The sequence below is a fragment of the Lonchura striata genome, chromosome 1 (genome assembly GCF_046129695.1).
Source record: "Lonchura striata isolate bLonStr1 chromosome 1, bLonStr1.mat, whole genome shotgun sequence".
In the NCBI taxonomy this organism is placed as follows: domain Eukaryota; kingdom Metazoa; phylum Chordata; class Aves; order Passeriformes; family Estrildidae; genus Lonchura; species Lonchura striata.
In genome coordinates, this window is record NC_134603.1 from 124,703,494 (window position 1) to 124,842,390 (window position 138,897).

The 138,897-nt window shown below is 39.6% G+C and overlaps 2 protein-coding genes and 2 long non-coding RNA genes across 5 annotated transcripts in view; all 4 read right to left on the reverse strand.

Moving 5' to 3' along the window:
- The window catches only part of NPY (neuropeptide Y), a 9,094-nt gene extending 1,028 nt beyond the window's left edge, over positions 1–8,066 (reverse strand). The window contains exons 1-3 of the mRNA XM_021538048.3: positions 7,936–8,066; positions 7,584–7,771; positions 2,398–2,478 (exon numbers count right to left, since the gene is read on the reverse strand). Of these exons, the coding sequence (XP_021393723.1) occupies positions 2,398–2,478; positions 7,584–7,771 (269 nt within the window). The 5' untranslated portion in view covers positions 7,936–8,066. The remainder of the gene's footprint in view (positions 1–2,397; positions 2,479–7,583; positions 7,772–7,935) is intronic.
- A 5,632-nt stretch (positions 8,067–13,698) lies between these two features.
- On the reverse strand, positions 13,699–93,278 carry LOC110474568 (uncharacterized). The gene is made up of 3 exons (XR_002466094.1): positions 93,075–93,278; positions 22,434–22,489; positions 13,699–13,742 (listed from the first exon to the last, which is right to left on the reverse strand). It is a non-coding gene; the product is annotated as an uncharacterized LOC110474568 (long non-coding RNA).
- A 4,658-nt stretch (positions 93,279–97,936) lies between these two features.
- On the reverse strand, positions 97,937–109,141 carry LOC110474569 (uncharacterized). Of its 2 annotated transcripts, none has more exons than XR_002466095.2 (3): positions 109,059–109,141; positions 101,847–101,913; positions 97,937–98,083 (listed from the first exon to the last, which is right to left on the reverse strand). It is a non-coding gene; the product is annotated as an uncharacterized LOC110474569 (long non-coding RNA). The 2 variants fall into 2 exon arrangements; XR_002466096.1 differs by lacking the exon at positions 109,059–109,141 and adding an exon at positions 104,637–104,710.
- Positions 109,142–128,473: 19,332 nt separating this feature from the next.
- On the reverse strand, positions 128,474–138,213 carry FAM221A (family with sequence similarity 221 member A). Its single transcript, XM_021538240.3, has 7 exons — positions 138,119–138,213; positions 136,417–136,590; positions 135,755–135,945; positions 133,983–134,189; positions 133,063–133,173; positions 132,320–132,408; positions 128,474–130,493 (listed from the first exon to the last, which is right to left on the reverse strand). Exons 1-7 carry the CDS (start codon positions 138,172–138,174, stop codon positions 130,431–130,433), a joined length of 891 nt encoding a protein of 296 aa, XP_021393915.1. The 5' UTR covers positions 138,175–138,213; the 3' UTR covers positions 128,474–130,430.
- Positions 138,214–138,897: the final 684 nt, after the last annotated feature.

A 138,897-nucleotide genomic window follows, 5' to 3' on the forward strand; every position in this document is an offset into this window, starting at 1 on the left:
GGCAACTGAGAGCATGCCCATTTTAGGCAGGAAAGCTCATTATGGAATTACCCATCCCTCTGACTGAATGCAAAGGCAACCTATATGAGCACTTCTTACTAGATATCTAATTTTTAAAGAGGCAGCATCAGGAGATATACAGCCTATTACTGAGTATTAAACATTTTCCATCACTCCACAAGACAGGCAAAATCAGAAACATGCCATATCACACATTTCTGACATAAGACCTTACCAGCCTTCATGTCACAGCACCTCCTTTTTTTAAATCTTTAACTTCATATTTTGCAATTACTTTCTAAAAGAATCTCTCTAAACTTTCTTCATATGGTCAGACATACACCCAGACTCCAACATCCTTTGGGGTGTATTTTAGTCATCAAAAGTGAAATGTCAAGCCAGGCCTGTCAAGCTGAATACAATTAAGTTATTTATCATTATCTCAGTGTTTAGTTACAAAGTTCAGTTCCCACAAAATCAGGAGGTATCTCTCTCTGTCACTGATTCACTGAGTACAAATTACATTTGCTCCATAACTAGCTTTTTGTGTAACAATTTCTAAAACATTTACTTAATTAAATTTGGAATAATAGCAGCCTGCCTTTCATTTATTCAGCCTGGCTTCCTGCAGAAAGAAGGCTTAGGCAGCCATGCTGTGTGTCCAGCTGTCTGACCCTGCATGCCTCTTCTCACTTCCTCCCCAACTTTCCCACCCTTTGGAGAATTTCAACCAAGTCAAGGAGAGGTACACCAATTTTAGAGATTTGGTTCCTGATGTGCCATGAAACACAGGACTGGATAGAAAGAAAATTTAATTGCGTCCTCACATGGAGGAAAGAGTTGGAGTGGGCTTCAGAATCCATACAGAGTTTTATCCTAGAAAACATATTCATAGGAAACTAGGCATCATTGTTCCCAATACTCCCATAACTGTCAGCAATGAGTGAAAAATACCATACTCAGTTTAAAGTGCTGTTACAGGGGGTAGGAAATAAAAATCTGCTTCTCATCAATTCTTGATCTTAACTGCAGACTAGTTGGTTATTTTGCTCATGAATTTTTGCTCCCCGGTGTGTTGTAAATACCACTATTGAAACAATAATAATAATCATAAAGTTTTGTGATAAAGGGGTGAAAATTACAGAGAATATTAGACTATTAGGGAGCTATATTAGAGAATATGAGTACTAACTACCCTGTGTTGCCTCAGATTCAAGATAGTGGAAATTTCCCATTATGTGAGGGCTCTCCCTTGTCATTACCAAACACAAAATAGTCTAACACATTTCACTGCACTCCATGCAGTTTTTCAGATAAGCATCTGCAGAGAAAATTGCATCCCCACAGCTGTGGTTAGTCATCAAACCATCAGACAATGCTCTCCCTACACACAGAACTGCAGGCCTCACGGATAGCCTCCCTGGATGGCAAGCAGGAATTTTGGGTCACTTTCACTGTTATGATCATGTCTTAAATTCAATGCTACAGGCTATTATGTTTAAGTACTCGACTAGTCTAGTTGAGCCTTTGCAGAGCACTTGTTTGAAGACTCCTGAGAAGACAACTGCATAAAACATTTATTTCTGCAGTAGAAGTATTGTCAGCAAACTTCAATCAGTAATGGCTTAAACTGAGCTCATTCATGCTGGATTGTGAGTAAAACCAGTATTTTCCTTCATGAGCCAAAACTACTCCTGCATCTTACCTTTTCAACATACTTAATTTTCAGCTGTGCAAATTGCAGGCACTAGTACAGTGTCTTCCATTATGGCTAAATTGTCATTACCTAACTAGATAAATACATTATGTACATTTGAAACCAGAGTGCTGCTTGGAACACCACTGTTACTTTAGCCAAATGCAAATGGAAATATAAAGGCCTTTTTTCTCTTTGTAAAACATTAGATACAAAACCAATGTGAAATACTGTATTATAAAGAAAAGTCACTGCTGTGCATTTGTGTATGAGTTAATATAGGTGCATATTTAGCACTTATACATTTTTAGAGGAAAAAAATTAAACTTGTGTGAGGAGCAAATGAGTAGCAATATGTCATCTTTGGAGCTCTAATATGTAAGGAATCATCATCAGACATCAGCACACAATTCTATGTAAAAATGCCCAGAATGAGGTAAGCATCGTGGGAGTGCTCCCTTTTCTCTGAATAACAGGTACAGCCTGTTCCCAAAATTAGCAAATTAGGAGTTTGGACTATATCATACCTGGTAAGGCATTTCTTGCATTCATAGATGGTCCTATCTCTTGGGAAAAAATGGAATTAAAGGTTTGTTTTTTTTAAGGACATGATTAACCAGCTTTCGATGGTACCTTTTCTCCCTGTGAATCATATTTTTTGATAACAAATGAGACTGTTAAATACAATGCTTCATACATACCTGGATCTAGGAATGTTTTCTGTGCTTTCCCTCAACAAGAGGTCTGAGATCAGTGTATCTGGGCTTGATCTCTTTCCATATCTGAGGAAAAATTTTTAAAAGTTATATTTTTGTATACGTCACTTTTTACAAATGAACACAGAGTAGAAAACCATTAGTGATATCTTTCTTTTCAGGAAAAAAAAAAAAACTGAGCAGACATAAATAACACCTTCCAGCAATTTATTTTGGCTTAGCCATGTGAGCAAATGTTAATTCGTGTTTTATTTCCGGGTTTTTTTCTACATTTATTTATCCATAATTATTTTACATTATTATATTGAGAAACTCTGAATATTTCTTAATTTGATGGCTGCTCCTGGATATTCTAGGACCTTGCACCTTACTGATGAGAGCATGGAGGAAGAGGGAAGAAGCTGTGCATGATGTGACTTTCAAGCATGTCATTCTTGCCTGCAATCCCAATTCTATCATTCCATGAACTTTCTCATTGGTTTAGATCATACTTATCCTTCATCAGAAATTTTGCAAGATTTTTTAAGATAGCCAGAACATTTGGAGCTGCCAAACACATAGCACATTAGTTTGCAAATACTGAGCTATCCCAAGGTAATCGTCTTTAACTATGTGGCTATGAGAATGAAATCTTGCTCTTTCAGAGTTCTTCAGCTAGATGGGATATCAGGAGCTACCTTTGTCCTTTATTTACACAGCAGCTGGCTTTCTATTTGCCTTTTTCTTTTTTAATCCTGAATACTGTACATCACTTAACAGTTAAAAGTAATTTCCATTACTTGGGAAGGAATTTGATTTCCTGGGAAAACAGAAGTGGCAATGAGCAGCCTGCTTACATCACTACAAGAATTCACTAGCCTAAGAGTGATACGTATGAGCACGTGCTCCCTTGGTTGGAAAGAATTAAGATCACAGTTTAACTTGTGTGTGCAACTTCATTCTGAATCACAAAGTACATTAGCAACTTTTGTGAATGCTGCTTGAGTGAAATTTTGATTTCAGAAAAATGAAAGGTGTAGTTAACTTCATGTATTTTACATGTAGTTTGCTTACATTACAAACGTGTAGTTAAGACTTACATTTTATCCATTACTATCATGATGTTTCTCCAGTGACCTCAGGCATTCCAGTGGTTTAGTTTAGCAAAAAAAAAAAAAAAACCAACCCAAACTACATTTAGAAAAAACTAACAGTTTTAACTGTTGAGTGCATTGATTTCACTTAAATGGGGAAACATACTCCACTTTTCAATTATTTTCTTCAATCCTTTGTGTTTTTACATTGGTTTAATAATTTTAGGGCGTCACCTGTGCTCCAGAAAGACAAAGCATCAGATTCAGCAATTAAATTTCTTAATCTGATCTGACTGAAAGCAGGTATTTGAAAAGAACCAGCCAGACACAGTAAAATGCTATTACAATAGTGCAATCAGGCATGATGCTGAATCAAATACCTTGCACTCCATCACCATCAAGGGATTTCTTTCTTCTTAGTTCCCTGCTCCAATTAATATGGATGTGACTTGGACTTCAACTGAGGAGAAAGCTAATTTTCTATTATGTTAAAGAAACTGATTTAACAAATCAAAACTTGCTCTAGCACCTCACACTTGGACAAAACTCCCACTAATCTCTCAGGAAGTTTTGCCTGAATAAGAAATAGGTAGCAACCACCCAGAGTGCAGAGATTCACTCAAATAATGAGGACCACTATGTTGGGGAGATATATATTTCACATGGGTTCCTTCAAGCCACTACCTGTGCTGGATGGACCCACCATGCCCTCACACAGCAAAGCTGCACACAAGGTGTTTGCAACCAGCTGCACTGCCCAAAGAACACCCATTCTTGCTTTGTCAGTCTCCTGTTTACCCTGTCATTTTGCCCCTGGGAAACATCCTTGCTCCTGACTTGCTAAATAGGGGTCACAGACAGAGTCAATCTCTTTTTCCTGATGCAAATGCCTGGAGACATCCTTGCTCCAGCTACTTTGTGCCTTGCTCCTTGAGATACACATTTATCAAAAATCATGGCTGTTTTAAAAGACTTAAAATATCATGATTCCAAGCCAGGTGAAAACACCTGGTCAGTTTTCATACTCCATTTGAGATATCAAGGCCTAGTTTGGGGCATGATGATAAGCCACAGCTCCAGCTGAAGTCAAAGAGATTTAAGGAGTAAACATACTTAGTCTGAGTAAGGACACAGTATGTCAGGCTCATCAAAATCTCAAAGCTTCCTATGGAAACTTAATGTTAGGATTCAAATCCCGTCAATGTCCAATTCAGAAAATTAGATGCATCTGATTCAGAAAATTGTCAAGAAACCAAAGGAAAGGGAGATGTGCTCCCGTGCCCATTACAGGGTGTTGACATGAAGCAGGAGCAGCACTGCCCAAGTCATACACACTTTAATATACTCTCTGCCCTGCCTACAGTTCAAGCCATTTCCAGCAGGAATGGCCTGACTGCTTTGCTACAGCACAGAAGAGCCACAGACTCATGGAGAAGCTGCAAGTGACAAGAAAAGAAGATAGTTTGTTAGCAAGAGGAAGCACAGGTAGCAGCAAGTAGCAGGAGGAGGAGGAAGAGTAAAGATGGACTCTGAAAAAGGTCTCCTGAACAGTGTGGTAGAGAGATATGAGGCAAGGACCACAGGACAGCTCAGGAAATGAAGGTGGAACTAATCCAAAGACACACAGACATCGGTAGAGCAGGAGTCTGCATCTGTCCTGGGCTCTTTTTTAGGTTAAGAAGACCTGGAACATAAGGAACAAGGGATCTCATCAGAATCAAGAAGCCTGCAACTGGTCTCATGATCTGCACCATACAAGTACCTGTTTATCTCAGGTAACCTCACAGGGGTATTAAAGCTGACAGGCTTTAATACAAGGTCTAAATACAAGAAGAGAAGGATGGTCTGGAAGGAAGAAGCTCATTGAGCTCAGGTGAAGACTCTGTGGGTCACAATAGCTCAGAGGGGAACAGCACTCAAATGTTTGAGTCAGGTCAGAAGCAGAAGGCAAAAAGATGAGCCAGAAGCAGGGGGTAGTGGTGGGGTAGGGGGGATGGTATTCATAATCACAAAAACATCAATCAAGGCATGGCAGATGAACCTAAAGAGAGAAAAAAAGAACCATCAATCTCCTCATCTCCTCTTACTGCTTCACCTCACCACCTACAGACACCAGGTCGGGCGAGATGCTGAGCACAACTTGCTCACCCACCTGCAGAAGGAGCAGGGTGAGCCCCTGGACCTCATCTTACCCTTGCACAGGGCTCCCAAGCAGTATAATGCACAAAAAAGCAAAGATAAGAAACTGATTTTTTAAAAATCTGTAAGAAGAGAGAAAACTTTGAGCACATGTGCTGAAATAGACCACTCATCCTTAGACCGGTCCAAAATGCTTCAAAAGTTACTGATTAATTTTGCAAGTGACTATTTCAGTACCAAAACAGGAAACCTCCATCAACTCAGTTAAATTTTCCAAACGGAGGTGGCAATGGCTTTATTTCTGGACTGTTAATTCACCACAGTGGAAAAACAGCACAACTTTTTTGATTTAGTTAATCTGTGCAGTCAACTTTTAAATGTGTATCACAAAGTTGCCATTGTAGTGCTTTTTTCTGCCAACTTTCTTGTACTTCCAGGTCACCTCTGCTCCTTTAAATACAAGGGTGGGTAGGAAATACGAGGAAAATCTCAAGAACAAAATTTAAATTTTATCAATCAGGAACAATAACTATTTCAGCTCATTTCAGACCCTAAGTCCACACAAAAGAATGAAACTGGTTTCCGTCTCTGAGTTGTGTACTTACAATTCATAAAATCAGGATAAAAGCTATGCAGTCAATATAAAAGCAAGCACACAGGGCACACACCAGAAGTGAAAGCTTCTGTGAAACAGAGAAAGGGGGGGAGTGGTCATTTGGCTTTGGGGATTTTTGCTTTTAAATATGACTTTGCTTTGGACAGAACCCATCTTTGAAAAGGGAGATGAAAGAAAGAAAAGAAGGGATGAGACACCAGCCTGGAGATCCCATCGCATGCAAGAGAAAATGGCAGCAGAGGCAGAATTTGAGAATTGGATTATTTCAACAGTAATCTAGACAAAAGGTTATTTCAGTGCAGACTGCAGACACGAAAGCATGCCTCACATGTGAACAAGTTGTGAATATTGCTTTAAAAGTTCAGAACCAAAGAACTGCGTTGCTATCAGCCTCCTCATCCATCTTATGCTCTTAGGGCAGTGGCAGACAACGTTGGGGGCTTGCTGGGAAAGCTCTCAGTTGCATGATAGCCACCCTTCTAATTTAATTCTTCAGACTTCTAGAGGGACAAATGAAAGCCTAATTTTAGACCTCTCATCTGGTCTTGATATTAAACAATAGATAAATATGTCAAAGTTCTTCTGTGTCACACACTACTTCGTGACCTCAGGGCAAATGTCTATCAATCACACAGCCTAACTAGACAGATGATTTTTTTTATCAAATAAGATTATTTTTTTATAATAACTTGCCTTTTTTTTTCAGTCTGAGCCTTTACCCATACTTTAACAAGCACAGTCAACCCAGAAAGCCTGTTTAGAGCCAGGGAGACTTGGGTTCCACACTCGTTGGGCTTGAGTTCTTGATCTTGAGAGAGGTTTTTTTTTAGGACTAGGGGTTTTTTGACACTCACAGGTGCATGAAGTAGCCTACATCTGGACTGCTACTTCTCCACAATGGGCACTTTTTCTTACCAAAATCTTCAATGGAGTCAGTGGCAGCAACAGAAGTGGGAAACTGCTCCTAGTGCCCTGTCTAGCTCTCTCCAGCTCCCAGGTTCTCTTTCCCTTTTGGGGGGCTCTCCCTGTGCACGCTCCTGCCTGCCAGCCTGTCTGTGCCAGAGCTAGAAAGGCTGAGAGAGCAGAGGCGGCATTGACACCTCTGCCCCTTCTGCCAACTTGGGTGGTGGAAATTCAGCTCCGGACCTGTCGGCAACTCAGGGCTTCACGGGCATTGCTCTCTAAAAGGAATCTCTGCACCGCGTCTTTCTCTGTGTCCTTGGGGAAAGCAGCGAGCGACACCCAGCTTGAGGGGGCACCCCACCTTCCTCCCCTGAGCCTCGCCAAGGAAAATTCAGCCCGGGGAGCGGGAAGGGAGATGTCTGCCGTCCCGCTGTGCCTACCTCTGCCTGGTGATGAGGTTGATGTAGTGCCTCAGCGCCGAGTAGTATCTGGCCATGTCCTCTGCGGGGGCGTCCTCGCCGGGGCTGTCCGGTTTGGAGGGGTACGCCTCTGCCAGCGTCCCCAGGCAGACCAGCAGCGACAGGGCGAAAGTCAGCACGGACACCCACAGCCTCACGGTGCCCTGCATCTGCAGGCGGGGCGGGACGGACGAGAGCTGCCGTCAGCACCTGCCCCGACGGCGGGAGCAGCGCGCCCGCCCCAGCGCGGCCCCGGAGCGGCGCGGCCCGTCCCCAGCGCTCCCCCGTTCCCACCGCCCACCCCGCTCCCGTGCCCGCCCGTCGCGGCACTCACGGCGGCGGCTGCAGCGGAGCGGCTCTCGGCTCGGCGAGGCGCGACTGCCCGAGCGTCGGGGCTGCGAGTGCGGGGCTCCGCGCCTCGCCGGGGTCTTTTAAGGCTTCCCCGGCAGGCAGGAGGGGCCTCGGGCGATCACGCCTCGCCGGCTCCGGTCCCCCCCGCCCCGCTCCGCCTGCCCCTGCCCCGGGAGGGGCACGGCGGACGCGGCCGGGCGGGGCCGGGCGGCACCGAGGGGGCGGGCGGTGCCGCGCCCCGCACGGCCCCGCACCGCCCCCGCCGCCCCGGGAAGCCCACCCACGGGCTGCCCCGAAATGTGCTCCCGCGATCGGCATCCTTCCCCCAGTGTCCCGGAGCGGCCGTGACAGCCTGGATGTCCGCAGCTGTGGGGCCGCCGCGCTGCCAGCGCCCGAGCTCCCCGGGGAAAGGGAGCTCTGCGGAAAGAGCTGGCCCCGCATCTTCGGCACCGGAGGAACCCCAAGCTTGGGCTTTGTAGCAGTGCTGCTGCCGGACGTAAAGCCAAGAAAGCGGGACGGTTTGGGACAACCAGAAGTACCAAATCAATGCCACAGGCTCAGACATCATACCCCTAAATGGGTAAATCGGAGACCCGCACAACGGTTTGTGTTGGAAGAGACATTAAAGACCAGATAGTTCGAAACCTTTGGGCCATGGACCGTGACACTTTCCATAAACCAAATTGCTCAGAGACCATTCCAGCGTGGTTTTGAGCACTTTCAAGGCACCCACAACAAATCTTAAAGCTTAACTTCCATGGGGACTGGCAGCAGAGCTGCAAATCTACCTCTCTCTACGCCTACTCTGCCCTCCTGTTCTGGGCTACCTTCTGAGTATCTGTTGTAAAGTGGCTTTATTCTGCTTCATTTACATGTCTCCTGTCCAGAACTGAGTCGGTGGGGAGAGATGGACACCCTGACAGTGATCTAAGCCGTCATACAAAAGAGATCTGAGATAAACAGATAACACATCCTTCTCCATTGATGACAGGAACAGCCTGGGTTATTGGGATAGGATAGACACCTGACTACTAGAGTGCCTGAAGTTGGGTAAGATGAATCCCCTTCAAACAAAGCTTCAGAATTTGTCAAAGTATTTGGTAGACTGGGAAAGTAGCCTTACATATTAGTAAAATAAGGTTAATTCTTTAGAAACAGATAATTTGATTAGCATCTTGACTAATTCCACTTGGAATGACAAATAATGACTCCCATCATATCTTACTTTTACTTTAATTTGAAGGCAAAATAGCAAACACCCGAGTAAGAACATTTGATACACTGACAAAAGGCTTCAGAACATATTCTAAAATGATATCATTTATATACTACTGTTAACTAATTTTTGTAGTTATTGTCATATGCAGTTATTGATTTAATAATAATACAGCAGATTCTGAAAAACGATGTTCAGTTTGCAAAAGCAAAGCCAGGAATTGTTTTCATCACTCCAGAAACAGAATCTCAATATTATCTAAGGAAAAAGAAAAAAAAAACAACAAACTAACAAATAAATGGTTCTTGCACTGTGTAGCTAAGCTCATGAGACTGTGTCTGTTTCCATCCATGAAAGCAAAGAAAATTCCAGAAAGCTTGATGTCAAGAGATATTTTGAAGTCTTCATGACTCCACAGTGCACTGGCCACAGACCTAACAGCAAGACTACAGGCTGCTTTACATCACATACTGAGAGAAGAATTTTAATATGTGTGAATAATCTTCTGTGCTACAGCCAGCATCTCTAGCTCCCAATTCCTGCAGATGTGTGCACAGGGTGACATCACATCTTACAAAGTGGCCTCACTGCATCCCCACGCCCTCTGTCCTCCCACCAGCGCACTCCTGCACATTCAGTGCTCACGTTGTCCTCACGTCAGCTCAACAGATGAGGCTGATGTGACAGCCAGATGCCTGTGATACTGCAAATGCTCTGAAGAGCAGCTGTGCTCTGGCTCCATCATTTTTCCTTTGCTATGCTGAATCCAATAGGATGCCTAAACCAAATCTTGTATTGATCCAGTTCATCAACTTTTATGGGGTGTGGAGGACAAGTGGTGACAGCACTGGAGATTGAAGCATCTGGGAAGGTGTGCCACATAGCTCTCACTAGCTTCTGCATGATTCTGGCACAACCATCTCCCACGAGTCACTGGAGGTGACTCTCTCACCATTAAACTCTTTCACCACTTATAACTGAGGTTGCTTCTCTCCCACTAGCACCACTCTTTCCACACTATCAGTCTTCAAGGCAGTCCAAAGAGGAAAAGGCCAACAGACTAGCAGCAGAGCAAGACAAGCACAAGTCTGGTGTCTGCACCCTTACTTGGGCTATAAGGAGCAATGACATTCCCCCACCACCACATTCCTGGGTATGTGTGTCTGTATTCCCTGGTGCAGCATAATGTCACATTGCCACATCTTGGCACAGACCACCACCCAGGCAGTCGGCATCTTCAGAAACCCTGGACAAATCCCTTCTCTTTTCCTAATGATGAGGTACAAGGAGCAAGCTTCTCCCTCACAGGAAATGATTAAGGAATCACATTTGCTAAGTCCTTCTACAAAATTCTGGGTTTGGATCAGCAGTTACCCAAAAAAACAGCACACAGGCCACACTAACAGTCAGATTGCTTCACAGCACACTGTGAGGAAAATTCTCTCTCTAATGCAAGAGAAGGGATCAATTTTGCCTCTATATGAGACAGCAGCTCCTGCAACTGCAAGCTGTTCAGCAGAATCTGGGGAGAAATTTTTTTCCCTGGAGCACCATGACCACATCAACTCATTTGTTGTGTTTTCCCATTGGATGAAGTAATGCCTTCCAGCTTATGCTGAATTTGGATCCTGAGTGGCCTAAAGGTTTAGGAGATGTTAAACTTTGCTAACCCCACTGCACCTGCAAGAGAACACATCTTTCCATACAGTTTCAGCATTTAATATGGGAAGTCCAGAACACTGAACCCACAATTTTGAATACCTTGCTTTCCACAGTGCCTGTTTCTGTAACAGTATTGAGGCACTGCTCAGCTCCAGATATGGGCCTATGCCCTATTTCATCATTTAGGAAAAGTACACATCTCATATCTTTCTTGAATTTGGAAACATTTATGTTTATTGTTTCCATCCTACAACATCCCATTTCAAAAAATTCCTCTCTTCTGTTTTGAAACACTGCAAATCCATACAGGGTCATCTAGTTTCTACTCTAATACATATATTAACCTTAAATAATAGATAAAGTGTACTTTACATAACATAATCATTGGTATAACCTTAGCGCAAAAAATACATTTTTATATTAATGAAAAAAACTTATACCTAAAGTTACAGACGTATATAGGCTTTGGCATACCAGGGGGACCAAATGTCCCTGGGTCTCAGTGATCTTAATGAATGTTTTACAACTGGTTTCCTGATTCATGGTCTCCTGCTCTTTTGACTTTACCTGTTGATGGTTCCTCAGCCTGGACACTTGCCCAGTGTTGCTGTCCTTGCACAAAGCAGGCAGACATTTGTGTTCTGGCATGTGGCAGAGCTGCACTTTCCACAAGCAGCTTTAAGATGGGCCGTAAAGGTGAGCAAGAAGGTGGCAAGGTTATCTGTAAATAAATGAGTAAGGCTTAGAACAGCTGGTGGAGGAAGACAGTGAGAACCAAATGGAATTAAAGAATGCAGCCTGAGAGAGAGAGAGCAGAAAGACTCAGGCATAGCTCGTGTGTTGCAGCACTTAGATATCCACATTTTCTCTTTGCCACATATTATGGGCTTGCAGATATGCATCTCCTAGTTAACACCCTAGCTAATTAATAAAGATCTATTTAACTACATGGGAAATGGGTGCTTCAAAGCTCTGAGCAGGTATAAATGCCAGATATAGAACTGTTCAGGAAAAAAGTGAAAAGGAAAATGACAGTTAAATTTTGCCTACATTTTAATGTCATGACACTGAAAGATTCAATAGACAGCAATTTATTGTACAAATTTCAGACTATACTAAGAACAGAAAAATGTCTGAGACAGCAACATATTAAAAGATAATATTGTGCTGCAAGTAGAATAAATGTGAAAGAAAATTCAAGTCATTTATTAATGGTAATATCTTCTATTGCACTAAACAGGGGTATGATATTTGCCTCAATTAATACAAAATTCAATGTTCTTGACTTTGGACAGAGCATTATTTATCATGTGTTTCCTGTAGCAGGCATGGAACTAAAGCTGTTCTTCATTATTACAAATATGCATAATTTTCTCACTGTAACAAAGTAAGGCCTCGTGCATCAGTGACCTTAAACTACCATCCCATAGTACCTCATTAATGCTGTCTGCTTCATATACAGGAACAAGATCAACCTCCTACTAGGGAGAAAGTGTTAAAAACTGGAGTCCCAGGAAGAAAATATTTATGTGGTGCTAGAGACATGGTAATGTCAGATTTTATCAGCTGATGTTGCCTGTTGCTCTTGCAGTTAAAATGTTTCACTAAAGGTTTCCATAGCTGAACAAACCTTCCAGAAATGCTGAATCTTTGGGACTGGAAGTTCAGTCAGATAAGCAGTGCGTAATTATTCAGTAGTCACATGAATTTATTGGAACCTATTTGGACAGGAAATGCGGCTGTTAGTCTCACAAAATTAGTCTCTCACTAATTGCTGATTTCAATCTTCTTAGCAATATTTTCAGAAAAGCTTCTCATTGTGCTTTTTATACATCACACCAGTAACCACATTTTCAAATTCTATGTGCCCTTTTCAGGAGTTTATTCACCTCTGCCTGTACCTACCAGTCAGAGTGGAACAGAACACCCCCTAATCCTAAAGCAACCCCCCTTCCTGTCTGCTCAGCAGCAGTATTTCTTTCAACAGGCATCCTTGCAAGTCCAGCAAGCATTAAGCAGATATGTAATACTCCACCAGAAAGTAGGGCCTGGCTAAGTAAAACAACATGAAAATATAAAAGAAATGAAGAAGTTATTGCATCAAACCAACAGTGCATCTACCCTTCCCTCAATGAGATATAAAAGCTGATTTCTGGACCTGTCAGAACAGGAAGAGTATGTCATGTTATTTCCCCAGTAAATTTTTCCCAGCTTCTATAAAACTGATTTAGGGACATCCTAACCAGTAGTTGAGGTTTTGTGTCTTAGAGCAAACTGTGAGGATCAGCAGTGACCTGCAGCACTCCCACAGCATTCCTGCTGTGCATTCCAGGCCAGGAATGAAATCATCAATTGGCACTATCTACCACTCTGTGCCCTGATGTCACTTTTGATGCAGAACCAAGAGAGCTCAACACTGATCCCAGGGAGGTGGGTGACAGGACAAGGGCTTAATGGTTTTAAGGTGCAAGAGGGTAGGTTTATATTAGATATTGTGAAGAAATTCTTCACTCTGAGGGTGGAGAGGCACTGGCATAGATTATCAAATTACAGATCTCCCATCCCTGGAAGTGTTCAAGGCCCACTTGGATCAGGCCCTGAGCACCCTGGAAGAACTAGTACAAGGTGCCCCTGCCCGTGGCAGAGGGGTGGAACTAGGTGATCTTTAAGGCCCCTTCCAACCCAAACCCCTCTGTGCCTGTGCCTCACACACTGAGGCAAGGAGTGCCTTCACATGCCATGGTGATGTGACACCAAGCTACCACACTGAGCCACTGACCTGTCTGTGGGACACCTCCCATCCTCCAGCAGGAAAGGGAAGGGAAAAGCAGCTTTCCTTGGCTTGAACTTCTTCTGGTGATGCACAAGTGGCTCCTGTACAACTACCTGACTGTGAACTGCAGACCCAAGACCTAAAACAAATAAATTCTTTGTTATTTAAAACAATGTTTTTCATAGCTTCACAGCAAAAGCCCTGCAAGTGTTTGACTCATAATCACAGCAACATATGACTAGAAATCAGAAAAATAAAGGAATCTCATAATGAAAGTTGTGGAATCTCATAATGAAAGTTGTTGTTTTTCTTTTCCAGAAAACACAGCCAAAGAGATTTATGAAATGCTGCAACAAGGTCAGAGGGGCATGAGCAATTGTCCTGGGGACATATGGTGCAGTGCACAGTTTTGACAGTAACACAATGATACTCAAATAAGCAACAAAAACAAACTAAACCCAATATTTGCAACTGCAGTGACATTTGCTTTCCTATACCTTCTTCCCTTTTTCCATTCCCTCAGGACTACAAAAACCCCTGACAGATTAGTAGGATGGAGATCCGAATGCTACCTCTGGCAGCACATCTACTGCTGAGACCAAAGTCAGCACAGAACAGCTTACAAAAAGGTAGTAATTTAAAGCAAATTAATTAAGCATCTAAAGGAAAATAAAAAAAATTCTCCATGCTGAGGGAAAGTGATTTTTCATGTCCACAAGATGAGGAACTTGGCAAAGATGTCATGACTTAAAGACAGACAGAATTGCGAGAATTAATCATTCTCTGCTTCAACAGACGTCTTGACTTCAATCCTGTTAAAGATGGAAATAGAAGAAAAAGTGAGAGAAATCCAGATAGGCTATACTGTTAGACTGTGCTGAGTGACTCTGCCTGAAACTGAAGCACCAAAGACTTGCCTGAAACATAAGAGATATCAGAGGTTGATGAGATTGTGCCAAGGACTGAAAAATCCAATCACACACACACAGAGAACTGTCACACTTCTTACCTGCAAGGAGTAAATCAGAGAGGCAGATATAAGAAAGACATCTTTCAGAAGCAAAGTCTTCTGAGAAAGCCTGCTTTGTGTGTTCATTTGCAGAATATTACCACATACTGATACGTGTACAGAAGTGAATTCATCTACATCCAAGGCGGGGGAGCTGAAAAACATCCGTCTGCCTAAAATGTGGATATTATACTCAAAAAACTCCATCTTCTCTCCTGGCAAATTCACAGAATTACTTTTGCTTCCTATCCTGCAACATGGACACAGCTGAGAGTTAACTTTCTCCTATATGGTTTCATAACTTTGTGTGTGTTGAATGCTTTATTACTTGTCATGGTGTGCAGTGCAGGAAACCCTAAGTGACAGAGTTGCAGCATTTTTGAAAGCAGATCTAAGCCTGGAGGAGGGGTGATAGATTGTTTAATTTCAGGGTAATACAGGATGGGATTGGTTATCCAAAGACAAAGTAGGCTCTTGGTTTAAGGACTGGTTCAGACACTTATCAAATCAAAAAGATAGGAGGCTGCAGAGCAATTCACCTAAGACAGCAGTCTGTTATAACTGGGAATCCTCCAGGAGATCCTACTTTCTCAATGACATCTTAAAATACAGAAATCATACATAATTTTATTAAAATAAGCTCCGATATTATTTATGCAAATAGAAGACATTGAGGTGTAATATGGTGCTGCTGGGCTATCTGTGGTCTCACCTATTAATTGTTGCCTGCTGAGAGATTGTGTAAGAAAATGTGGAGTTACCCACTCGGTAATCATCATGATTATATTTGAGTTCAAGATCTTGTGGAAATGTCTTTCTTTCTACATACTCCCATGAAAGAAGTAATGGACTGAAATACTTTTGGCTCCCTTTAAGCAATATGCTAATCTCCACCCAAAGCAGGAAAAGAAAAAGGCGAGCTGTAATGCTCAAATGAGGACTGAATTTTGGGAAGCATCAACATGGATTGGATGAAGGGACCAGCTGTAGGCTGGAAGCCAAAGGTGGCACAATGCCAGCCCTGCTACATGCACAGCACCAGTGCTCTGCAGCTAGCTGGATGGATGGTCTACAGAGAGGAGAGCAGAGAGGTGTTCACCCTGCTCAGATTTTCCAAAGTTTCAAGCAAAGATACACAGGGGGATATGTTGGTACAGCTTTTAGCCTTTTCTCTGCAAAATGCATCTGGCAAGGCACAGACTTGCTACATCCTTTGAATCCTGAAATGTTTGGCTGTTGTTTATACAGGTTTGATCCTTTCCTTCCCGTTTGTTGTCCATGCATGTTTGAAGCAGTTGATGTAATTAAGCTGTCATCTGCCAGCACTCTACACAAGCTTCCCCAACAATTTTGTGGCCTCCTGATAAGGGAAGACTCACCTCAATGCTAAAGAGTCAGAAATCATTCACAACCAGCACACTGGCACAAAAGTCATCATTTGTACCCATGGATCTAAGTATCAAATAAATATAATAAAAATCAGTGCAGGAAAATGTACTTCATTGAGGACGAGGAAAGGCATCCACTATACCCACAAATCTGATTTTCCTAAGGTATCCATACCTTAGGAATACCACAGTATTTTTCTGCAATCATATATTTTAAATCAGTTGTACTCTGTTTCTGAGTGTATAAGAACTTGCCAAACCCATCATCATTTATAAACTTATTTGTATTCAAATGGAACCAACAAAGCATTGTTCTGAAGAAACGAAATCTCAACTGCATAGTCCAATTCATTCATTTCTTTCATAGAAGACTTGATGGAGATTTGTAGTTAGCTGAAATTTCTCCAGTTACATTTGTGACACAGTCACAAAATTAATAGCAAAGATTTTCTGTCATTTGCTTGGATACCTGTTTGGTATTTTTTATTATCTTAATTGTTCAGACAACGATTTCCACATTTCTCAGAAGTTTCCAGACAATTATTTTTTTATTGGAGGAGAAGCAAAATCAATTAACAAATGATCCAGTTTTAAAGGTCAAACCAATGATCAAACCAGTCCCTATTGTAGCTTTCTTACACTCAGTGGTGCTGTTCAATTGTGGTAGCTTCACCATTATAATGAAATAACACATTTGCTTTTAATGTATTGACATGGCAGTGCAAAATTAATATGACATTGCTTTTGCATTGCCATGATGATATTATTATTAATTTATATTCCCAGGTTTTAGATTTTTTTTTTTAAGTACTTATAGCAGCAATACATGAGTAAAAGTCAAACAAAGTCGCCCTAAACCCAACAAGATAGTTGGAAGCATACAGGAAATCTGCATTTGCTGCTGCAATAATCCAGGGCAGTTCTCTGGCCATGAAGGCAAGGTACCAGCACAGCTTTTGTCAATACAACTAAACTGCTTTCTCATTCCTAAGACAGGGTACTCTTGTCCGAACAGTCACTGATGAACAGCCTCTCACAGGTGACATCTCTTGGAAGCTTATACTCTTTACAAAACTCTTGCTTTTATTTCACTTTCTTCACTTTTATTTCACTTTATTTCACGTATTTCATTTCTTCATTGGGATTACTTTCAAAGGAAGTTGCCAGCCCTCATGAGCCCAAATGACTGGGGATAAAAGTGTCAATGGGTGACTGATCACTGACGTTCAAGACCACGCCAGCTACAAAACAATCCTTGCTTGTTATAAAAGTAAAGGTCACATTTGGAAAAAAAAATCCAAAAGAAAGAAGTTGCTGATTATGTAGACTTGGATAGAGATTACAAACTAGGACTTTTAAAACAAGAAAGCCAGTAAGTGAAGTAAAGAATGCAAATCTGTGGTGAATAGGGTTAACAATAGTCAGAAAGACATTTTGGACATAAAGGGAGTGAAAGGAATACTAACAGTGGGACTGGAAATTATAAAATTGCCAAGAATAATCCAGAAAAAGAGAAGTGTTGAATAAGTAACTGGTGTATCTTTGGCCAGGGATCAAATGATGTGTTCATTTCATAAGAAAATCATGAAGCAATTTTCACTCCAACAGTGCATCAGAAGACGTCAAATAAGAGCTACTGATTTTAGAAATATTTATAGCACTAAGACTCAAAATGAATATATGAGAGTCTAAAAGGAGTCTATGTGTAAGCCCCTCCACACCATTAGTGTTGATCTTTTCAATAAATCTTGTAATACCAGGAAAGTTCGAGAAGAGAAGAAAAAGTAAGGAAACACTAGTATTAAAAACAAAAATTAAGAGAGAAAAAACAATACAACTGAAGTAATTTCAGATTTTCAGACTGACTACTATCAATCTCAGGTGAAATAGAGGAAAGGCTGATACAGGAACCAATTAGTAAGGCATAAGAGGGAGGCAGTATAATTATTGCCACTCAGTGGGGTTTTTTGGGAAATAGATACATCAAACTAACTTGATATCTTTCTCTGATGAGATTAAAAATGGCCTGATAGAGCAAGTGGTGTCACTATATTTGGGCTTCTACAAGACATCTTACACAGTCAGTACCATATACTGCAAAAAACATTGATTAAGGATGCCATGGAAAAACACCACACAGATTAAAGGGATTAAAACTGGCAAGTGCTCACATACCAAAATGTCACTGCAGGGATGTGTGCTTTCAGTGAATTTCACTGGGGATCCAGTCCTACACCAGTTAAACTTTCTGCTTGAGACACGGAAGGAAGCATAAATCTGTCGTTGATGAGAACTGTAGATAACACAAAGACTGGGTGAAGAATATATAATTAAGATGATGGATGGCTGATGCAGAGGGATTTAGAGCACTTTATGATGCGTCAGAAGTGATGTATTATGTGCACATCAAAAATTGTACACTTTCTCCCACATATACATAGGCCAACGGAAAGACACATAAAAGGGGAAATATAAAAGCAAATATTCAATTCTTAGCCAAATTTTACCACCTTGCAGGGTGGATATAAATAAAAAACACTTTAATCAGACCAGTTGGTGGTCATATGTCTTTGAAACAAAGGAAGTGAGGCATCTCTAGGGATTCAATTTGGAGAAAAAAAGTTCCTTATGAATATGAGATCTTATCTAAGCAGGAACATAACTCCTCGGAAAGAACATGTGTTCTCAGTTCAGTTCTTTGGCCAAAAAAGGAGCCCCAGATCTCTTAAAAAGATGTGGAGCTGGTCCTGGTTTTGCACTGAACATTGATGTAATCACAACTGGAATATTGTGTTCTGGAAAGGACATTGGTAACTGCGAGGGAACAAGGCAGCACAGAAAAAGATGAAAGAACAAGAGAAAGCATGTGTTAGTAACACTGCAGAAACTTAGTCTATTTAGTTAATGAAAGAAAAGGTTAAAAAGGAATTTGGAGAGTTTGTAAGTACTTACAAGGGAATACAACTTTTTTAATGGGTTATTCAATTCAGCAGACAAAGCAAGTAAATGAAAGTTAATGCTGGAGATACAATGGAAATAAGATGCAGAAACTGGTTGTGGTGAAATGCATCTAATGACAAGATCAGTTTTAAAACAAAGACTGAATATAGTTTAAAAGCCAGTATTCTGCATGAAACACAAATCAGCTCAGGAGAGTCCTACAACCTGCAATACACAGGTTGATTGTAGGTACTACTGCCCTTACTACATGTTTACAGGGCAAAACTGAATATAACTGCAAGGGTAAATACTATTAGGTTTGTGAGAATAACATGCAGCAGATGTATGCAAAGAAAAAACAAATTTTGTCTGAAAAGTATATAATGATATTTGTAAAAGGGGTGTACACAAAAAATCATGTAAAGATAGAGACATAAAAAGCAGTAACAGGAATAATTCTTCATAGAAGTATTTTGTAATGAAAGGAGAAGCCATGTCTAAGACACTGTTGCATGGTATATAATTCAAGTTTTAATCTAAATGTACCAATTTCCTTCACAAAACAGTAGGTGATATTCTAAACTGTCAAATTAAATTGAGGGAAAATACTATCTGCCACCCACTGCTTCCTGCATTTTGATAGTTAAAAACCTTCACTTTACTTGCAGAGTGCTTTAATTTGAGCCTTATGTTTTCAGTTTCTCTCAGATCAAGCTCCTCATCTCCCCAAATTCTCCATAGATTTGAGACTGGCGTGTGAATAACAGAGGCACTCACTCACTATTAACAATGGCAAATGCAAAATAAGCAGGAAATAGATATATGCCTTGCCAAGCCTTATAATTACAAATTTGGCTTGATTCATGCCAGTTCAACTCAATCCAGATTCTTCTGTAAATGTTGAGCAGTCAAATCCAACAGAGGAATGTTGCTGGAATTACACAAAGGATGAATTTATCTCAGACAATTTAATGCCTGTGTGTTTCTCATGTGCAAGTCTCTGTTTGGTTTCATCATGCAGGAAACAAATGCACAGATTGGTAACCATTGACAAAAGAAGTTTATGAGGAGCAGATGAAATGTTTGCCAGTTCCAAATACCTTGCAGGTATGGGTATTTTCAGTCAACTCACAGATCTTTTTTTATTCTTTTTTTTTCTTTTTCTAAATGATCCAGTGCCTGGGCACAATCCAATTAGAGATTTTATTTCTTTCTCTTGGTTCTCCTTGGTGGATTAATTTTTTGCAGCCCTACCAGAGTGAGTCTTCCTTACCCTTGCCCCAGCAATACTCAGTGGAGCAGCTGATGTGAGAGAATAGAGCAGTGAACTGCTGTTCAGTGGGAAGAATGTGATTCAAAAGCAGATGGTAGATACCCCCAAAAAAGGACATTTCCAGAGCAGCACCAGACTCCAGAAACATACTAAGGATGAGGTGAGCCAGAGGTGTCTTCCACCCCAGAGGTGTATGTCACCCAGGCACATGACATTTCTCAGCTGCAATCCAGGATGTTTGCTGCTGCAAATGAAGGGTGCAAGAAGAAGTACAGCCAAGATAGAAATAGACAAAATGAATAAGGGTAAAATTAATGAGTATTTATCAATCACATAAAGGCAAAGCCTGCTTTAGTCATGTTATGTTCGCCTGCACCTTTCCTGGAGTTGCACATTGCACAAGTGGGCTTATGCATGCACTTTTTAGCACAGTGTAAAATTTCTGCTGCATGCATTGAAATACCATGATTCCTTCCTGTGCACAAGCTATTTCTTTGAAAGTTTTCAGCTCCTTTTTGGCATCTTCAATCTTTTTATTTGTCCAAGAAGAAAACAACCTTTCTTCCCTTTCCTTTTTAGCACTAACGCATTTGTCAGAAAGAAACTACCTTTTTTTTTTCCTAGCCCAATCCAGCATATAAATTACCTACCAGATGAGAATTTTACAAAATCAATGAACAAATAATTATTTTTTTACTAATAGTAGTGTGTTTTAATTGCTTAAGGCAGGACTTAAAAGGCTGTGATATTTAAGGAAGCAGCCAATTTCCACAGTATTAACTGTGGAATTCAAAGGTGTGGTTCAGCTTCTTTGTATTCTGGAGAGGTTCATTAATGCTGAGAGTCATCAGCTCTCTGTACTAGAGACTTTTCTTAGAGCCTACCTGGTCCTCCATCACAATTCTACTACATTTAAACTTTGGAGAATTTCTTTACCAGTTCTTTTTTATGCTAAATATGACTATACTCATCTCTGTGGACTGTTAGATCCTAGAAGTTATGAACATGAAGCAGGGAGGGAACTTCCTTTATTCATCTGCTTTTGCAGCATACAAATCTTCTTACTCTAGCTCAGTGCAAGTTGGTTAGACTGCCTCCCAGAATTTTAAGGATGAGATTAATTTTCAGGGAGTCACAATCTTCTGATGCTTGTTCAACTTAAGGCTGGGGAGCTGCAGATCTCCCTATAGAGCTATAACAGAAATATTCCTGCTTCTCTAGAAGCTCTACAGAGCTTCCCTGTAGTAGTGCCACCCCAGGATCCCATTATCCACCTTTGGCTGAAAGTGGCCCTGCACAGAGGCAGATGATAAATTAATATTCCAGATTTCAGAGGCCACAGTCTCAAAAAAACAGGGTACACGGACAGCTCCATCAATAGTCATTACAAAGAGGGTACCTAACTGATTCTGGGAAATCATATTCAAATATTTAACCAAGACTCTTACCATCCATAATGATCATAAAAACCCCCTACAATGAAGCACTACCCACTTGTAATTGCTGATTATATGCTGGGGTTTTCAACTGAGGCTTTTTCCTTATTTGCCTTATTATCACAAAATTGGGCAGAGATAGTTAATATAATGCACACAAAAAAATTAGACCTTGCACAGAGCAACCTGTACTTTCATTCCTCATTTTCAGTTTTATTAGAGAACAACACTAAGCAATTTTATGTTAAGGTAGAGTGAGGCAATATTGAATACATTTTTCTCTCATTGTTTTGTACAGCAAAAATACTAAGAACATGTTTTCCTTGAACAAAAACAAGGATCACTTCATTAACATCTTAAAGCTATTACCAAGAACAGAGGCAGATATCAACCTGCCCACATTCTCTATTTGTTTTGTTGGAGTTTTTTGTTGGTTTGTTTTTTTTTTTTGTTGTTTTATGGGGTTTTTTTGGTGGTTTTTTTTTTTTTTGGTGGTGATGGTTATTTTGGTTTAGTTTTGGTTTGTTGTGGGGGGGTTTTGTAATTATTTTTGCGCAATTTTTTTTCTCCTCGTAGCTTGTACATCCACTTAAGGAAAATTTTGAAAACAGCTATGCTTGCAAAACATCTCTTCCAGGACAGAGAGCTGTTTACATTACGGCAATGTTTACCCAAGCAAAGTACAGACACCCACTAGGAGCAGTGGCATCCTGGCATCTACCTGCAAAATGCATCAGAACCAGGCTGTGGTCCTGGTGCTGAAAGAACCCCCTTTAACTCTTACCTTTATATTTGGGTGTTCCCCTCACATATCCTCCGTGGCTGAGCTTCAAAAGCAGCCTGCAAGAAAAGAGCAGAGACAGATCTAAATTTGTTATAGCTGCTTGCTCCTGGCCTAAAAGGTCTCCATGCTTTTCCTGAAAGATGTGTAGGGTGGGAGGCCATGGTAGAAACCACAGGCTTCTCATGTGCTTTAATTCCTGTGCTGAATGCTACCCTTTTAATCAACTTCTTAGTGACAACTCTTGGTTCCAGGGTTGCAACTGGCAGCCTGCTCACTCTGTTGTGCAACAGTGTCTGCTGGACAGATGTGTTTGGATATAACAGTACCAGAATATAATTTTAGTGAGTGTTCATGAGCTGTTTTCTGGATGGTAGCCCAGCATGCCTTCAGGTTCAGCTCAAATAAAAGAGAGAAATGGGGTGCTTCAGCAATTTCAACAGAAATATCCATGAATGGCCAAATCCTCAGCATGAGAAAAGAGAAGAAAACACAGGCATTTGGTTTTAATCAGCGCATTTCCATTGGGAGATCTCTGCATCATTGTCTGCTGTCCCCTGTCTACTTTGACCTTCAAACAAGTGGTTGGAGAGCAAAAAGCTTCAACCCCAACAAAGTCACTGTGAAGCTTGGTCCAAACCTGACAGCAAACAGAGCCTCTGATCTCTGGGTGGTCCTTTCTGAGAGCCAGTGAAGAGGTGCAGGCAGAAAACATAGAAATGCAGGTGCTCTTTCCCTCCAGTCACTAGTCATGAACTCATGAGTAGAAGAGGAAAGTTAAGTTCACTCTCCAAGGGCTGCAGCAACTTGTTTTTCCATCCTGCTAACTTGAGAAAGGAAGACTTGTGTCTGAGAGGAAAGGCTGAGAAAAAATGGGTAGTGTTTGTGTGTGGGTGAATGGCATATAGATACCTTCCCTCTTTAAGATGGGCAGTTGTTTTATTGGCTTGTGTTGAGTGTCTTCTCTGAAGAAAATTACTATTTAAAAGGGATCCTCAAATGCCATAACCAGATGTGCACTATGTAGTCATCCTCCTGAGATATCTCAGCTGGTTTTCAACCTCTCTTCTACCTATTCTTCTTGATCTCTGTCACCTTTAGCTGCATAAACAAACATATTTGCCAAACACTGTATGTGATTTCCCATCAGGGAAATATTTCTCCCTTGCTTCCTATTGATTCTGTGGAGGAAAAGAAGGGATTCTATTATTTAGTGTCCATGCACTGAAAGAGCACCTGAATTCTTTTTGCAAGTATAATTTTTGTCAAACAAGTCATCTGAAGGCTGGGTAATCCACTGTTGTTTAAATTATTTAAGGACTAGTGCATTACCATACTAGTATGTCTGCATTAAAAACATATAGCAGGAAAATAGCACATTCGGCAGTAAAATGTTCTAGTAAGTTGCTAATAAAAAATAAATTAGCATGATGTAGCAATTGTAATTTAACAACCCTCAGCTTGCTGTGATATGCAGCAGAGTAAACAAACCTCATTTGTTTCTTACACATACACATTTTACGTGTATAAATATACTTGACATCAGCTTATATGCACAGCTATGTTCTTTCCAAAGAATTCATATATCAAATTATATTCAAATCGTATCTGGCACCAAAAAAAACCCTGCTGGGATATCCAGCAACTAAATTAGTTAATTCAGAAGTATTAGTGATCATTTTCAAACAGGAGTTACAGAAATAAGGGACTACTCATTTTTGTGTGATTAATCACATCATTTTATCTGCCAATACTTCTTAGAATAGCTAATTGGTTTTCCAGTATCTGTGCATGGTAGTTCTGGGTTAGCTGTGCATTAACAAAGGCCAAGTCACTGCCCTTGCACTGTCAGACATCATTATTTTCAATCAGACCAGTCAGTTTCTAGGTTAAATTACAAATCCATTGAATATTTGTTTGTTGTGCCAGACACAGAGCTCATACATTCGACCCAAATGGAACATTCCTTGCTTTCTGGCATTCAGAGATAAAAACTGAATCGAATTTCTTGTTTGCTTGATGGTGTCTTTTTTAAAAAATTGCCATCTGCCTTTTTGTTTGGAAAAAGTATTTATTTTCCCTAATTTTCTTTTTTCCCCCTTTTACCCCCTTTTTCCCCCTTCCTCTCCCCCTTTTTCAGCTTAAAGTGAGAAGATACATCTCTGATAACAAGAGTATCTCCCTACCTTTTAAAAATATACCACTAGAAAGGACAAACTTAGCCTTGACTAGCTGACATATTTGAAAGAAATTATTTCTCTAATTATCTGCTGAAAACTTTGTATTGAATGAAGTAGGTCAGGAACAGATTCTGCCTTGGAGCAGGCATGTGTGCCTGCAGAAGTGCATGAAGTCACCGCTTCTGCCATCAGGTACAATTATCCTGGTATTTGGACTCAAGTGAATAAGAGTAAGTGGATTGCTTATGTCTAAACTCTTCCTGGGAGAAATAAGCAGAGGAAATGAAAACATCAGTTAAAACAGTTCAAATCATAGAATCATAAAATGGTCTGGATTGGAAGGGACTTTTAAAGGCCATCTTATCCAACCTGTCTTGCAATAAGCAGCGTCATCTTCAGCTAGATCAGGTTGCTCAAAGCCCCATTCAACCTGACCTTGAATATTTCCAGAGATGGGACATTTATCATCTCTCTGAGCAGTCTGAGCAATGTTTCTACCCTCATTGTAAAAAATCTCTTCCTTGTATCTCATCTAAATCAACCCTCTGTCGGCTTAAAACCATTACTTCCTTATCCTATTGCAACAGGGCCTGATAAAATGTTTGTCAAGGCAACTGCAAACTCTTTTCCTCCCACTTCTCACTTTTTCTTCATTTCTTATTTCAAAGAATAACTAAGAAAGAAATTATGATGAAGGCAGCTATGTGTTAGGCAAGAAATTACCAAAAACATTCTGTTTAAATTGCTAACCTTGAAATTTCAAAAATGGCAATCGTGTTAAGAGTCAGCTATTTTTCCTCAAGCACCTGGTATGATTTTCTTCACTACTTGTTTTCAAGTATTTACAGATTTTCCTTAAGCATATTAAGTAACCCTTGGAAATAAAATACGTGACTGTGGTATGTGGAAAATCATGTTGGTTGGCAATCAGAAGCCTGAGAACACCCAGGGGAGGGTTTTGCCCTTTCAGCTCAGGTACACACATGGTGCTCCCCTCATGTTCTCCTATGTCACTGTCAGTGTAGTGGAGGCATTTGTGGTAGGTGCACTGCATATTCCCAGGAGTCAGGACACCTACATACATGGGGATAGGAGAATCAGAAAAATGAATTTTGAATTCTCAGTCAAAAAGAGACACCAAAGTACTTTGACTGTGGATGCATCAGTCATGAAGTTACAGCATAGGCTGCTGTCACCTCTCCTGTTTGCATCCCAGAGAGAGCAACATTACACACCAGGAGAAGGAAAAACATGACATCAACATCATAACTCATGCAGAAAGAAACCTAACTCGGCTACTGAGATGTCTGTGCTGCAGGGGTCTTGTATCAGCCATGCAGTGATCAAGAAAGGCAGAAAAAGGCAGACACACCGAGGCTATCCAAGTTAGAGGTTCACCTCCCTCCAATGACTTTATAGAGAAGTTAGATTTGAGGTTGCCATCTTCCAGCTTCAGGCAGAACTTAAGAAAACTGGAACACCTGGTTTATTGTACTAATAAACTAATACTTCTGCGTCCTCCACCCTCTTCACAGAGTTACGTTGAGGATTAGCTGTCTATGAGCTGGACACAAGGCTTCACCTGCCAGGGCAAAATCTTCCAGGGCTTTTAAAATGTCTCAGTTTCTTCAGAGCCTGTCTTCTTGGAGTAGATTAGGAGAAGCTGCTGTGTTACAGATGGATATTATTGGCTGCAAAATGAATGAGTTAGAGCTAAAGACCAGACCCAGCGGTTTCCCAGGGAGACAATATGGCCCTGCTACCTTGGTGCGAGTTTGGGGATTCTAACAGCCTGTCTTCTCTCTCTATTTCACCACAAATCTCCTCTGTGACCATAAACAATCTGCTTGATCCAAATCAAAGGAGTTCAGCTTCCCTGGTTTCAAATTCCCATCAGTAAAATGAGAGTCATGGCCCTTCTCCACTTCAGAAGAATGTTGCAAGTATATTACACTAAAAATTATGAAGCACTACAAACATGAGTATTTAGGAGAACATCAGAAGGTATCATTCCCTCCATGCTTCCAGAGTAGCCTGCTCCTTCATCTTTTCATTGCTGAAGAGCTGAAGTAGAAACTGTAGCTGACAGATACATTTCCCTTAACAAGGTGTTAAACCATTTCTTTTAGAATGATAATTCCTTCAACAAAACCTATTTCTGGGATCCCAGCTTAAGATCCATGAAAGTCCTATTTTTGTGATTCAATTTCTTTTGGGCTTACAACTTTCAAAGGGCTGCAGCTTTGCAAAACCACTTTTACTGGAAAGGTTTCATGTTCCTACCAGGAAAGAAAGACTTGTTTCAATGCAAATATTAATTTCCAGCAGTACTGGCAGTTAAAATATTGTGATAGTAACACAATGCCACAAAACTTACAATGTGACATTGTTTTTCAAGCAAAAATTAGACTAAATTGGCTTTTAAAATTACTTCAATCAGGACCTAAGTCACTGTTAATAAAACATTCATCCATTTCATAAATATAGAATTTCTAAGTTTTTCCTCACATTTTATCAATATTTAAAGTTATTTTTACAGCTGAATCAATTTTTTTTAGTCTAAACATGTTCCCCCCTAACAACTGTAGGACATAGCTCTTCTCACTCATCTTTGTCAGCACTGTGCTTCCCTCCAGTGATGGAGAACATGGCTCACTCTTTCTTACCATTGTATATATGCATTAAGTGAACTTATACTGCTTTTATGACCTATTTTTAAAACATTCAAAATTATTTACTGTTGTGTTTGTACAATTGTGAGTAACAGGGCACATATTTCGAAAGGAGATGGAGAGTAAACAGGCTTGTTAGTGTATAATTATTGTACATGTGTTTCTGGTTGGTTGTTTCTATTTCACAAGCAAATAGGATGCACTTGAAAGCTTCAGCATCTATTAATCTCCAGTACTGGAGCAGGAGATAAATACCTCCAAGGAGGGGTAGGAATGTCAAGTCCAGTAACGAATTTACGCTGTAGTATGGTGAAAGAGGAAAACAGTGTTTATGATTGCTTTCTCCAACATGGTACTGTTTATCCTGCAGAATAACACTTTAAAAGCATATTGACAAAATGTTTCTCTTCTCACCGAGGAGCCTGTATTTTTATTCTGGATGCTTATTATATTTGTGTATTTAGGTTAATTTAGCAAAACCACACAGCAAATTACCACGAGAAAGGGGCAGAAGTGAGAGCACTCTGCAGAAAAAAAGAGTCTCATCCTCTAAAAATGGTTTGTCCAAACCAAGGTTCCAGCTTGAGTTTTCTCTAAGCTGCCTGGTCACTCGGCTCTGTGCAGTTTTGCACACTGGCTGCCACTCTCCAGAGCAGGGGCTGCAATTTCTGACCTGGCAGGCCATGAAGCAGATGCAGACCAAGACGTGGGCAGCTGCTGTGTCATGATGCTGCTTGCTGCTTGGCACAGTGCTGCAGCCACTGAGTTTGGCTCCCTCAGCCTCCAGCCCAGGTGGAGCACGGGCAGTGCTCGAGGAGCCCAGAGCCTGAGCCCAGGGATGCTCTCTGCCATCCTCTGGCTGCAGGGATCCTGCTCTTCATCCATGTTCCTACACCAGTGCTAAACTACTGAAGCAGCAGCAAGTACAGCAACAAGAGGGTGGATGTACTTTGAAGAGATAAGCATAAGTCAGCCCCTTGTCAGGAACGACAGAAAGCATCATACAAGTCTCTATACAAGGTAAAACTCCTGCATCTACCAGCTCAGCAAATGAGCCATCATCTCTGAGGGCATCAACAGAGACACAAGATTCAAGTCCCACAAAGACTCTCTGAACCCAGAATGAGTTTGTCCTTGTAGGGAGCAAAAACTCATTGCTTTTGTAATGCAATGCCTGTGTTATTCTGCCTAAATTTGAGATTTGGATAAACATTTGGCAAACCAGCCATCTAGGTTTTGATCATGAAAGTGTGCTGAAGAAACAGAGCAAAGAAATTTAATCTTTTGAAGTCCTCATCACATTGGATTAATTTAGCAGGCCATGTTTGTTCTGTTTGCATTATCACAAAGTGTTTGATTGACTTTGACATCAGAGTGAAATAGATGGACATTAATGAAAGGATACAGATAAGGAGCTAGAGAGACAGATACTGGGATCAGATTGTTAATGCTTTTACACTCACACTTGTCTATATATAAAAAATTGCTTTTGCAAACATCAGAATGTTCATTACACTATTCAGAAACAGAGTTTTACTGTGACAATCTGCTGAAAACTGCCTCTGTGATGGAAATCAGTCACTTATTTTGCTGGATTGTTCATAAAACTGACAGTCAGGCTCTAACTGAATCGGAGAAGCCTGCACCTGGTCAGAAGACTGTGAGATCTGACAACAGTCTCTCTGTTGCTAATAATTATGCACCAGTTTAATCACCAACCTCATGCTTAGCAAACTGAAAGCATACAACTGAGTAAATGATGAAGCTATAGGTATTTAAATCATACAGCAGTTTTTGTTCCATTGGCATGGTGATGAGTTGCTCTTTTTTTTCTAAATTCTAGATGATGCTGACAGTGTTTAAAACTGAGGTTAGAAATTACAGCAGAAGAATCTGACTTGTGAGACATCTTGTAAAATACATCATTGTGCCCTGAACCAAATATAGATTGTTGATCATTTAAATCCATAGCTCAAAATACCTGAAATGCACATAAAATTACATCTCTCTTTGTTCTTTCCTGTGCACAATGGTCACTACTTTGAATCCTATTTTGCATTCAAATTAATTCAGCTGAGAAACAGAATACGGATGTAAGTTTGATTAAATCATTAGCAAGTTGTCCTGGATCAATTCTAATCTATTACTCTTCAGAAAGAATTAAGAGACATCTCTTAAGGGAGAGAGAAAAGGTATTTTCAGGTACAAATCTCATTTATTGTCAGATGTGTGTGTGTGTGTGTGTGTGTGTGTGTGTGTGTGTGTGTGTGTGTGTGTGTGTTCTGGTTTGGGTTTATTTTTGCTTTTACCTACAGGGATGCACTATTATTTATTTTATTATTTTTAACCATGTTACTCCATCACAGCAAAATGTCTTCATTATTGCCATGCCCTTCATTTGACTGGCCTTCGGTACTAGCAAATAGTCACAGGGAAAACTTAGATAAGCACTCTGAAAGTTTAAGGGATCTAATTTCAATCTTAGTACTGAACCAACACTGTCAAGTGTCCAAGTTCCACTTCCCAGTGGCTTACAGAGATACCTGAGTGCTCTAGTGTTGCATAGTGCACTGCTGGGGCAATTCCCACTACTGTAAAATGCTGCTAGGAGAGGCTGCTCTGCACTTGAACTGTCCCCTTCCTTTGACTGTCATGTACCTGGTACTTCCTGAGTTCTGTCGGCTTTAAGGGGAATTGAGCAGCTTCCAGGAAGAAAGGGGGAGAGGAAGGGAAGACATGAGACCTCCCATGATATTCACTGCTCCTGGAAATGATGGTAGGGGGGAAAGCTGAGCCGGGCTCTTCCTGCACCAGACAAGGGAGAAACAAGGAATATCATGCAACATCTGCTGTCAGAACAGGCTAAATCCAGTCATAGTTTCAATTCTCCCACCCCACCAAACACACAACTTCAAACAACAGCAGCAACACAGGCTCTGTTCCAGGCAGTGACAAGCTGGACAAGTGTCAGCTGTCCTAGCAGCTTTTTAAAATAATCTACCAGTTGCTTATTTTTACTGCCTCTAAGAGAGCCACATGTATGGAACTGGGGCTGTTTGACACTTGACAAATAGACAGTTTGAAGTTTAGATAAGCTAAAATATGTATGCCAGAGGAAAACTTCTTTATTCATTTTAGGCCTTCACAATACACAAAATAAAAACCTAAAATATGTGAAATTAAAATACAGCTGTATCATATGACAAATGTCTAAGTTTGCCTGAAGGCATCCTACTGAATTGCTTTCCAGTTAACTACCCAACTCTGAAGAGCTATTGGGCACAGAGAGCAGCAAAAATCCATAACTTACATGGAATTATTCTCATTCTTCTGGATTAATGTGTTTCCCTGGTAAAAGGAGGTAGAAAGTGGCTGGAGATTTCCAGAGCATCATGTCAGAGAGCCAGAGACCTGCTTATATTTAAGAGCCCAAACTGAACTAGAAGGACACACCACTGCCACGTGTCAGAAGGATACAGGGATGCAGTGCTGCCCAGGCACTCAGAAAATGAGGAATGACACTCGAATGCCTCCCATCTCTCAGTATTTTCAAAGATGTTTAATTATCAATACTTTAAGCATAATGCCTTTGCAGCACAGAGATACATTTAATTGCATCCTTTCTGAGGCTCCCCAGCCTCAAAAATTCCCTGGGTATGTACCTGGAGCTATGGCTGTGAATGTTGTAGGGTTCTGGGGCAGGATTCATTGAGAAATCTCTTCTGAGGAACAAGTCAGTGGTAGGTGATCCTCTCCTGGTCTTAGGGTGCCTGGTAAATAGTCAGAGGTTGAGAGCAAATCCTGTCATTTTAATGCTAGAAATAGAAATCAGAGCAAGTAGGATTCTCTACCTACTTCTCTTGGAAACACATGAAACCTAGAAACCAGTCACACCAAGAGATGATTGTTCAGAAGGGCAATGGACAATCTTTTACTGCACATCTACAGTGAAGAGAAAGGTTATGATGTTGCATTAAACTGTTAATGACTATTTTCCATCTGGTTCATCCTTGTTAACCACATCATCTGCCACAATGCTAAATATATCAGAACTGAAGAGGACTAAGAGGTGTTTAACCCCAATTTAGTAAATACACCTTTTTAGAACATGGGCAAGACCCAGTGGATTTTTCAGTATTCATCATATTTCATGTTAACATCTTCATTGTTTAGGGGAAAATCCTGCAGGTTTGGGAAAATTAAAAGAGCTCACACAGTACATTCTTTTAAAAAACTTCACAGCATTGTCAGCATGAGGCTTTTATAGATGTATAATGATGTATCAAAGTTAATTATTGTTATAGATAATTATAACTATTTAGAATATGTTTCTTTAAAGGGATGCTTTTGTTGTAAAATAGGGCTGATTTCGGCCCTCTGTACTTCTATTTGAAAGTTACTATTAAATGGCCAAACCAAGCAGAGCAGTAAGTTTTAAAGACTTGCTGTTCTATTAATTATATTGCAGTATGTAACATTTCTGCACAGGGACCTTCCTCTAACCCACTACCTCATGAATTTTAAATACATGTGGCAAAGAAAACCCCATATCATTAAGGCCATAAAAGATGTATTGTATTAGCCCCCCTTGCAATTGCCACCACAAAACAGGACCTTGGAAAAGGAACAATCCTCCCTCCCAGTCAAAATAATTAAACTATCAGTAGCTCCAGAATTATTCTGTTGTCATCTGGTGACAGATGATAGCAGGAAAAGACAACAGAACAGACAGGTGTGTATGTGAGAGGTGTCACAGGCAACACTGCCCTTCATTATACTGTTTTCAAATTATTTATGGACATTAGGATATACATAAAAGCAGATTAACAACACATTGAAATTATTTTTGCAGTTTTTCAAAACCCTTTCAAAAAGGATGTACTAGCATCAGAACAAAATAATACATTTTTTCCTGTAGGGCATTTACAGGGACTACAGCTTATGATAGAAAAACTTAGCAAGAATGAAGAGTTCTTTCACTTTTCATCTGCAACAGTATTCCTCTGTGAATTTTAATGTAAATTATTTTATAATTTTGATAACCTTGCTTATACATCTATATATATGTGTATTATATATATTATAAATACCTCTAACAATTTCTGTGAATGAACCAAAACCAGTCAAACGGCCAAGGAGAAGATGTGGGGTTCTTTTAAAACAGCAGTATCTCCTAGAAGCTTTGTCCTTCCTCTTCTAATGGTTAGTTATAACTATATTTTACATATTACCCACAAAGCATTACTGCCTTCCCTTTTGGGGATACTGCAGAGCTTTGTGGCTGTAGGGCATTTACAGGGACTACAGTAAAAGAAACTACTAAATCTTGGCTAGCTTTGTGAGCTAGCCAAGATGAAACCCTACTTCTAGGCTCTGCTTTCCCCAGTTTTATTCAGCCATACGAAGGACAACTCTGTGTGCAGCACCAAAGGGACAAGAGCTTAAGCACAAGCAACTGCAGCATGCTGCAGCACCAGCATCTCATAGATGGAAAATTAAACTGGGTTCCTCAAATTAGCCCAGAGTTGTTTATATAAATACACTTTGGGATTTTTTTTGTCCTAGTATACCTGCTGCCAGGTGTACTAGCACAGCAAAGACATGTCTTTTCAACTCTTACCCCTGCCTTTTGCTTGTGGAAGAAACGCCTCCAGAAATGGCACCAACAGAGAGCTCAGTTCTGCCTTCCAGCCTTCACTCCTCTGTCATCAGTTTAGTAGTACATTGCTGTATACGATGCTAATCAGACTTCTGGCTCTCGCAGTGGGAAAGGAAGCAGAGTGTGTGAGGAGCCTGAGAAGAACAGACCAGCTCACATGTAGCTATGCTGTCAGACAGAGAGGCCACCCAGCAGGTGTAAATCTCTGTTGTCAGAACAGTTGAGGTGAGCTTAACAAGCCAAACATTTCTCAGAAGCTGCTGTGTAGGCAAGCTACATCTGAGATTGCTAAAAGTGTTTTAGACCTTAAAATCTCTAGCATCTGTTCATAATGGAACTATAATGTTTTCAACTAATAGTTCCACTTTGCAGTTCACATAAATTAAGTGTATTCAAGTTCCAGATAATTAATTGTATGACATATTATAACCTCTCCAAAAGAGGTATGTAGTAGATTTACAGCCTGGGTGTTTAATGGATTAATGCTTAATGCCACATTACTAACCTTGGCTTGCTTAAAGTTCATTGATTTAGTGTTTAATGAAACAAATAAAGAAAGGGCAAAGTGGAGCTCACATGGGTAGGATTATAGAGAGATTATACACAAAATTGCAAAAAAAAAAAAAAAAAAAAAGGAAATTTTACCCTATAATTATAACAATTATTAAAAAAGGTAAAGAGAAAGTGAATTACACTTGCAGTGAAACAAATGCTGGAAACTGGCACTTTGAAGTGTAGACATAATGAATGTTCATTATACAAATCCATTTTTTTAAAGTTTAAAGCATGCCATTTTGAAAATGCAAGTGTGTAAATACAATCCCTACTTTTACATATCTGGAAGTACAAGGCTTTGAATAAAATCTTATCTAAAGCATCAACGCTGTTTGCTGTGCAATTACACGGTGCTGCACAGAGCTGGTGAAAGTCCCCCCAAGACATTTTTACACCAAAGCTGGGTAATAGGAGTCCTAATGAAAGTCAGCCCAGAAGTTAAATATTTGCCCCATAAGTGATAGCTGTTATTTACAGTGAGCCGTAAGATCTGAAAGTAAGGTCTTAATGGTCTTATATAGCTAAGAAATAAATGGCATCCCAAGAGTTCAGAATCAAAAAGACAAAATATTTATTATCACTTTTTTTTTTTAATAAAGCCATGATTTAATGAGGCTGTAACATATCAGACTGGACTTAGAATCTCCCCAGCTCAAGCTCAGTGTCATAGCAGCACATCCATCTTTTCACAGGAAGAAAAAGGTGCCCAGCTGGAGAAATAGAGGATGTGCAGATATTTCGCTCCAATCTGGCAGCTTTTTTCCGAGCATGATTAACATTAAGAGGTTTTCTTTATGGGGAATACACGACTCAGCACTTTGTAAGTTCCAGTATGTAACTACTACTTTGAAAAAAACCAAAAATAAGGACCAAAAAAGATCGACAAGTTGTAGGACTTAGCTACTTGCAAGGTGAGTTAATGGATTAAACTTTACCTTTGAAAATTTAAGTGTGTTTGAGGGAAAATTTTGGTAATGTCCTGAGAAAATCATCCTCTTGTCTCAGTGAAGGACTAAAACACCCCTCTTTGAACAACTCCATGAAGCTTTGATTAAAAATACAACAGAATATTTGGAGAAAAAAATTTGATTTTATATTTATATTTAGATTTAGATTTAGATTTAGATTTAGATTTATATATTTAGATTTAGATTTAGATTTAGATATTTATATTCAGAAAATCAGTTAGGTTGAAAAAGACCTCTGAGGTCGTGGAGTTCAGCGTATGACCAAACACCACCGTGCCAGCTAGACCATGGCACTGAGCACCACATCCAGTCTTTCCTCAAACACCTCTGTGGATGGTGACTCCACCATCACGCTGGGCAGTCCATTCCAATGCTCAATCACTCTTTCCATGAAGAAATTCTTCCTGATGTCCAACCAAAACCTCTCCTGGTGCAGTTTAATAACACGTCCTCTCCTCCTATCACTGGTTGCCTGGGAGAAGAGGCCAGCCCCTACGTGGCTCCAGCCTCCTTTCAGGGAGTTGTAAAGAGTGATAAGGTCCCCCCTTGAGCCTCCTGTTCTCCAGACAGAGCAGCCCCAGCTCCCTCAGCCACTCCTCACAGGGTTTGTGTTCCAAGCCCTTCACCAGCCCTGTTGCCCTTCTCTGGACATGTTCTCTCAACATCCTTCCTAAAGTGAGTGGCCACACTATTCCTGATGCAGGCCAGGATGCTGTTGGCCAAGACTTGATATTCACAGCTTCTCTCTTTAAATGCAAAATCAGATGTGAGAATGGTGCATACTGTCAGCACAGAAGGAGCCAGTAGTTCTTGGATCAAACATTCAGATAAGTAATTTCTTTGGCACACATGAATTTTCTAGTAGGCTACACACTCAGTAAAGCATATCTGGAGCCATGTTTTGCAGGATCAGAACATCAGTATGATTAACTTTGCAGTGTATGTGTCTCACAGGCAGAACCATACCAGGTGACAAATAGGAAATGCTTTCCATATTTCCCTTCCTACAGACTTCAGGTCAATTCTGTCAGTCCTTTCTCATTACAAATTCCCTAAGAATTCAACAATTTACCTGCAGAGTGCACAACTGGAGTTACTAATAGAATCAGTAAAAAATAATTATATAAACCTCACCATTTTCATTTTGAATTGTCTTCCCAAACACCAGTTAATGTCTACCAAAACAAACTGTGCTTTCTCCCCATTGTTAGGCTCCAGAATGACTCACCCTGGCAAAACTAATCCTAGGCAGGGCAATGTTCTTTCTCTTTACAGATTTCTCTCATGGTCAGTTGAAAAACCTGCAAGGTTTGTAACAGTGACCCTGAAAAAACAAATGGTTCTCTTATGTCCCATAGCAGGCAACTGCCATGTGATCATAACCCCAAAATAGCAGTATAGGATCATGGAGTACACTTTGCCCTATGTGCAAAACACTAAATATGCAAGTAGGTATTGTTAGGCATAAAACAATGATGGCTTCAGTAGACAGGATTGCAAAAAACAAATATTACTAAATATGAGGTAAATTGGATTGCCAAACAATTATCACTTAATGTTCATACTGCCACTAAATCTATTAGTGAAACAAGAAGAGACTTGCATTTTTAAAAAAACATACATGCCAGTAAAAACAGAAAACTAATTTTAAGACATTTTCCAGACTCTGTAAGCCTTTTCTTTTAAGTGAAATAATTTGGCTTCTTTGACTGTTTGAGTGTTAAATTTGATCAGTTAAAATCTCACATATATAAACCAAAAAAAACCTACAAACTCTGCTACTGTTTTATTTTGGCATGTTGCTGCGTTCTAGGGTAATTACAACCATCCATAAAAAATACAAACAATTCTCTTTGTATATTTATTTTGTAAAAATCTGTTGCATTTCCAGGTGCAAGCAAAAAGGTAGCCATGGGTGCTCAAAATAATTAAAGTTTGAATGAATTTTCAAATATATTCAGTTAGAAGGGTTTCACATATGCACAGGGAATTACACCTGATTTTGAAGTGTATTTTTTTTTAAGTACTTCACTTAACAGGTAAAGGATTCTGAACCTGTCTTGAAATATGCATCCTATTTGGATAGAATAGAGACATCATCTTATAAGAATGCAGTTAGGATATTTTTTCATTTTAGCAGCATTTGCAACTCTCTCAATAAATTCTCTCTGGTATTACTTGCAGGAAAGCAGCTCTCTCTCACTGCACTGGTGACACTGGTTCACGTGAGCAGCCCCAGCTCCTGCAAAGGCAACATCTGATTTTTCCCAGAAAGCACTCAGTCTTGCCTTGACATGAAAAAACATGTCTGAAGGTGAAGAAGTAACCTGCAAGTTTTCCCTGGGGCAAAATAAGGTGGAACATTTCATTTCTGTCAGACTGCAGCTCGTGAGTCCTGCTACACACACAGATCTCACTTAAAGTTTATGAAGCAAGAACAAGATGTCAAGAGGGACAGAAGCCTCCCAGTACACAATCATTCACTTCCACGTGAACTGTTAATGAATCACAGAATCACAGAGCTGACTGGGTTGGAGGGGACCTTTGAAGAACATTTATTCCAACCCCAAAGGAAGAATCATTCAAAGCAGGCATCTGCAGAAATGAGGCAGCACAGAATTACCAATGCAATAGTACTTTCAACTTAATTCCTCATCCAAGTAAACTGAATACAGAAAATTGGTCACACTCCCTGTCTTGTAATATTTAGCATCATGTCAACCATTTATCTGTCAGAGGCTTCTAGAACAGAGATCCTGTGCTGCTCTTTAAATGATTAATTCAGGTTTAATTAATATTATGAGGTTTTATTAAAATACTAGCATTACTGTTGCAGCCTGTAGAAGCTGAGCAAAAGCAAAGTATTATCACTTGTATCACTCCTGCATGCAGAAACCCTGCCCTCAACAGAGTCCCGTTGTGTTTGGTGCATCCCACCTCTGCAGCACTGCCTGAGCCACCCACTACAGAGCAATTCTGAAGGAACCTGCCTGCAGTGCCAGAGGGATTTTGAAGCCCAGGTAGGAGCACTGCCCTATATTCCATATTTTTGTGAAAACTCCTTTCTAGCATGCCAAAAGAGTGTGAGGAAGCAACACCTTTTCACAGCTGTCCTCACCTGCAGAACAATCTGAGTGAAGAGCAAATCACCACCATCTTCCAGGGAGTATTTGAGCCCACCACCACACACTGTCAGTGACAGCAGCAGCTGCAGCACCTCAGCTGAGCAATTCCCACTAAAGGCAGAGGGAATGCTTCAGCCAGGTCTTCCCAGTAGCTGGGAAGAAAACTTGAATCATGGCACCAGAGAACAGTAGTCCAGCTCAGCTGCTTCTTGCTCTCTTGATAGCAGATGCCACAATGCTCCCAAGGGTCAATCTCACTTGCAAGGAGTACATCCTTAATTGGCTTCAGGAAATTCAGAGGATTCCTGTGACAGGAATTCAGTAAAGCCTTCAGCCCAGTGAGCAGATGGGGCTTGAACTGTTAAATATGGCCATCAGTAATGCTCATTTTTAAGGGGCAGATTTTCATTGTTTAGATCTTTATTTATAGCTTTAGTTCCTAACTTAAAAACATTTTTTCCAGCCAATTTCTAGTCCAGATTTAAGGTTGGCTATTATTTCATGACTGTTGCTTCCTTTGAGTTGCTGTCCACAGTTTTATGTTTTGGTGTTTTTTCTTGCATGGTTACCATTTAGATCCTACCATTCATATGGTTAATTCAGAACATAGATCTGTTCTATCCTTATCCAAAATTAATCTTCATCTACCATAGACTTTAAATATCACTGTGATGCCCAAATCACTCATTCTTGGTTAGGTCTCTAGGATTCTCATATCCTTTTGTAAATTCTCCCTAAATAACATTATACCCTCCTCACAATAATTATACCTGATCATTCATGCTCTCTTGAATTACAGGCATACCAGGCATCAGCTTTAGTACAGACTGCTGAAGCTTTGCTCACTCTCACTTCTTGGAAAGCTGAACTGGTTTTGTATTTAGTTCAGTTCTTTTACTTTTTCTGAGGATCTCCAATTGAGATCCAATGACCACCCCAGCATGGCCTTGTTGGGTGACAGCAGACTCCAGACAGGGCAGGACACCCGCTGCACACTGGAGCTCTGCAGAGAGCCTCCTGCATGCTGTAAATACCTGTCCTTTGGGGTAGCTGTTAGGCCAGCAGAGCAGCTCAGCACTGGCCATCTGGCTGTGAGGAGCAGCACTGAACTACATGAAAAATCCGGATGTGCTGCTTGGTCCAAAGAAAACTGTCTTTTCCTGGTCAGCTCAGAAGTAAACTGTGACTAGTCAACTTCATCTCAAGTTCTGCAAATCTTTCATTTCATTCACAGGAAGCACTGGGATTTATACTGGCACTAGGAACAAAAATCATTGGTGTTTTTTCCCTGATTTTACATTCATTAGTACTCATATGACCATCAGATTCCTCTCAGAAGTGGTCTACAAGGTGTTTGAGACTCTTTCATTTTGTTGTAGACCTGCTTTCATTTCAAGAGAGAAAGCACTAATACTACTACCAGTGAGTTGGCTGTAAATAATGAACCTATACCCCAAAAAGCTGCTTTGCAAACCTACTGAAGAAGCAGAGGAGAAATGGACACTGATGAAAAGCTAAGGTGAAGAGTTCTTCAGTGTTTAATGCTGAAAACAATTTGCAGTAAGTTGTATATACTCAAGCATGCTGTCAGGTGTGAGTCCAAAGACAACAGCTTTCCTTCTCTAGCTAACAGTAACAAAGCCATTGACAGTCCTCAATCCACAAAACCATTTTTGTCTCTTTCAGGTTTGATTATCCTTGTACAAAGAGAAAAATTTCTTCACTCTTGCCCCATTTTTTCACTGAAAGCTGAATTTAAAAGGAAGTTAACTGTATGTTTCTGAGAACACTTGGTTTTGAATGCTGGATATTTCTTTGTTTTTAGCATCAATAAAGGTCAGCCACTCCGTTCTGTCATTGACAGGCTCTAGTTCCATTTGTCTAATACATTCCACTTAGCATCACATACAACAATCAGACATATTCTTAATACTGGGAAGTTGCAGAAGAACAAAAGGCATGTGTGTGCTATCCAAGATTTCCTTGGAATGAATTACACTGGATGAATTATTCGGAATTATTCAGGAAAAGAAATTGTTTACTATTCTATCATAACAGATGCTCCACACAAAGAAAAGAGGAAGCTGCTGCAGCCTCTGACTGAGCCATAGCTTTTCACAGCTGAACGTGGTTGTGCAAATTAGCTGGTAAAGTTTATGGAAGAACCCAGAAAGAAGCAATTAGAATTACAGTGCTGGTTTGAGAATACGTAGTTTGTAATCAACCAAAATTGTGCAAATTTCCATATTCTTTGCTGATAATGCAAATGTAACCTTTGAAGGAAACTGCTCTGTAGCACATCCTGAAAGCAAGAAAAAACATTTAAGTCCAAGCAAATACCTTTGGGGACAGTAGGTTGTATAGATCTTAGACAAGTAATTTATGGCCATTGCACAGATTATGAACAGACACTACAAAAGTGTGTTTTGGTCATTGGCACAAGTTACAGGGCAGAACAAGATCCTGAGAGCAAACCAGTACAGTGAGAGAGCCTGGAATGGCTTTGGACCCTAGGAAAACGCTACAGTCTGCAGTGCTGAGTTTAGAGAAGACTCAAGGGAGATGTGGCAACAGCTTTCAAAATGTGAAAGAGGAATACTACAGATACCTCAGAACTGCTAGATAAGAGAGAGCAATGAACTTGAAATGCAAGCAGAGGCACTATGTTACTGTTGGGAAAAACCTTCTAATAAGAAGAATGAATAAGTGTCAGAAGAGATTGTCTAGGAAGATTGTAAAATTTCAGGCAGTGTGGTCATACAGTAGATCATATTTCCCAGCTCACAATTATGTAGAGGACATCTTCTATGCCACCTAAGTGCCATGAATTAAGAGAATCTGTGAATACCTTACAGATCTCTGGCAGATTGCCCTGTTCTGTTTTCTTGTGTTTCGCCAGATAAGGGGAAGAGAAATCATTACTAGTTTGTCTGATTTCATCACTACTGAAAAACTGAAGTTTTATCTGAATTTTGGTTTTGTGCAACACCTTTGCTCAAATGCAAGATGGAAAGTATTGATATCTTCCTAGGCCATGTCTTGAAAGACAAAGATGATATTGAAAGATTGTTATCAGTACTTTCCAATAATTAGGTTGTACTTCCTTTTACACACACTGAAGAGTCAGTTCTTGATCTGATGTTACACTGACACAAAGCAAGCATGTGGCTTCCCATCAGAGGAAGCATTCCCACTCTTCAACCTCTTATCCTTGGCCACGTTCTTCTGCCACATTTCTTGTGTAAAATCAGCTGATTACAAGGTCCAGGAGAAAAGAGTGGGTGGATGGATGGATGGATGGATGGATGGATGGATGGATGGATGGATGTCGCTGTGGGACACGTGAAAGCACAACGCAGACCACCTGCTGCTTGCAAGGTAAAAAAGGGACGTTTATTATCTGACTCTGTCTTTTATACCTTCCCAAGGGTGACATTGGATTGGAGAGTGAATGGGCCACCTCTCCAAAGACATTGGACAAACCACCAGTACATCAAGTGTTCTCCACCCCCATAAAAGAATGTAAAAAATACGTTGTTTACAGAAATTGTGTGGGAAAGTTCTCCAAAGGAATGTAAACTCAGAAGGATTTAGGAAGTCTTAAGAATCAGGGTGACAGATGGATGGTGGTGACATGGTTAGTGGAATCAACCCTCTGGTATTTTCTCAGGATGACATGAAACTACGTACAACATGACACTGCATCTCGATATCAGCTGTAATACTGCAGGGTTATTTATTTGAAAACCGGTCCAGGACTAATGAAGTTCACAATCTACTCATGCAAATATGCTGCAAAATTTGGAGACTGGAAGTTTCTACAAGTGCAATGTGCAGCAAACTGGCTAGGATTTCCAAGTAACTCCAATGGGAAAAAAAACATACAGAGATTCTGAAGTGAGTCAGAGCAGTCTTTAGAGCATTTGACCTCTGCCACCTCCAGGGCTCATTCTGAAACAACCAACATTTCGCTGCTAATAGTTAAGTCACAGGGATGAGGTCAGTGTTGTCACCTGCTTTGAAACCAGCACAGTTCATTAGTAATGATTTCACAAAAGTATTTTGGTTTTCCATACTAAATAGCTTTCCAGGTCGTCAGATTAATCATCAGTTTTGCAAGACTCCACCTTCCACCTTCCACCATGCAGGGGTTCCCTTTGCTTTATCCTTAATTAGTATAATTCAAATTCCTTTTCTACTTATAGCAGGGACTGATCATACCATAATACTGATCTGTCCTCCCAAGATTTAGGGATTTTTTTTGGGTGTTTTTTTTGGTGTTTGTTTTTTGTTTGTTTGTTTTTTGCTTTTTCTATGGCTGTTCTAAACTCCATTGTCTGGGTTTGGTTTAGGACCTGATTACTAATTTTTAGAAGGTTTGCTCCATTGCCCAGAATACCCGTTGGAAACTTATAAAGGGAAGTGAACATTCGGCTACATTACATAGCGCTGAGATACAAGGTCCCTGAAGCAAATTAAATAAAAGTAATTGCTGTCCTTTTCACAATCACTGTTGCAAGCTTTTTCTCCTCTATGTCTTGATATATGGTATGGGATACAACAGAATTTCTTTGGATGAAGAAGGACAAATGTCAAACTCATAATAATGAAAATACATTAAGATGTTGCACACAGTTAGTATGTGTCATCGCTTTGGCAAAGAAAGAATATTTGCTATTGAAGTATATTGCCAACGCTCTGAAAAACTGACTGGTCAGTAAAACTATTCCTTCACTAGAAGTGTATAAAGACAGGATGCAATAGGCAGCATATAACCACAGCTTTATGACCTGGATCAGAGAAATATTCATAAACTAATTTTTTCTGTAGTCTGGGTCTCCAATGATTAAAAACACATCAGCATAAACAGCAAAGATTAAGCTGGCAAATGGTAAGCCCTTGATATTCATATATAATTTTGCTTACTATACCCTATAGTATAGACACTCCCTGAGAAACACAGGAATTGTGTTTATTAGAAAAGATTTATGACAATTCCTGGGATATTCTCTCTCATTCTTGTACTGGCTATGAACAAAAAATTATAGAATATGTCAAACAATTAAAATATTTCAGTAGTTCAACCACTTTCAGCTACTGCTTGCTATACCTTACCCTGGGATGGGTGTGTTTTCTGGAGTAATATTTTGGTAACATCTCTCCTGTACATTCAATTAAAACAGAACCATCCAATTAAACCTGCCTGCAGTGTGCTATGGGAACCTAATGATGCTGAGTACCTCTGCAGCAATGTCACCCATTTCCCTGTTAACCCACCTTGCAGACAAGCCTGCTCCTATTCATGGTAACTGGACATTAAGGTATCAAATGCCCATGAGAGGGACAATCATGTCCTTCCCCATGATCCTTTAAGCTCTTTAATTAACATGCCTATTCAGCTCATTCTACACATCTCTTATTCTCTGCTTGGCCTCTTCCATTATGACCTGCAGAAAACAGCATTAAAAATGTCAGAAATCATGCATCTTGGGAAACAATAATTTTTTAAATCACTTTACTGCCTTTGTAGCATTAATTTTACTGAGAGTTTAATTTAAAAGCTAAACATGACACAACAGATGGCAAAATTTGATTTAGATGCTTAAATAGAATAGACACAACCTAATGCCCCCCACCATATTTTGTTCAGAAACATTAGCTGGTTTAGGGTGACCCCATCACACTGACAACACAGAGAGATTTGTTTGAACTGTCTCCTACATCACTTGATACTCAGCATGAAGGAATAGAAATGGAAATTAAAATTTTAGATAATTTAGAGCTGAACACTGTTGCATATTTATTTATAAATAAATACTGTAAAAAGTTATGTAAAACTCAATATTTTCTTAGAATTCTTGGACCACAATGTTCATTATATGGCTATCTCCAGGTTGGAGAGTGAAAAACTTTAACAACATGCAATTTGACGAAACAAGCCAACCTTTGAGCTCAATTCTGAAATATCCAAAGGAAATATCCTAAGAAATGCTGGGAGTTTGCTGAAGGAGTGGTTGAAACTAAACCGGGATACAGGAAACTTGGGCATGTGTTTTGACCAGAATCAAGGTTTAACTTTGTCCTCTTTTATTTGAGATCTGCAATTCCCAAGCAAGGAGGTGAATCCACATCATGGGAGGTGCGCAAGGAGGAATCAGTGGTTGCCAGTGACTCAGGAGGAGAGCAGGCTCAAGAGATGGATTGTATCACACAGCTTCTCTGACTCCATCCTCCCTCAGCTGAGGCAGGACCAGCACTGCCATGGGAGGCACACAGCATTCCAGGAGCTCCTCAGGATCTCCATTCCTGGATGCTCTAAGTGGTGTCAACACCAGGAACCTGCTGGGGTATTCAGTGACTGCAGGGAAATTTAGGGCTACAATTAGGATTTTTCTATTAAATTACAAGTGTAACACCACAAGGGAAGTTCATTAGGAAACATGGCTATGGATATGGTGACCTGTGAAGCAAACTCTGCATTGGCATTACTGTCCAGGGATGCCTGCGTGCATTCTCCTCTTGAGAAACTTTTCTATTTGGTCTCACATAACCCACAGTAAATATAGGAATAAGACAAGGAACCTCTCAGTGCCTCTTAAGGCAGATTCACTGCTCACATCATCTGTCTCCAAGCCATGACAAGAAGAGCAACCAGCACCTCCTGCACTCCACAGGTATCTCCACACTCATCACCTATGGTGTCTCATGTTTAGACAGATGAGCAAAGAGTAGGAAACCTAAGAATTAAAAAAAAGAGTGTTGATGGCCAGGTAATCAGATTGTCAGCATCAAACACCCTTGGCCCAAGTATTGCACTCATTACAGCATTCAGAAACTTTTTGCACTGGTTCCTTATTCTCACATACGAGAAAGAAGGGCAGCAATGGGCATACTAACAAAAAATTATGAGGGCATAGGTAACATGGCATTGTCTTCCCATCATATTACCACAGCCTCACTGAGAAATGGGCACTGGATAGGTAGAGTACATGCAATTCAATCCTGTAATTGTACAGGGCTATTTCCACAAGAGATGCCAGCTCCCATGGAGCCTGAGGAAATTCATTAGCAAAACAATGAGAAATTACTTCACGTTAAGGAAACCTTTGCTTTGGAAATGAGCAGAGAAAGCAGGAAGGACCAGGCCTTCAACACCTGAAACTGTTCTGCTGAGACAGAAACTGTGACAGAAATGAAAAGAAATTTTATAATATAAGATCCACAAAAAAAAATATATGCACTTGAGAATCTCTTGGTCTAAGCATGAGGTTTTTACCCGTGCCTTTCTCCATGCCTCCCTTTCCACATCTTCTCTGCTGTAGATCATGTGCAAATTGCTGTGACCTGTAAAACAGATCCATGAAGAGGAAATTTAGGGGCCAGTATAATGGATAAAAGAGGACACAAAAATATTATGATGTCCTACTAAACCATCCAGAGAGGTCAAAGTGAGAAGAACAACTTAATCCTTTGAGCCTGCTTGTAACTGCAGGAAGCTCCATTAACTTCTGATGGTTCATCGTAAAACTTTCGCTCTTACACTGTGGGGTGGATGCAGAGCTGGCTCCTGCCAGGAGAGACAACAGCCACCACTGTGCAGCAACCACGGCACTGCCACTGGGTCACAAAGATGCTCAAATGTCTCAAATTTACAGTCACCTGGGAGTGCAGCAGCTGCAGAGTCTGCCACAAAAGCCAGAGTTAATATAAAAGATCTGTCACAAGCTGCAAAACACCCTGTCCCTTGCAAGCATTAATCTCAGACTATTCACACATGCTGGATGTGACAACATTACTTATCCTGGGTTTGGAGCTCAGAACTGCTGGGACTGGCTGCTAAGGTTTTCATAACTAACTCACCAAGGCCCCTCATTACAAAGCCTTTGGTTTAAATCTGAGGCATAAAAAGGACTTTAACAGCAGCTTTTAGAAAAAGGATCACACATGCTTCATCCTGTAGCTGGCACAGTTCACAACATATGAATAAATAATTTATCATTCTGGGACAACAACTGTCATAAACTAAACTATGACCAAAAATCCATTGGAACAATCACATTCTCAGGTCCCCCTAGGTTTCATAAGACTTATTCAGGGATTTTTTTGGACCAAAGGTGTTCCAATATTTCTGTTTAAAAGCCGAGAGCATAAAAATATTCCAGAACAAACTGCACAAACAGGATACATCTAAATTATATCAATTTGTTTTGATGTTGAGTTTCAGAGAAGTCTGTGTTACTGAATGTTTCTCACGCTCTGTAGGAGATGCAGGTACACTCAGATAAATTTTTTTGCTATAAGTTCCTTCAAACACATGATCTGCTGAATCCAGGAGAACACTGGGGCAGCTCTGGTAAATAAAAACCCCTTAAGCATACTACATCACAAATGCCTGAACATTGATATCATGATCACATTTTATTCACCCCTCTGGAATTTTTCCCTCCTAACGATGCTCTAAAATTATGCAAACTGTCTTGTTAGTAGGCCACAAAAGCAAGAACAAATGCTTTTTTATTGGTGAAGTTTAATTGCAAATCCCATCTAGACCAGCCCTGTCTGTCTTCACAGCGGGTTGTCTGTCATGTGTCCCCTTTCAAACATTTCCTATTGACAATGTTTTTCCCCATATACGGGCACAAGAACTGAAACAGCACTTCAGAAATTAAAAATTAATTTTAGACCCAAAAATCTGACCGTGCATGAAAAGGAAAAGAGCAAATGAAGACATCTTTATCTCTAAAGGCTGCTTTAAACATGAAAAGTATTTGGAGCTTTTTTTGCTCAGTTGTTTCCACATTGCTTACGTCTCTTCATATTTCTCAGGATGACGACAGTCCCTTTTAGAGATACAACTTGTCTCTCATTGACTGCTGGAGCTGGCTGCTAAGGTCTGCATAACTAACTCCTGAAACCTCTCATTACAAAACCTTTGGTTTAAATCTAAGACATCAAAGGAAATTAGTTAGGCAGATGCAAGATAGATGTTAGCTGTAGCTTATGAGAAAAAATACATTTAGTAGTCTTAATAGGAATAAAGTTCATTATCTTCTAACCCACAGATGGCTTTGGTACAGAGCATAAAGGGTTGTAACAGGGTTATAACAGGCTTAGTTTCATGTTTTTAACTGGATTCAGTAAAGAGAGGGTGGCAGAGAAAAATTCAAGGTAGTTTTAACTTATATATTTATACTGCCTGTATGCTCCCATTATGATAATAAGCAAAATGGATTAGTTGGGCTATAAAGGTTGTTTAAATTACATTTTACAATACAGCAATAATGAAAAATACACATCAGGAATAGGTCAGGTTTGGTTTAGAATTCAAACAACATAAGAAGTAGGGTTTAATTCGATATTTATCTTTTTTATTATTATTATTTTAAAAGGAAGCTGGGAGTGATCTGTGCAGTTAACTAATCAGGGGCTGTAGTTATTAACCACTCTAGCCTTACACAGCTGCAGGCCAGGAATTCCCAGACCCCAACTCCTGTGGGTCCCCAGTGTCCTGCAGTGAGGACTCCCCACACAGTCAGGTTACACCCAACCAGGGCTTCCATCATCCCAGTGCTTCCACGCTCTCCTTAACAGATGGTCACTGACTCCACCACTTTTTGACAACAGGGATAGCAAAATTTTCAAACCTCCAATAATTTTGAGGGACTTCATTTTCTGGGTGTCAGGAAAGCATTTTAGACTGAGCAACTGGGGCTGGAGGTGCCCAGAAGTCCTGGATGATATTCTAAATCACAGTCTTACATGTCTAGATTAAAATATTGCATTTCTTTTGAGTCCTCTGCCCTCCATCTACTTCCCAAGTCTTACTTCTTGTTTCACAGGGTTTTACAAGGCCTGGTGACTTTAGGTGTTTTGCAGTCCCTGGGCAGGGAGCCTGGGAAGAGGTGCTGGGTGCTCCTGGGTGTTCCCTGCTGTCTTATCTCAGCAGGGGCACTGAGATGGAAACACACAGGCATTGCCTCCTACCAGTAAAGAGCTCTTTCCTCCTTGCAAAACCTCACCTTCCACATGAAACAGATCTTTACTCACAAATATTAATTTCCTCTAATGGCTTATTTCAAGGTACCCATTACTTTGCCTTAGGACATTTGTTTTCTTTCCGGAGAGAAAGCCTTAGGAGCTACATCTGTTGGGGATTTATGGGTTGTATATGCTCTGGCCTATGACACTGGGACAATTATTTTTATCTTATAGGCATTTCTTGGAAGGTACCTCTCTCCTGAGGACTATATGAAATTTTGTTAAAACAAGGAAGATGCCCTAATGACAAAAGGCAATCAATAATACTCTGTTGCAAGATTAAAGGCACCTTTCCTGCTTTTCACTGAGCCCCTTTCAAGTCCTATTGTTCAAAAAAGCCTGCAAGAAATTCATATATCTCTCCCACGAGAATTAGTCAACAATTATTCTGCTTCCAAGAGAAATTTATTTTGAGTCAATGTTTTTAAAGTCTATCTGTTCATCAGGCTTACTCATGCATTAAGGATGATTTCCAGTGTTCTATAGCAACTCCTGAAACAAGGAGCAATTAGAAACATCTGATTTCATGATGCATATTCCCTCCAGAAAACTGAGCCACTGTTTCCACAAGGAAAATGCAAAGACTCTCTGTCTTCCATGCAGTTTATTAAGAGTATGGCAAAAGCAGCTCAATTTCAAAAGCTGAAATACAACAATGGCTTGGCTCATGATGAAAGTTTTCAAATGAGTGAATTTAGTTGTACGACAGTAGAATAAACATAAACATTAACTCAGCCCAAACCAATCAGGGAAAAAATGGCCAACAATACAAGCCAGAGCACCCAGCCAAGAGCACAGTTCAGAAAGTCCTCACTTTGTCCTGAGCTTCTTGCCTGAATCCAGACAAGCTCTGCAATTACTTTGCTCCTGTCCTACAAACCCACAGCAGTGTCCTTCCCAGAGACACATCTTACAAACTCACCAAATAACTTCTGGGTGATGTGCAATGATGTAAATAACTGCTGAATGCAATTTAAGAGTGAATGTTAAGAAGTTAATGGCACCTTTCAGAGGCACTAAAAGGGAAGTGTTTAATATTAAAATAGTGAAGTGTTGCACTGCTGCTGTGAGCCCGTCTTCTGCCTCTGACCCCTCGCACAGCCTCTGATCTGAGCACAGCAGAAAAAGCAGAAACATCCAGGTGGGAGGGAGTCCAAACTGCACCTCTGGCATGGATCTAAAGGTAGGAAATGCCCAGTCTTAATGATTGAAAAGCATTGAAAAGCAATTTGTTTGCCCTTTTTCATTTGCAGACAGAATGGGCTCACCAGGTTTAGTTCAACAAAGATAATAGATTAAAGACAATTTGTAAAAAGCTGCTATTTCTAGCAAGAAAATAAATGTTAAATAGCACTTTTACCAGTGTTCTAGATGGAGCTAGTTAAAAAATAAACAAAACAGGTCTCAAAAATATCCATTCTTTATTGGCTCATGGCTTCTGACACTATATTTTCTTGGACATGGCCTGTAACTAATAGTTATAAAAGCAAAGCTTTCCTTGGCCAAACTATGCAGCGCAGATGGGAGAGAGCCGATCCACAAGGCCACAAGAATATTACACTGCACTTTACATTGAAACCATGAAGGGTGGCCTGACCAGGAAAAGTGAAATTTTAAACAGCATGGATTGATGATCCATTTTTTTTCTACTTAGCACAACCAGGAAAAAAAATGCACATGGGGCAAAGGAAGCAATTTCTAGAAGGGGTCTTGGAAAAGCATTTCTTAGAACTTCAAATTTTGGGCTCTGCCACACAAGAAGATGTAGAAATGTTGTGGCACAAAATACATCTACTTCTCCTATTTTCTCCTCCTGGCTTTCTTTTGTTATTTCATTTAATTTCATTTCTGTATTCACCAGATGCAGAGAATTGGCCCTGTGGACACACCAAGGCAGGTAATGTTCATAAGTGAACAATCTGTCTTGAAGTAGCATGAACAAGTTTTCTCGAGGGGGAAATGTCAGCATAATTCATCAGCAAGTAAATAAACAGGACTAATAGGTAAGGCCTAAATACAATATGTGCTTTCCTCTCATCATCACAAAGAAAAGGAGACAAAGCAAAGTGAAATGAAAGCAGGCAGCAGCCTAGAGTGCTGAAATAAATATAATACTTCAAAATAGAGAGAAAGACATGAAAAAACATAAAGAGAAAATAACTTCAAAAGCTAATTTGGAAAGAGTATTATTTTTACAGAGCGTCCTGAACTGAGATGTTCTCCATCTGAACACAAGAGACGATTAAGCTTCCTAAATTTGATGTCTAAAAGCTAAACAGCTCCATCAAGAGGGTGTAATTCTGCAGTAGTCTCTGCACTGGGAGTCACAGGGGCAAACATCCTCACTGACTGCAAAATGAGACACTTCTCAAAGCCTCCTGTGATATGGCTACTGAGAGCATTCATGGACTGCATCCAAGAATCCCAGAAAGCTTTTCCATTCCTGCATCCTGGAGGAGTCCAGTGCTCAACTGACCTGCACATGTAGCACCACAGTTCTGCATGTTTAATGTAACAGCACCCAAAATAAGGCAAGGCTTTCCTTAAAGGACAATAAGGAAGGGAGAGCCCTCCTGGCGAGTTCACAACCTTGACATGTGAGCAGTGCTGTGGCTTCCCAACATCAGCATGGGAAGAGTCATCCAAGACATCCAGCACTCCTCAGTGAACACCAGCTGCTTTTTCAATTGGGATTTGCTGCTTTGTCACCATATTCTTTATGTGGTTTTCCCCTTGCTTATTGAAAGAGGCAGAAGGGGCTGTTTTGTCACATAAATGAGATCTCACGTTCTACAACTAAAACACATTAACATCACCCAGAATTTTTCCCCCTTGCTTGTACTGCTTCAAACTCCCCATATCATGTATTACCTGGGCATCCCACAGCAGTTTCACAAATTCACCACTGAGTCAGGGAACCAGAAATATCACCAGATGGCTGGGACAGAGGTTTTAACTGGCTGGTTTAAAGAAGCATGGCAGTATGCAGCAGAAGTCCAAGTCTCCTGAGCCACAGCCCTGTGAGGTCACAGCACTTCCATCATGTGACAGCAACTGAATAATGACAGCGGGGTCAGGATTCCTGCAGATTTTTTATATCCCCTGTACATGAAGTCTGCCCTTTCCCTCTACTGTTCAGTCACTCTACGTATGCCCAACAACAACTCACTCTTCTGAGAAGTCTGACAGAAAGGGAGTAAACAGCACTGTTCATCACTGCAACCAATAAATCCAAACAATATTTTTTTCCTCACAATATCACTCTGCTGTTGTGTCACTTAGACTGCAGACTCTTCAGAGCTGAACCACACATTTTCTATCTTATTCAGCATGCTGTGGGCACCAGTAAGGATGTTTAAAGGCTGTTGCAGTGTTCAACCAGATAGCAGCCAGAGAAACTAAAGGAACTTTTGCAGCTGAATCCTTTAGTCATTCATTTATTCTTCCCCTTCCTCATAAATCAAAGGACAGGAAAGCAATTTAATCAGAAATGAACATAGACATAGCAGTACAATTGCTCTTTTCTACCTTTCTACCAGCAAACAACCATACAGCAAAATAAATAAATAAATAAATAAATAATTAAAACCCCCACTAATTTCACCATGCTGCAGATTTAGTGAATGCCTGTTGTAGTCTTACATTTAATTTTCTCTGTCTCCTCTTCTTTTAGTGCAGTACAATCTGGTTAAATAGATAAATTTTCAAATTATTAAGGATCTGACACCAGTTGTATTATTGCAAAGCTCAGAAATTGCAGAGTGGACTTAAATAATTTTTTATACAAACATAGTTTTTGGTCCAGTCATATGTGGCTGGATCTCATTTACCCAGCATTCTGTTCTGATGTGATATGTTGATATACTTGCTAAAGGACGTGGCCAGGAGGTCTCTGAAAAAGCTTAGTAAAAATGTTATGAAAACATACAATGGCAACAAATAGAAAAAAAGCTAGCCAACTTTTAAGAATGCAGCAATTAACACATAAAACCCTGCTGAAGACTGTTGCCTTAGAAAACTGGGTTTCTCTATGGGCCTCTCATCTTACAAAAAATGCCGTCAGAAGAGAATCCATCCTATAGTACAAGTAAGCATATTAAATAATAATTAATGAGATGATAGAAAGAGACGTGTGAAAAGAGTAAATGCCGTGAATTAGCCCTTTACCCTCACTGGAAACATAAACATCAGGATGTAGAAATAAACTAATGAAAAGAAATGTATTCTAAGTAAGTGGCAAAATGTTTTCCATGGGTTCATCTTGGGAAAGATGCTGCCCAAATATACCATAAAGACTAAGTATCCTTAAAGGATTCACCAAAGACATCATTTTCACAGAAAAACAGAAACCATTAAGTAATATTTGGCACACTAAAATATACATGAGAGATTAAAAAAAAAAAAATTAAGTATTTCAGTAACTAAGCCAAAGAGTAATTGCCCTGAATTAGAAGGCAACTTCCCCTCTAGGAAGATTATTCCACAGCATCTATCAGTGGGACAAACTTTCCCCCCCAGCATCTGCCCGCAGTCTCAGCCAAAGAAAGAGCTGCTCTGCACCCCTTTATTTCACAGCAAGCCTCACTAGCTGCCTCTGGCAACTGCACTGCTGGGAATGAGGAAATGCTGTACCTGAACCAGGGCTCAGGCCAAGGGGATGGAAACAGCAGGCAAAGCAGCACACACTGTGCAAGAGGCTGGTGAGGAAGAGCACGTGTGCTGTGCCTTCAGCTGCCAGCACAGCCTGCCCGGGCACGAGGACTGCCTCCAATGCACGTGATGTCTCCAGCAAAAATCACTGGGAGCACTGATCACACCTAAAGCAGCTTTTTGTGGCCTTCTCACTCCCAAATGCTTCTCCACTCCCTGACAGTGCATATCCATCACTCCCGACCCCGTAGAGCCCTCTCCTGCAATTATCCTATTACACCTGACACACTTAAAAATTAATTAATGCTCCTCTACACTAAGATGCCATAATTAGACTCTTTCTCTTTTCATTTAAGACTGAATTTTAATGAGGGTTTGGTGGCACTGCAGCGCAGTTAATGCTCACAAAGACAATCTGGCCTGAGACCTTTGCAACGAGTTTTGGCCAAATAATTGCCATGGGCTTCCTAGAACATCAAGATTTTGACCTTCAGCAATTTACATTTATAATCACCCCAGCTTTCAGCCATATTGGCTGAAACATATTCAAGGGTGATGATAGAGATCTCCTCAAAGAGAAAAGCAAAGTCTTCAGGATATTTTTCCCCCAGAATGAACCTCTCTATCTTTCTCTCACACACACAGAGCAGCGACCCAGCCTTTGTGATTGACAGTGGAGAAGAATAAGATGACATTTCCTGACCTTTAAGAAGCATTTGCTGATCAGCACTAAATGCACCATTTCACTCATCCTGTTACTTAATAGTTTTGCTATAAAATAAAAAAAAGAAAGCTGTATTTTTCTCTTTGTGGAATATCTCAAACACTGTCCTGTTCTCAGTGCCATCACCATACATCTTGAAAAGAAGGGGGAAGCCCTGGTTTGCTGTTTGCATTCAGCTCCTACTGAGGACAGGAGGGCTGGAAATACCTGACATCAGATTAATGTATGAACCCAAGAGAATTAGATTTATTAAGCTCCACTTAAGAAAAAAAACCAGGTTTTGGTCAAAATGGTCAGCAAATATTTTTCTTTCTTTTAATTTTTTTTTTTAATTAAAGTCTGAATAAAACAGTAGTTAAAAGCAGATAATCCAAATCTAAAAAGGGTTTAGTTTGACTCCATATAAGCAATCCAAATATATCCATAGTCAGCCACACTAAGAAACTACATCTTCAGCGCAGTCAGAACATGGGACTGCCATTTACCTGCAGGCATAAAGGCAGCCAGGACCCTACATAAGCTTTGCAACTTGCATAATCCCAGCTGATGGTCTCTGTGCCCAAACCCACAGCTCTGGGCACTCGGTGGATGCAGGGATTCACCTGGACACAAAGGGCCTTTTGGCATCCAACAGGGCACTAACACACTGGAGGCACTGCTGTGCCTTCAACTTACTGCAAGAGAGATTTCTGGCAGTTCAAGCAAAGCCTCAGGACACACAAATGACTAACTCCTCTCTCAGAAAGGCTAACTTCAACTGGAGATGATGCCGACTGGAGATTGTTCCCAGTTGCTCCCAGGGAATATGTGTTCTCACAGCACTGCCTGTGGACAAACAAAGTTTTGTGAAAGGCCTTCCAATGTCCCTGTGGCACTCACCGTGCTCCACACACCCCCTCAGAAGCTCTTGATAGAAACAAATAAGAGAAAGCTTGAACAAAGCACCAAGCTTTACCCCAAATCCTGTCTGCACCACCACTGCCTGCCAGTGTTATATGGGGATTCAGGGGCCTAGGAATGGACTCACCCCAAAGAGAGCAATGCTTTCAGCCTGCAGGCATGAGGAGGAATAAGGGAGAAGTATAGCCAAGCAGAATGGAAGAGTATGAACTAATTTTTTTGATGGGAGATTCTCAGGAGTGAGAAAAGGAAGCAGTCTTCTTGTCTGAACAGCCATGGGATTGGTGCATAAGGGAACACATTCTGTCTTCCATTCCCAGGTCTTGTCTCTCACATGTACATCTAGATTCTAAATAGAGTAATTAGGAATTTTTAAGAGCTTGTTTTGACCAGAATATTCAGCTTCTTTCCCTCTCTGGTGATCACTACCACCAGTAATTTATAAGGGTACACAAACAAGATAACTCTATTACTAGTTATAAGGACCATTAATTTCCATATTTTCACACTTTGATTACTCCATACTCTATAGTTCCTTCAGTACAGACTGAAACTCCTGTCTTTTACCTAAGTCATAAATGTTAAATATATGTACACCCATACACACACATACCCTTTTCTTTTTACATATGCCACACATTGATATCTTTTATGTATCTACTGTTGTTTTTTTAATCAAACAGCATACTAGCAAAACCAAGGTTGTTGGAAGTTTATAAGTATGCTGTAGAAAGTTGAGAAATAAGATTCAACTCCCAAGCAGTGGGTTGGAATACTTGGGAATAGCATTTACAAATACTAGTTTTGGAACAAGAAACCCAAACCAATAACAAAATCTGGGGATTTAGAGTTAGTTTTCAGTAGTTCTGTTCTCTTCTAAGTTATTTCCAGTTAATTCTTGTAGATCTCTATTGCTGTTCCTAAGAACCTACGCTGTATTCACACTTTTAATGAAAACAATTTGTTATGGTTTTATTGAGCAAGGGTGGAAAATCATACTGTCCTCGAGGAGCTAAAACCTGCTCTGGCTGTAGCGCTGTCAGAACAGGCTCATCTGCTCTGACTGCTTTCCTTTGCAGACACCCAGAGAGAAGAGTGTGGGATTATGCCAGGCTGCCAAAGCCCCTGGCCTCCCTCCTGAAGCTATCAACTCCACACCATCATTTGGGAAGGCCATTCCAGTGACTATTCACTGCTTCATTAGCTAACAGACTAATCCAGTGAGGATTTCTCTCCTGTATCTATAAGAAAATCAGATCCATGGATTCATCCTCTTGTCTCAGAATATTTCCTTCCTGTTTTCCTCCTTCCTCTAAAAATGTATTAAATATCTTTCTCCATCTTCTCCCCTTCATCCCGCTAAATTCAGGTCATCAGAAATTATTCCTGCACTTCTCAGATGCACCTAACAATGCTACATTCAAAATATTTCCATTTGCTTTTCTCTTAACAAAATGGTTCCCACAGTCAACATAGGTTTTTATCTGATGAACAAAGAAAGAAATCAAGTCTTTCCACTACTGTTCAGTGGATGACCATCTGCATTTATTTAAGTCAAAGCTTAGAATTAAACACAGGATTTGATCTGAGACCTTGGAAAAGGCTTTCAAACTTAGGTGCTAGAAGCAAAAATGTGTATTTATAGTTTAAAACAGAGACACGTTAAGAAGAAGAAGATTTAAGACTGATGTTAAGACTGATTTATGTTCACCTATGCTGTGTAGGTTTGTTGTGTCTTATGTATACTATTATTGATTAATTAAGTGTGCAAGATTTTGCTACTTTTTACACAACTCAGTAGAAAGTTGGAGCCTAAATCAAAACAGAACTAAGAAAGAAATTAAATTGCTATTTCATGGCCACATGGACTGGAAGGTAAACAAAAAATGAGATTAACAAGCTTAAAAACAAGAAGCTGGAAGCACAGTAAATAATACAGGTCCATCACCTCTGACTTGTGACACCTCTTATAATAATGGGAGGGAATCAGAAGAGTGACCTTTAAATATAACAAGGTAAAATCATCAGAGAAGGCAGGAAGTAACAGAGATATATACCTGTGGAAAGGAAGGGGGAAAAAGATAAATCAGAAGTTCATTTCCACCACTGCAACTTTACAAACCACAAGCAAGGAACAAACCAGGACAACACATCTCTGTAGCCTGCAAGGAGCTTGAAAGGCCAGAGAGCACATCCCACGCTGGTGAGTGAGCACCACTTCTTGGTCAGCTGCACCAGGCACCACAGCAAGCTGCAGTGAAGATTCTGAGTAGTGATTTTGACAGAGAATTAAAGTTCCTATTTTTCCATTTCTTGATTTCTCATGAAGACAAAGCATTCCAATTTCATTCTGCATTTATTCCCATGCTGTTCAGGGGATTGGTTTGTGTTTAAATAGCAATAAAGTAATTGTAACCAGCAATTTTAGGATGAAACTCTTGCATCACACTTCTGTCCTTGATCTTCTGGCTTAGCTCAGCCTCATGGCTTTTCTCCAGCATTAATTTTTTTCTCCCTCATTTCCTTCATATTCTCTGCACACAAAACTATAAATTATTATTTTGAAATAGACTTCTGCAATACAGTTTCATCCCATAAATGCCCTAAAAATCACAAGGAAGTCATTAAACAATGCATCTCTCACCCAGAGCAAGCATACCATATACTGTCTCATTTGATGAGTCCAATTGAAGGTTTAAATTGGGGCATGCAAACTGATTACCTGGATAATCAGGGTTTCAGAAGGAGCAGTGTTTAAGTCTCCTAAATTTGGATTTATTTGATTAAATGCTCTAACCGTGCTTCAAGTATTTTTAATTTCCCTTTTTTAAAAAACAAAATATACATGTTGGGAGGAAGGGTGTTTGGGGTTTTTGTTCTTTTTTACAAGACAGCTGTATTATTTGTAACTATTTGTTTTGCATAAATATTTATATAGAGATAATTGTCTTCTTCCCCTCAAAAAAAAAAAAAGACCCCATGTACCAAGTCAATTCCTACTTTAACTGTCAAGGGAACTTGCCTTGTCATACTATTTTTCAGCATATCCGTTTTGTTCCAAATTTTCAAGGCCTGAATAAAAATGAGAAGCTATTATGCAGCACAGAAGAAAAAGAGATTGCTCTGTAAATTTTCCTAGAAATTACAATGTTTTATGCAAATCAGAACATTTCAGCCAACAGATTTGTTGTTCAGCTTCAGCATATATAATTTGATTCCACATCAGCTTGTGGGCATTTTTCAGATTATTCTTCCCTGATCTTTCAGCCACATCATTTTAGTACAATAAAAATCACAGTAAAACTTCAACAGAGTCTAAGCAGTCCCAAGAGGTTGTCCCTGAAGACCATAGACCAGATCTAATTTCAGAAGAAAACAGGTAGAATTTACATTTCTGAATGTACATATGAGAGATCTGTGTCCATTCAAGTAAAATCCCACAGCTTCTTCTAGCAGTATTTCCTCCCAGTTGTGCTAAAACATCCTTATCACCAAAATACACATGCAATCAAAGGAAAAGTTTAGGGTTTGGGATTTTTTATTTGTTTCTTTTTTAAACACATATTATGTAGACAACCCATTGCACAGTTGTAATGCTTCAGAGGGAAAGGAAGTTTTCCCTATTCTTTTTTTCTTCTACACCTTTTTCTCCTGAAACTTCTCAAGAGAAACACTTCTCTGTAGGAATAAACAGGTGCAGTTACTGTCCCAAGAGTGCTACCTGTTTGCATGCATTCCTGTGAGAAAGGACATCCCTTAAGAGGGACAGGACTTCAGGCTAGGAATCTGATTCTCTGTGACAAGAGGGTACCATGCCTCTGATACACAGCCTGCTTTCAGCTACTTTTCCAAAGAACACAGATTAAAGGAAAAGCACAGAAAACAACTAATACATCAGTGCCCATAAAACACCTATCTGAAACTTTTTGTTTCAGAAGAAAGTGCTGGGTGAGGGCAAAGTCAGACTTTTGCCCTTATTTGATTGTAAAGGTCTGAACCCTTTGAGTTTTCCATTCCTTAACTGTATACTGATGAAATATTTTGACAAGGCTGAATTGAACTTTGGTTCATAGAGTATGGTAAATTTGATCTTCATTCCATCACTGAACTCTCAAAAATTAATTTTCTTATCTCTAAACCACAGAAATATGAATTAGAAAATTGTGGAACATTAATCTTATGCCAAGATAAACTAGCAGTCTCAGCAAGCCTCTTTCTTCTTTTGCTACAAACACCCACAGAAAAATCTGCTGACCTGGTGTCGGATCATTCTTCCTTTTCTACCCAACAGCTGAAGCATTCCCTGGGCCTGTATTTGTCATTATCACTGAAAATTGACTTACAAAATCTCTGGACAAAAAGCCTGTGCAAAATTCACATTGATGTATGGATTCAATAAACAGAAGTTTATCACACAAAGGCAAAAATTGTATTTATCTGCCATTAGCCAGTTTTAATCAAGACCTTTTCAGGAGGCCAAATGGAGTCATTTTCTGTAAAACTGCTCTTCCATCTTCTCTTTAACAAAGGTTTTACATCACAATACATCAAAATACAGCTGAAAATGATGTATTTTATTAGGACTAGAAGTTCAGAGTTATGATTAGGCATAGGCTTCCAGGGAATAGTAGAAGCAGGATGTCAGGCAGCTTCATTAACATGTTCCAGTACAACACATAAAGACATAAGAAAGTGGATGACAGCACAGCTGTGCGAGCACATCACTATTGCATAGAGAAATTACTGCAGGTAAAGATACAGAACTCCAGGAACTTAGATAAATTATACATAATATATTCATCCACTACATTTTTGCATGTATGGAGACATATCTGCATGTAATGCCCTTGGAAAAATGTTTCCCTCAAATCTTTCCATTAGATTTGCTGCCAGAGAGCTGCAACATGACTGCATTGCAGCCAGCTGCTCACACAGGTGCAACTGCTCCAACACTGATGTTTTAACCAACATCCCTAAGGCAGAAAGAGTTGATCATTTAAACCAATCTCCTTCTCATCATCAGCTCCAGCAGGATACACAGAACTGTGGGTCAGGTTTTGAATCTCTCTGACAATCTCATCTGCCTCTCTGGGAGACTTGTTCCAGCACTGTCTACATTAACAGTAAAAAAAAGGTTATTTATGTTTAGGTGGAAGTTCAGTGGATTTCCTGTATTTCAAATTGTGCCCACTGTTTTTGTCCTGTCACAAAATAAGAATGAGAAGAGCCTGGCTTTATCTTTTTTCACCCTCCCTTAAGGTATTTATTGATGAGATTCCCCTGCTCCGAATCTTCTGTTCTTCAGGCTGAACAGTCCCAGCCCTCCCAGTTTCTTTTCATGTCAAATTTTCCAATCCTTTCTGCATCTTTGTGGCGCTCTGCAGGACTCCCAACACCTTTTCTACAAGCTGCTTGTTCACTTGTGCAGATTTCCTACCACCTTTCCTTATTTCCTGCTTGTCAGGATGGACCACTCTTAAACTAGGAGGTGATCTTTGAAAAATCAACCAGCTCTCCTGGACTTAATCACACAGGCTATTACTGCAGATACTCCCCTGACCAAATCACTAAACACACCAGCAGCAAAGCCTGGCCTGCTATAAGTGATGTCTTGGGAAGAAGAATCACACTCAAGGTCTAGCCCTGTGGAGTCATCAGCACACTGCTAAAACAAAGTCCTTAACCCCCAGGTGTGCCCAGCTATCCTGAGAAAATTGACTGTAAAGTTGGTATGACACTTATCCCCCAGATAAAACTGATGTGAAACTTATTCCATGGATATAAACAAATTCACACTACAGGGTATATTTGAACCCCAAATAACCTAAAATGAATCATGGATGATAGGAGGCTATCCATTTTGCCATAGGAACCATAATTTCTGAATTTTTTGACATATCCCTGTCTCTGAACTCTTAATTTTCACATTGACCACAGCGCTAGTTGGATTCATGGCTAGGTTTGGCACAAAGACAGCTACACTACATCTGACAAGAATCCTGTATATCCCTGTATCTTCTCTTTGACAATCAACAGACAGCAAAAGAATGTGAGAATAATCTGTATGTCCTGGTTCTTCCTGAATGTGTGTTTCCCACTTTCCGCAGTCAGAACCACAGGACTTTACTGCAATGTTCCATGCTCTTTGGGAAGCAACAAGCAATCTCTTGCCTCTCCACCCCTTTGTTATTCCATAGACTTTTCTCATTTCTGCCTTAGTCTCTTTATAAACTGAAGTCTTAATCCATAATCCAGTTAATTTCCACTCGAGGAGAAGCTATTCCATGTGCTAGGTCATTCCTCTTTCTTTCTTTCTTTCTTTTTTTTTTTTTTTTTGTGCTTTTTTTTGTGGTTTTTTTTTTTTTTTTGCTTTTTTTTGTGGGGTTTTTTTTTTTGTGCTTTTTTTTGTCCCCTAGCTCAACTAACTCTCTTTTTAGATAAGGTAATGTTCAAGATATGAGGGCAACATGAGCTTATACAGTGGCAAAAATATGTTTCCTCTTCAGTTCTAACCTTCCTTCTTAATTTCTAACAGCTTTTGCCTTTCTGACCACAGGAAAGCACAGAATTTGTGTTTTAAGAAGCCTGTTTGGTATAATTCCTAGTAATTAGAGCCGATAATTGTCTAGATGCACTGTAGAATTTTTTTTTATCTCACATGTATTATTTGGCATTTAGTGGCCTGGAGCTCCATCAGGCAGCTAGCATTTCTTCACTTTGCCCATGATCTGGTGACTCTGACTGACTATACTTGTCTGTTCCTATAAAAATACAATGTGAGGTGTTCTGAAGCTACTGTAGCTGTGTGGTGGATGGCCACTAGCACTGGGGAGCTAAAAGTGTCCTTTCTCATCAATCTCCAGATATCAACCATCTCTTTGCTGTGGCCTCTCACAGCTGGGGGAGACCACCACAGGGTTTGAGATGCTCTGGTCTATGGAAACAGGATTTCACCATGGAAATCACCTAAGACAGCTGAACCAGAATTACAGGGATCATGACTTGGCAAAAACCAGTGTGATATGGCCTGTCCCCATCCCAGTGTGGGAGGTTCTTCAGCCAGCTCTTCAGACCCAGACCATGGCCTCACTTGTATCTTTTCACAGACTCTGAGCCACTGGAAAGCTAGAGCTGAATTAAATGGAAGAACATAAATATTATTCCTCTGGTACTGCAACAGAAATAAATTTCCCAAATTTTTCCATGAGTCTTGTGTCCACTATGTGTGTATATATACATCACTGCCTTCTCTTTCAAAAGCATTCAACATTTTCTAGAGCTCAGCAGACCTTTATTAATCTCCTAGCAAATAATCTTGCCCTACAGATTCTCCTGTTTAATCAAGGATTCTTAGAAACAGCTTTTTAGAAAGCTCTGGGGATAAAAGTTCAGCTTTGTCATAGGCAGATATTTCAAAGCCAGAGACACACCTGCATCCTCACACAGGTACATGCACATACACATAACTACAGTGCTGTATATACATAACCACATAGCAAGTCCTAAAAACTCTAGTGTTTAAAAATACACTCTTCCCTGAAGTTTTTTTAAAGTGCTTTATGGGATGTAAGTCTAAGTGGTCTGCACATGAAGGAAATATCGTTGAGATTTCTTTCATTTTCTCCATCTCTTTTCCATTTCTCCAAGGTATTTTTCTAATGTTCTCTTCAGCCAAATAGGATTGCATGGACATATATTTGTTTGAAAATCCAGAAAGAAAAGACCAGCAAGAAATTTCCCTCTAGAGCTATCACCAAAAAATTATCACCACACGGGGAGTTTCATGTTTTTGTGAGCCCATAAAAAAGTACAATATTTACTCTTGTACTCCATAACATTTACTCTTGCTTTAATTTTTTGCCTAAGCTTAAAATACTGGTTTTGACATTTTTCCTTGAGAATGTGTTGCTTAGCCTGCCAAAAGGGAACTAGCATGAGCTCAGGCTTTACTGAGGAGGTGAAATTTTATTGTGCTTCTCCCACCTTTAAAAAATTCTGTGTTGTAAAATTTGCCATTATTGTATATTCCAAATCCCATATGTACCAAACAAGCTAATTTAGGACCATGCAGACCAGATAGGCTTTTAAGCAGAAACTATTCCTGGAACAAAATCTGACAGGTCTGCACAGCTGGAATTGGTTTAAGCCCTGGTTCTAAAATATTTTGGAGAAGTTTTCTTTCACTATATGGACTTTAGGAACAAAAATTCTCTGGAGTTGATGTAAACTTCCAAGACCAGTTCCCTGAAATTTCAGCAAAGAGGCTGAAAGCTAATAGCAAATGTTGACATCCACAGTGAAAGGAGATTTGTGGGACTCCTTTGGGATACATAAATATGTATCTCTCCATATCCATGAGTATGTGGAATATATATTCAGAATGGAATTTGTGGTCATTGCTTGTGGTTTGCATCATTGAATTTGTTGTCTGCAGCCAGAGCCCTAAACTCTACACCCTGAATGTACCTACAAACTCCTCTCATCGTGTACTCTGTACCCCTGAGAACTCTGCAGTTACTGCCTCTCATAATATATTTGTTTACTAGTCAGTAAAGCTCTTACCCTGCTCTGCTGTAAAAGCAGCTGGAGCCCTCCTGATTGTTTTGTGGCTCGTGTAGTACAAACAGCTCTATCGGAGCGTAGGAGATTTCACAATGTCTCTATGTAACCTGCATTAACATTGCTGGAGGCTCTTGTTTTGACAAAGGTACAAACCCACCCCTTCAACAAGGTACATCATGTTGTCTCTGAGCACATCCCACTATAAGACACAAAGATGTGAGAATCTGGAACTTGTAAACTTGCAGACCTGTATTGCTCTCTCCTTTTTGCACATATTTCCTTGTCCTTCCCAGCATACCATCTTCTGTGCTAACCCTCTGAGCCACCAAGGACAAAACATAGGAGGGATGCCTTTTGTATTTCACTGTCTCCCCAGACAACACAACTCATGCTTAGAAAAGCAGCACCTTGAAGGAATATGTTTCTCCAGAGACCCTTGCAAAAATGATCAGCAGCATTGGTGGTTATCTGTATAGTCATTCTGTAATCTGGGTCATAACCAGCCATCTAAATTGTAGGCTCCTTTTCTCCTATGAAGAATCTTCCAACCTAGAGGTAGAACATTTCAGATTTAAAGGACCTGTCTCACAGATCTATAAACATTTCTCAAGATCCTGAGTTTGGGTGCCCAGGGCTCCAACTCTCCCAACAGCATCCTCTTGTCAAATTATCACTCCAGACACACATGAGAGCCCCAGGGCCAAGGTACTCCATGGGAAATAAAGTAATGTTGGTTACTCCCCCTCCAGAGGAGACAGCAGAGAGCCATAGCCACCAGGAAATACCACAGCTTTCAGCCAGAGTTGGTTCTGACAGAGCATTTTTAACCCATCCAGTGGGGAGACCCAAGCCCTTCTGCCTCACTGAGGCCAGCAACTCTGTTGACTGACCCTAAGAAGCAAACCTATGAGGAAAACCTTCTTAAGTGATAAGCCTACAGCTAGGCAGAGAATGTGGGAGATCTGGAAGAGCTCTTCTAAGAAGAACACCGGGAACATAAAACATCCAAGCCAGCTTACAACACAAGGGCATTCACAGTGCCAGCCCTCCAACAGTACAGAGTTAATGAGAAGCTGTTAGTTACTACCTCTGTCTCTTTCTTGGCAGCCCCTCAACTTCATAATTAAGAATGATGCAAGCGTGATTAGAATATTCAGCAAAATCTGAATAGTTTATGGTTTCTACTAAGTTATTCCCCATGAATCCAAAGAGCTCATAAGATCATTCTGAATAATAAAATAAGTTATTCTTATAGGGACAAGGTATCATTATCTAATATTCATCATGACAGAATATAGTCATCTCACAATTTATGCTGCAGTATCCAAGGTATTATCTAACATCCATTATCAGCTATGTCTTTGAATTGCCTATATTACATTTATTTAAAGAAATTCAGGCAAGTAAGATGTTCTACAAAGAAGCCATTTTCAAACAAGCAAATGGGGGGAAAGGCATTGACTGTTATAAATGTATTAAACTCCTACTGAAGTCTCAAACTCGTTACAGTTCACTAAAAAAGTATAAAGGCTGATTATATGATAAAATAAATAGAGATAAATAGCTTCCTTTCCTTTATAGGAAAGGAAGTGCAACAGCTACTCCTCATCTGCCTAACATGTTTCCCATCCTTTTTGTTAATGCTGCATTCATAAAATAACCAGTTTTTTCCCCTCTGTTTTATAAAACCAGGCTTTGAACACAATTTAGGATATAGGGAGTGCAATTTGAGAGCTATATTTACTGTTTCTAGGGAAGTAATTTAACTGATCATTTCTTTTTCAAACCCAAAAAATTAAAGAAATTTTGCAGTACTGTTGATATGCTAGTTCCTCCCTCTGTCTTACCAATAATCAGATGCCAATGAAATGAAATTTAGCATAATGCAACGAGGCAACTAGGGTACCAAACAGGTTTTAAAATATTTAATCCTGTCAAAAACCTCACAGAAACGAGTTAGATCATTCTAATTAATCATCTCCTCAACACAAACTAGCACACCCAAACCCTCATGATTTGATAACCTTGGGGGGGATAAAAGCTATTTTGGAATAATAATGGTTAATATAATTTCAGGTAAAACAGACAGGATCCTGATGTCAAAATATACATTTGGAAAAGACTTTTTGCAGTGAGTTTGCTCATGTTTTTTTTCCCTTGTTCATCATGAGGATTTAATCTTGCCTGAAATTTTCATCACCACTTTCTTATTGGTGCTGTTAAAAAGACAAAATCAGACTTGGCAGGATGCTAGAGAAGACAAGGTTTCCCTGCAGCCTGGGAAGGCTGAGCCAATTCCTGCCAGCCCATGGATGAGCTTCAGTACCTGTGCAGGGGCAGGCAAAGCAGGCAGTGAGGCTGAGCCCTTCTTCCTTCTCTCCACTCTGCTTCAAAATCCTGCTACTGCCACCATAAAACTCAGTTTGCTAGTGATGCCAAGATGCCTGGGGAGCAAACAAGGCAGATTTACCATGCTGAGTGCATTTATTCAAAGTCTTTCAGGTTTTGTCTTTTAAATTATTGAAAAGCAGAGTGAAGTAAATTAAAAAGGGACATCAAAACACAGCTGCAGTCAGACATCATTTAATGTTTGTTTTCCTCGAGGTCAAATGTGTATCTTGATGTTATATAATGCTGCTATAATTCGATTATTCATTTGACAAAATAATTTTTTTTCCTCGTTTAAAGATTGCTTTTTTTTACATCAATCCCATTTTGATGATGAGACACGTGCATCAAGACTTTCTTAATCTCAAACCACAGCCATACTAGGGTTTTTATGAACCAGAGCATATGGAATCAAGGAAGCAATACCTGGGTGCCAACGCACCTCAGAGCAGTCTTTTAGCTTTCTCCACTGAGAAACAAAAGTAACTGAATAATTCAAAACAAAACAAAAAAAAACATAAGAGTATTGGGGTAATTTGAAGTACTTCATCCCCTTCTTAAAGTATTCAAGAAATGACGGTATGTGGCACTTCATGCCGTGGTCCAGTTGGCAAGGTCCGATCAAAGATTGGATGCGATTATCTCAGAGGTCTTTTCCAACCTAAACAATCCTGTGATTTTGTCAAAACGGTTTGGGCAGTGTCCCAAAACCAACACCTGGCCTAATACCCTAGAAAGGCCAAGGGAGTGCTGGCCTGCCAGCACCACCTATACCCCAAGCACTTTGAAGCAGGGATATTCCATCACTGCTTCCAACAGCCATTACCAGGGGCAGGAACCCACAAAAATGCTGGGTCTGTTCAGCCATAGGATTGGGTTTCACATACCTCACAGAACTAAAGAAAAAAAATTGCTGCAGGGGGTGTAAAAGGAAGGCTCCAGCCCTGCAAACTTTGCACCGTGGAGAGCGCTTGTGCCCACAGTGTAACTTAAAGGTCTGGGGTCAAAAGACATTTAGAGAATCCCTTCCCCCATTAATTCAAGCATTTTCCATGCTGTTTGCAATTAAGGGATAATGCATTTAATTACAAATTGCAGCAATCAGTCTTGACTTCCAAAAATGTCAAGGGAAAGTTTCTTTCCCTTACTTCCACTCATGTAATTGGCAAGCACAAGCCAGTGTGCAGACTGAAACAGTAAAAGCAGTGGGTTTATGTATTGGAGTCTATAACCTTCTTCACTTCCAGGCTGCTTTGGTGATAGTGATTCTAGCCAGATTTTTGGTTCCCTTGCTGCACAATAGTTCTAAACTGGAAAAAAAAAACAAAAATAGAACAAGTTTAGTGGAGCAAGTGTGCCTTTTATGAAAATACAATTCTATCTTTAAAAAACAAAACATAAAGAGAAAAGGAAATATGTAAAAGAAAAGGAAAACATGTTCAATCTCTTAAATACAAGAATAAACACCCAAATCTGTCTATAAATTGTTTTGGAAACACGTGCTGTGGTTCAAGTTTGCCTGTAGCACAAGAAGCTAGTCACTCTTGAGGAGAGATGCCAACAATTTTCCAGTGAGCAGTGTCATTCAAGTCTTCTGTGTGAGCTGCAAGCCTAATGAAGGAGCTTTGCGGTGTTTCTGAGCTGGTGGTGTTATTAGGCAGCAGCATATGTAAGCATCCTTGACACATACAGCTTGTCAACACATTTCAGTCTCAGGAGGAATCTAAAGAAAATCTTTGCCTAGTACGTTCAATACTGATCTCAAGAGGCATGAAGGAAAGGGGAGGGCAAGATTAACACATATAAACTGCGGAGATCTTGGGTTTTGAATCATCCAAAGCAATGAGAATCAGCAGTGGCTTACTTAATCTTTTATTTCCTTTCTAAAATGAACCTTCCTCTATGAAAGCAGTTCTCTTGCCACTCAGCTGTTTTCTGCCACTTTATAAAGCAAACACAGCTTCAAATTTGACAGCTTTGTTGTTGTTAGTCTGTGTTCTGGAACAAACTCTCCTGTTGATCTAAAAAGCCAGCAAGTCTCAGTCCCATCCTGCCCTCATTACAGCCTTGTCTCTTCAGCGGAAAGACTTCCTTCAACTTCTTGTTTTTCCAATGCTTTATCTCCTACCCACAAACTACTTCCACATTTGCATCTCATTTACCTTAGGAAAGGAAACCAAAACTAGCAATGCTGCAGGGCAGTAACTGCACATCCTAGAAACTGTCTGGTCCTCAGCTGATAGAAATTTTTCTGACAAAACTTCAACTGCAAAAAATTTTGCAGGACAAGGACAGCCAGCAACAAATTCTACCAGTCACAGCAGCATTACAAACACCCACAGAACAATTGCTTGCTTCTTCTGTCAAACAGCTTCTGAGGGAGGACACATTCTGGGAGTTGCTGGTTCTTAAAGCCTGCAGCATATGAACAGCATTAGCTAGGTTTGTAACCTCTTGCTGGAACAGCCATGTTTAATAAGAACAGTCCCTCTGAATGTGATGGAGGAGCTGTCTCCTTCACATCCAGACTCCCACAGCAACGAGCAGCTGATGCCTCTGACACAGAACAAGCACTGGGCAAGTATGTCAGGACACCTCCCCCAGTGCAACTTCCCTGCTTCAAACAGCCTGAAGTTTGGGCACATCCTCAAACAAAAATATGATCTACTGCTTAGCAGGCAAAGGATTTTTCCTCTTTTTGTTTTTCTGTGTTTTGGCATAGATAAGCCTTTGCAAATAAAACCTTCTTTAGGAGTGATTTTCACTGTTGGCCAGATGCTGTGTAAGGAAGGATGCTCTTTTGGTTCATTTGCAGTCTTCAAGGACCAATTCAAGATTGCTTGTTTTCGTAGTATAAAAAGTTATAATGACAAGCATTACCACTGCATTGTTCAAATCATGGCATACACAGCATTTCAAACCTGAACATTTTTTCTTTTACTCTTCAATTTCAGTTAGTTTTTAAATTCAAAATACTAAGCTCATTTGAAGGATCCTAAACACTTATAAAAACAGCAAACTAAGATGTTCAGTTTCCAACTTCTTCAAATTCATGAATTGTTTCATTTGAAACAAATCTTCATTTCATTTTTTTTTCTTCTTTTTTTTTTTTTTTTTTTTTTTTTTTTTAGTAGGTAGAAGAAATTAAGACATAACACTTAATGGGAGAAAAATCTTTTTGCTAGAAGAAACTTCTGGATTTATGCCTGAAAGTCAAGTATTTAAGAATGACCCAAGTGCAAGTATTTTAGCCCTGGTGACTGGTCACCTAGCTTCATATCGATCTGTTTGGGTGTGTACACTAGCACAGGAAAGCCTTCTGGCCATCCCCTATTAAACAAGACAGACACTGCTGTGGCCCATCAGCCCTTTCACAAACCATCTCCTCTGCAGAACCTCAAACTGCAGTCCTGGGCCTGCTCCAGACACAGCCACGTGTTGAAACGAAGGGAACATAAAAACATGTGGGAAAATCAAATTTAAATGTGGGTTTGCTCTTTATCTTAGGGTAAAGTCCCAGCAAAGGCAGAGACACACATTTCCCTTCCCCATTTCCCAGGGTATTCAGCATAAACAACTCAGTACACCGGAGTCAAACATCCCTACTCCCCTAACACACTCATGGCTGTTTCTAGTTCTTAGCAGCTGTCACTAAAGCAAGGTTAATCATGTATGCAGCCCATTTGTGAATATAGACTTTGAAAAACACTTCAAATCCATCCTCACTTGTTTTTTAGTGAAGAATGCACAGCCATGCAAACTACCCCATTTGGCCATGTGTGCACACAGGAAGAGACAGGAAAAAGATGTTAAGAAAATGCTTCTATTTCAAAGGTCTGATGATGATACATTTCCCAGCAATTAGCATTTGGATTTCAAGACAGAGAAGCAAAAAAAAAAAAAAAGCCCCAGTTTTAACATCACTTTTAGTGAGCTTTGGTAGAGAAGCATGGCAAACAACAGTGGAGACATTCCAATACTTACCAATGCAATTTTTTCTCTTTAAGTTAACAAGTTAAGAAAAAAATTAAAGTTCTAAGTACAACAGCTTATTAAAAATATCAGACAAGGAAATTAATCAAAGCTTAATCATGACTTGCTTAAATTCACTCATAAATTATAATTAAAACTTGTTATTGGAGTGGCCCAAGTCTTGGTTTTCTCCCCTGACAACAGTAAAAATAGTTAAAAAGCACTACATAGCAAAGTTCATTGAGAGAAAAAAGCTTTCCAGCAGTATAGGAGAAGTGTTCAGAGGGGTGTAAATACTGCTTTTAGCCTTAATAAGTAAGGGCTATTTTGAGTGGTTCTATCTGTTCTCTCTCTTTCTCCCACACAATACAAGTGTTCTCACGATGAGCAGGGCTGCTGAAGTTAACAAAGCAGATCCAAACCAACATGTCCATCACCTGTCCAGCTCCTCAGTCCAGTACATCTGCCTACAATGGATATATCTGCCTATCCACTCCTGGTGCACTTTCACAGCTCAGTTATGATCTAAACCAACATTCTCATCAGGAGGGGTAGAGCTGTCCCCAGCCACTTGTCCATGCCCAGTGCCAGAGGCTGGGCTCACACAAACATCTGGCTGCCCAGACTCACAAGCTGATGCACAATTGAAAATTAACCCTGAAAAGTAAGGTTGCTGACTGAAAACAGATTCAGGTTCCTGCACAGCTGCCTGTAAGCCAGTGCTGGTAGAGGGAAAGCAGCACACTAAGGTAGGAAGACAAAGGGCAGCAGTGGCTGGTTCAGAGATGGCACAGAATCAGATGAACGTGACTTGTCAGCAAACTGCACCCTGAAATCAATCCTTACATTGCTCACGAGGCCCCAGCTCCCAGGGATATCAGTTTGTTACAACCTGTGTCTTATAGCATGTGTTTCTGGAACAGCCAGGATCTCCTATCCAGGGAAGTGGGGGACAGAGCCCCCTCTTCCACCTGCTTATCTCCTCACAAATTCCTATTCAATCTCTGCTGCTCTATACCCCATCCATGGTGATGGTAATCAATATTACCTAGATCCCTATAGATTAGTATTTTAAATAAATCACTTTCGTAAAACTTCTCAGACTACACCAGAACACAAATCCTTCTTTCCTTTTGGTGCAGCTTCTCCTGAGGACATTTTTCTTGGAACCACATGCGATGTAATGAATAATTTTTCCTTACACTTTGGCAGTCTATCTTCTCTGGTTTACCTGGTTTAAATGGGGCATTTAGCACAAATTACCAAATACAAGTATGCGAGATTAACATCAGGACACAAAAAGTTCTTATCTGAGTTGCATTTATCATCATAAAACTATCAATTGGTCCTCAGCTAATTAAATAAAAATTACTGTCTTCCAGCCTGAGATGTCTTGTGATTTTGCCTGAATACTAGGGGTCCCTTCTGGTCAACTGACAATTTTTTTAAAAACCTAAATGTACAGACAGAAGACAAATAGCAGAATTTGGAAGAAAAACTGTAGCTTGAATTACAAATACTTCAACCATCTGGCTCTGTGCAGGCTGACCATCTCACAACAGCCACTCTACAACAAATACAAATTGAAGGACAGTCACGGTGGGACATCTACACCACAGATTATCCACAAAACTGTTTCCCTCTAAGCTCTTCCTCAGTGCTTAGGGAACAACTCTGGAGGTGTGTTAAATGGAAGGGAGTTCTCTACAAGGAAGAAAAGCTCTAAGAAACAGACACTATAGGAATATAGGCACTTTGCAAGTATGTCCCATGTAAGTATAGTTTTGGAGGCCTGGTGGGAATAAGTATTGTTTTGATACTTATGTGAAAGCAATAGAGAGAGAATATGCAAATGAAGTTTAAGATTATATTTTTATCACATTTCAGGGCTTTAAGATCTCCACATGGTGAGGTCAGAAGGCTATATGTAGCAGATAATTCAAATAAAAAGCCAGGGGGAAAAAATACACTTTCCAATTTCAGAAAATAAAAATAATCAGAGAACAATTATCAAAGCTTGAGCTATTTTTTCCATTTGAAAATAAAACAAAGCAAGAGTTGATGAGTGAGTTGTAAAAATTAATGATTCAGGCTTAACATGCTGTAGAGGAGATAAACGTGACTTTAATACAGTTTTGTAAAATAGGGCATGAAGTTGCCAGCCACTCAGTAAGGGAGGGTTTGCCTCTTATTTGATTTCTGACATGAAAGTCACTAAATCCCAACTCTCCTGATGAATCACTGAGAGTGGGTTAAGATAAGCCACAACTCTATATTTTTTGTTTCTTCAAAGTTTTGTGTTACAGTCCAATAAACAAGATTTCTCTTGAGTCATCAAGCAGTCAGCTATCAGCATCAGATTTATTCTCATTTACTGAAGAGTATTAAGTGCCACCATCACTTAAGCCAAACAACTTAATTCATTTTTGCTAAAGTAGACAAGAAATATAACTTGTTTTAACAGTGGAAGAGGGAAATATTTTTAAAGCTAACATACAGCACACTTGTGGTAAAAAATAAGAAACCTTGATCCTTTTTGAGCACCTTTTTCTCCCAGAGTCTGGGAAAGCAATAAACCATGAACACATCTGGATATCAGAGTCTGTATCCGAAGGGATCCATTTTCTTGATTATATGATTTATAGCCATTTATTGCCACAGCTTGTAATCCATACCTGTTTGTCCACAACACTCACAGTAGTGTATAGTGGACCAAGAGTAGCTATACAGATTTAGCTCTACAGGGGACTTTTGAAATCTGTCAGTATTTTATATGGTAATAGCATTTCCAACCAACTAAATCCTAGACAGAAGCTGTCACTAGGCCCTTGCTGAGAGGGAGAAAAACTATTAAACATACATCAAACCAGCTGCCATGCAAACCTAAAATACAAGAAAAAAAAATGTACAAATAGATTTATAAAAAAATGTCATGGGAAAAAAAACAAAACAAAACAAAAAAAAAAACCACCCAAACAAAACCCAGTGGTTTGAGGCTAATAGCAACCAAAAGTTTTTCAAAGTACATTCATACACAATAACAACAACCTTCAGAGCTCACAGCATCTGCTCTCTGGCCTTTCATGGTTTAAAATGCAAGTAGGTCCTTCAGAGTGAATCAAGGCAAAGAGAGCAGAAACAATTTCTAAAAAGGAGTAAAACAGTCTGTAGCTGTTAATCATTACCACACTTTAGCAGGAAAAACTCTTTTGTGCCCAATTTATTTTTTACCAGATTTTACTCAAACGTACAGTTTGACAGAAAACCAATGCAGCCAATCTGGAACCTAGTTCTCAAAGGTGATGATGCAAATTTATATTCATGCAAGTTGTATGTCAAAGGGAATCAGGTGTGTCAAACACCTTTCTGGAATGGGAACCTTAATGCAGGCAGACAAGTACCTCTCTCATCCATTGCTCATTCACCAGATTTACCCTGTGGGTGCTTTGTCACATCTCAGCCTTGGTGGGAAAAGCATTCTTTCTCACAGATGATCAGCTCTTTGCAGATATTGCCATTTTTGCAGTAGTCTACTCTAATACTGTTCATGGGAAGAAAAGGCTCCTTTCAGGAGTTATGAGTGAGGAAGGTTGTGGTATCCCCCTTCCTGGAGATATTCAAAAGCCATCTGAACACGGTCTGGGCACCTGTCTGCATTTGCATAGGTGGGACCAGACAACCTCCAGATGTCATCTCCCTTACAACCTCAACCACTCAGCGATTCTGTGATGTGCAACTTCCTCTCAGGCACCTGCAGAGGGATCTGTAGTTCTGAATTACAGAAAAACAGAACAGAATCACCTTCTGAACAGATGTCAGAGCGTTTGTGTGTCACATGTAAGCTAAACAGCAAGGAAACTCTGTCTTCCGGCCCAGTCTTTTTGTGGCTTAAATATCTGTATCAGTTTGGAATTTAGAGGTGCTCTAGAGTACAACAGATTATTTCTGAAGCAGAGCAGGGGCTATTTCAGACATTGCCTGGGAGCAGCACTAGCCTCCACTCTTTGTATAGTAATATCTCTGCCTGAGCATCTGCAGGCAGGATTTCTGCACACCTGGCACCAGAGTGGATTCAAACCCACACATCTACGCTCCTAAAGCTGCTGGAGGTTTGCAGATGTTTAGAGACAGAAAGCCACACTGTTAGACCAGAGCTGTGCTTGTTCTCGTGAATAAAAGAAACCAGCAGCATTTTTGCAGAGATGGGAAGAGCCATTCCCACTGCTGCATCATTAGAGCAAGATACTGAGAAGGAAATTACTGGCTGGCTCATGCCAGGTCTCTCATTTCCCATAGATGGATTTCATAACCACCAAACAACTTCACATACATGAGGACAGAATGCCACTGACCCTCTTTTACCCAAATGGTTGGGAAAGAGTGTCAATGACTACTGTTTCCAGAAGAACTTTTTGGTACCAGCTGCTGTCTTGCAGACATAGAGACTAACAGATATGATGGAAATTCTATAGCCCACAAACATTTTCATCATTTGGGTCTCGAAGGAGCTTTGGAAATGTCTGGAAATTACCCTTTAGGATGTAGGCATCTAATTTTGCTAAACCCTAAATGACTAAATCTTTTTGTATTTTTCTGAGGCATGACTGCAGGTAGGAACATATGAATTAGAAAATACAAGAATAAGAACAGATTAGTATTAAACAAGCAATATAATATAGGAGAATATGAATTATGTAATACCTGATAGTTTATTAACTCACTTTATTTGGTGTTCTGCAGTGATAAATCCTGAGGAAAGACTGTTAGTGCCATTTGGGGGACAAAAGTCTGAACAATTGAACAAGATTGGTTGTGCCTTTGGAGAAAAATATTTCTGCATGTCACTGTTCAAATTTGGCAACTGTTCAAACAGGCAAAACTGTTCAAACAGGCAAAGCCATGAAAAAGAGATAACTAGAATAATGGATGTTAAATAATGTCATATCTGTATAATTTATAGACTCTAGATCTAAAATTCATCTAATTGCAAGCAGACTACAATCTCCCCAGTGTATCAAATCTTATATTTTTCACTAATAATGAATAGCCTAAATTTAATCTTGACTCCATAAAATGATCTTTCTTTTTCTTAGCAATGGCCATATTGTGCTACAGATTAATTTGTGAGGATGGCAATACAAAGATACTGCTCTAGAAGCAGCTTTAATGTTTACCAAAGTCACTCGTGGATTTTTTTGGTCCAGTCAGGAAGATTATGACTATATAGTCTGGGCTGCTACGAAGCACCAGTGACACACAAACAATTCCTGCTTCAAAGACCATGTTGAAATGCCTCCTCGCTTTCCAAGGGCTGTGTAGATTTACAGGGTTTATGTTCTATTGTGTTATACAGTGGCTGTTGGCCCTTTCTGTTAATTATGTACCCCATGTGCATAAACAGAGTGTCTGTCTATACACATACATGGGCTTCTGAATAGGCCATAAATTAAGAAATCTTACATCTTTCCAAAGAATCAGCTGGATATACACTGGAAATCCACTTGAAGAGTCCTCCTCTTCCCTTGGCCCACCCCTAAATTGCACCAATCAAACATCACAACCACCTCATCACCTGGGGCAACATTGTGCCTTCATCTTCTTTGTAAAACCTGGACTGCAGGAGCAGGATACAGGCCCAGTCCACATCCTCATAAATATGCCTCCATCAAGGCACTGTATCATCTGAATCACCTGAATCAGCATTTTCATTGCCATTAAGGGATCTGTGGGTCCTAATACCTCAGAAGACACAAAAAACCCCCAACCTTTTTCCTAGAAATATGACTGCAAAATCAGCCTTTGCATCACTATGGCAGGAACTTATGCTGAAAACAGCTGTAATATTACCACAGAGTAGAATAGCGGTAAGCTCGTAGGCTTCCTTAGGTAATATCCATTGGACCATGAGCTGCATTGAAACTCCAGTCCTCCCAGAACTGAAGGGGAGATCAGTTCTACATGAACAAGTATGATGGGCCAGCTTTAGCCATCAGCCAAACCCCCACTCAGTTTCTCATTCTCTCACTGAGATGTTCACACCTCCCAGCTTGTCCCTGTCCTCACCACCAAATTTATTTAACAGGGAAGTAAACAGCAAGAACAGAAATAAAAAGCTAGTGGGGTAAGAGAAAAACAGGGAGATTGCTTCCTGTTCCAAACTCAGCTTGGTGAAAATTAACTTAATTTGTTGCCTACTGATGAGGGTGGCAGGAAACAAAAAGATAAATACTGAAACAATACCATTCCTACAACCAACTTCCTTCCTTCTCTCCTGCCTCCTCTTCACCACCAGGAGGTTTGGATATAGATGAGGATGGACTATTATGATCAGTACACAGCAGTTCCTGTCTGCTGCTCCTCCTTCTGACATCTTCCCTCTGCTCTGGCATGGCTTTCCACTGGCTACAATCCTTGTCAAGGAAGTCTGCTCTGGGATGGTCTCTCACTGGGCTGTGGTATCTGTTCTGGCACCTTCTCCTCCAGCCTTGTTTTTGAACCCAGTTGTTTCTCACCTTTTATTCCCTCCTCCTCTGCCTGTCCAGTATTTTCTGCCCTTTTTTGAGCACATTTTCCCAGAGGCCAGTTAGGTTGACGGGCTCAGCTGTTTCCTGCAGCGGGTCCACTGGAGGCAGTCATGTGGTGAGTGGGCAGACCTTGGTCTATTCTCACAGGGGACACCCCTGCCATGGTGACCCAATGGAACAGGAGGCAGAAGGAGGCAGCACCACACTCCCAGTTTCTGCACCAGCTGATTGTCAGCACCTGCTTTGGGCATTTTGGTACATACCAGATAGAGCACTCATTTCTCATATGTGCCTCTTGTGAGGCACTGGACACCTGGGCAAAATATGCAGTTTTACTAGATAAAGAATTCTAAAAAAGAAATGAGTTAGAATGAAGAATGGAGTTATTTGGAGATAATGTCCTTGCTGGTTTCAAAAACCTGCTGTATATCTGTGAGAAATCCAGACTTGCAGACAGCAGAAGCTGAAAATAAGCTGGTGAATCTGCAGTGTCAGAAAGGAGAGGAAATGTCTTTTCAAAAAAAATGCAAATTTATTGGCACTTCAGTAGAGAATATGCAAAGAATTTATTTTCCTATATTTAAATGGTCCTGAAGTGTACAAGGTGGAGACACCATAAATGTGTATTCCCTAACTAAAACCAGATGCCTTATTCTGCAAATTACATTTCTCATCCATACCTGGAATAAATCCCCTTGTACTGTCACAAGGAACACTGAGTTTCCGTGAGTCTTTTGAAGGCATCAGTGCTTCCTTAGGTGACACTTGGCAAATGCTACTGCTATATATAGCATCTACTAGATAGGAAGGCCCCTCATCTTGATGTGATCATATATTCTACACCATAGCAAAGAAAAATCTGTAAATCTGAAGAACAAGATTGAGATGGAATAGACTGTTGTAAGCACTGCTCTGTATCTTAGAGAATTAGAAATGTTTATGACAGAGTTTTCTTAATCATATAAAAATACCACATCAGGAGCTTAATTTCACTCTGGTTTTCAGTATCAGGCAACATTTGAAGGCATTTCAGGCAGCTTTGTGGAATGAAATAAAGAGAAATCATTATTGGTCTGTGATTAAAACATTAAAATATTGCAGCTAGAAATCAATTATTATTCTGATCATTTTGAGCCCCTTTGTAGGACTAGAGCTAAAGTCTGACCACAAAATTCTGCACTTCTGAAGACTGGTCATTTCTCAGAAATACGAAAATGCTCAGGGAAAAATAACTTGTTTTGGTTTTCATAGGCAAACTAGAGTTTAGATTTGGTAATATTCAAACAAACAAATAAAAGGCTTTCTCCATTTTCTGGCTGTAGAAAATTTCTCTCAAGAAAATCCCAGTGAAGTATGACTGCACGAGTTTCCCAAAGGCTCTATTCTTTGCTTTGCCCTACTTTTTATTTCTTCCCCTAAAGTATTGTCCCCAGATTTATCTGCTTTATTCTCAGCATGATTTTGTTTAGCAGTGGTCCTCCTACAGCAAATTCAAATAGTGCTGCTGTTTGTCATTCAAAACTGAGAAAGTCTCTAATTACTTAAAGATCAAGGAAAACTGGATAATCAGTACTGGTAATGCTCTGGAGAGCACCCATGTGGCAGGTTGTCTAAATGGAAGTGTACAGAATGAAATCATTCCAGTCCTCTCCAGAGAAACCCTATACTGATCAGCTCCCAGAAACATAGAAAACATCTTTTTTCCAATGTTATACAGCCTGATGGGAACCAAAGATGGACAATGCTTGATCACTCACTTGTACGAGCACTGAATCCAGAGACATGATTTCAAGAATAATAACACAGAAATGTAACACTTGCTTCTAAATATTTTTCCTTTACTACCTGGCTAGAAGTTATAGCACGTGTACTTATTTCTTCTCCATTCTTAAATCTTTAGCAGTATAAGCTTCGAAGTTTTGGGCTCAGCAAGAACAATATAAACATTTTATACACTTTTAGGGTCTCCATGGCTTTAATTTCATCCTCAGTATGTAGGTTTTGGCATCCAAAGTCAAACAACATCTCTGAGATTAGGCATTGGAGAGAAGGAGATTAATAGAGCAAGATAAAAAACAAGCTGAAAGCTTCATCAAAGCAAAGGCAGAGGTGGGTGAAGGTGGGATTTTGAGCTGTTTTCTTCTAAACATCTGCTAAGGCTGAGGCACTGATTGAAAACAACTGCGTTTGAGTGGCTGCTCTGACTGCAGTAATTAGCCCTGCAATCACTGCGTGCAGGTGTGCAATTACCGAGGTCCCGCTAGCCACATGGGCTTATTGGATTCGTTTTCCTTTGGTGGCCTTTACTGATGCGTGTTCAGACTTGCTGGGACGGTGTCCTTGGCAGAGCACATCTTTGACCTGCAGGTTTATTTCAGCTGTCTGAAACAGGCAGCCCCTCCTGTTGCATGAGCCCAGGGCTGAGCATCGCGGTGGGAGCAAAGGAACGAAGGTTACCCACTGAGGCACACCCTGGGGGAAGCAGGGATTCACCTAACTCCTGCCTTCCAGGACACACATCCCCTTTAACCAGCCATTCTGAGATCAGCAGTAGAACTTTCCCTCATTCAGAGCAGCACCAAGAGCCATTTTAATAGTTTGGTTGTTATCTCACATTAGATCATAATCTCCAGGACAAACTACACTAAAAAGTTCTTTGCTAGTTCCATAAAACAAGAATAAAAGCACGCAATCTGTTTTACTGCTTTAAACCACCTCTTAAGTGTCTAAAAAAGGAGCTCCTTTTTAAACAACCATTTGTAGTCAGCTTCACATTTCTTTCCCAGAAGCACAGAATTCCTATTCCAATATTATGAACAAGACCACCTTCATGCTGAGACTGGCAACTACATGTTTAAAGAGGGGTATAACCACCTTCACTTTCACAGCAAAAATAGCCAATTTGAAAGAAAGAGAGCACAGAGTTGGCCCAGTGGAGTAAAAAACATTCTTAAAAATTTCTGCAAATGAAATCCAATGTTCACTTGCATTTGTGATCAGTCTTTGTGTATTTATCTCTCCTTCCTTTCTATATATACTGCCAGTGACCACAACTCAGCTTCTGAGGATTTATCAGAATCCTCAGGAATTTATCCCCAAGAGCAGAAGTACACTTGGTGTTCACACCAGAAGTTCCAGCACTAAACTAATCATTTCTGTCAGAAATACAATACATATTTTATAAAGACATTTAACCCTGCCTTGAACAATACTAGATCCATCACATCCAACAGTAATTTATCTCCTTAATTACTTTCTCTTTCAATCTTGTGCAACAAACACACTTCCAAAAATGTACTCTGATGGTTATCCCCTGAACCAGTCTCCTCACTACTACAAATTAACTGCTAATGTTTAGACCCACTGCTCTCCTCCTTATGCACTGATTTGGCAAGGCTGGGCACCAGCTGACATTCAGCTTTCTCACCTTTTAAAGCATTTACAGCAAATTTATGATTTTCGCTCACCATGTGTGCAAGAACATTGGAGGCATTTCTATGAGGAAGGCTGTCAATCAAGATCAGCACTTTATGTAAAGGATGTCATTTAATCAAATGGGAATTAATCCAGGGAAGCCTTACAAACCAAGATTTGAAGGATGTCAAACATTACACCTTAATGTCTCTGTCATTGGTGTGAAGTTGCAGGCAAAGCTCTGAGCATGTGAAGCCCGTGATGAATGGATACCTAACCTACACCTATACCCCATTCCCATCCTGATAGCTTCAGGGTGCCTACCCTGGGATGCCAGAGACAGAAGGCTTTTCTCCTGGCAGTCATTTTTTGGGCCTCAATAACCCAAGAAGGTTACTGAAAGCTGGAGTGGTCTCCTCCTGACAGCCTTGACATTGTTTTCTAAGACCTGCTCACTAAAAACCTGCTGCCAGAACTACTCTGACCATAAAATAAACAAGACCCATAATTGTGCGTAGAGTATTGGCTTTACAAAACTGTAACAGAAGCACTGAAGTCTGCAGCTCTTGTTTTACTCATAACAAAAGGGAAACATCTGGAAAGGACAGTGTGCTGGAAAGGACAATGACTACTGCCAGGAAAATGAAGTATATGCTGCCAGAAATTTGCTTCATCCTCACCAGTAAAATTTCTGGAGACACACAGGATAAATACATAGCAAATGTGCTTGTAGAAACATCAGGATTAATTCTGCAGAGCACACAAGAGCAGTGCTGTGTTTACACCCCAGACTACCCAGAAGGTGCTCTGTGTCTCCTCCTGTACCAGCACCAGCCTTCATCCATGTAGGGATGTTCAGGCACACACGAGGAGAGCTGTGCTTGCAGAGCATCCCTTCCACCACCCCTGTACCTACAGGGCATGTGCTCTGTGGACAGGAGTGAGAAGAGCAGTGCTGGACACAATTTACCTAGAAATTGTTTTCTGTTGCAATAAGCTGCACCAAACAAAGAGGTTTGACGATGGAGCGCAGTGGGAAATCGGAGCTGTCAAAGCACTGAGCAAAGCTCACCCAGGCTCTCACCCACGGATGTGGTCACTTCCTCAACGTAAGGATTTTACGTGACCTCTGTCTCTCCCAATAAAAGCAACATCTGAATTCACAAAGCAGGACCTTTGTTTTTATTCATCAAGATTTCAGAAACAAAAAATACAGGTCTGAGCAATTATCCTCAGAGAAAAAGCAACAGCAAAACTGGAATGCATTAGCCATAAATGAGGCAATTAAGTCTAACCTTTGCTAACCTGTCAGGCCAGTGGTATAAACAGTATGCCAGGAGTTATTTGGGTCCTATAGATGCCCTTTAAAAAGCCAATTATCTGGAAATGAGTGACTCTGTCAGACGACAATATAGCAGTCCTTCAGAAAGTGCTGGGAGGGAGGTGGGAGGGGGTGTCTCTCTGCCTGGGCCCACATGCAGCTTTCCAGTATAATTGAACAGCTCTCCTTGCTCAGAAGAAGGCAAAGGTTTCTTTCAGTGGAAGGTCTTTGAAATTAATTACACTGCCTCTTACTGGGGAACAGTAGGGCACACTTGCTTGGATGCTATGTCAACATGTGAGTAGGTTACTAAGCCGGAAAAAAAAAGGTACAAATGCAAAGCAAAAAAGATAGGGACACAGCAAGACATATGAGAGTGCCAAGTTTCAAAAATGCCAGGATGAGATGAAACACAACTAACTCAGCTTGTGTTACTAAAAAAATAAAGAAGACAGAGCTAAAATGGCTGTCAGGGTGCATATACAAACAATGGTTATGAAGCAGGTAGGACAGGCATGCCCATCCAAGGGGCAGAAGGGGAAAGGAGAGCCTTGATTTCAATTTGGCTTTATAAACAAAAATTAACATCTACATGGTGTTTCAGAAAGAGCAGGACACCAGTCATGGGACATCTCCAGGTGACATGGCTGACCTCACAGCAGGTATCTCCATCAATTGATGGGGGGATTCCAGGTCCCAGTGCAGATTCAGGCTCAATTATTTTGCCTCATCCCTGAATTTTTTTTTTTTTTAAGTTCATGAAACAAATTAAAACTACACTGCCCTTCTAAGACTCAGCCAGAGAACCAGGAAAACCTGAAAGGAAGGCAATGAATGACATTTACATGCTATCTTTCTTCCTACCTGTGAGTCCCTCCTCTCTCTGCTGTCTCACTCCCATCCTGCCCCAACTTCACTTTCTCCACTGCTCTGAGTATCCATCCCATCTCTCCTTCACTTACACACTCCAGCATCCACAAGCAACAGAGACTGTAAAAGGGCATCAGAGACCTTAGTCATGAGCCTAGCACAGGGGATGTAAGCCAGTATGTGCCACGTGGGCACACAACCACCAAAGGATGTTGCTGCTGCTTGTCTGAGATGGGCTCTGATTATCTGCTTGAGGGTCAGGGGCTCATAATGTTCTTGGGAGTCTCATCTTGTCCAGACCACTTCATTCTGCCTGTGCAGGATGATGGGCTGGCTCTCACTGGCTCCAGTGATACACAAATACTATTGCACATTAAGAGCCTCTAAAGCAGTATGAGGTCAGTTCTGTCTGGGGTGATGAAATTACATACAAAAGCACTGTTGCTGGTGTAGGCTCCTGTCTTTGCATGTTGTTGTCTTCACAGGCCAACAAGAGAATATAAAAATCCATAAACAGCAGCAGAGAGCAACCAGAAAAACATGAGATCGTAAAACAGTGAAGTACTGCATCCTAATTATATGCTCAATTTTCACACAGAGACTGTATGGCTACAGCTTTGAAAAACAAAACATGACTATCACAGCATCCAAAGAAAGTGAAACAGACAGCAAAACTAACCACATCCACCAGCTCTGTAACTATCCCATGCAGCCGTGCCCTCAAAAAACCTTTTACCATTCATTTATTTATTTCCCACCCCAAATTCAGATTTCAACAGTAGACTGTTTTCTCCGAGGAGGCTGTAAAGGACACACTTCACTCACACCCCAGCAGTTTCTCTGTGTGCCAGCCTCTTACACAGGTGACCTGGACAAAAAGCATCTCCTGGGGTATTGCACATTTAATGAGCTGGGGACTCTTAACAAAACCAGATTTTCAAATTTTATATTTAATAGAGCTTTCAGTATAAGTAACTAAAATGCACAGACCATTAATTAAGCTGTGTGTTTTCGCTGATTGTATTAGCAGAACTCTCTGGTGATCTGACTACACATTACCTGCTACTTAATGGCAGCAACTGTTGGTGTACCCAATCTGACATTCATAGAGCTTTACAGTTCCTTTTCTAAGGAAAAACATCTCTAGAGAAAGCAATCCTGTGGTCCTTCCAATGAATGGTAAGACAAAGAGCACACTAGCCCTTCTCAGCAACACCACTCTCCTCTGTTATTAACTTCCTACTCAGTCTACTTAATGCACACCCCACTGACACTGGACCCAGCAGCTTGTTTCTTGTTTAAACAAAGTCTTACCAATTCATCTCTGTTCCCATTGCTACTTTTTTTCCATTTCATCAACTGCCTAGGTCTGGGTTTTCCCCTCATTTTTGTTATCATGGCAGCAGTTTCCATATGCCTCAAGCCACCTTCTGTTCAATAATCACCAAATTCTCAATGTTGCTCTCTGCTCTGTGCTGCCTCAGTCCTGCTGAGACAGCCCAAGATTAGGTCTGCTCACACTGCAACCGGGACATGTACTTCTATCAACTCACAATGGGAAAAACATTAGTAGAGAGGGCAAAAAACTTAAATCTCTACTTAGCACTTTTGAAATCAATAAGGGCTCTCGCTCAGACCTGACCTTCAATCAAGTACACAGGGCAACCACAAAAAAAAAAAAAAGCCCAAAGCCTGAAGGTTACTAATGAACACTGCAAGTAAATCTCAAACACCTTAAGAGTCATCCTTTGGAAAACAGCAGAAAATGTGGAGGGCAGAGCTAATCTTGGTGTTCGGCATTACTTGTGCCACAAGTACAGCAGAGACTTTCTTATTTATGGATTATGTGTGAATCAGCTCCTTCTGCCATATATGATTTACCCACTTCAAGATACTGGCAAAACCATGAAAGCTGGAGGGCTCTTGGAAAAAAATCTTTTTATTTGGCTTGGAAATTAAAAATTATATTTGATTCTATTACAAAGTAGTTGCTTCTTCTGCACCTGGGAACAAATCTTGTTCTCCTGAATCATGCCAAGGCTTTTACTGGCAAGCACCATAAAGGTGGTGTTCACAGGTCTGTCTTCACATGCATAACTTATAGTCTGAGATTTCTCTTCTCCCCTATATTCTGCATTCAGTTCAGCTTCTTTTTACATGGAAAAAGTGACAAAACAGTTTAGACATCCCAGCAGTCTTGTGAACATGTAGTGTTCAGATGCAGTTCTCATTAGATATTGTACAGAAATAAGCTTGATATTCTGAAGATTAACTTTCCAGCCTTTGTACCACTTCCCCTTTGCCCACAGCACATTTCCACTCCTATTTTTATGATGCTTCATATGATGTTAAGGAACTGAAGACCTTCAGCATCCTCTCTCTGCTGATTCTACCCATGCATGACCAGTGCCTGCTGTCCTCTCTTTCAGAACTTGAAGAAGTCATCCTGCTCAGAGAGGTTTCTTCAGCACTACAGTCCATCCAAACCTGCCATCTCATATTTGACCATCTGAATTCCTTCAAAACAGCCTCTATACAGTCTTTTCTTACAGTCTACCATAAATGCTCTTCTTTCATTTAGCTCAGTTCCTTAGATACTTCCCTAGTGGGAATCCAAACAAATCTGCACTGGCTATCCAGCCTTTCTTAATAATTTAACTCAATCTCACTCTTCTGTGCATATTCTTCTTTCACAACTCATTTATCCCATTTCTCTGGTTATGATCTCTCTTTCCAGCCATTATCAATGCAAATATTTTTTTTCTCATCCTTTTAAAGTATTTAAATATTCTTTGCTGATCAGTTACATGTTGCTCATTTGGTTTTGGCCAAAGACCCCAAATAACAGGTCAGAATCAGCACACTGTAACTTCACAGCCTATCCCTCTGTCCTTGTTTGTTAACAGGACTTCTCACCAGCACCATTTCTGGGTACCAACTGCATTCCCCATGGTAATTAAAGCCCATTTGTGAAGTCCCCCTGCTGCTTAAACTCAAAGACTGTGTGAAGTCAGTGTATATGAGTTTTTAACTCCAACTGCACACAGCAGCCAGAAGATGGATGGATAGTTGCATTAAATGGTCTCGTAATTTAACAGTTTGACCTCTCCCTAGAAATCTCCCAGCTTCAGAAGAGATACCAAGCATGCCTGTCACCTGGAAGAGGTAAACACATCATGACAATGGGTAGCAGAAGGTACCTCAAGAACCATGAGGGAGAACACTGGCAAAGGGGAATAGAAGCAAAAATAAAACACACTTTATCTGAAAGATTCTAAATTAAAAACAAACCTTAATAGCAATGGCCAGAATCACAACGCTCCTTCAATATAATATCCATGGTGGCAATTAAACTCAAGTGAAAAACATGACACAACACTTGAGTTTGGAATTGTAACAGACCTTTGCCTTTAGGTCTATACTAAACCTCTTTGCCTGCATTCATACAGGAAAAGTAATCAACGATTGGAATTACCTCTGTTCATCTGTTTAGGTTATTCTTGCCTCGCAGGGCTGTAAAGACACAGAACTCTCTATCCATTTTTTCCCAACAAAACTAAATGATTGCCTGTTTGTTTCCAAACACTCAAACATGAAATAAAAACAAGGTTCCCACACACTCCTTTTGCAGCTTCTGCAAAGGGACTCTTTCTTGGAACAAATTACAGTAATGTGGGTCTTCTAAAACAGGGACTCAGCAAACAAAAAAAAGCAAGGGCTATTATCCTTTTTTTTATGTACTGGAAAGGCAGAATAAATTGTTTTGCTTGATGTAAGTCTTCTTTTTGTTTATCACTTTTTTTAAAAAATAGGTGTGTCAAAAATGTTACATCTTTATTACAAAACAACCCAGAATTAGTATGTAGGAAATAGAGTTCTGCAAGTTTAGCATTGACAGCTTTTCTTCCATTTGCCGGGATTTTAAGATAAATCTATTTTATAGACAGCCTACAAAAGAGAATTGTAAACAGTCCTAGTGCAAAGAGTCGCCCTGCTTCAGTTAATCAAATTCATTTGTTTATAATGTATGATCCTTCTAGTACTCTAGTCTTCCATAAAAAATGGGGTAGGCAAGATAATCTCACACTATGAAAAGAAAAAAAAGCACAAATTCTATATGTCATTTGAGCACATCTTAGAAAAGCAACAAGAAGTCTTACTTTTTCCATTTTGCAAATAATTACATCAGTAATCTAGGAGCTGCACCATCATTCCCAAATGCATTATCTACAACAGGAAGCCTCAATTAAATCAGTTATTAAGCCAAATTAATTAAAGTTGCATGATTTCTACAGAGGTGCACTTGTTTTTCTTCAAGGGAGTCTTACTTGCACTTTGTCCTTTTTCTAATCAGCCTAAATAAAATCGATACATGAGAGTTGATACTGCCTGTCGGTGGTTGAAGGATGAATTCCAAGTCATTTAGTTACAATTAATTTGGAAACACTTTCTCTCCTACAGAAACCTTTCTGAAATTGCCTTTTTCTCTTATCTGAGGATCAGTCATTTCACTTGTGGAGGGGAGAGGGGTACATCCCTTCACTCTGCAGTATTAAATGACTAATTAATATTTTTCAGGTAACATTTTAAGTTAAGAGGAAAAGGAGAACTTAGATGATAACAACTTGTCAGAGCTTAAGGAAAAGCTCCTGTCCCACAAATGGCCATGGCTGTTTAGCCAACACAAAGAGCTCCCACGAGCTGTTCCACACATGGCGTAGCACAAAAAGGTTTGCCGTAGTTTTGACTCATCTTCCCTCTCTTCCCACTCACATCCCACTAGCTTTTTAAAGTATTTTTCATTTGGCTCTTCCATTCAACAGCCCCTTCAAGTTTTTCTCACGTCTCCTACATCATTCCTTGTCCCTTTTATATCCTCTCTTGTCCTGCTCTCCCTTTGTATCCTGCCTTATCCCACTTTTTCTTCTCCAAGACCATTCCTAGGCATTGTAAATGTGACTGCTCAGCAATCAAGCAGAAAGGGAAAACCCAGGCACCAAGGGAACCTTCCTGCCTAGGTCTAACTTGAAATAGACTGACACGGGAGCAATTAGAATGTAATTTTATGTAATAAGATGATTTATTCATTAGTACAAGGCAGGGATAAAAGCTTACAGCTGATGAAAGAAGCAGGTTTGTTACAGCTGTCAATTCCACCAGCAAAATGCATTAGTCATTTAATTTCCTTTTTTTTTAAACTCCAAAAGCATCCTATAATTACATGTGTGTGCCCTTCCTTATAACAGGAGATTTTGCACAGAGTTCTTTGTTTTCATAATGAAAGGAGAACAATTAAAGTGTCATGAGATGATTGGTCTGTCAGTGAGTTTGATTGACCATATACTACAAAAAAGTCATGTTTTTTTTTAATAAATAATAAGATGTTAGAATCAAAATGCTTATACTTCTTCATAGAAGGAAGGTTAATAAGTATCAGGTACCTCAAGCATAATCTAAGTCAAGAGACTTATACAAAGATTCAGATGGTTTCTTTTCAAGGACAGCTGCTTTAACAAGAGTCAGCTCTTAATTGCTTTCAAAGCCATTTCAGCCTAGAAGTCTGATTATCAACATCCAAAACACTTCTAAATTTGGCCTTCCAACCCATAATGCTGTATCTCTCAGTGGTCACAGCTGGACAGCACACTTCCCACCTTGCACCACCTCCTCAGTTGAATTTATGGTGGATAGGAATACTCAAAGCTTGTCCCTTTCCTGTCTGCTGGAGAACAGGAATACTTAATCTTCAGCAAGGCCTTAGCTGAACAGTGGTTCAGTACTTAGTGGGACTTAGCTGGCAGAAATACATGGCAGAAGGGACCCTTGCTAGTACCAAGTTTCCCAGGTCCCAGGTCATTCCACCCTCCACCTACTTCCCATCTGCCCTCCAAGGACTTGCTGTTCTTCAGAATATGAAATTACAGACTAGACACCAAAGCAAGGTGCTTATCACAGAAATGCTGGCAATGCTTCACTTTAGGCAACATTCTCAACTTGCATCAACCAGACCCTGTTTCTGCTATTCACCATCCAGCAGTGGCGAGCAGGAGCACCACCACTGAGCTGCCACGGGGGGATTGGGTTGTTTGTAATTGTCAGAGTTCAGTAATTATATTAGCATATATGGCCCTGTTAACATTTCAGATGCCAAGATGAAACCACAAAGAGCCTGGGCTGCCCTTTCTGGAGCGGAGTGGTCATTCTTACTCCTGTTCCCACTCATGACTTGTCAGCACAAGCCACCAACTCCTGGTGGGTTGTTGAGCTTGCTTGGAGTTTTCCTAGTCCAGGAAACTGTCCCCCAGTCATCATGATCCCCTAATTAGCTGCTGAATGTGCCTGCAACAGAGCTGATCACCTCAGCAGTCCTTTGTCATTCAAGTAAGAAAAGGTTTCCCTTCCAGTTAAACTACACCAAGTATTTTCAGATTCAAACTTTCCCCCATTAGTCACCAAGATCACAAACACGTTCCAAGTACTTACACAGATGCTCAGCTCTGCAAGTGCACAGCAATCCATCCAAACACCTCCAAGAAATCTCAGGAGGGATCTTCCCTTTACTGGGGCAGAGGGGAAGCGCCTGCCTGTGCCAATCATCAGCAGGTCGAGAGAGGTGATCCTTCCCTTTTACTCAGCAGTGGTGAGTCCTCTGGACCACGAGGTCCAGTTCTGGGCTCACAACTACAAAAGGGACATGGACATACTGGAGAAAATGAAACAGAGATTCCTGAAGATGTTTCAGGGATGGGGGATATTTGCCACACTCTGAGAGGTGGAGAGCTCACAGCCTGAAAACTGAAAGGCTCAGGGGTGATTGTATAAAGTGTATAAATATCAGATAAGAGGGTGTAAAACAAAGTGAACCAAACTATTAATGAAAGGACACAAAAGGCAAAAACTGAAATGCAAGAAATTCCATTTAAACATAAGAAAAATTGTGGGTTTTTTATTGTCAAGCTAGCTGATCAAATAATGGAACAAACTGTAGGGAAACATTAGAAGTCTGCATCTTTGGAGATATTTACCACCCAAATGATCATGGGTGTAGTTGATCCTGTTTTGGACAGGAGACAGAACTAGACTATCTCCTGCTGCCCCTTCCAACCTTGCAAAGAGTAAGGTGAGTTTCTTTACCTTCTTCTGGTTCAGGGTTCCCCCTCAGCCTCTGATCTTCAGTTTTCCTGAGAAAGAGGCTGTTAGCAAAAATACAGCATGAGCTAATGGTCTGGAACATTTTTCTCCCTTTAAAAAACAAGTCTGCTTGCATCATACTTGAGTATCATTAATATTACTCCTACCAGGTACAGCTGAACAAAAGCAGGAGGTGTATTTCTCAGAAGCTCTACTCCTTCTGCTGCTTATTTCTCTGTCTGAAGACAGCTGTAACTGGATCAACATAAGTACTTCTGCAGCAGATATGCCAAACAAGCACAGTAAAGGGAAATCAACAGCAAATTAGAACCTGTATTGAAAGAGATGCTATTTTTGTAGTCAGGTACTGTTTGTAAAAAAAGAAGAGACATAAAAACAGTCTGTAAGTTCCTGGTAAACTCTCTCAAGGGACAAAGTCCCGTTTACAGCAGATATTTGGGAGGCAGTTGGGTCCCATACAAATACTGATGTAAATGCAGTTTTCTGCCCACCCCAATGACAATTTACCAGGGGACAGTATGTTACCTGGCAAGACTTCCCCTGTGAAAGACATAGAGGGAGCATACTCTAAATAGAATGGTGTCCAGCAGGATGAGGCACTTGTGGGTACTTTCAGCCCTGTATCTTGCTAATCATCTACCAGTAACATTCTGGCCATAAAAGAGTTGCTGCTTGCAGCAATGTATTTGACAACCAGCTAAGGACAACAGGCCTTTGCACAAAATAGATTAAAAAAAATTTAAAACAGATTTAGAGATGTACTGATAAAAGATCTTATAATGGAAAAATTCCTTGTTGAAGTCATCCTTGCAAGTAGAACATATTAATTTGAGTGCTGCAGGTCTCTGCAAATGTCAGGTTGCCTTTGGTACAAAGCAACTCGTGTGCAACTTGCAATAAAGGAAAAACATCAGCCACTTTTTAAACTTCCTTGGGCTGACACATCTCAACTGCACACTGTTAACCCAGGTCTCTGTTCCCTACCATCTGCAACAGAGAGTTTATGACACAGGTTTCCTCTTTTTAATTTACCTACTTCAAGGTACTTCAAGTTCACACATTTTTTTTCTTGCTGAAACCAACCTACCTAATAGTGATGGCTTAAGGCAAAGTTATACATTAAAAAAAAAAAATTCAAAGGACAGAGCCAAGTAGAACAGAAAATATTTCTCCAGCCCAGCCCCCACTAAACAGTAACTATACATATCTATGACAGTCTGCCAGACAGATACCTCAGCTCACTACAAAGCCATACATTTCTGAGTTTAATTATGCTGAATTAGAATGGGTTTTTTCCTCCTAATATCACAGAGTCATAGAGCAATTTGGGCTGGAAAGGACCTTAAAGATCATCTAGTTCAAACACCCACCAGCTTTCACTGGACCACGTTGCTCAGAGCCCCATCCAACCTGGCCTTGAACACTTGCAGGGGTGGGACATCCACAATTTATCTAGGTAACCTCTTCCACCCTCAGAATAAGGAATTCCTTCCTAATATCTGATCTAAACCTATTCTCAGTTTGAAGCCACATCTCACTTAACTTCCTTTGCTGTAAAATTCAATCCATTTATCCCCAAAGGAAAGATATAGAAACAACAACTCCATTTTGTTCAGCTCTGTTCTAGATTTCTGCCTCTTTGAATAATTAAACCTTCTCTTTATCTAAGTCTTTTTTCTAGCCCAAAGTTCCAAGTTTGCAGACATTTGACTTTCTTATACTCTTCTCTAAACTCTCTCTGGTTAGCTTTTATTCTTCCTTAATGACTGATGTTGAAATCTGGAAAAGATATCTTGGCCTAAAAGAGTTTCTTTGTTATTTTACTGAAATAAGAGAACATAGCATTGAAGTAATGAATGAATGAATGAATGAAGTCATGAAGACATGTTTTAAGTCTTAAAAAAATGCAGTCTTCTCCCATTGTTTATGCTGAAGTTTTTGGCATTTAACTTGATAAATCTAATTTAATCTGGATTTTAGGCTACTAATATGACCAGTGCATGGTCAAAATACATGATTTTGCATATTCATTAGAAGTGGCATAACCTTGCACAGCAACTTATGCAAATGAAAGTGAGTTATCATACTAATATTTCTAAAAACAAGGAAAAAACTTGGAGATATTATACAATAGCTGATAGTTCCTGGACCATTCTAGAATTAACATATCTTTTCCAATGGCACAATTGAACCACTTTTCACTGAACCCCACAGAGTAGAGATGTAGGTGACTCAAATGAAAACCAGAAAGCAACAGAGGAATCTAAATACAAATACTGAAATGCATACCTGTATGCATGCAGTGCAGGATAGTTTCAGCTGTCCCTAACATGGACAGACACATGGCAAGCATTTTTAAAGCCCAGGTTATGGGTCAGTGAGAAGTGCTGCACCTTTGTGTCACACTGTGACTGTGTCATTAACTGGCCAAGACAATGCCATGAGCCAATATCCCTGCACTTTCAGCTTGTGTGGCATCTACCTTAGCAGAACTTATTTATACATCAGTGTCTATCAATATCTGAATGGAGCATGGCAAGAGGATGGAGCCGGGCTCTTCTCAGTGATGCTGAAAAATAGGGCAAGAGGCAGTGGGCAGAAACGAATGCACAGGAAACTACTCCTGAAGATGAAGAACTTGTTTACTGTGCAGGTAACTGAGCACTAGAGCAGGTTGCCCAGAGTCTCCCTCACTGGAGATGTTCAAGAACCTGGACACAATCCTGTGCCCTGTGCTCTAGGAAGACCCTACTTGAGCAGAGAGGTTGGACCAATGATCATATGTGCTCCCTTCCAACCTCATCAATTCTGTGATTCTGTGAACTGAGGATACTGCTTTTATAGTGAATGACCATGGGTTCAAAGATGCTGGTCATATATTTATATACCCCATAACTTGTTTCTTCTCACCACTGGTTCCTGAAAAAGAAAAATTACTAGAGCAAAGGTATTCTCATGAATTAAGGCAAGTTCTGATTTAATAATGTATCTCTACCTATCTATCTATCTAAAGATTAATTCTTTCTGCAGGGCTTTTCAAACTTCAGGTTTAGTAGGTGGCAGGTACTGTGGCTGGCATGGCATCTAGAAAGAGGGGACATTCCAAAACACATCACACCACTTGAGGATTTTAGACTGTAAGTGAATCCACAGAGTGTAAAGGAAAAAGCATCTTTTCTGTAATTAGATTAGAGCCATCAGCTATTTGAGGGTCTGAAAGTACTTCTGCAGTAGCACTGACCTAGCACTAAGCAAGTGTAGATGGCTTCCTGCTTTAGTCAGCCCAGGATCACTCTGCAAGTGTCTGTGCACTGATCCGTAGTGGAAGGTCACCTCCAGCAAATGAACAAATGCTTTTCAAAACAATTTGCACAAACTATAAATTTTAGGTAGATGTAGTGGTCATTTGGTAATCTGAATGCTTTAATGAGCAAGTGCTACACAGAAGCACAGGAAGCTGTTTTGCAGATTTAAGAGGTCAGAGAGACAGATTTACTACGCATACACAGGAACAATCAGACCTGCCTTCTCTCCTACAACTGGGGTGAGACAAGACAATTCTGCCACTTTACTGTTGAGCTGTTTATCTGATGACACACTAAAAAAAGAAATGAATAGATTTATGAATCATAAAATTATACTAACTGCAGCAGATGATGAAATTCATGACTCAGGCTACTAAGATTACCATGTCCCAAATTATACTACTTGCATTTTTTTTATTTATTGCTTTGCAGCTAGTATAATTTGCAGTTACCATCAATTAAATGGCAGTCATAAACGTAACTTTTAAAAGATAAAAGAATTGATCATGATGTTGAGCCAAAAAACAAATAACAATGTCAAAAGATTAACTTTATAAATGCCCTGAGGTATTAAGATATTAACACAACTTGCCAGCCTGTCAGCACGCTCTGACTAGGAAATTTTCAATACACTGAATATTCAATAAACCAGATTCAGCATTTTGGCTCACCTAACAGCACTAACAGGTTGTTTCCTGACACTGTTCTTCCAAAGGACTAAAACTGCAACTTCTGGTAGAGTTAGGAGCAGCAGGAGCTAATACTACCTACTACTTGTGTTTGAAATAGTGTATGGGTGGTATGTATAGGCACTATCAAGTATGCCTCAGATGAACTACTTAAAGCAAGTTCCAGTGCATATTTATTAAGCTTCCCATCAAAACCTGTCTTTTTAAAGAGACACTTTCACTGAAACAGGAAGGAAAAAGAGGCATTTGAAAACCGAGTCATTGGTATCCACACCATTTCTGTCTGCAGCAGTAGGAACAGAAGACTATAAATAAGAGTGAGATTTTTGATCGTATCTTTAAAGAATAGCCCTTGCCTAGTAAAACAGCGGGAAAATCTGCAGCACACACGGCTGGAAGTCTATTATTAAGTTGGAGGGAAAAAGGCAAATCACTACAAAATACCCAAATGTTCAGCCTCACAGTTTATGTACATTAGCAGTCACGCTACTTGCAAATGGCACCATGAAATAAAAAAAAGTGGTTCCAAGAGAACACTAGCACCAAAATGTTCTGAAATATAAAGTGTGTCAAGCCATAGTGACTGAACTATCAAGCCCCAACAGCCAAAGATGTCTCGAGAATGTAGCATCTCTGAAGACACTGTAATATAATAAAGTCACTGTCATATAATAAAATCAGGTTCTGGTTAACAAAATGTTTCAAAAAAGTATTAGGAAACAACTTTGAAATATTTCTTTCTTTTGTGTGATATGTTGGAAACTGTGGCCTTAACTGTGCCTGCCAGTCACAACCACCCTTCAAGGAGAGCTTTTGCGTAATCACCATTTTGACAATAATCTTAAATTAGAAAGAAGAAAAGTTGCTGTGGAACAGAACTGCATTTCCCAACAGCAGATTTGAACTTCAAACAAAGCTCTATGAGGAAAAAGAAGGTTTTTAAAATAGCACGACTTCTACTTCCAGCAGCCTTTACCTGCATCTCCTGATCCAGAGGCCAGTAGGGGCTTTTCCTTTGAATCCAGCCTTCATCACAGTATTTGGACCAAACCATCTTCAGTCTGCTTGCTCCAGAAGAGTTCTCCCAGTTTCTGTCCTGAGGGAGATTAAATCCATCCTGTAAACTGAAACACTTGTACACAATGAAATCCTCCAAGTTGTGCTGGCTATACAGATTCACACTGCATGTGACTTTTACACTGCACAAGGCTTCTTGTGTGTTTATTCAGTGTTTCAGCTGGTAGGACTTGCACAGCTTGCAATTTACCACTGTTCATGCAAACACAGCATAAAAATTTGAAGTGTGTTAATTACCATTTAAAGATCCTTCTACAGAGCTTCAAGACACTGGAAACACTGTCTACTGGATACAGAACTTATTCTCCTTCAAGAATTGTCCTTGTATTTACTCTGCTGCCTGGGCATGGCAATAACTTAACCCACTCCAGGGTACATCAGACAACACTATTAAAATTTCACAGGTCTTCAGGTTCCACTAACACCCCAGTCTTTGAGAGCAGCAGAAAAACTTTATTGCCAGAGTAGGGAGAGAGAGCAGAAGTTCTCAAGAATTTGGTTAGAAAGAAAAGCTGCAGCAGTGCATGGAGGGCTCAGTGAGTGACAGAGAGGGGGAATGCATGTGTTCCCTCAGCACTTGCAGCTAACTGTATGCACCCAAGACTCTAACATGCACTTTTACAGTACAAGCATCCTAGGCCACATCTGGGAGAAAAGAAAACCCAAGACACACCTAACAAGGGCGAAATCTGCTGTTGAGGCATCCAAAGGAATATCATCTTGTGTCTCAAAGCCCCAAGGCTCACATTCACGATCTTCTTTGACTTCAAACAAGGACTCTCTCCAGACCTATCATGTCTGTCAGTATCCAGTATTAACAATGGCAGGTGGTGAAGCTTCTGGTTTTGCTGAGACAGCTCCTGTGGTACTGCTGTACCTTGGGGCTTTACTGAAACAGGCCATGGGATTGAAAAAGGAGGTCAGAAAGAAGCCAAAGGGCTGCTAACATGACAGATTAAACTTGTAATACCATTTTCCGAGTACCAGAAACTTCTGGTCCACACCAGGACTGCCAAGGTGAGACAGAAGAAATCTGGTCTGCCTCACTTGTACTAATGCTACCAATTGTTAAGGTTGCAAGGAAGTTGAACAAGTTCACAAGAGAAGAAGGCATGTCAGGGACTTTTGGCAAGCTTTCCCATCTCTGCAGTACAGGAAGAGCAAGGGAGTCTGACCCACAGGCCTCAGGCAGCTGAACGGCTGCTGGCAACACAGCAGGTGACAAATACAAACCAGCATCACATCTTCCCACAGCAGAGCATATCTTGTTTCTCTCCACCTGTTGGTAACAAAACTTACAACATTAACACACAAATGCTAAGCATATATAGCATACTAACTATATTTACAAAAATTCCAATTCTGCATTTTAACTCAGCCTTCTATATGGCGTGGTCCTGATGTACTGCAGACCCTGTGTCTAAAGCTGCCAAAACCCAACTCCAACACTTGATCCCGTGTGCCATCACCACATGTGGTAGCAGCAGATTTAGGACAATTTGAAAATTGTTTATCTAGCTATGGTGTGTCTGCTGTGAAAAACACACAGTCCAGCACAACTGCTGGAGGAGCTGTAGCACGGCACATTTTCTTAGTGCCTGTCAGCACACACCCAGAAATCTGAGGAAAGTTTTCACCAGGGCTTTAAATTATGTGAATGAAGATGAGGATCTCAAACATTCATCACAGTCTAGAAAGTCATCAGCTTGCAAGCTATCAGACTCCTCGTTTGAAATCAGGACAAATTCATGCCAGTTTCTTTGCAAATTGGGGAAATTAAGTGACTGCAGATAAAATCAATCTTTGCCCATTGAGAGAAAGTTCTTGAGGAAGTTACCTATGAAGGAATATAATTTAACCTGCTGTGTTTAACCTGCCATATGTGCAGGGAAAAACTGTTAAAATACCAGTGAGTGTTACCTAGAAGGACTCTTAACTAGCAGAAATCTATTTTGAAGTACAAAATACCCACAACAACCCTTTTCAAAACTACATAGGCACAAGTATGAAATGAGTAGCAAACTACCTGGGAAGATGTGGTAATGTTATTGTGGATGTTAAGGTGAGCATGAGGAACAAGAGGTATTGAACAGAAGAGCAAGAGTCTCCAGAACTGACCAGAGGTGTAGCAGTCAGAACTGAAATGGTTCCTCCTGCTCCACCCAAACCACAGAGATAAGAAATGCTGACATTCTCCCAGTGTGCTGAAAGAACTCCTCTCCCCAAAGAAAAGCAGCCTTGTGGCAGGTCTGCAGGCTGGGTTGGGTAGAGCCAGAGGATGGGTTGGAGGTGCCTGAAGGGAGCATCTCCTCTGAGGTAACTTTGTCACCATGTCTACGCTCTAGAAGGCAGCTGTAGTGGCTGGCTTGGGTATGATGTGCTGGGAAAAAGCCAAAGCTGATCCCAAGGCACAGCTGGTGAGCATCAAGATGAGGAGTGAGAACACAACTCTGGACCAGTATCAAAGACAGCAGTCCTCACAAAAGGAAGCTGTCCGTGGGCTGGAGCTGCAGGCTTACTGCCAAAGGCTGAATACCTTACAGCAACACGCAGCCCCTGCCAGGCCCTCAGCATCCCGGTCTGCGCAAGGACTCTGCTCAAAGCTGAGGCTGCTGACACCGAGGAGTGAGGCCGGTTTCCTTTGGGCTTCTTGGAAGAAACAGCAAGTGAGCAAGGAGCCAGATTGCTCCTACAGGGTCATTTCAGCCTCCTTCCCCATCCTCCAAGTACCCGTCTCCAGCCCGAAGAGAAGCAGCTGAAAGAGATGTGGCAAACCACACAGCAGGCAGTCCATTACCATGGATTAGTGTTCAGCTTTGGCAGGAGAGCTTTACAACACAACCCGGAGCCAACCCATTTTCTTAAGGCCTCTGGCAAATAAGAAAGGAAAAGAAAACTGAAGGTACAAAATTACCATAAAAAAATGTCAACATAGAAACAAACAGAACTGGTGACACTAAAACTTTAATCAATGCTTAATTCAAATAGAAAAGGTTCATAGAAAACAAAAGATTTCATAATACAGCCAGTAAAGAAATTTTAAATGATCTGCAATTTTTATTTTTTTTTTTTGTCAAGCATAAATGAATACTTCTCGCTTCAGAAATCCAAGAAGGTTAACAATTTGGAGATTTAAGTACACTTTAGTTTACATGGATTCTAGAGCAGGAAAACCAGGCAAATATTTATTCTAACATTTGTTACACAGCATGATACAAACATTCAGGTTAGTCTAACCTCTCTTCAGGGTTTAACATTCATTGAAATTAGAGTAAGAATTTTAATAATTAAATTTTTATAATGTTAGTTAATAGGGAAAGAGTGCAATCAGTATTTGCAAAGCATTCCACAAAACTTCTTAAATGTTTATATTCATTGACAAGGTATTATTCTTCTGTGATTTCTGTACTGAAAATATTTATCACTTTAACCAAAAAATCTACATAAAAACACTTTTTATGTCATAAAAATACTTTTGGTATTTTACTGTCTTTGGTTAGGTACACTTTACAGAAATCAAAAAAAACCAGCATCATATAATGGAAAGAGGATGAGCATCTTAAACACTATTCCATATTAAAAAAAAAATCTAATTTTGGTTTAAGAATAGAAAATCAATAATAATATCAAATATGAGCCTGCCAAGGGTATCTCTACCCACTGAGAACTATATTATTTTACCTGAGGGGTCCCAAATTCCCCTGGTGCTGCTGCTTGCCTATTACTGCATTTTGACATTCTACATCCAACAACAAGCAGCTTCAGTAACTCTCCTGCAAAATAGCAATCTGCCAACAGTGCTGTCCAAGAGCAACACCCAGAGGCTAAATATACTGCTACAGCAACACTGCACACTCTGACCTGATCCTTCCTGAGAAGGAAACCTTCATAAAGATAAACAATTTCCTGTACAGATAAAGAGCTGACAAAACTTTTCAATAGAAATGTCAACAGCCAAGGGTTGCAGCCAAACAAACCCATTCATGAAAATCACACCCTCATAGCTTCTGCAATAAAACATTTAGTAACAGGTGATATATGCACACAGAGCAGTAGCTTTTGCAAAAACAGTCAGTTCTGCAAAGGTGTGTGTAGAATATTTTGGTTGGCAGCAGCACAGCAAAGGAGCAAGTAGAAGAATGGCTGCCCTCTAGAAAGCCAATTGCATTTTTCAAAGGCAAAAAGAAAAGAGGAAGGGTGCTCACCATTTCTTTTGCCAGTTTTCAAAGCAGAATATTGGGGTGTTTACTCAAATCCTGAAGTTAGTTACTGTAAGAACAACTGGTCTATGTAATAAAAAAAATTATTCAGCAAAATACTATCCTGTAACATCTTTAAGAGGAATATGTTCTCTGTATTTAGAGCATGAAGAGGGATGAAAAACTCAATAAAAACTCGCTAAATTTTCATCTTAAAGATCTCTGGCATCTAACAGGACTGGTCTCTGTAAATGTAGAGCCTACATACAAGTAAAGAAAAAGGCTGACAAACCAAGAATACAACCAGTAAAATCACACTTATAATTCCAAATACTTAATTAGAATAAAACATACTGAAAAGAAAACACAGTGAAGACTGTATAATCTCAAAAAATAAATGCACCTACCAAACCTTTTATACTTTGATATTTTAGATCAGGGCAATGATTTCAAAACAGAAGTCTCAAACACCTGATGGAAAAGTTTTCATCTATTGAGTAGAGTTTTGCTCCATTCTCCTTGGTTAATCACTTTTTTTCAATCTGTTGTCTCAGAATTTTGGTTTTTTATGCGGCTCATCTTTTTCACCTGGGTGCAGTGAAACTGGAATCACATCAACTGCGAGGAAGCAATCATTCCTCAGCACCTGCTCAGGCATCAGTCTGTTACAGCAGAACAAATTCAGGAGAAGGGATTTAACTTTATCATCCTGCAAACAGAGGGAGAAGGATTTCATCAGTAAGCAAAACAAACTCGATTACAAATAACAACCAAGCATTTGATGAACACATCTTGTAAGTTCTTAGGGCCTAAAGCCTTCAAAAGATGTGGTACCACAGCATTCCCAATGGACAGCAACATCATAGTGCTCATTAACAACAAAATTCAAGCAAATGTCCAGAACCAGGTCTGTCAACCCAGTGCCAGCCAAAAGAATGTGAGGTTTTGAAATTTTGAAATATGAATTCACTGAACTACTATAAATTACGGAAATATTCAAGTTAGTCTTTCTATTGAGAACAAATGAAAAAGGTGCCATTCATAATTTTATCATTTTATCTGCTAACTTTTGTCATATTGTTTTATCTCCTTACAGCAGCAAAGGAGGAGAAGAGCACAAAGTAAAGGAGCTATTTTGCCATCCCTTACACTTAGGCTCTTTGGTTTATCAGAAGGCATTGCATGCCTAAATACTTCGCACATTAGCAGCACTAAACTCCATACACAAAACATAAATCCACAGCTCTACACATATGCATAAATACCAGCTGTGAGTAGGAAGAGCACACACTGGATTTGGGCAAGGATACTACAAGAAAGACAATCTCAAATGCTGCTCTAAAAATCTAGATTACCAAAACTCAACAGAAACAGAATTATTACACAGGAAGGCTTGTTTATTCAGTCTCCAAGCCACAGACTCCTCTGACATGGGTTAATATTAACAGCAAAATACAAAATAACTGTACATCTCTCACCTATCCCTATTTCACCCAGAGAAAAGGATAGGGGATGTCAGGGATTGTACAGAAGTAGTCCAAATCTTGAAGACAGAAACAAGCCATTTCCAGCTCTTTCACTAATTATTAGTCACTTCCCAAGTAACCTGAAATCTAGGTTAAAATATGAGATCTTAAAACTGTGGCTCTTGCAGGCATAAAGGATTGTTCAATATTAATAAAACATTTTAAATGCTCGAAGGAAAATCTGCAGCTAAGAGGATCCAAATGCATGCAAAGAAATACCAGAGTGAACCATGATTACACACTTAAAGTGCAGAAAATCTGAGCATTTGAAGAGCTTGAAAAGCTTTGTACTTGAGTATTTGCATTTCAAGATACTGTCAAATGTCTGTCAACAACAAATATCCCCTTCTCACTCTAAAGAAACTGAAAATTGATTCTACCAGGAATACGGCTGTAGGACAGCATTTCACCATGTTTACTCCATTTCATTGTGTTTGATCTTACTTGCTTTTTTTTTTTTTAATACACAAAAATGCATGTTGAAACAGACTGAACATTGAATCTTGGTGTGGCTAAATGAATGGCTGCAAGATCTTACTGTTAAATATTGCTCCTGCTACACAGTTACCAAACATTAATATTCCTGTTTTAAAGCCTTACATTATTTTCCTGCGGCAATTTTACATTTGCTGAAAAAACCAAAAATTTTACTAGTTACAAGTGTGGGATTCCTCTGGGCGCGAGATTGAGATGGAAGGGAAATTACCAGTCTGTCAGGAGCCTGCAGATGGGCATGGAGATTAATTCTGACTAAGCTGATTATAGATAAAGCACTTTGAAGCAAAATAGATTTTCCCCAAGAACTGGGACAAGGATTAACAGCCAGAGGTCTAAAAGATTCCCCAGGAAACAGCTGAAAGATATTTATTGGTATTAGAGTTCTTAGTAAAACTCTCATCTGTATTTCTGTGCTCTGCAGGCAGCACAGATTGCTTTCTGGAGAACTCTAGTGGCTGGGGCACATGCATGTACACACATCCAGAATGAATCCTTAAAAACTGCCAGCAGTGCTATGTTGATTAGGATTGTATCACCTTACAAAGTCAAACTCAAATGTTTCCTTTCATCAGGTAAAAGGTTTCTTTTCATCAGATAAAAGAAGTAAAATAAATTTGCTCTTATTAATAGCTGTAAAACTTATTAATCACTGCTAAAAACAACACCAGCTAAATTCATTAATTATGAGAATTAATTGTGAGATAAGAGCAGCTCTTTGCCCTTCAGAGGGTACTTGCAACACGAGAACACAGAAGCATAATACCCTAAAACTGGCCATTAAAATTTTGATTTGCGTACTTCAGACCTTATTTATAGAATATAATATCACAGCAGAAATTTTATGGAAATCAGAAGTGAAGCAACTAATTTTAATGTCCCAAGTAATCTTTTCTACATCCTTGAAGTAAAAGATTTCCTTATGCATGAGAGAAAGTTAGGGGGTTTTCATATCTAAGGATTATTATGAACAATCCTGAATACTGCTCTGGGCAGCAAGTTTTGTGAAATACATTTAAAACCCCCTAGCTGGCCCTAATGTTCAGTAATGAAGTATTGAATCTTCTTTCCTATAGTATTGTGTGTTTCATGAGATTCGCTTAACTTTTAGTTTAAAAAATCAATCAACTATAATGAGCAATAAGATACACTATTTGCAGGATAACCTCCCTGCTCAAATGCTTCTGTTTTCTGTGGTAGTGCCCTGTTGGAAATAATTTTGCATTATCAGTAATGCTTTCACCACTGCAGAAAATGCTCCAAGTGAAAGTATTAAAAGAGATACGCTAAAGAAGTGATGTAACAAAACAAGATTATTTACTGTACTGTGTAGGTGATATGCAGTGGTACATAAGCTGCCTGCCAGGACACTGAAGCCACTACAGCAGTGTTGGCCTGGTCCTGGATCATGACATTTCCTTAACCTAAACACAGTAAACAGGACACATTCAGCTCATAATGAACACAACTCTTGTAATTTAGCTCCATGCTTAAACAGTCATCTCTGTAAAGCTGGCAAATCATTAATACACAAGTATAACTAAGAAAGAGGGATTTATTATTTGGCCTTACTCATGGCCAGAAGACTGAAAGATTATAGAAAATAGTTACACAAGAATATGAACCCAAGAAGAGACAAGCACTCAGGTAAAGAATGCACAGATACTAGGCTATAAAATTATGTGTTAATGATTAACATCCAAGAGAAAGGTAACATAGTGAAGGTTGACTTCAAAGTTGGAGAGCCAAATTGTGAAGCATGAAGGTGCACAGATCTACTTCTTATTCTCAAAGTGTCACTGAGACCCTAGGCAAGGATAAGCTTCAGAAAAGGGTCTGCAAATAGAGTTTAAGGAGACATCAGCTGCTGTCATAAGGCAGGCAGAGAATAACATTGAGAGTAGAAAGAATGAAAACATCAACAACAATTTGTATCATGCAGGGTTCACTTATAACTGTAGATTTGTTTCAGAGGCATAGGAAAACTTGCTGCACAAAAAAGGAACACCAAACAAAGGGCACAGTACACTTTTTCAACTGCATTTACATCATTAAAATTTAATTTGGCTGCTTTAATAATGCTCAAACATTTGCAGTCATTGTGTAGTAAGAAAGATGAAAAAAAGTCAACTTCCTGACTTCAGAAAAAATAGGTTCTAATACAAATACCTCCTTTGAGGCTGAATCTCTAGGACTTATTCTCCAAGTCTACAACACAGTATAATTCAATTATCAGTTGCTCCTTCTGAGATCTGAGTTAAATATTAAGAGAACTCTGGGGCTTCCTACCTTCTCAATTGTTATTTGTACAGGCTATCCAGAACTATGCAAATAGTCAATTAAGAACATTTTTTCAGCCCAGCATTTCAAATTAAATATTTCACTTTAAAATCCAACCAACAATCTCTATACAAGAACAACCTTTCTGTCCTCATCTGACATTTTACTTACCATGACAACCTCTACTTCAAGTGTTCCATCTTCTTTTTATGTGAAATCCCTGGTTTTGAATGCAAAGCTGTAAATTAAAATATATATATAATACATAACACTGGTGGGTTTACCCATTTAGCTTAACAAAACCAAACATCAGTCAAGGAGATTCACTAGGTTCCAAATGAAAATGTATTGATATGAAAAAATGTCAAGGAATTTTTTTTTTTTTTTTAATTTTACAGGAAGGTAACAGGAAAGGGGCTCAATCCCTTACACAGAAACAAGAGGGAAAAAATAATGACAGAAGAATTTCTAAGAGGTCAAAATAAATAGAGTTTTAAAAATATGATTGAAAAGTCCCTGCCCAAGTTTTAGCCTAAAGAAATGCTGAAGGGTGAGCACACTCTGTCTGACAAATGTGAACATTGCACTTATAAACCAAGTAAAATCCCCCCAGTCTTCATGATTGCCTAGAAGCATAAATGGGTGCAGCATTTTTCAGACACTGCCTGCAGGTTAAGATGAATATGCCTCTGTCCTGAGAGATTATATAGACAGCAAAAGGAAATGTGGTTTTTCAGTGCTGGGTTCTTGGGACACAGATCAGCAGAGACCTTGAAAAATCAGTATCTCCATTTTTGAGGAGACACTGCTATGAAATGAGGGAAACACAATTTCAGATGCTCAACATGAAACTGGCAACTGCTGAACAAAATACAAAGAATTTTCCACCAAATGATCAATGCAACACCAAGTCTGAGCTGAACATTGTTACATGTGGAGCAATCTGAAATTCACACAGCAAGCTTGGATGAGGTTCCTGAATGCCTATCTTGCTGCACCCCAGATATTCTCTTCAAGAAGAATTAGTCATTTGTAAAACTGTCTTTATTCCCTTTGGTTTTGGTAGCGGGGGGTTGTTGTTGTTTTGGGGGCATTTTTTTTTTTTTGGTTGGTTTTTTTTACATTTTCTTTTTCCTCACATCTGTGTGAGAAACCTTCTGTGTGAAAAACCCTCTCGAACAGAGCAAGGTCTGCATAATGGTAGCAAAAGTAGTCTATCTAAATCCTATCCTATTAATAATTTATAAACATGTATGATATCAAGCTACACTTAAATCTATTTCATCATTAATTTATCCAAATAGAAAAATTACTTAATTTTAAGTGAGTGCTCTGTAAATGGGGAATAAAACACAGAGAAAAGTGACTTTTATATGAATCAGCATCATCTTCTAAGCTGATGGCAGTTACCCATCAACTTGCAGTTCACATCTCTTTTAGGAATTGTTCTTAAAATGCAGCAGCACAGGAGGCTTTACTGAAGCCATCACTGTAGAGATGATGGAACTGCCAGTATTTCCCACAAAGACCTGCCCATATACCTGGAGCTCCAGCTGATACTCAGAGAACCAGTTTAAACACATGAATTGCTTATGCAAATTCATTGCATGGGAACATGAGCCCTTGCTGGGAAGCTTGTGGCTTTTCAAATTCAGGAGCTTTGCTGAGTTGGGGAGGCAGAAATACAGTGCCAGGATACAACAAGGAAGTGGAGGAGATGCTGTCCAACACATCACCTAATGCAGGAAAATTGGCTGCTTAATCCTTCTTCACATACCACGCACTAAGACACTATTGAAGCTCATAAAGTTGCAAAGAATACAAACTCAAAAATTTTCTCAAATTAATAAAAAAAATTACAAATACATAAAGACATTCAGCACTATTTTGAAGAATTTAGTTCTGCCAGGTTGCCTATTTTTTCTTCTCTGCCTTCCTGCTTTTTACCTGTTACTGGTTGCTTCCCCCCTCCTGGTTTACAGCATGCTTTGGGACTCTACTGTCAAAATAAAAGCAAGACCCTGAGTTTCTACCCCCTTCCATGATGGTAGCCAGCACCAGCTCTGGCCAGACTGGAGGAGACAAGTTTGCAGATTGACAGGAGCCCTTGGTGACAAATCAGTTGCCAGCTCCATCCTTTTGTGACCACACAGAATGCAGGAGCACTGAGCAGTGCTGACACCCTTACAGAGAAGGCACAAACCTGTAAGTCTTCCTCAGCTCCTGCACTTTTCACAATTACACCATCTGTACCTAGAATGACCTCTCAGAAAACTCAGCTGTCAACAAGTAGAACAATTCCCTTTCTATGACAGTTGGAATTGATTTTTATGTTAAGTAAAAGAGAAGTTTTATTATGTTATTTCAAAATCACTGCAATCATTGGACTGCATTAGGAGTAACAAAGTCTATGTATAATTCTCATTCTGCTATTACACCAAGCAACAGCAATCTACTACATCAGGATTTGAAAACAGTTTCCATATAGCAGTTCTGGAGTTGGATGTATTCTCAAATGCATATTTTACTCAGTCTCCTTCCTGAAAACCCAAGAGAATCTCTGAAAACCTAATCACTGAGAAAGGTGTTCCCTTTATTTATATGACAAGCCAAATGTTCTAGCCTTTTGCCTACTTGTTTCCTAAGACAAAGAGATTTTTTAGAATTTATTTTAATTAGCTGGTCACATATAAAAGTCACAGCAATGTCATTATTCTATGAGCAACATCAGGTTCCATAACTCATCCACGCAGGCATTTTCTTCATGTCACCTCATTACTCACAAATCTTTTTCCCAATAGGTTTCCTTAGTGCACCTCATTTTAAAGCCCTCTTGGGAGCTTACTGCCCCTTTACAATGCTCAGAGGCAAAGGCTCAAGTCCTTTTTTTCCTTAAGCATCATCATTAGAATAATTAATGTACAATCAAGCCGACAGCAGCAAAGCTGAAGTAGTATTTACCTTCTTTAAAGCTCTCTGAGGAATAGTGGGGAGCCCTGAAAGCTGGAACAGAAGCTGACTTCTGTCACCAAGGAGAAGATGCACACTTTATGAAGAAGGTTAAAAGTAACCAGCACAGTAGAAAGAGTTGGACAAAACTGCTCATGCTGTGAACAGCACCTATCACCAGAAGGAATTAGTTAAAAGCACAGTGTCATAGCTAGAGACTGAAACAGAAAAGTCTATGTACTTTTATTTTTATTTTTTTTTTGATGGTTGGTTAGTGGAGTTGTTTGGGTTTTTTTTTTTTAACCATTCAAGCTTGGTCTCAAGGGCCTGTAAAACTTCCACATTTAAAGGCAAAATTGAATTTGGAAAGTGAAACTGTTCTACCTTGTTACCTCTTACTTGGAATAGACAAAATTAATGTTTCTGAACCCATCTGAACAACACAGAAAAAAAATCCAACACTATAAATTCTGTTCTTTTCAAACATCTTCCACTTCAACTGGGCTTCTAAGCTTTTCACAGTTTTCTTAACAGATAATAAATAATGAACAACATGTCTTTTATTCAACAACTCCTCTGCCTGGTTTTTTTGAACTAGGAGGAAAAAAAATCAGAAATTGTTAAATCTTTCTATTTTAATATAAAATGCATTAAAGAAACAGCCTGGAGCCTATTCGAATTCAGCTTTTCAGGATCCTTCCGTACCGAAGAGGGTTTTTATTGAGTTTAATTTTAATTACATTAAAAAATCTTCTGAAAAACCAACATTCTGCTTAAAGCTCAATCCCCTTAAGCTACATACTACTGATATTGTCACAAATCTAGAGATTCCAGCTTTCAAAGCTTTATTTTTAAAGAAATTGTCTTTGTATTTAAATGTATGAAATGAAGCATTGACTAAGACAATATACCACTGGGATTCTGAAGCTTTAAACCAACTAACCTCTCATCACCAATGAACTCCTAAAATTCTCTTCTAAAAAGATAAAGGGACATTTACCAAAAAGAAATTGTATCAGAAAGGGTTAGAAATAAATAAGGTATAAACTTACCTCAACACTGGCCAAGTATCTATTCTGTATGACAGTGATTATACTTTGGTGAATTTTATTTATAGCTTTATTAAGTACTTATAATAGTACTTATTGTACTTATAATAGTACTTATTGTGTACTTCTGTGCTTCATCATATTCCTGATTGAGTTAGACAGAGAAAGAGAGAAAGATTGAGAGTCATTCTTCATTTATACACACCAACCTTTAAGATGTGAAAACTTGACTGAGAAATTCCATTGTTAATGGAAAGATTATTTTATCCGATTTTTCTCTCTCTTCTTATAGAGATTCAAAAGGGGAAGCTAGCAATTCAAAGAGTTCATCCAAGAGTTTTGACAGAATAAAACTGCCTGGTACTTCTGTGCAGAACTACAGTTTCATATTCCAAGTGCTACTAAAGAGTTTTTAAGGCTAGCACAAGTAAATAAATGTGGAATATTAAAGCACACAAGGAGTGAGAGTCACTGCTTCTATCACCAAGAGCAGTCACAAGATAAACTCCTGGGTTTTTGTTAGTATGATGCCACATCAAAGGACAGATGCAATATTTACTGAAATGGCCCTTCTCTGGCACAGCAGGGACTGTCATTGCAGAGACAAAATGCAAGTACCTCAGAGTGAGCAAAAGAGAATGGAGGAAATGCTTATTGGAAAATGTAAATAACTAAGAAAAAGGCTTACACCAGCACAGAAAAAGAGTACTGGTAAGGAAAGAACACTTGTCCCATGCAAAAGGAAAGTGATGAAAACTGTTTCTCTCAGGACTGGAAAAAGTAAATTTATGCATACACATGAACCCAGAGAGGAAATCCCATTAATTCAAACAAAATTTTCACTGTATTTTCAGCACATGCACAAAAACGTGGTAAAGCTCAAGGAGAGCTTCTCAGCACATAGATAAGTAAGAACCAGTTTTCCCAATATTTCTTAGTTAAGCCAACTCAAGAATTTCATCCCTACTGCGAACCACGTTCTCTGAATCTGAAGATGCTTATGGCATCAACACTTCAAAGAACAGAAAGGAAAAAACCCCAAACCTACCCAAGCAATCAGCCTTGCAATTGAAAATAAGAAGTTAGCAGTCAGGCAGCAAAAAACAAGCAAGAAATGCAAAGTGTTAGACCTCCTGGAAATATAATCAGGATTTGTGTCAGATCTCACCTCACACTTGAGTGATATAACAATTTCTAGAAATAACAGCTTTGAGATTCACCAGGCAAACATAAAGTTAATTATTCCCTTGATTGGGTTTTATTTTCCTAATCTCATTATGCTTATCATAATATGAAACTGTAGAAGAGTCAAAATCCCTCTCCTATTGAGTTTCATGTCAAAAATCAACATATGCTGCCCACACAGCAGTAGACAAGATTTCCATTCCTATATGGTACTGCCAGAGATGAAGACACATCCTGGGATCTATTTCACAGTTTATCAAGTGTGACATGAGGTTAAAGATTTCACCAGGAAACCATAAGTACTTTCGTAAAAGTCAGAAATAAGTTCAAGATATAAAATGCAGAAAGAGACAGAGAAAAATCCATAAGATCAGCTTATAATTACACTGAACATTGTTTTTAGTAAAGTTTTGTTGCTTATATCTGCAGAAAAAGAGATATTAAACTGGCAACCAGAAGTAAAAGAGAAATATGATGCTGTATTTAACAGGCAAGATACACAGTCATAAACCACACCTTGTCCATGTACCTATCAAACTTGTGTATTCCACTAAATATTGTGAAAATGTTTTATTGTCTTAAGCTTAAAGGAACTAAAAAAAAATTTAAAAAATCTTGAAGAGTGAGTTCAAACAGTGTTTCTCCTGAACGCCTGGAGATTCATACTGGAAAAAATTCATACAGTCTCTGAAATTTTCCTTGTCTGTCACTGACCCAAACCTATACATTTTCTATTGCATGGATTCTCATAGATGCTACGGTAGATGAACTTGGATTCAAAAAAAGAGGGAGAGGAGTAAGTATTGAAAATAAAGAGAAGGGAAACACTCCAAAGGATCATTTCTTCTCTGCAACTGCTCACCCTTTTTTAAGGGAGGTAGAAGTTAAATTGCAACAGAAAAATTGCACAGCAAAAGTTGAAATTACAAAGAAGAATAAATGAAAATGTCTTCCTTGATCTACCAACTAGTGCTATACCAATCCATATCAAATTTGTGTATATTCCCTGTACCTACAAAGCTTTTGCAGGAAAATTCAGATTTGAAATAAGTAAACCAAAGTTGTTACTATACTAAATTTCAACCATGCTTCTACATGCAGAATATCACTCCAAATTGCAATCACAGAAACCTACCTGCATGTTTGTTTGCCCCCTCTAATAACCAACATGATTGTAAACATCTGTAAGTAATTACATTCATTAACATACTCGACATGCACCAAGTCTACACTGCTGCATCAGGCTACAGTAAATGCTCTGGGTACAATGAAATGCAAGAGCAAAAAGCACTATGAGAGACCACAGCCCTTGTGGTTATGTACAACTCACACGGGCAGGGAGGATGTGCAGACACAAACAGAATATTTATGGGTAATAGTGACAAGGAGATTGAGGAAGCTGGGCCTGCAGGAATGGAGAAGAAGCAGCTGACAGTCTTTCCAGAAAGATTGAGTCCTAAACTGAGAAAAAGCATAGATATTAAGCACAGGGGTAGGAAAGGTTCTAAGTTACCTCCCTACTTTGTGCTTTCTTTACAAGCAGAACTCCATGAATGGTAATCCACTAGCACCATCCCTCTCCTTTTAAGACAAATAACCTGCAGCCAATTTCATTGCTCCAAACCTCCTACAACTTTGAGACAGAGCATCAGAATGCAGAATGGTGTGCACTTTATTTGTATAAATTCTCCCACTCAGTATTTCAATGAGAAAGAAAATCTGTTATGTACTTGTCTGCAGCCTGTACCTACAACACATCCAGTGAGATTGGCTGCTCTTTATGTAATTCTTCATCAAGAAACAATTTTTAACTAATTCCTTTTAAAATCTGAAATCTTTCTCTCCAAAGGCAGCTTGAAAGAACTAATTAAAGCATTTCAGTCACACAACCAAGGTGGAAGAGCACACCCAAAATTATACTTGCATAAAAGCACTGTCATTCCTGTTTTCTTTTGAGAGGACATCTTTTATATAAACTCCAGCTCACTGCACCAAGAATAAAGGAAAACTAACACTCTATTCCTCAATGCATTACCTTTCATTCTGTTATGAGACTCTGAGATTTAGAGCCATAGTTCATATGCACAATCTCCCTGCCAAAAACAGCTGTCCCTACTAATGCCTGTGCCTCACAAGCTTGGATAGACAGTGTCACATTTCATCATTTTCACCAATAGGAAAGATTGATTGTCCTTCGTACCTTTTAGATGTCACTGAACCAGTCAGCAAGGATTTGCAGAGTTGTGTCCATATTATTTCTGACACAAATTAATTTCTTCATTTTAACACTCATCCACTCAAAGAAGTATTGAAATACCTCCTGAGTCATCTGCTTCAGAATCTCGACCATACATCATCTCCAGAGAAGCTGTCAGCTCCTGTGTGTCAAGTGAATCAAACAAAAACAGGTTTGCATACCTGATGAATACTGTGACCACATATAACCTACTAAAATCAAGATTCATTTATCACAGAAGTTATCACTATCTATTGGTGTAAAATTATTTATACTACAAAAGTCTCTTTCTGTATGCACTGAAGAATATTTTACTTTATTTTACATTCCACTTTCCTATGAGATCAAGTGCAAGTATGTCTACTAGAAAATGCAATGCAGAAAAGAATCTCACACAGAGATCATCAACTCTAATTTCTAAACAGAAAGCATGGAAGAAAAATACACCACAAAAAGCTTAACAGCTTATAAGAAGTTATTTGTATTCTTGTTACTTCTCTCCAATGGACTTTGTCATGCTGTTCAGCATAAAGAGCCAAATGGGGTTCAATTTATAATGCTCCTCAGAGAACTACTCAAACTCAGAAAAAAAGATCAGAAACAGAAAACAAAATGAATTTGTATTAGGAGGCAAGGTGAGCAGCCAAGGAGTGCTTCTGAATGTAAGGCTTTTGACCCTTGAAATGCAGAGGTAAGAGCAACCAAGTAGAACATCAAGTACAGTGATTGACACCACCACTAGAGGCTGGAACAGCAGTGGCCTCCCCTTTCTGATGTGTTGTGGAGGTGAGGAAGTGAGTTTAACCAGTTTTGTAGAACTACATAGTGATGCCACAACCTGAACTGGCACTACAGACACACCACAGCAAAAGTTCAGATTGAGTCCTGAATTTCCTCACATTGTAATTACTGAATACAGTGGCAAAAAAAAAAAAAAAAAAAAGAAAAAAAAATCCAGAACAAACAGTATTTTATGAAAATTATAAACCTACTTTCATAAGAAGAGCTGCTACAGTGAGCAGCATTCATTCCATACAATCAGCTGTTTAAACAGCAATTTTCAACTGAGCCAAGTGGCATGAGCTTTGTACAGATATGCTTCCCTGTAAGTAAGTACCAGAAAGAGGTTTGTATTTATGGAGACTATTTAAATCATTCATTTGCATTTTCTTAATAGCTGGGATTCAATACACCAGGATACACTTGGGTAGAAAATGGCAGGGCAAGGTAATAGCCAGATTCAAATGGAACACTCTAAAGGAGAGAGAAAAAAATCAGTCCATTTAACAGCAGTCCAAAGTGGGTAATGGAGCAGAGAAAAGTGATCAGTAACAGTTTAATGCCCAATATCACATTCTGTTTACAAAAATAAAAGCACTAGTCACACCAGAGGAGTATCTGCATGTATTCCACCAGGCTGTCCTCAAGGAAAGAATCCTGTGAGTTATGTCCTATTTCTTCACATTTATTTTTCATACTATAAACAGTCCTCTAAAACACTAGCAATTTCACCAGCATGAACATGCAGAAGCAGGTTCCAGCTCCCAACAGAAGAGAGGACCATCAAACCCTGTTAAGCTAAACCTCAAAATTCAATCAACACACTTACTAGTAGTATTCCAGTACTCCTTCAAATATTTGCAAAACACTGTTAAAATTTCTCTGCTATACAATTAGTCAGAAGATGCTTAATGCCTACCACCTAGTGGATTTGTACAGCATAACCTCCGAGCATGCACACAGAGAAAAATACCCAAACCAACTCTAAAACAGGAAAAAACCTACAAACAACACACCACAACTTTTCTCCATCTGAAGGAGCAGGATGCTCACAGAGCCTCCAGCAATAAAAAGCAATGGAATGCTGCCTATCCAGTATCATTTCCAATTAGACACTAATCTGTATATCAGACCTTTAAAAAAAAATATATCAAACATTTTTTTAATGACATTGAAAAATTAATCCAGTGGAAATTTGGTAATTCCATGAAAATTTGAATGCTTCAACTCCAGCCTTACACAAACTTATGTGCAGACTGCAACCTTGGTGATTATTCATAAGAATGCAATCTCATATATGTGTGGATGAATAAATCTCTGGAATTTATACAGACAAGCTGCCCAACATCTGACAAAACGTTCCCTCTCCACACACACTTGCACAGTCAAAATTAGGGGCAGTAATGTTTCTGAAGTAAAAAAGAAGAAAATATATTATTTCTAATAGTAAAGGCCAGTAATTTTTTTATTGGCAAAGTCCTCTGCAAAAGTTCTTACTGCCACTATGGAGCCTATTTCCCTATCTATATCCCTACTTTCTGTTGTTGGGTTGGCTGGGAGGAAAAGAGACTCTTGGTAGGGAAATATATAAATCAACCAACCAACACAGTACCACAATCTATCACAATGCAGGGTAACTGCATTGACTTTTTAATTGCATGTTCTCTCATTAACACTCAATTTACAAATATTCTGTGCTTGGTGAAGTCTTGTCAGTCACCAAACAGTGTACCATAAAACAAAAGCTAATGCTCAAGTCCAGGATCTAATAATTCCCCTCTGCAAATAAAACACCTAGGAGATCAGGATCAAAAGTTCTGTTCAGAACTGCAGGTGTCAGCTGTATAGCTTCACTTGGAAGTGTAACCTAAAGCTTCATCTGCTGCTGCCAGGTCTCCAAATATGAAATGTTTCACATTAGGCAAACACCCTCAACAGATTCTCAGTGTTTCAAAATCAATACTGATCAGAGCAACTTCCTCACCTCTAATGCTCTTGAGTGCTCAGAGAGGGGCGGTTAATCCACTTCCAAAATTAATTCTGTCACTTCTGAATACAAATTCTGCTGCAGCTCATCTCACCTGATAATCAATTCATCTGTTTCTTCCTATGCAGAAGGAAAATCAAGTCAGAAACTCTCACCCAAATAACTTAGAAACTGATACCAAAAAAGCATTAATGAATTATGAATTATGAATATTGAATTATGTGAATTACACATAACACAACATATACTTGACAAGAAATTAGTGTAAAAGCAAATTCTTTAAACTTCTGCTCCCATGACTTGACTGCCTTGCTTCACAGAGTAAAAACATGACTACATGATCAGGCAACTAAAGGAAGAGTTTCTGCATAACTGCTGACAACAATGTGAGTGTTAACTGCTACTGAAAACTTAATATATCCTAGCTGTCCTCCAGTTTTTGATTATATTACAGAATTTAGAATTTGGATTATCCACATGTCTATACATAAAAAAAAATCCACAAAGTCAGACTACAAAAGGTTTCTTGCTGGAAAAGAATTCTCTAGAAAAAAACTAAATTCTTGCCTTCTAGCAGGAAAAGCAGGTGACCTCTGAACTCCCTACTGATTACCAGCAGAAAGGTCAGTATACTAAAGATAATTTTCTAGAAACAAAAACCAAAAAGCTTCCTTGAATGACTGGCAGGATTAGTTAGAGGAACTCCATATTCATATCATAAGACTCGGCAAAAACAAAACTTTTGAAATGGATGAAGGAAGTTTAAAATCCATGCTCAGAAGCAGGTTTGCAACATTATTTTCACTGTGACTTAACCCAACATGCCCACAGAAATATGAAAATATATATTAACATGGAAGGCCAAGCTACAGCTTTACAGACTTCCTGTAAAGATTTGCTATTCCCTTCTACATTCTCCGTATCACCAAAAGTAAAAAGTAAAATTTTTGAAGTACCTCTACCACAGTGTCCTGACACGTTTTCTCTTCCCTACCACACACACACACACTTGCCTCAAAATCTTGGAAAGTCTAGTGTGGAGGGAAATTAGTGAGGCAAAAAGACACAACAGAAGAGTTACCAAGAGTTACCAGTTTCATGTGGAGCCGATGAGCAAATTAACATCTCCTACCAACAAGCAATATATAATATAAATGTATCTGCAGATATAGTTAAAATAAGTATGTAAAAACACAGGTTCTGAAGTGTTCTAAATTGAGTTATCAAGTGAAATCTTAGAAATTGATTTCATCAAGAATTTTTAAGTGTCCACAGAAGATTGGCTAGAAACCTTTTACCTGTAACAAACAAGGGAAGAATGAGATCCAATGGCTGGAAATTGCAAGATGGACAAACTCCAACTAAAGATAAATCCCCAAGTTGTCACACACATTGCTCTAAAAACTTAGATTAGCAGTTGAGCAGTTGCTGTAATTCATCCAGACGTTAATGGGCTGGATAACAAAAGCCAGTAGATTAAGCTCTACTATAGAAGATGAACATAATTTATTAATTCAACATTTAAAAATATGAAACAACAACAGAAAATGTTTAATAGGCACTCCTGCACTTTTGGGCATCTCTGGTGACCAAAAGCACATACTTTTGTTACAGACTTACGTCTGTTTTTCCTGCATAAGGCAAGAGCTACTGTGTAAAAAAATACTGTAGCACACTGTGTGAAAAATATTAAAGACCTTATCTCATGATGAATACTTTCCAAGACAAGAATTCTGCAGGATATTACTTCAAAAACTAGAGGAATCGAAACTTAATGTAGCAGAAGACTCAACCAGGCAACCAAACTCCAGCTAATACCAGTTCAAGCACTAGAAAAAATTAAACAGTTTACACCTACTACATGAAAATCCAGGAGCTCAACAGATGGCTTGGGAGCCACAGGACAAATCTCCTTCCAACTCGTGTTCTTGAGACATTTAATGGCTGAGATAATGCCCATTAGGTAACTTCACAGAGCATTAAGTACACAGGCAGCATTTTAATAGTCTGCTTTAGAAAGATGCAGGCTCTTCTAGCTAGTAGAGTAGAATTAAATTCCTTTAAAACAGGTTAAAGGCATTCCAAACTACAAAATCCAGTTTATTAAAAAAAAAACCAATCCCACAACAACAAAAACCACCATGCAAACCACCCCACACAATCAACCACCAGACTCAGTCATATCATCTTCCAAGCCAGTTTTCCATCTTCTTTCTGATAACCTTAGCAATGCTTATGAAAGTCCACAAGAGTAGGTTTTGGCTCTCTTTAGTGCAAGTTACTACTTTGCAGTATATGGAATAACTAAAGCTAGCTCTGGCATCAACTTGCACCCTTCAATGGTTCAAATTATCCACCCTCCCCCACTTTTTTATTTTAATGAGCAACTGAATAGTTCCCTTTTTTAAACATTAGAATGAATATTTTTTATTCTTCCCACCACCAAAAAAAAAGCTGAATATATACACTACAATCTCCAATATGTTTCAAAATTAAAATCACAAATTAGCAGACATATCCACATAAAATGAGCTACAATGTCTGAAAAGTCAGTGTGTATACTATACCCTATTGCTATGAGTGCCTACTTGAGCAGCAATCAAGGGAACTTCTAATTACCCCTGTTATTTTATCTGTAAAGCTGCCATCCTCTTAGCAATATTTCATAGGAGAGCTGGTAAACTGATCAGCACCACTACATTCCTCGTTGGACACAGAATTTACATCAAGTTTTATTAGTTTTGAAATTATTTTTAAGCCTTTCCACTCCAGGAGAACTATCTTTGTTATTTTCATACACACCATGTCCCTGTGATATCCCAGTTCACTGATTATCTCCTTATGTTTCCAAGACATACATTTTAGAAATACTTGATTAAGAACAAATGTTCCAGTCACTCATCTTCGTTTTTGGGACAGTATCCAGGAGAGAGACAATTAAACCAGCATAAACTAACTAAGAAAGCACAGGCAATGACAAGTGAAGCAATGCCATTTATTCTGCACTCAAACTTCATTTGGTTTACTCACACCTGTGATAGTTGTTTGACATGCACCAGGTTTCCCCAAGGCAAGACAAGATGTTCAGTTCCAGGAGCTTCAAAACAAGTGAGCCTTGTGACAGTGAGAGAGGGCAGCAGCACTTTGGGGATCTTGAAGGAAGAGCACATTGCTTAGGCAGCTGAACAGCAAGATCTAACTCAGTAAAGCCAATTTTGACAGTTAGGTTGACAGATTAGGCAGAATTAAGCAGTCTGCTTCAGTTTAATAGCCAGCTATCTCATCCATCTGTTGGGGTTCACTGGGCTTCCTGTACAATGAATTTGCATGAACTTCATTCTAACTGAGCTGGAAACAAAATCAGTGACATCATCACACTTGGTTGCACTACCAAAAATATTAACTCGACTACCTACAATCAGTGTAATTTAAGTGGGTATGACAGGCGGAATACTCACACATCTTTTTACTGTGTGCATCTTGGACATTTCTTCTGCTTGAAAATACCATAGCCAAGATTCTGTGGAATGGTGCAACACAGAAATAGATCCTTAAAAATTATTCTCAGCAAAATAAAAAGTTACGTCACTACACTGTGCATTAAAACAGGACAACTTTTGGGGCTCCACAACTCTAGCATGATGCCAGCAAAACTCATGTTCTGTATCCTTCACTTACCAAAGATGTCACAATGCTTAGGACAAATTCCACAGGAGTCTGAAGATGGGCTGCTTCCAGCTGCTACTTAGTCATCTTGAAAACTGCATTAATTCTGCACGGAGCTCTACTCTTCCACACTCTTCCACACTCTTCCACACTTGCATACCCTTTGCAGCATTCAGACACTCTGGGGGATAGCTGACATTCAGCAGAACTCCTCTTTTCTTCTTTATTCCCCATTTAGAATATTTGTGAGATTGCTATGATAACTTCAGGATTTTTTTTTTTTTTTTTTTTTTTACAATGGCATGTTCTTGAAAAGTCAGAAGATTTCATGTCATCATTCATTTGCACCTTATCTTAGGCAACCAGGAATAACGTCAGAATGGGTGAGGAGATGGGGTGGGCTGCGCTGTTCCTGAACAAAAATAGTTTTCAAGCCACACATGAGGCCACACATTGTCAACATGAAACAAGAGAGCTACACAAATATATGTGGAGCTACCAGAAGCATCAAAGTGCTGCAAGCTCATTTCAGCAGCATTTAAAATATTCTGGCAGTGTACGACATGATGCATCATGCAGACATGACTTCGCTGTCAGCTATTCACAATTGAAACAGGTGTCGTTGTCCAGACTGTCAAATATTTCAACAATTTAGTACATCACTCAAGTAGTCTTCAAAAACAAAAGCCTTTTTCACGGGACACAAAAAAAAAAAGAAAAACAAAAGCAAAACCCCAAAGCACCTCACACACACTGTCACCAGAATGGCACCAAAGAAACTATCTCCTCTGTCAGATGAATGCCTTTGAGACTCCCCAGTCATACCACTGAATCTGCACCTGTTCCAACTCTGGTCCACATTAATAGTTTTCTTTCCCTTTATCTCCAACCCAAATCAAACCCAAACCAAACTGGAATCAAAACCAAACTGGACAATAGGGTGAAAACAAGTTCCAAGACAGCTTTGCTTTACTTGTAGACTGTTTAACACAGCTTATGGACCCCACTGAGCTCATTCACCCTTGTGATCACCAGAATACTGCAACTGCTACTATTTCACACGGGATCAGTGAAATTTGTGAACAGCCCTTTCTCACAGCCTCGATACTTCTACACCCTGCTCCCCCATACAGGATGCAACACTAAAAATGCTGGTCATTATTAAAGAAATAATTTCTTTTCTCCAACAGCAATCGAATGTATGCCGTGCTCTAGATGTTTTCCCTTCACAAGCTGTTAAATTCAGTATAAAACAGCAAAGCTGCTTAAGCAAACGCTTTTAAAGCTGTTTAGGTTACACTTGAAAATAGCCACGCCGTATTTGCAGGCATTGTCCCCGACGCACAGCTCCCATCCCGTCCCCGCCTCCCCGCGGCGCCTGCCGCAGACCAGGGAGCCGAAAGCTCCCAGGGAGCCGAAAGCTCCCAGGGCAGCCCGGCCGCATCCCTGCTCACACAGCTTGAAGGAGGCACAAGCGCCGGGATTCCCCGTGTCTGTGCCTGCAGGGAAGCGGCGCCGGGCGGCAGCCTTCCGCTCCCGGAGACAGGCACCGAAGCGGATTTAGCTGTCACAGAGCAGAAACCCCTTAGGCACCGTCTTCTGATTTCCTTACATTTCTTTGCAAAAGCAAAGTTGTCAAAAAGTCTAGGTTTAACACACACAAAAACTCCACAAACGCATCAGTTGTGGCAAAGCCTTTCATGTTATCCGGCGAAGGACAGATGTTTTTGTGCAGTGCTGATGCTGTCCAGCTACGTGTATAAAACTAAAAAAGTATGTTAAATTTAAAAAAAAAATTCAACATATCACATTTCTGCATAATTGAATCATTTTTTGATTTAAGATGTTCTCTGTCCAAGTCTTCTGCATTTTTTTTCAAGGAACACAGAACAGTGAGACAAACTTCTGTAACCACTTTTATGGCTTGTGAGAACTGCTCCCCAAAACAACTGTTCTTATTTGTGGTCCCTAAGGTGTAAGGAGGAAACAATATTTTACCAGGATTTTTTTTCCACTCAAGCAGTTTAAAAACTAACCCTATTCAGGCCCCTTGAACGTGCAGATTTTCAGATAGCATCTGCTATGTTAATAATTTAATTTCTTTCAAAAGGTAGCAGCAGCAATTTGTCTCAGCTGTTGTCATTTACTGGTTGGTTTTTTTGGTTTTTTTAATGAAATGTGGAAGGACCGAAAATACATTCATTATACCTCAGTATTGACCAGGATTATCATGGCAATTCCCTCCTGCTCCTAATTTCCCTTTTGTCCTATTTCCTCTCTTGGCAGTTTTTTAACTCATATTTCACACAATACATACAGCAATATGCATTTTCCTTCTTGAAGGAACTGATAGCCACTTCTATATCAAATCTCTTCCCATTGCACTTTTGTCTTTTCTTTTAAAACTAGACAAGTAATTTGGGTTACTCAAAGAGATACATCTCTCACAGCCATACAAACACCCAAGGAACTCTGACGACCCAGTTAGCTCTAGCAACTAGGTGCATTTACAGATTGGCATCTTCCTTGGAGATGGAATTGAAAGCTCTTCTAGTAAAGGGGGAGAAGGGAACTGAAGTCATCTGATAAACACTGAGAGGCAGATAATGCCAATTCCAAAACAAGCTGCCAAAAAAATTATCATATTTCAGACATGCTTTTGAGAAACACTCCCTACTCCATACATGCAACACTACATTTTTCTTAGAAAATTAAGAAAATTAAACCTCTGGGAAACAAAAAAAGCAGGCATGGCTTCAAGAGATAAGCAAGGCAATGATAATAGTCCTATTTTAGAAAAAAACCCATACCTGGCTTTTTCCCCTATGCTTTCTCCCTAGCAGTCAAACTTCTTGTTTTTATTTTAATATAAGTATGTAGGGTTTGTTCAAAGCTTTCAGCAGTTTTCTTAGATGCTTCCTCCTCTATGAATTATTTATCATTTTTGGAACAGTATTTCAACAAAGCCAGGGAAAGATACATCAAAAGTCACAACAGCCAGGCAGTGCTACTAACAAACAGACCACAGTTTAGACTTCTGGTAACTTGATATAAACACACACAGAGCTGTCCCTCTTTAAAACGCTAAAAAAATGCCTAGAAAGACATACAAACCAATGAGAATAATTTTATTTTCTTTAATAGTTTTGAAAAGGTTAATGGCTAACTTTCTTCCTCTCATTTCAGTACTGCATTTCTCCAACTACTCCCCATTTGCTAGCAGGTCTCCAGAAAACATGGAATTTCTTCTTCCCTGGCTGAAAATTCCTACCCGTTAATTCAGGGAGATCAAGTCCAGGTCTTCATTAAACTCCTCACTCCCATCACTGCCACACCTCAAAGTGGTGCAGCAAAACTCTCACTCTATGTACAGCCAGGCTGACCTTCCTACAAGGAATATTCTTAAAACAGAATAAGGATTATTCTTGACCCAAAAAAAAGCCCAAACATCACATCAGGCTATATCCCTCAAGGGGCAACCTAAATTTTAAAAATCTTGCTCTCATTCCACTGAGATATTTTTATAAAGTCCTCTTTAAGTATTGAAACAGTCTTTAATGTTGTAGCCTTTCAGACTCACTTCTATGATAATTAAAAAAAACAAACAAACAACAACAAAAAAAAACCAAACTAGGAATACCAACAGACAAACAAACAAAAAATAGAAGGGTTTCAATAACTCTGTATTTTCAGATGTGCACCTACAGTCCTATGATGGTGCTTTCTTAAGTATCCCTCAAACCCATCTCAAATCAGCCTTCTCTAACAAATCATTGCCTACCATAGTGATTTTAGCAGTGAGCAACTATTTTCTCACTGAAGTTAATATCCACCTTTTCTTTCAAAGTAATTTACTTGCATTCAATTTGCAGTCTTTTTTAAAAAATCATCACACTGTATGTTAGATTTCTATACATTCAAATATTTTTTCTTAGCTGTGTTCTGTGGAAACTTAGTTTGCACAGAAGTGCACAAACATTATATCTTCAGTGGATGGAGGATCCACGCAGTGACAGTCTGGTTTATGTAGAAACAGATGTTCTAGGAAAAGTTAAGCAAGTAACAGAGCTGGTTTTGACTAATTTTAGTCTGCAAGAAAAAGAAACAGCTGTATGCAGGTTCAGGTTTGGGGTGTCAAAGGGATTTGCACAGCGAGAGATTTTCCTTTCATATCTGTTGTTTGTACAACATTTTTCTGAATTCATGCAAACATAACATCTTTTCACACAATCCCTTCATATTTCTGCTGTTTCTCACACTTAAAACCATTCACAGCCTTTTTAATTGTATCAGTAACTATTAATAAATACTGTGCTTCTCAGATAGTGCCAGGAATAAAGAAAAGCATCCTTTTTATAAGGCAGCAGTTAAGGAAATACTCTAAAATTCCACAATTGCTATGATTCTGCGATGCTCGGGAACTTTTAGCCAAACACACAGAAATCTGGTTTTCTCTATATGTAGGGGGGAAAAAATTACAGAAAACTCCTTGTTTTCCCAGTCACTAAGTCAAAATTCTTTTTCATTCAAAAACCATCTTACAACACACACTTATAATACAAGACGTGGGAAAGCCAAGGTCCATTGTAGCTCAGATCTACCATCTACTAAATAAGTCAAAGCATGTTAGGGTTGGTGTTTGGGATCTCTACCCTAAAAGTTGTTTCTCTAACAAAAAAGAGTGATGTGAAGCAATCTACCTCTGAGTACTGGCTTTGGTTACATCCTAGCTTGTTTCTTTCCTGGGCATGCTACCCAAAAAATGCCTGTGATGTGCAAAACCTACAGAAATGGAAAAGAGAATCTGCTGGCTGCCCCCTGCTCAGGCCAGTCAGGGCAGCTTTGTACATAAAAGCATCTCAATGCTGTGTGCCAAAAAAACAAAATGCCCTCTTCCATTTAAAAAAATCAGATTCACAACTCTAACTCAAAAAATCAAGGGCAGATCAGAGTATCAGATAATTCAGTATGAGGCATTTTGCTATAAACTGCTTTGAAGAGCACTTCATATTAGTATTTGTTAACAGCACATGCTTGCCTAAATGATCTAACTTTAAACCAGAATAGGATACTCTGCTGGTATGCTGGTATGTGCCCTCAGGTGATTCATTAACATGTTCCAAAAGCTCAAATTATGAAACATTAGCAAATCCTAAACAAGTTTTTTTTGGAGAACATTATACTCCTTACACCATCTCAACTTTCTGAATGCCAAGTACGGTTTTTACCACCCACAAGCATTTTCCTCAGCAGCCTGTTGCCATGGTAATCCCAGCAACTGCAGGACAAGTCTCTTTAAAAAGATTCCTGACAACAGCTGTATCTGCCAACTTAGCAGCACCTCTTGTCAATGTAATTACAAGTTGCAGAGAATCCCTTATCCCCTAACAGCTTGCTTCAAACTGTGATAGCTGCCTTTATTTCATATAAGCACACATTGGTACATTCCCACACAACTAAATCACCATAATATGTCTGTCCTGGTAGGCAAGTATGCTTTTGTAATCCATATTTGTGTACAGTGAGGTTTTAATAGAGATAAATGAAGAAGGGATAGCTACAAAAAGCCTCGAGGACAAGCCTATGGAAAGTACACAGATGCTAAAACAAGCAACCCTGCAAAATCTGCTTAGAGGCCTCGTGTCCTGCAACCTTCACTTTCAACATGGCTTTTTGGTGTCTTCTCCTCTACTTACAAGCTGCTCCCCCTTCCTTCTTTTCAAAATATTGCATTAAGATACATAAGAACAATCTATCTGTCTCTGGAAATCAGATGAGGAAGAGCAAGCTCTAGAAGCAGCAGCACTGCTAATGAACAGTTTTCTATAGATTCATGTCCTAATTCCCACCACCACAGCATGCACACATAGCCACATGTGTTTTCTTCTTATTGAGTACCAGGACTACCTGCTGCTGAACAGACAGGGATTAAAATTCATCTTTTAGACTACCTGCTGCTGAACAGACAGGGATTAAAATTCATCTTTTAGATACTCCCATCTTCTCACATACTCCCACCCCTGCAACTAAGCTGATCAGATCACTTATGCCAAGTGTCCTATGACATTCCACTGTCTTACTTTGGGCCAAATATGTGGTTTTCAGTAAAATTCTGAGCTGATAGCTACTCAGAGTGTTTACTGAAACTATTCATTCAGAAATTGGGAAAGGCCAATTGGCAGCCACCAGTTTCATCATAATATCAAAATAGAAAGACGGGAATGTACTCAAGACCTTTGCAGGATATCTGGGAGAAAATAATCTTTTATTAACCCAGTTTTCCTCTTATTGCCCTATCACTTCTGAAAACAAGCTAGTTTTGCTGAAAACTAAGACTGGAAGGTATGGAGTCTGGAAAACTACACAGGGACAGCAAATTAGAAGTTACCTCAAGCAATAAATACTATTAAAGATTTTTTTTTTTATTTTTTTAAAAATAAAAAAAATAAGCAAATACAACACTCCAGGGAACTGACAACAGATTTTAGTCTGTTTTAAATAATCACATTTAGCAATGTCAATAGGACCACAGTGATCAGGCCATGCACACAGGCTCTTGGAACCCCTTCTATATGATAGATGGATAAACCAGGCAAGCTGGGCAGAAGCTTCCTGCCTCCTCCTCTGGCAGCCTCTGCTCCCACCCATGGGCATCACGGGCAGTGCCAGTGCCCATCCTTGAAGAGGCTGTGAAATTGTTCCAGAAAGGGAGACTGACATTAGCAGACCTTGTCCAAGAGTCACCAGTGCACCTCAGAAGGGCTCAAAGCTTTTTCAGTTCTGTTGCCATCAGCTCCTGAGCCTTTCATGCTCAGTGCTGGCCAGGGGCAACAGGGTTCCTACTCCCACTTGCTATTCTGCCTTTTGACCAAAAGTTTGCACAGCACCCAGGCATTCAAGCAGCTCACAGGTGCACCTGAATTTACCGTGGGTTCTATGACCAAGGGAGGCTTTTTTTTCCTCAGAAGGGGAAGAAGCAGAGGTACTTTGATTCCTCAGCATCAGAAAGAACTTGGGTCAGACAGAAATAGACCTGAGGCAAATAATACTCGAAAAATCCATCACAACCTGAAGCATTTTTGACAAAACCATTTAATTTCTAGAGTATGCCCATGGCAACAGATCAGACAGTCCTTCCCAGCCTACCCTGCTTTCAGTTAAACAGATTCCTCTGGGGAACACTGTACTGGTATTTGGAAGCATCTGTTACAGATCCTATCATCTAAATGCTTTAAAATTTGTTACTCACCTGGTCACACCTGTTTAAGTTCAGACTAGCTGGTATCTGCAGAGTCTTTGCTTCTCATCAACACTTGGACATTGCAAGTTTGGTGGAATTTTAAATGTGTTTGGTCCACTTAGAATTTAAGACTTTCCACAGTCACCTGATACTGCTTTATGAGATAACATACAAGTCAGTGCAGGTTATGCAAACCTCCTACAGAAATGTGCACTGACAGCTACTAGAACACAAGCGTGCTGCAGAGGTCAGAATCTTCCACACTAAGCCCAGGTGCCCTTCAGAGGAAGGAACTGAGAGAAATCTCTTACAGTGGCATCTGTCTAAAAGTTTAGTGATAAAACTTTAAGTAACAGAATAGATCTCTGCTGGCAACTTTTTTCTCTAAAGGCTGGAATTAAGAAGCAATATAGAAGGCTTTCTTCATGACCAGCAACATAATCTAATGTTTCCATGCCAAAGGACCTGTCTAGACATCAACATTTTAAATAGGAACTACTAGCCCTCTGTATCAGTCTCCTAATGCTGATTAGCAGCTCTTTCAGATCATTTCCATCAATGCTCATATGTCACACAAAGCCTACCATTTTCATCAGACAGAAGTTTTTAAATTAAAATACATTTCTAACCAATATTAACTATCGCTCATGAATCCTTTTATCAAGAGATACAAACAGCACTTTGTAAATATGTTATGTTTGCCAGTCTTTTCATTATAATTTTTTAAAATTACAGGTCACTTGAATGTGTATCCCACGTTATTCACTGTTTTAAAATTCATTCACGTACCAGGTTTCAAAAAGAGAAAGATTCATTTATAACTATCATTTTGCATGTAGAACTGACATACAATTAAAAACTTCAATTAAACAGTTCCTGCCTATTGACTGCTTTTTATCTCTTGCTGTACCAACATCTGTCTTCAGAAAAACAGCCATCATAAATTTGGAAATTAAGGAAATTAGAAATTTGGAAATAAGGGGAAAAAAGATAAAGAATGCCATTATGAAAATATAAGCATGCCTCAAATTGGTATTTGTGGAATGGAATACCAATCTTTTTTCTACATTTTCCTGTAATTATCCTCAGAGAATTATGAAAAAAAAAATGTAATGTGTTTGCTATCTTATGTCTTATAAAAACATATGCTAATGCTTCAAAAACATAAAAGTTTTGTGACTAGAAAAACACCAACATATTACACTGCAGACTCACATGGCTTTTCTCTTAATGTGTTGCTTCAATACTTTATTGACAGTGACATCTTCATACACATGACAAAGGAAGAGGTCAGTCACAAAATAAATGTGCAATTTTTGTTTTCTTCCTTTTCCGAGACGAATGTAGAAAGTTCTTTACCTACATACACAAAAAAATTTTACACATCTTTTAATTTTGACTTAGTTTGCTATAGGCAAGACAACCAGTAATTCACATACAAAACCAAAAGCTGCCATCATCCTTTTTATGCTTGTCATAGAACTGCTACTAAATATGTCCTTGTTGTCTTCTTGTATTTTGTCCAGCACGTTCAATATTACAAGTTTTTAAAAGATCTTTTTCTCTTCTTGAGATGGAGCAAAGAACCACTTTGCTCTCTAGTTAAAGAAAGCCCATAATGTATACTAGACAAAGAAAGATAATTCAGCATTCTGTATATTACCTTCTTGTAGTATTTTCTCAGTGTTTAAAAAACCCAAACCGTTCCATAATTTCACAGAAGTGTGAAGTGCAGCAAGACTTGCTCACACAAAATAAGCATTTTCTTTAGGAGAGTCAACAGTTCTTAAAGAGAATTTAAGAGAATATAACCCACAACATATTCAAAGATCAAGTAAGTACCTAGAAAAATGGTTACATACAATTAAAGTTTTTACATCCAGGGAAAAAACAAACTCCACACATACACAAACTACTTACCTTACTAAAGCCAGTTTTGCCAAAAGCTGCATTATTCTGAGGATAAGCTTTTGTTGACACACAACTTGTTTTCAAGAAGCCATTACATCTGCTGACATTCCAAGTGTGCAGATAGCATACAAGTTATTAGCTGTCATTTTTCATAGGTGCTTGATGGTTTATAACAGCCAAAAATCAAATCAAAACAGTTGCACTGCTGTTGAGACAAGTAATGCCCCACCTTAAGCTTTCAGTCTTTATCATTTTAGTTGCATTTGCAAGCCTGCTCTAATTTTCTTCCAAGAGTTAATTAATCAGATCAGGTAATGTACCTCGGAGAAATAGTTTGCAATGAACATTTTTAACTGTTTCATTACCAGCTAACAGTATGTAGATCTTACTTTTCAGTCCTTCCTCACAAACATTAGCAGGTATCTGGTATCCATTCTCTTTCTCTCCTTAAGCAGAGGAGACAGCTGTTCTGGCACACTCCTCATTCTGTTTACATGAAAGACTGGGGTTTTGGGTTGGCTGAGAGAAGCATATTTCCCCTCTTATGACTTAGCATCTGAACCATTGTAAAACAAGGTCAATTCCAGAAATATGGCTTTTGGTAGACAACATTCTACCTATAATTCAAAGGAAAAGATCCAGAGTTCAGAGATGTAAAGGAAACACCTGTGCAACTGAATATTTTGATAACCTAAGAAGCACAGTCCTACACTCTTTACTTTACAATGTTAAATAAAACACTCTGACTGAGTCTCAATGCCAGAATAAGAACCCAAAGGAGAATTACCTATGATGACTAAATCTAAAAACCCCTTTATTAGAAAAAGTTATTCCATAAGCAGAATGAGTAAAGTTTGGTCCACCTCCCCAAATTCCTACTGGGGACAGGACAAGCAGCATTGTCTCCTCCAGCTGGCTCAAAGCTACACAGATTCTGACCAATGTGCACACACCAATTAGCCAGCAGACCAAAGAGGAAAGAAAACCTGTGGTAATCCTTCTGCATTTTCCCCTCTCCCTGCTGCAGCCCTCACACTAAAGAAAACTATTCATTGTTTGGGTATTTTTACTTTTTCTCACTCCCCCCTTCCAACATCCTCCTGCCCATCTACATAAAAATTGATACTTTTAGGGCAGGAGATAGACTCCCAGCAAGACTCCAGCTGACTCCTGCAGTATTCTTCAGTCAAAACCAAATATTTTAGCCCTCAATTTATTTATTTTTTGGCCTACCAAATATCCAAGAAAGCATAGCTACAAAATTATTTGTGCAACAAATTCTCACTCATCACGTATTAATTTGATGAACAATTCTTTCTGACATTACAGAAAATAATAACTGCAGTTTGAAGAGGAACAACAGTACTTGGAATTCTGTAATCTGAATTAGATTATTCTTCTTTTTCTAAAATTAAATGCTATCTTTTGTTCTCACATATACAGAAACTTGCTGGGAGAGGGAGGATAAGATTAAGCACCTCAGTTAGAATCAAATGATTTTGAATGTTCTCAGCCATGTGTATCAGGATACCCTGCCTAGAACAACCTGAACAACACCTTTTTGCAAAGCCATCCGTGCTGCTTTTGGTGTTGAATAATGCTGAAAGCAGACTGACTCAACAGCTCCAAAATTAAACATTCTGAGAGTGAGGTGAAGATGTAGCTGGCCTGGCAAAGTGCCTGATAAAAGAACAAAAAGTGATTACTTATCTGAAGCTGCTGAACTGACACAGCTGGCCTGGAGACATCTGACTGAGCAGTCACAATCTTTAATGGCAGGGTCTTCTGACATCCCCCTTCTTGGAGTGTGTGTGGAGATCTTCTCTTGGGTTGAGGGTGTCCCTCAAGATTATTCCTCAAGGCTGAGCAAAAGAGATTTGCCTACAGTCTTTGGTATGAGTCAGTAACATCAATCTCTACTTATTGCTAGCTTTCCCATAATTGCTTCAATCTTGCTTAAAAATAGAGAATTAGACTATACTAATAGTTATATCTTCTGCCTGTGGAGTAAATAATTCTGATTAACTACTGATTAATTTCTGATTAATTAATTTTAGTCTAATCATTATAATAATAAATATGTTATCTGGTTTGCCATCCTTAATTCTGCAGGACAAAGTTGTACAAAGGTTCATTTACACCTAGATAATCCTTTAGACATGAAGTGTTGACTCAGTCTGGGGCTAAGATTGGATCCAGCCACACCTAGACTCCTCTGTGAGGAGTTCAGAAAGCAAGGGGGTCCTTTCTGCACCTTGTGACTCAACTAATAAACTTTGTGTAAGGTTCCCATTCTGTTTGTGACACAGCATCACACAGGTGACAGGTTATGGCTGAGCCCAGGAGCTTCCCTAGGAAGGTAACTGAAGGAGCCCATGGGATCAGAGCCCAGCCATGCCAGACGTGGGTACAGTGGATGTAAAATCAGAGCTAAAACTAGTGTTAAGCAAGTAATGATTCCTTCTGCCAGAAGAGAGATGCTAAAGGCTCCAAAGCAAGAGTAGGCTTCTAGACAAGAACAGTATATTTAGTTACAAAAAAAAAAAAAAAAAAACAGGTACACCTGTGTGAGGTATTCTAGACTGGAAAACCTTTGTTGTTTTTTTTTCAATTATATCTGTGCTAACTTGCATGGCTATAAACTACTTCTAGAGAGGCTCATACAGTCATGAGACCTGCCAGTCATTTAATATGCACAACATGCTGCAAAGACACTGACAACTTGACAGAGTCACTGCAGGGATGCCATCAGTGGTTGTGAATTCACACATGGCATTCCCTCGCTCCCGAACCTGAGACAGACAGCCGTGGTTGGTATTTAGCAGCAGAAGCACACAGAACGGGGAGGAGCTCCTGGCTCTCCACTTAGGATCACTGAACAGTGCCCACTGTCCTAACAGCCAAGGGACACCTGAGCCTTTCCACAGGATGATCAAAACTAGAGAAAAAATGTTGCTCTACACTCTAGGAATGTTATAATGCTGGAAAAATGCTGATTTGAAGGCCAGCTATTTTAAAAATAAGACATCTTTAAGCACTGCCCAGGGCCTGTGTAATTAGGCTTTAACAGCTTAGAGCACTCATGTGCATGAGAACAAACCCTTCTGCCTGTGCCTGATTCCTTGGATTAGGGTCAGAAACAGTTAATGCTTCCAGCTAACGACAGATATACAGCCACCCAATAAATCACACTGATGAATTGGTAACTTATCTGTCCCAGGATATTTTGTTCAAAGTTCATGGCTGCTCTCAGGAAAACAAACCATCAGCAAGTTAAACCCAGCTCTTTGTTTAATGAACACTGCTAATGGCACATGCACTAGCATTTGCTCTCTGCTTTTATAATTAAAAAAAAATATTTTCTAACAGACATATAAAGACATTTTTGAATAGAATTGGAGGTTGCAATATTGATCCTGCAAAATGATATTTTGTTTTTTAGGATAAATTCAAATTTCACTTAAGATGCAACATCAGTGTCCAGTTTTCACATCCAGCAATGGTATAAGATATATTGTACCTGGATTTTCATGTATAGACATCAATAAAGTTTCAGAAAAAAAGTAGAGTGCAAATACTAAGTCAAAAAACTGTCTTCTTGTAAGGAAAGCAAGTTTCTTTTGGTCGGACATCATCAACATGATTGAAAAGCAGTCAGAACTCTTAAGAAGTAGTTAATGTTGTTTATATTTTTATTATCTAACCTGCTTTCCACATAAAAAGGATATCACTAAACAAATGTAATTACTTTTTATATCCTTAGAGTGGAAACAGTAAATAAGCTAAAGCACAGTATATTTTTTTAAATTGCTTTAATAAAACATGTTTTTGATGATCAAAGTACAGTTTAGTAGGACTGAATTTGGCAGAGATAACATTAAAACAGACAAATATTGTCAACTCAAAATGTAAAACAATACATTATTTCCTAAAACGTATGCTCACAGTATCAAAAGGAACACAAAATAAAAGTTTTTGTAACTATTAGAACCTCTCTTTTTAAGAATATTTTGCTGTAAGTTCATTGCTGCAACACACACAGACTGCATATGAGAACTGCATACCCTCAAGGGTAGGAAACTAGAGTAAAATACCACTATTAAGCTTGTGATAATCTCTTTGGAAAATGGAATTTTTTTTTCACTTTTCTTTGTGAATGTTATTTGTATTTGCTGGTTTCTTGCGATTACATTGTGAAAATCCCATTTATTTTCAAAACCAAGCAGAGGATGCACAGAATGGATTTCTTGCCAGGGCCAGAAGAGGGAGCTCAAATGAGTACTTTCATTGATTAGGCTAAAGCAGGATGTAACTGTAGAATTTAACAGTAAAGGTAACATTAAAACATTAGACACTTTGATGTATCATGCATTTAAATTAAAGTAACAGGTTAGCCTCTCTGATTGGCATCTGTAGTAATGGCATTATAGGTCAGAGTTAAAGGTAAAAGGCTCTCTTAAAAGTGAATCTTCACACTACAGGTGATATCTGAACAAAAACCAAGTTGCCCTGCAGTGAATGCCTTCAAACTCATTTCTTTTCCTTTGCACATCAGGCACATTCTCTCCAATGGGAAACAAAGCTTTGTAGGCTTCTCCCAATTCTTGCTGTAAAGTCTCAGTACACACATCTCCTGTAAAGCCTCCAGTCCGAGACACACCTCCAGGTATTTTTAAGAACAAACTGACTTACACCTCTCTGTTCTCAAAGCAGAATCAGTTAGCCCAGGCTCTGCTTTTGCCTCCTAAGGTGCACTCTCTGCCAGTTATTCTGTACCAAGTTCGTGCTGTGCTGCTTTGCAGTATTCCTCCACCACACATTCACTAAATTTTATGTTTTCCTGTCCACTCTTCAATAAAACACACATTACCACAACTGTGAATAGGGACAAAAACACATCTCCCTGAGGTGATTCAGTCTGTGTTGGATTAGACATGATGAATCTCTTGGATAAATAAATTTGTACCAAACAGCGTGCAATTATTGCTTTACATATTATAAATAACATACCCATTTCCACCTAAGATGTTCAGAATTTTAGTGCAGCAATTGTTATGGACAGTAACAGACAAACAGAACTGGGAGAATAGTAACACCAGAGGAATCTGGGACAAAGTACACAAGCAGGATCCCTTCAAGTAGCTTATAAGTGTGGAAATGGGTTTTCAAGTGTGCAGAACATCATATTTAAATAAAAATATTTATATGATGGCAATAACAGAGCCTACAGAAGTGTGAGAGAAGAAGGATATGTTTGAATTTTATGTCGAGGAGATGTAATCAAAAGAAAGGGGAAAAAGATACAAAGAAAATATTAAAATGTCAATATTAGCAGAACAAATCTCACCACATAAAATCCATAACCAAGATGAGTTTAAAGGACTCTACATATAAAGAAGATGTATCATAAAAGTCTAAGACATATCTTTTATTTGCCTTCCTACAATCTAATATTTAAATACAAGGTTATTCTCTCCAACCTTTAACTCTCAGAGCTTAAACCCTCAGACTGCAACTCTCTAAATATGCTTCTTCATTTTCAAAGAAGTATCTGTGTAATAGTCCTGGAAATTAGAAACACATTGATTAAAGAACCAATTTTATTACAATGAGATAATTAAAAATTAATTTCAGCAAAGGAACAAAACAGAATAAATAAATTAATAAATACAGGTATGTGGGTAGGCACAGAGGAAAATACTCAATGCAATAATTAACAATGTGCCAAATAATAAATATTTATTTATTAATCTCATGGCTTCTTTGATGGCACTGGATTCCTCTCTTTCTGTTTAGCAGCTTTCTCCATTTTCAGCTGTAATGAAAAAAGACACCAGCAGTGGTTCAAACATTGATTTGCAAATTGGCTAACAATGCAATATTAAATTTATAGATCCAGTCACAAATTTACCAGGGTGATACACGCAGTGGAGAAAGGTACACAACATTATTATCCCAACCTAGCACTGCTCACACTTGCACCACAAGACAAAGGAGCACTTCCATGGTGCTGCAGCTGCTCCCCTATTGAAACCAGGCTGCCTTATCTCTGATAAAGGCAGTTTAGTATTTGAGCATGCCTCAAGGCCAGTGTGTCTCAGATGAGAAACTGTACAATTTAACAGTAAAGGTACTTTAAAAACATTAATTAGGCACTTTGATGTATCATGTATTTAAATTAAAGTAACAGGTTAGCCTCTCTGATTGGCATCTGTAGTAATGGCATTATAGGTCAGAGTTAAAGGTTCAGGGTTTATCTCTGTCAATGAAAGGTGGAGCAGTTTTATTGCAGATGTCTAACAGACACAGTTGGACAAACCAGCACACATAATACTACACAGGAATGGTGCTGAACCTTCATCTCAGAGCCTCCCTGCTGATCCACAAGGCCGTGACTTCCTCCTGTAAGATTATTTCTACACAATAGGCTCTTTTAGCATTGTAAAATTTATCAATACATACTCATTTCATTTCTCTGTCATTTCATAGCCAGACTATTTATCCAAATACATCCATTGGTTTTAGAAGCTACAATTTTTCTCAAGTACTGTTAGATTAGTGAATGAAAACACATTTAAAGCAATTATAAAAAAGGGATGCAGAGACATTTGCATCCCATCTAACACACACGCTGCTATTAAAAATGCAAGAAAAAAAGAATTCACATGCTTTTTCCCATCATCACATAATACCAAGACCTCATTGGAATGTCTACGGATGAACTCACTGCTAAGCAAATGTTGTTGGTCTACACAAAAATGCATTTTAAAACCCTTCTCCCCCTTTGGAGGCTTGAGGCTTTTATCTAAAATTCCTACTACCTTTTGCAAAGCAAATAAAATCTCTGGGGGAAAAAGAAACTGAGAAATTTGAATTTGATGTTTTCTATGAACCAGTTTGTAATATCTGTCCATATTTTCTGATGATTTGCGAAACAAACTATTTTGAATTTCACAAAGCTAGAACAGCTTTCTCCTTAACAAACACCTTGTTGCAAGCCAGCAAGCAAAATAGTGAAACAGTTTAGATTTTAAGTTAATTATGCAACATTGCCTTACAAAAGAATTCATAAACAGTCAAGGCATACTCCAGCTGAGATGGTGGAGCTAAAGGGCTAATGTGAGAAAAGAATAGGTATTTAAACATGTGAATAACCTACACCACAGGGCATTGAAACTAAAGATAGTGTGGTGGAGGAGGCACCTCTGAGTGATACAGAACATCTAAGAAAGACAGACCAAATTTAGCCAAACTTACACAGTCACTAAAAAAAAAAAAAATTATAAAGTTTTATAAGTGAGGTAGCAAACACACAGTTCTAAACGTCACAGGGGAGTTTTTGTGACTCTGCGTTGTTGTTTCTTTCTGTCATATAGTAAAATGTTTTGGTTTTCTGTAATAGTTACCCTCAATTAAAATTTGCCTGGTTAAGGTAAATGCCATCCCACACATGACTGACCTCTGAAATCTTGTAGTAGCCCATAGCTGTATTTTAAAATTTATGTTAAGAAGCTAGCTTTCTCAGCAATTGAGAAGGAATTATATAATGCATTTATATGCCACTTGAATCATACATTTATAGAGTTTAGGCATCCTTTTGTGAAAGTGTATTTAAATTAATCCATAAATGCAGTAACTTGCCCGTTCTTGATAGCGTTTTTCAAAGTAAGCCATGTCATCAGCTTCTGATTGTTTTCCATGAGAAACTTGCCCTGTAGCACTTGAACTACCTGAAAAAGAAAACACAAACAGGTAACAAAACCCATTTTTTATTAATGATACTCATTATTCCATTAGTTATGTTTCACATTTGGCAAAATCCTTTTAAAATGGGAACTCACATTTATAGGCAAATACAAAACACAGCATTTGGGACCAAAGAGAAACCTTTTTAGTCTAGGCTTGCACCTACTATAAGCTCTTTTAAAGGCGTTCAACTGTTGCATTAATTGGTAAATTTTGTACTAAATAAGGGACATAAAACAAGTGTAAGTGATCCATAATCCCATGGAGAAAAAGCTTTCTGACAGAAGGCAGTTTCACAGGATTGTGCTGACTATGTACAACCCATTCAGATATGATGAGTTTCTAAGAGGAATTAAGAATTTTAAAATCTGATCCAATGAATACGTGACACCATTGATGGGAAAGATAACAAGCACTAACAAAAAATACTTTCAGGTAAAAAACACATCACAAGCAAAAATAACAAGCATTACATTATTCTTAGCATTTGAAGTACATGAATGTTGTACTAACTTATCATATAGCAAAGCTTCTATATTCATTTGAATGCCCTGAGCATCCTTCAATTCATTACTAAAATCAATTCATTATATATTAAGTGCTTTTTGTATAACAGTATTATCCTACTTATACATCACCTGCTATTTGTGGCATGGTTTGGGTGGAACTCGAAGGCCCCTGAAATGCTTTTAGAAATGGATGATCCATGCTAGTAATGGGGGCTTCTAAAAGTTCAGCAGAAGGAGTACCTGTCAGAAAATAAGTTGAATGGAAACAATAATTAACTCCAGGAGATACAGTCCTAATACTCATTCTGGGGTCAAAACAAGGTTACAGATTCATATCTATAACTCTCAGCACAGACCCCATAAACTGGAGTTAACTAAAGCATTACAAGGATGGCTTCAAAGGCATTGAAAAGCTTTGTTTCTTCAATTACTACAGTAATGTTTTACTTTCTACACTTCAGACAAATCCAGGAATCCAGATCAGAATTTAAAAAATAAATAAGGGGTATGTGGCAATAATAGATAAAACAGTATTTGGGACAAAACATGTGCATTACTGACAACAAATTACAGAGCAGAAAAAGTATCAAGACCAACTAACAAGTCTGTTAAAAGGTTCTACCAATATGTCTTATTTTTTATGCTGAACAGCTATTAACCTTTGAGTTTGGAAACAAAAATGCTGTAAATATATAACCAAGAAATACCAGGGCAGTATTAGGCTAAAGGACTAACATAAACAGAACATGAGAGTACTAGGTTACAGGAACTACTAGAAGTTACAGGTTCTCTCTAAAGGATATGCTGCATTTCGAGCAGAAGCAACTGGGTTGAACACCAGAATTGCTGAAAAAGGGGTTTTTATCAACTCACAACAGTGAGTAGGACAATGTGGTCCTTTAAAGCCTTGAGGACTGCTGGAAAGGAACAGTCTTTCTGCAGTTCTATTCCTCCAACTTGCCTTCAAACTTTGAAACTCTATATTGATTTAATACTTTTCAAAACTTAAGTGGAGAATTAAAATTTCATCTCAGGTCAGCTGCACATACCTATTCCACTGTCATCAAGCCTCATGTAGCCTTCTGCTAGTGAGCTAAAACCAGTCAGTCCTCCCATGGCAGCGTAAGGAACATCCTGCCCCACGGGCTTTCCTTGGGCTAAGCGCTCCTCTTTCGTTTCCACAACTGTTTCATGAGCATATGCTGGCTGACCACATGCACAGGTAAAGCAGCTATGAAAGCCTGAACACTTGGAACCTAAGAAACAAATAGATGGGTGAGATGGTGATGGGATTTAAGCATCCAGCTGTATGAAAAGGCAGTACAAAAGAGAAAGAATGACTCCCAGGGTTAGATCATGAAGGCCATCCAGTCACAGGATCTTACTGGTGACCTGTCTGCCCTAGCTACATCTAAAACTGTCATCAAAGCCCCTCTGGAGCAATGATGTGACCAAGAAATTGAGGAAGTGGTGTTGCAAATGTTTCATTATACATATCACCCTGCTCCCAGCTCCCAGTTCATTTTGTGGAGCACCATGAAAAATTTCTTTAAGTCTTTCATAATATGTTGATCACATTCATGTGATGTGAAAATGTTAAAGGGTTTTTCATATTATTTTGGGCACTTCTCAGTAACAGAGCTCTATGTTTGGACATGGAATACAGTATATGCAATATATACAGAGTAACAAGCAGCTAAGTTTTTCATATAAGTTATAACTTATCTGTCACATTAGATTTATCAACACAGGACAAGACTAATACCATTACATTAAAACAAAACAAGTCCAAAATAGAAGCAATTCTTGGCACTTCACTGCAAAATCTGTGAAGCCCTCAGAAGTGTCTGGTATTTTTGGGAAACACTAGGCAAAAGGCATTATATATATTAATATTGAAAATACTCTGTTCTATGGATTCAGTCTGAATTGTCCAACTGCACATCTAAGATTTTCACATTACTTAGTGCAAATTCTTGAAAGGCTGTCATGTACATATTTTACAGTTTATTATGTGGGATATGAGTCTCAATCAGCAAAAGCTGTTTGCACTTTTTTCTGTACAAAATAGAGACATTCCATGAAAGAAATTTAATAACAGTACAGAACTCCAGAAAAAAAAAATCTTCATCTTCTGTAATTTGAGGTTTCAAACTAAAACATCTCTATGCATTATTTATTTCCTGTGGTTAATAATTACTGTTGTTTCATAACATTAACCTCAAACAATTGCAGCAAAAAGCTTCCTCTTCATCCCTTTTCTAAGATCTTGCTGAAACTCCTTTCCCATTTGTATTTCTAGAGCCACAATCTCTATGGTCATGAACCACTTTGTTAGAGTGCTAGCAATAGAATTATTTGGGAACAGAGTAGTACTTCCTGTTGACTTGAGAAAAGACAAAAACATATTAATGTTCTAGTCAACTTGACAATAGAGAAATGGAGGTCAACGCTTCTCTCTCTCAAACTAGCAAGTTCAGGTAGAAAAGGTACGTGCACGCAGCAGAAGTGACAAACTGATAACAGGGTGCTTTCATACCGTCTAACTTCAGACATCTGTCTCCATAAGCACCTATCTGAAGCACTCACAGATTTAAACTCCTTCACAGGACCTGGGGAAACTAAGGATGTTGTTCTAAACCCTCCTGTGCAAAAGGTGATGTCCTCCTTCCCTCTTCTCATCCTTCCTCAAGGATGAAAACACGCATTGGTGGCAAGAGCAGCACACACCCGATACCCTGGGCAGAACGCCCATCCTCACACGCTGTTCCTGCTGAATTTCCCGGCTCCAAAGAGTGCCGCCAGCGCAGCGGTGGCTTACAGGAGTTGCAGGGAAAGCCCGGCGCGGCGCTGTGCTGGTCCGCGAAGTGCTTGCAGCGGCAGCGGACGGGCTGGGTGCCGTTCAGGGGCACGAACTGGTAGGACTGGCACGGGCAGCGCTTCACTCTGCAGGGCAGACTGATAGGGCGCTCCTTGGGAAGCACCTCGTAGTCTGTTTTGTGTTGTTTATACCTAAAACAGGAGAGGTAATGACTTTTATAACTTTGTTAGTGTTTATGAGAAAACTACCTGAAAGGCTTGCTATTCACTTCACAGATTTTGTTTTGAAGTAACTTTAATTGTACTTTTTACTCTTAATAGTGAAATTTCAATTAAATGCATGATAGCAGGTGGTTTTACATCTATTCATTACATAAATATCACATATCCTTATCTTTCATTTTGAGAGCGCTACCAGAATCAATCTGATCTACATTAACTCATGCCTTGCAGCTGAATTTATTGAGACTACAAAATCATTTTGGTCTCAAAAATATATTGACATTTGCATGTACGAGCAGTTGTTACTATTTAAAACCTAATTTTCTCAACTCTTAAACCTTAAATAAATTTGTCAATGTGCTACTGTAATGTGTCTGGGATTATTTCACATTTTCCTGATTGTGAAAAATACTAAAGTGTAAAAAGAGGGAAGCTACCCACCGGTGAGTGCAAAAGCACAGTGTCTCTGGCCCCACAAGCTTACAGTCCATGCCAGTTGGTGATCTCCAGCTCACATACAACCTGTTCTGTAGCCGAGCTGGTAATACTTTTCTTTTGTATTCTTCATATTCCTCAGGAGTAAAGAGCTTTCCTCCATCATCATCACCTACAATTCTGTTTACATAGCATAAAAAAAAAAAAAACATAAGAAAATGAATAAAATAAAAGTAGGTATCTCAGATTTTTTTTTTCAAATAATATATAACAAAATGTTTTCTGTAAATGCAAAACAAATCTTGTATTTCATATTACTCTTCTAATAATTTAACAGAACTATGGCTGATTTTGGAGAATATTTTTTGAATAATGCTTTTTTAAAAAATTTGCTCTGATAGACTGAGAACTAGTTCTAAGAGAGAAGGAAAAATTTAACACAACAAACTACCAGGTGTTCTTTCAGAAAAAAAAAAAAATAGCAATGAGCATCAGGGGTCATGTAACCAGCCAGCTCTGCCTCAGACTTCTTCACGGACCTCTAGTAAGTCACTTCACCCATCTACACCCAACTGTACTGCAGACTTGTATCAGGATCTTAGTCAAACTTGTATCAAATATTAGTCTAGTCTGAGTATTCAGCTGCAAGCAGGTAACCATCAAAGTAACAAACAACACATTCAAGTTGTCTTCTGATTTGCAAGAAGACTATGCTGGTTTCTGTAGCAGAAGCTGGTGGGGGCCCTATCCCTCAGTACAGACAGGCCCATTTGTTTAAGCTATCACTATGTTCAAATTCAAGGTCACTGACTAGCTGGAACTCTGGAGCAGCATCCAAATTCTGCATTTATGGAAACAATTAAGGACAATAAATAAAATATGTAAAATACAAATGAGACTTAACTGCAGCACTTATCTATGCTAAAAGTGATTTTATTAATGTCTGTAAATATCTCAGTTATTATTTATTGGATATGCTAAAAAATGCTGAACGAGTGATTCTTTGTCAAGTATTCTGTGGATTTGTGCACTGCCAGCACTGTACAGCACCAGAATAATGTGCATGTCAACCCAACCAACACCCACTGAATCACTGCACATCTTACGTAAGAAATACCACTGTGTTTTACTCGAGGTTTTCCTAAACTAAATTAAGATCTCAGCACAACGACAGTGTTTATTTTTGTTCAGCCTTTCGAGAGGACCGCTGACAAGACTGGCAAAGACACACAGCAGTGTAAGGGATTTGTACAACGCAAAACTTGGAACTCATGATGCACAGAATTCCTCGTATTCTGAAAGAGCAGTACGGCTGGCAGATTATCAGATAATGGTTTGGATTGGACGGGACCTGAAAGACCACCTAATTCCGGAGCCCCTGCCGTGGGCAGGGATGCAGCAGATGGCCTCTCCCAGCACACCTCACGCTGCCCTGGATGCGAGGGACGATGCGTGACTTCCCCGCTGACAGCCAAGGCTTGCAGCGCGTCCTCACCAGGGCGCACCAGCCGCGGCTCCTCCGACTGCGACAGTGGCCGGCGGGCGGTGCGTGTGGCTCCACGAAGCCGCCGCACACCCCGCAGCAGCCGATTCAGGAGGGCCGGAGGCGAGCATCCCCCCGGGAGGAATCCCGGGCCGCCGCAGGGATGCGGCACGGCTGGAAACGCCCGTCCCCCGCCCCAGCGACCCCAGCGCCCCTGTGCCTCACCGCCGGTACTCCGCGTACTCCTCCAGGGCCTCCGCGTCCGCCTGCAGCCGCTCCATGCCCGCCGGGCCGCCCGGGGCAGGGCGCCGGGAACGGGCGGGGCCGGGCAGGCGGGAGGCACCGGGGACAGGCGGGGCAAAGGCGGGGGACAGGCAGGAGAGAGCCGGGGGACGGAGGGGGCCAGGCGGGGAAGGCGGGCGGCTCGCCGCAGCTCGCTCCGCACCGGCGGCTGAGGAACGTGCGAGCGCGGGGGCAGCGTGCGGGCCGCGGGCGCGGCCAGCCCCGCGCCGCGCTGTTGTCCGGCCGGGGCGTCGTCGTTACCGGGCTCGCAGTGGGGCGAGGCCCTGCTTTGTTTTATTCCGGCTTGCGCAAAGCAGAGAGCTAGGTGGTAACCCACAAAAGGCTAGGTCATCAAAACTTTACACTATTGATTACATTTTAACAAAGGCATCAACATTCATTGGCTACAAATTGAGTAATTTTCCTACTAACTAGTATTCAGCCCCCTATTTGCTAGTCATACCTCTCTCTTGTCATGCACAGCTCTGTGCACAGGCACAGTTCTGCCCATTTGAGTCTGGGGTCTGTTTTGAGCAGGTGGCTGTGATCGCCCACAGCTGGAATTCCCTTTCTCTCGGTTACTGCTCAGTTCTGCTGGCTTCACTACTGGTGGTTCTCATCCACACAGTCCATTCATCTTGGAATTGTCTTCTCTTTTCCTTAAAACAAAAAATTAGCCAAGCACATAACATTCACAACGCAATTGCTCAACCCTAACTGTC

What these genes read in the sequence shown, in the direction of transcription:
- FAM221A (XM_021538240.3), bottom strand. Translation starts at nt 138,174, where the DNA reads ATGGAGCGGCTGCAGGCGGACGCGGAGGCCCTGGAGGAGTACGCGGAG. An exon ending in AACCATGCCACAAATAGCAG is followed by an intron (nt 132,409 to 133,062) that starts GTGATGTATAAG and finishes TTTCTTTTTCAG; the next exon opens with GTAGTTCAAGTGCTACAGGG. An exon ending in AAAAACGCTATCAAGAACGG is followed by an intron (nt 130,494 to 132,319) that starts GCAAGTTACTGC and finishes TTTTCATTACAG; the next exon opens with CTGAAAATGGAGAAAGCTGC.